General features: G+C 42.4%; 2 protein-coding genes across 2 annotated transcripts; one reads left to right on the top strand and one right to left on the bottom strand.

The window, feature by feature from the left end:
• The first annotated feature begins 33,069 nt into the window (after nt 1-33,069).
• nlrc3 (NLR family, CARD domain containing 3) lies at nt 33,070-67,764 on the top strand. The gene is made up of 18 exons (XM_080206111.1): nt 33,070-33,187; nt 34,728-34,988; nt 37,267-39,022; nt 41,887-41,973; nt 42,928-43,011; nt 43,096-43,179; nt 49,680-49,763; nt 50,516-50,599; nt 50,884-50,967; nt 51,930-52,013; nt 54,071-54,154; nt 55,226-55,309; nt 56,343-56,426; nt 57,759-57,842; nt 63,417-63,500; nt 64,247-64,330; nt 66,062-66,145; nt 66,598-67,764. The coding sequence occupies exons 1-18, from the start codon at nt 33,181-33,183 to the stop codon at nt 66,686-66,688; spliced, it is 3,294 nt and encodes a 1,097-aa protein (XP_080062237.1). The 5' UTR covers nt 33,070-33,180; the 3' UTR covers nt 66,689-67,764.
• Nucleotides 67,765-68,192: 428 nt separating this feature from the next.
• Nucleotides 68,193-122,614, bottom strand: LOC145354971 (dynein axonemal assembly factor 8). The gene is made up of 32 exons (XM_080206674.1): nt 122,562-122,614; nt 120,617-120,822; nt 120,321-120,431; nt 118,926-119,546; nt 118,160-118,265; nt 113,914-114,100; nt 113,087-113,248; nt 108,000-108,092; nt 106,727-107,113; nt 104,460-104,634; nt 102,870-103,058; nt 102,344-102,538; nt 101,531-101,725; nt 101,225-101,341; nt 100,689-100,833; nt 100,115-100,433; nt 99,725-99,801; nt 99,044-99,198; nt 96,857-96,998; nt 96,572-96,703; nt 93,612-93,806; nt 92,377-92,709; nt 92,056-92,121; nt 91,428-91,481; nt 90,984-91,153; nt 86,118-86,313; nt 80,390-80,484; nt 77,871-77,991; nt 76,525-76,736; nt 73,475-73,560; nt 72,243-72,312; nt 68,193-70,599 (listed from the first exon to the last, which is right to left on the bottom strand). The coding sequence occupies exons 2-32, from the start codon at nt 120,782-120,784 to the stop codon at nt 70,522-70,524; spliced, it is 5,352 nt and encodes a 1,783-aa protein (XP_080062800.1). The 5' UTR covers nt 120,785-120,822; nt 122,562-122,614; the 3' UTR covers nt 68,193-70,521.
• Between the last annotated feature and the right edge of the window lie 291 nt (nt 122,615-122,905).

The following is a 122,905-nucleotide window of genomic DNA, read 5'->3' as shown; positions in this document are numbered from 1 at the left end:
GGAGTACTGTGTGCAGTTTTGGTCGCCGTACTTACACAAGGATATTTTGGTCTTGGAGGGAGTGCAGAGGAGGTTTACTAGGCTGATGCCGGAGTTGAGGGGGTTGAGCTATGAGGAGAGGCTGAATAAACTAGGCTTGTACTCGTTAGAGTTTAGAAGAATGAGGGGAGATCTCATTGAGATGTATAAGATGATGAATGGGATGGATAGGATAGAGGTGGAGAGACTCTTCCCACTCAGAAAGGACAGTAGGACTAGGGGGCACAGCCTCAAGATAAAAGGGGGGCAGTTTAGAACGGAGTTGAGGAAGAATTTCTTCACTCAAAGGGTGGTGAATCTCTGGAATTCTCTGCCCGTTGAAGTGGTGGAGGCTACCTCGCTAAATAATTTTAAGAAGCGGGTTGATGGGTTTTTGATAAGAGAGGGGATTAAGGGTTATGGGGAGAGGGCGGGAATGTGGAACTGAGCCACGACAGATCAGCCATGATCTTATTGAATGGCGGGGCAGGCTCGAAGGGCTGGATGGCCTACTCCTGCTCCTATTTCTTATGTTCTTATGTTCATTTCCAGCTTTGGGTGATTGTTTATGTGGCGTTTGCACATTCTCCCCTTGTTTGCCTGGATTTCCTCCGGGTGTTCTGGTTTTCTCCCATAGTCCAAAGATGTGCAGGTTAGGTTGATTGGCCATGGTATATTTGCCCCTTAGCGTCAGGGTGATTAGTGGGGTAAATATGTGAGGTTACAGGGATAAGGCCTGAATAGGCTTGTTTTTGGTGCAGGCTTGATGGGCAAATAGCCTCCTTCTGCACTGTAGGGATTATATGAGTCTGAGAGCCTTTGAACACTTCTAGAGAGAGAGAGAAAGACAGTGACGCCTGTCTTCTGACACTTAAGCAGCAACCTCCTGAAAGAGAGAGAGAGACAAAGACACCTCTTACTTTATTCAGGACTAAGCAGAAACTAACTGTTTTTCCCTGTAAATTTAACTCATCCCATTAGCACATGACTCTGTCTCATGTCAAGCAATGTATTAAAGTGTACCCTGAAACTCCAGGGGAAAACCAAAATTAAACAAGAATGCATTAACTCAGATTAAAACACACACTCCATTAGCTCTGATCAATTATTCTCCTGTATTCACAGCATGGAGCAGCCTGGTGCAGACAAATCAGCACTGTGTACAGAGCTGAATTCTAAACACCCCTAACAAGAAACATGACATAAAACATTTCTTAAAGGCACAGTATCATTACATGACATTCTATCCAATTTACAAACTGAGCTCCCACACATGTTTACTCAGTACTCAGTGATTGCTCTTATCTACTGTTTGCAACCACTTAACAGCCTCAGTGCATTATTTAAGTTGAGGATGAACAGCCAGTGATGTATATTAGTTCCAGTGACATAGATAAAAAGAAGGGTGAAGTCCTGCAGCAGATTCTAGGGAGTAAGGAAAGAAATTTAAAATATGATCTGAATGGTAGCAATTTCTGGATTACTCCCAGTGCAATGCATTAATGAGTACAGAAATAGAAGATAGAGCAGATGATCGTGTGGTTGGTCAAATGGTGCAGGAAGAAAAGGGGATAGATATTGGGGCATTGGGACTAGTTTTGGTGTTGGTGGGACCAGTTGTATCTCAACACGGAAGGACAAACATCCTGGCTGGGGGCATTTTGCTGTTAGCCTATTGTGAAGGGTTTAACTAGCTTGGCAGATGAATGGAAACCTAAGAGAAAATTTAGAAAGGAAGGAAGCAAAGCTGGAAGTGGAAGGCAGGAAAAAGTGGAAGTAACAAAAGACTAGAACATTGGTAACAAAGGAGTTTTTTAATGATTAAACTTGAAGAAGGAGTCTAATGAATAAAGCAGATGAGCTGAGGGGACAGATACACTTCGAAGTGTGATATAGGACTGGATTTAATGGGCACTGTGGTCCCTGACCCTCAGCTGAAACGTTGGTGGGGAGCCTGTCCATGGGAAGAACGGTTTGCCTTGCAGTCATTTTTAACTGCTGTTAATAGGCTGGAGGTGAGCTACCCCTCAGGGACACGATGTCCCATCTCGGTGAGCTTCCAGGCAATCAGATGGCCAATGACTCTGTAGTTCCAATAATGGTCACCGCTGGGATTACATACATTTCCCCAGTGAAGATTGCTGGCAGAGCTTGACGCCAAGGTAAGAGTGTGAGGCAAGGTGGGGGGCGGGGGGGGGGGGGGGGGGGGGGTCGGGGGTGGAATGGGAGGGTTTTGCCAGGGCCAGCCTGTCAGGCCCATCTAAGGGAGTTGGAGGCTGGGTTTAAGAGGCAGAGGTAAAGGAAGGCGTGTGATTGTGGTGCAAGATGTCTCTGATTTGCACAAGGGGCTTGCAAAAGAGGCACCCCCCAACCCACCCTACACCATGCCTGACACTAACCTGCACAGCTAAAGCTGCCAGTCTACCTGCCATGAATAAATTAATGATGGGGACAGAATGAGATCCTTAAGTGACCATCGTTCAGTTCACACACACACACACACATACACACACACCTGAAACCCCACCATAGCATTTCATACAAATCAGACAGGCAAGTAGGTGGTGGGAAGGCCACATGCTGAATTTTATGAGCTACTCCCATCTTCAAACCTGCTGGCAGGGAGTGTAAAATGCTGCTCAAACATGGCTTAACGAAGGGCAAGAACGATAGCACTATATTCTTGGTTGTAGGATTTTAGATTGGATAGTGAAGGAGATAATGTCACAATATTGGTTTAAGAAAAAAATCACAGCTGTGAGGAGGGATGATATGCTGTAATGATCATCAGATGAGGCCGAGAATTGAACTAAGGAACAAAAAGAGGCAATCACACTGCAGGGTGAATGCTATAGACTCTTAAATTATCATTGGAAGGGATTCTGACTGTATGAATTGTTTTTTAGAAAGACATAGAAAAGACAGTCAGTATGGATTTGTTAAGGAAAAAGCATGTCCATCTAACTTGGTTCAATTTTTTGGGGTAACAAGGAAGGATGATCTTCGTTGTGTGTTTAATGTAGTCCACATGGATTTTAGCAAGGCTTTTGACGCAGTGCCACATGGTAGCATGGTCATAAGATCCGAAGGTATATGGCAAGTTGGATCCGAGATTGACCCAGTGGCAGGAAGCAAAGGTTAATGATGGATGGACATTTTTGTTATTGGAAGGCTGTTCACACTGGTGTCCTGCAAAGCTCAGTATTGGGTCCCTGGTTGTTTGTGCCATATTTAGTTATTTAGTCTTAAACGTAAGGGACATGATTAGGAGGTTTGCAGATTATATAAAAATTGGTAGCGAGGAATAAAGTCTGGTAGACTGCAAGAAAATTTCATTGGATTGGTCAGGTGGGCTGAAGAGTGACAAATGGAACTCAATCCAGAGAAGTGTTAGGCAATGCATTTGGCAAAGAAACTCATTGTAAATGATCGAATACTGAGATAGGTAGAGGAACAGAGGGATCTTGGACTGCATGTCCATGGATCTCTGAAGGTAGCAGGACATAGATTAGATGGTTAAGAAGGAAAATGAATTATTTTCCTTTCTTGGTTGCAGCATAGATTATAAGAACAGGGATGTTTTGCAAGGATTGCATAAATCAGTAATTAGTCAAAAGCTAGACTATTTCATACAGCTCTGGTCACAGCATTTCAGGAAGTTTTTATTTATCTTCACACCCACATTTTTTCTTTTACCCTTTGGGGAATAGTGGGGGAAGTGGTTGAAGGATTCAGGAACTGGTTATCAGCCCACTGAACTTTGTTGTGCCTTCTTCTGTGGCCAACAAACCCTGGCATTAGACTCAAACCTGAAGCTTCTGGCCCACAGCATCTCACATTAGATAAAGTACAGAGGAGATTTACGAGAATATTGCCAGGAATGGAGAATTCGACCTTTGATGAATGATTGAACAGGCTCAAATGTTTTCTTTAGAACATTAGAGGCAGAAGGGAGATTTGAATGAGGTGTATAAAATTATAAGGAACCTAGATAGAGTAGATAGGCAGGATATATTTTCTTTAGTAGAGAGGTCAAGAACTGTGGGCATAAATTTAAAGTAATTGGCAGAAGGATTAGAGGGGAATTGAGGAGAATCTTTTCACTCAGTCTAGAACTCACTGTTGGAAAGGCTGGAAGAGGCAGAAGCCTTCATCGCATTTAAAAATATACTTGAATATGCACTTGAATACCTGTAACCTACAGGGCTGTGCTCTTGAATACCTGTAACCTACAGGGCTGTGCCCTTGAATACCTGTAACTTACAGGGCTGTGCTCTTGAATACCTGTAACTTACAGGGCTGTGCTCTTGAACACCTGTAACCTTCAGACTGTGTTCCTGAAGATCTGTTACTACACAACTGTGCTTCTGAAGGTCTGTACCTGACAGGAGCAAGAGCTGGAAAGCAGAAGAGGCTAGATAGCTTTTTTTTGCTAGGACTGACATGATGGACTAAATTATTTCCTTCTGTGCTTTAAATTTCTATATCTTGAATGTATCTGTGCCCATTCTGCCTACCCTTCTCACAGTCCGTGACTGTGCCATTCCTTTCTGTTTTACGCTTGCAGCTTTGGGTTACAGCAGGTTTTAGCTGCTTTGCTATGTTTCTTTGATCCTTCCTCTGCAGCCACATTGGCTAATTCTAAAGGAAAAGGAAGAACTACATTAATATGGCCTTTCATATGCTCAGGAAATCCTGTAGCATTTGACAGCCGCTGCTGTACTGTAAGTAAACACAGCAGCTAATGTGTACACATTGTAATGTCCTATAAAGAGCAATGAAATAAACTGTAAGATCACCTGTTTCTAATGGTGGTGTTTGTGGTAGAAATGTCATGTGGTCAAAGTTTCTGAATGAAGCTTGAACCCACAGCCTTCTAATTAAGAGGCGAAAGTGCCACCAGTAAATCACTTGTTCATTTGTCTTTCTGAACCTATGTACATATTTTTAACTTTTGCTATTGGCTCCACTTCATTTAAATTTCAAACAATTGAGTATCCTGATGGTATATAAGTGACACTTTGAGCTCATTTGTTGCTGCCATCATTGGCATGCTTTGGGTTTCTCCTCCCTATATTTATCTATCATGAATGAGTTGGCCATTTGGCCCCTTGAGCCTACTCCACCATGTAATAACATCATGACTGATCTGATTGTAACCTCAAATCTGCTTCTTAATTTGGTGCCAAGCTCCTTATACTGACTATGCAAAAGCACCTCCTTTGTCCTGCCTATATCGTTGGTACCTACATGGACCAGGTGACATGGTTCTTCCCCTCCTACTGTAAGTTCCTCTCCAGCCCCAAGCGGATGTGCCAAAACCTGACACCGGGCAGGCAGTACAACAGTCTGGAATCACACTTTTTGCCGCAGGGAACTATGTCAATCCCTTTGACTGTACTGTCCCCTACTATCACTACATTCCCAGTTACTTCCCCAACTTGAAAGGCATCTTGTACCATGGTGCTTTGGCCAGTTAGCTTATTCACCCTGTAGCCCCCACTCCCATCCAAACAAGCTGAAAAAATCCTTAAACCCTGTAGGGCAATTGCAAAGGTTGAGGCTTCTGGCCTCTGGCTCCCCTTACTTACCTCACTCGCTGTCACATCCTCCTGTCCTTGACCACTGACCAAATCCTAAAGGGTGTGACTGCCTCCTGGAATAAAGTGTCCAGGTAACTTTTCCCCTCCCTGATGTGCCATAATGTCTGCAGTTCAGCCTCCAGCTCAAGTTCCTGCAGCTGCCAGCACTTAGTGCAGCTGTGTTTGCCTGGATCACACTGGTATCCAGCAGCCCCCACATCTGCAATAACAGCACATCACCTGCCCTGCCATTTCTGATATGTGCTAATTAACTAATAAGTGCTAATCAATTTATAATTAATAAAACCTACACCTCCTAATAGGTTTTGGCACTGCTAGTAAACTTTACAATACTGATTAAACTTACAGTTTCTAACAATACCAGTTACTGATTTACCTGCTTCTTCTGCTGCACCAAAGTGGAAATCAAATACCGACTGGAGGCTGTAAAAGAGTATTAGGAAAAATACCTCCTCCCAGGCCTTCACCAAACTCCCCACTCAGCACCTCTTTTCCCTTATGTACCAAATTCCCATTTTGAACCAAATTCCCAAATATACTCACTGGTCTCTCTCTCTGTCTCTCACTCTTGGGTTTAACATCTCAGAAGGCTCCCATAGGCAAGCCCCAGTCCTTATAACTCAGACTGTGCTATTTGTAGGAACTATATGAGATGAACAAACAAACAATACTTGTCTAACAGATTTCTGCTTGCTGGTTGTACCACATACTAAGTGATTTTTAACTTTGGAAGGTGCTGTATAAATAAAAGGAACAGGACATATCACAGACAGAAGTACTGACCAACTTTCCTTGCCATGCCCAGAACTTATGTATACTATATATATATACACACACAGCCATATAAATACTGTGGCTGCAGGAGCAGGTCAGAGGCTGAGAATGCTGTAACCAGAAACTCACCTCCGATCCCCCAAAACCCTGTCCACGATCTTTAAGGCGTAAGTCAGTGGTGTGGTGGAATCGTCTCAATTTGCTAGGTTGAGTGCAGCTCCAATGACAGTCAAGAAGCTCAACACCATCCAGGACAAAGCAGCCATTTGATTGACACCCAATCCATTATCTTCAATACTCACTCCATCCACCACCAATGCACAATGGCAGCAAAGTGTACCATCTACAAGACGCACTGCAGCAACTCACAAAGGCTTCTTGAACAGTACCTTCCAACCCAGAATCGTGGCCATCTAAGGGCAGCAGATGCTTGAGAATGCCGCCACCTGCAAGTTCCCTTCCAAACCACACACCATCCTGACTTTGAACTGTATTGGTGTTCTTGCCACTAGGTCAGAATTCTGGAAATCCTCTCTTAACAGCACTGTAGGTGTACCTACATTACATGGCTAGCAGCAGTTCAAGAAGGCACTGACCCAGGTAAGAATCACTACCATGTTCTCAGAGATAATTAAGGATGTGCAATAAATGCTGGCCTAGGCAGTTGTGCCCACCACTATTAAAGTTCATACAATCTGATTGGGGTGGTGAAAAATAGGGACATGTTAAATGTTTTGTGGCTACTTCATGATCCTATCAGTTTTTTTTCATGTTTAGAAATGGTGTACATTGTGTTCGACCAGATCTCCCTGTGTTCCAATTGTTTAAGTTGCAGGTAAGAGTTATTTGATGTTGCTGTGATCATCTGCAGTCATGAGCTATGAGCCAGTGTCCCCTGCATGTTGCTTGGAGACTGCTATTGTCAGCAGCTTAAGCCCGTCAATTAGCCAAAGAATCTAATGCAGATAGAGTCAGTGCCTCTACCACAGACCCAGATGTGCACCAATCAGCTCTTCTTCTTAGAAGTTGTATGTGTTTCCGGTAATTTACTGTGGAAAAAATGACTTTGCTTAAAACTGCACGCACAGGAGTTCTAGTAGAACTGTAAATTTTAGAACGATATGCTGTCACCAGTCAATATTACATGATCTCTTTCAGGTGAAGCCCTGATCTAACACATACTTTGAGATTTCACTTTCTAAGGCTGTCTTGTTATCCAGTCGGTAACTGTCCACCTGAAAAATTTATTTTCTTGTTTTTCTGTAATGGTGACTTCCCAGATGTCTTTGCCCAACAGTGAGTACTGACAGGCTAATAAACTATTCTTAAAAATTCATTTATGGAATGTGGGTGTCGCTGGCTAGGCCAGCATTTATTGCTCACATAGGCATCACAGAGAGCTGCCTATGTTTCCTCTATTAATGTGACATTACCTGTGTCAACCACTGCTCTATTACAGTTCAGTAACTGGATAAAAGGCCAGGAACAAATCAGGGACTCTCTATAGTTTAATGCCAGGCCACAGTATGAATTGCCATTGATGTTGAAATTTGGACCAAACTCTTGTTGGATCACTTTATTGTAACCAATCTCCGGTCCAGTGAAGATCCTGCTTCTGTAACATAAGCTGTACAGGAGCCCAGACTTTCATCTGAGGTGCTCTTAGGCATAGTGTCATTGACCACTCCTGTAAGTGGTCTTATAAATCAGAGTGGACCTTTACTTACATGGTATGTAAATACAACAAGATCCAAGGATTAACCGGAGAACTCTTCCCAATACCTTATTAGCATGTATCACATGCTGGTTCGAAAGCTTCCATTAGATAGGTGGATGAAGATATTTTCAATTTGACTCAGCCATTGGATAGACATATGAAGGGGACAATAGGCTAGTGGCTATGAGACTGCTCCAGTAGCCCAAAGGTTATCGGTTCAAAATTTGTGGGCTGTCAATGTGTCAGATTGTTGTAAAAACTCAACTAGTTCTCTGATGTTCTACTCTGGTCTATATGTGACTCCAGTCCCTTGCTACTGTTACACTTAATGCCACAGGGGTAACTAGGGATGGGCAATAATGAACGATAAATGTTTGTCCAGAAGTAAGAATCCTCCAGTAGCAAGCAATAATAAATAACAAACGAACTTCACAAAGTAAATCCAAAGTAAAAGTTTAATAAAGATCCTTCTTTACACTGCAACTTGGGCCATGCCCTGGGCCACAAGTGTTTCCCCCCCAATCCCCATCTGCTTCCTATTTCTACTGGCTGAGCTTGTTAGCTGACCACCACAGAGTGTTGCCATTGGTTACTTTACAACAATAAATACTGACATGCCAGAGTCACATGTGATGTAGTTGCTATGAGAGACACTCTTTTTTGAAAGTTAGAAGCAGCTAGGATGTGGAGATGCCGGCGTTGGATTGGGGTGGGCACAGTAAGAAGTAAGAAGTTAACCTCGTGTTGTGAGACTTCTTAATGAATGAGCAGATAAATCCCACATTATACAAGATGGAAGAAGCATTCTCTTACGATTGGGATGAGACGGATTCAAGCATACATGGATTCCCATATAATAAAAGGGGAAGGGATGTCTCAGTAGTATTGTCGCTGGATTAGTAATTCAGAGACCCAGAGTAATGCTTCAGGGCTCCAGGTTCAAATCCTGCCACTGCAGATGGTGAAATTTGAATTCAATAAAAATCTGGAATTAAAAAGTCTAATAATGACCACGAGACCATTGTTGATTGTTATAAAAATGCCATATGCTTCGCTCATGTCCTTTATGGTAGAGAGCTGTCATCCTTACCTGGTTTGGCCTACATGTGACTCCAGATCCAGAGCAATGTGGCTGAAATAAAAACAGAAAATGCTAGAAAAACTCAGGTCTGGCAACATCTATGGAGAGAGAAACAGAGTTAACATTTCAAGTCCAATATGGCTCTTCTTTGGAATTGAAGAGAGGTACAAATGTGGTGGAATGTATGTTGTTAAAAGAGGAAGAGGCAGATAGAGAAACAGGAAATCAAGGATAGGTTAGAGGCCAGGGGAAATTCAACGACAAAGATGACATGGAACACAAGACAAAGGTAATGGTAATGGTAGTATTAAAATAAAACCTTTGGTCCAGAGTAGTTGTTAATAGTTGAATAAAGGTTAACAGTGTCTGAAAGCAAAATAGCAGAGTGTGTAAAATAGTAGAGAAAGGGATGGTGCTGTCTGAAAGCAAAAACATGAGAACAATACACAGACTAACACTTGGGGCAGATGGGGGGAGGAAAATAAAAAGCACTCAAAATGGAGGACAGAGTTCAAGATCTGAAGTTGTTGAACTCAATGTTGAGTCCAGAAGGCTGTAGAGTGTCTAATTGGAAAATAAGGTGACATTCCTCCAGCTTATGTTGGGCTTCACTGCAACATTGTACTGTGCCAAGTACATAAATGTGATCATGAGAACAAAATGGTGAATTCAAATGGCAAGTGACTGGACGGATGGATTCTTATCTTCCTGAGGTGTGAAGATAGTGTAGCAGGAATCCGAATAAAATATAAAAGATTAGGTTTTGTTTTTATTGTTGTACAAAGATAAAAGAAATAAACTTCATATTATATTATAAGTTTGTAAGATTCATCTTGTAAAACTGAAATTGAATGCTTTTTAAAAATGTGAACGGGGTGAATAATTGTGGTCAGTGCTGCAATAACAAGTATGTTGCATTGTGTTGAAGAGTATTGTGTTGAGGTGGATGGTATCACTTGCATTTAACTCATCTTAATGTAGTCCTATTTTTGTCTGCAGTATGATTAGCTACCATGTGCTGATTATTCTCAACATCCTGTCGTCTGTCATATACAAACAGGAAGATAAAAAAAATTCAACCAACAGGAAGAGATGTCATAAATGGAAGACAAACTGGTTGCTTTCATCAAGAAATTGCAGGAACTGTAAAGATTTGGCAGGTGCGGTAAAGTGCCTATTGGGACTGTATTCCCCAGTGGCTCCTGAGTTCTTCTAAAAAAGTTGTGTAGATTTTAAGTATAAAGAAGAGTGATAGACAGGTCTGATCAGAAGTGTGCCTCGTGTGGGTCTGTTTGTGGTTTCCTTCTACCTACTGAGCCTGTCTGCAGTTTACTCTGAACAGTCAATAACATTTGAAAGGAAATAATCTTAACGGCTACAGGGTAGGCTGTTCTCAGTAACAGGCCTGTTGGACAAATACCAGGATTTTACCTAATCTTTACGAGTAATTTGGTTTTATTTCTGAAGCATCACTCAGGATACACGAGGTAAGTTATCCTTTAGCTCTTTGTCAAGATAAAGTGTTTCCATGAAACTACACAGTATTGATGCTTTCTGACCTCATTGGTTACAGGGAAGAAATTATACTGCATGTTGAAATATGCAAATCTTTCCGTGTTTGGAGAGATGCGATGATTTAAGGAGCAAATTCAGTGGGGTAGCTGCTAAAATGGGTCAACTGTAGCTGGTGGAGTCAGTTAGCATGTGATGCTTCCACTTTTGAGTTTGGGCTAGATTTAAAATCAACACTTTCCTGTTAGCTGTGGTGGTTCTATGTGAAATGAGCGTGTGTACTGAAACCAGTCCCAAAGAATCTGGGCTCAGAAGCACAACATGTCCTAATTTGGTCCTAATGGTGCTTGCTTTAGAGGTCTTCGATTTGGTGGTGATTAAAGGGTGATCTCATTGAGGTGTTTAAGATTATTAAAGGAGTAGATAAGAACTACTTTCCTTGACGAGAATTCAGAACAATTTTAAATTAGAACTAGGCTATTCAAGGGTGATGTCAGAGAGTACTGCTACACCCAAAGGATTGGTGAAATCTGGAACTGCCTGCTAAAACAGTGTCCTTCTAAAATGTTCTCTAACAACTCAGCATTGGACTATATGGGAAGCGATCTCAATCAAACAAACTTTTAGTGACCAAATGTCAAGTAGGACATGATACTGTTTGAATATAGAAATAGATACCAAAACAAAGACTGAAATCTTTCAATGGAAACCAAACGTTTAAAACAGAGCAAGTAGGGATATTATGTCATAGCAATTAAAATTAAGGAATTTGTACACAGTAGAAATTGAGGGGGTTACAAATCCCACATAGTACTGTGCAGACAGAGCCCTATAAAGAGTGTAAGAGAGATAAATTCTAGAAGGCTGCTTGCTGTTAGACAAACATGATTCACACTGGGAGTATAGTATTGAGATACAGTTCCCGAAAAACAATTTATTGGAGGACCGTTCTTGGGCAGTAACTTGCATAAAGTTGAAGCAGGAGGAGGCCATTAGCCTTCGAGCCTCTTCCATCATTCAGTGCAGCCACAGCTAATCTGCAACCTAACTCCACATACCCACTCCTTTTCCCCTTATCTATTAATACTGTTGGTTGACAAAAATCTATTAATGCCAGTTTTAATTTTTTTCAACTGACAAGCATCAATTACAATTTGTGAAGAGACTTTTGAGTTTCTGCCAATCCTTATGTGCAGAGGTGTTTCCTAAGTTCACTCCTGGAATGTTTGGCTCTAATTTTCAGACTATGCCCCCAAGTCCTAGTCACCCTGCCTAGTGGAAATAGTTTCTCTCTATCTATCCAATATGTTCCTCTCAATATTATGGAATCATAAAATCCTTACAGTGCTGAGGGAGGCTACTTGCCCTACTGAGTCTGCACTGACTCTCTAACAGAATACCTTACCCAGGCCTTCTCCCACGCCCTATCCCTGTAACTCCACACGCTTACCATGGCTAATGCATGTAACCTAAACATCTTTGGACACTAAAGGGCAATTTATCATGGCCAAGCCACCTAACCTGCACATCATTGGACTTGAAATGTTGAAAACTTTGACAAAATTGTCCTTAACCTTCTAAATTCCAGAGAATGCAACCCCAATTTGTGAAATCTCTCCTCAGAATTTAATTCTTGGTGTTCAGCTTATCACTCTGGTAAACAGCATCCAGAATAGGGTAAGGCTACAACAGATAGGCTTAAAACAGATATCAAGGCCGCAATACTATATAGTACCTAAAAGAATATAAAGAAGTGTGGGGGCGTTTAGGAAAGCAAAGGGAGGGCATGAAAAATATTGGCAAGTAAAATCAAGGAAAACTCAAAGATATTTTGTAAATATGTAAACAGCAAAAGGATAACTAAAGAAAGAGTAGGGCCAGTTGAAGACATAATTTGTGCGTGGGGACAGAAGCATTGTTCTTAATGCAGTGCCTCCCAAACTTTTTCCCAGTGACTCCATTTTAATGTTCAGGTTCTGTGTGACCATAAGTGGGGGGGGCAGGGGGGCAGGCGGGCGGGCGGGGTGTGTGCGTGCGCGCACAAGAGGAGGGTTTGGATCATCAGCAGAAAGGGGTGTTAGCAAGTAACCACTTCCTCCATCTGCTGAGGAACTAAAATATCCCCCTTATCATTGAGGAGCTCCTTCCAACCCCACCAAGTCACCCAAATGAAGCATTAAAATGGGTCCACACCAGGAAAATGTCAAAGCTAAACTTTAGCTCCTGAGCCACGTTAACTTCAGGTGCTGAATTGGATGGGGACAGTTTACCTCGTGAGCAGGGAGGGGGGTGGAGTTTCATTTCTGAGGGGGTTAGCTTCAAATACTGAGCAGGATGGGGTTTTAGCTCCTGAGTGGGGGAGGGAAATTATTAGACCCTGAGCAGAGAAGTTTAGCATGGTGATAATTGTTCAAACTGCAGGATTAAAAATAACAAACAGCCAACTTTTTTGCAACAGCAGCCAGGCCTCAAAGATACGCCCCCTTAAAAATGGCACCCCAATCTCTGTGAAGCCGGGCTTAGCGGTGTGTTTAGACATCGCCCCTCTTTGAACCAGTGCAAAGCTCACCACCCCCCCCCAAAAATTAACTCAATGTGAGAAGATCGCGGTCAGCAGCATTTCCAGCACAAATCATGCCTGTTTTCTCACCCAAAATAACACTTAGCCAGATTTCTCTGGTTTTGCACACCCCACTACCACGTCCAGTGAGAACAGAAAATTTGGTGCTCAGCCAATCATTCACTGCAACAGCACCACAGAACCCCAGCCACAGACAAGGTCGGAGAATTTGGGCCTTAGTCATTTTTTGGGAAAATTCCGTCAAATACAAAATAAGGGATAGAATTCTAAAGGGTATGCAGGAACAGAGAGATCTGGAAGTATATGGACACAAATCGTTAAAGGTGGCAGTGCAAATTGAGAAAATTCTTTTTTCTTTCATAGAATATGGGTATCACTGGCACGTCCACAATTTACTGTCAATCCTTAATGGTACTTGAACTGAATGACTTGCAAGGCCATTTTAGAGGACAGTTAAGTAGGACCACATAGCTGTGGGTCTGAAAACACACGTAGGCCAGACCAGGAAAGGACAGCAGATGCTCCCTAAAGAACACTAGTAAACCAGATGGGATTTTACAACAATCAATGGTAGTTATCATGGTCATCATTTATATTCCAGATTTATTAGTTTAAATTTCAGCAGTTGCTATGGTGGAATTTGAACTCATCCCCTTTAAGCATTAGCCAGCCCCCTGGATCCAGCAACAATACCATACACTAATACCTCCCCAGAAGCATACAGCATCCTTGGTTTTATAAATAGAGGTATAAAATACGGAAACAAGGCTTATGATGAACGTTCATTTAACAGTTGTTCAGCCTTAGCTGGATTATTGTGTCCAACTTTGGGCACCATACATTGGGAAGGGTGTAAAGGCTTTGCAGAGAGTGCAGAAAGATTTATAATAGTCTCTGGGATGAGGGTAGTTCTGGATGGATTAGAGAAGCCGGAGCCGTTCTCACAATAGAAAAGGTTGAGAGAAGATTTGATGGAAGTATTCAAAATTATGAGGTTTCTAGACAGAGTAGACAGGGAGAAACTGTTTTCATTGGTAGAATGGTTGTGAACCAGAGAACACTGACTTAAGGTGATTGGCAAAAGAACCAGAGGTGACATGAGGAAAACCTTTTTTACACAGTGAGTGGTTAGGACCTGGAATGCACAGCCTGAGAGTGTGATGGAGAGAGATTTGATTGAGGATAACTATCTGAAGAGAAAAAATGTGCAGGGCTACAGGGAAATGGTGGGTATTTGGACTAGCTATGATGTTCTTGCAGCGAGGTAGCATGGACATGAAGCATTCCATGGACCCCTTTTGTAATCATTCATTGATTCTATAAGAGCTATAAGATTATATAGAACTGTATAAAATACCAGTTAGGTCACAGCTGGAGTATTGCATGCAATACTGGTCACCGTATTACAGGAAGGATGTAGGATACAATCTTACCTGCCGTTCATGCCACATTCCCGCTGCAGCGAGGTCAAAGAATTTGGCGGCCAAATAAGATTCCAGCCCTGATCATACTGGAGAGGTTACAGAGCACATAAATGAGAATGTTGCCAAGAATGGAGAATCTTAGCTATGAGGAGAGATTAGATAGATAGTTGTTTTCTTTGAACAAAAGAGGCACATTTAATTAAGATGTATAAAATTATGAGGGGCTCAACTGTAGAATAATAGAATGGTTGCACCACCAAAGCAGGGTATTCAGTTGGAATCTTATTTGGCTGCCAAATTCTATGACCTCGCTGCAGCAGGAGTGTGGCATGAACGGCAGGTAAGATTGTGTTCTACAACCTTCCTGTAATACGGTGACCAGAACTGTATGCAGTACTCCAGCTGTGACCTAATTGATGTTTTATACAGTTCTATACAACCTTACAGCTCTTATAGCAACTCACCTAGTCCCACTCCCCTGCCCTTTCCCTGAAGCTCTGCAAACCTTTTCCCTTTAGATAATGATGCAACTTTCTTTTGAAGGCCTTGATTGAACCTACCATCACCACATTGCCATGCTGTGCATTCCAGGTTCAAACCACTTGCTGTGTAAAAAAGGTTTATCCTCATTTTTCCTTTGCTTCTTTTGGCAATCACCTTAAATCAGCACTATTTGGTTCTCGATCATTCTGCCAATGGGAACAGTTCCTCTACGCGTTCCAGCCCTCTTGTGAATTTGATCTGTTGTATCAAATCTCATTTTAATCTGCTCTTCTCCAAAGACAACAACCCCAGCTACTCCAATCTATCCATATAACTAAAATTGCTTATCCCTGGAACCATTCTCATTAATCTTTTCTAACCTCTCTAATGCCTTCACATCATTCTTAAAATATGGTGCCTGGAAGTTGTCACAATATCCAGTTGAGACCAAACCAGTATGTTATGAATGTTCATCGTTCAGCTGATGAAGGAGCAGCACTCCAAAAGCTTGTGATTCCAAATAAACTTGTTGGACTTTAACCTGATGTTGTGGACTTCTTGCTTTATTAAACATTTTCTCAACCTGCCCTGCTACCTTCAATGATTCATACAAATATGCCCTGAGGTCCCTCTGCTCTTGCAAAATTGTATCGTTTGTTTTATATTGTCCCTCCACGTTCCTTCTGCCAAAATGAATCACTTTACACTTCTCTGAATTAAATTTCAATGGCCATCTGTCTATCCATCCCACCAACCTGTTTATGTCCTTTTGAAGCTATTCTCTTTAAAGTTCACAATATTTCCAACTTGCGTCATTCTCAAATTTTGAAATTGTGCCCTGTACACCAGAGTCTGAGTCATTAAAATATATCAGGAAGAGTAGGTGTCCTACCACCAACCATGCTAAACTTTCCTCCAATCTGAAAAACAGCCCTCAACCTCATCAAAGCTAAAAGGCATAAAAATGGGAGATATTTATACTGCAGTGTGAGGGAATGCAAAAGTCATTAAAACAAGGGGAAAGGTGCATAGCCACAAAAACAAGGGGAAAGGCTGCTAATGGCAGCCCATAGAATAAAAGGTGTGAATGGCCAAACAGCAGAGAAGCTGAAATCAGAAGGTAAACTAAAACAGATGAAGATGTGGAGGGGAGGAGGAGGTGGGGGAGTGGGTGGGAGAGAGCTAAAGTGGAGAAAAGTGGGAAGCAAAGTGGGAGAAAAGGTAAGGAAAGGGGGATAAATAAGAGTGGGGGGAAGAAAAACAAAGACTATAAAGAAGTAAAAGGTAGAGAACAGTTTGAAATGAAATGAAAACTAAAGGGTCAAGGTTGGGTAGAGCTAATTACCTGAAATTGATGTTGAGATCAGAAGGTTGTAAAGTGCCTAGCTGGAAGATGAGATGCTGTTCCTCCAGTTTGTGTTGAGCTTCACTGGAACATTGCAGCAGGCCAAGGACAGACATTTAGGCATGGGGGCAGGATTATGTGTGTATAAATTGTACACACAGGACCTGCAGTATAAATATCTTCCACTTCCTATGCCTTTTAGCTTTGACAAAGGGTCATCTGGACTCAAACCATCAGCTCTTTTCTCTCTTTACAGATGCTGTCAAACCTGTTGAGATTTTCCAGCATTTTCTCTTTTGGTTTCAGATTCCAGCATCTGCAGTAATTTGCTTTGATCTTGAAGTTGCTGGATTTATCATTACGTGCTTTTTTGAATAAGGATATAACATTTGCAATTTTCCAGTCATCTGGCACCACCTATGTATCTAAGGTGGATTGGAAGATTATAGCCTGTCTCTCTATAATTTCTACCCTTCTCTCAATATCTTAAACTCATCTGGTCCTGGTGACTTATCAAGTACAGTCAGCTTTTATAACAACCTCGTTTTTAATCTATATTTAGCACATGTAGTGGCTTAACCATCTCCTCTTTTGCTATTTGGACAGCATCTCCTTGCTAGGTAAAGACAGATATAAAGTAATTATTTAGTACTTCAGCCATGTCCCCCAGCCTGTGTTGTCAAATTTCCTTTTCAGTCCATAATCAGTCTCAATTCTCTTTTGCCATCATTTCAGTATTTATGTACCCAAACAAAACTTTTAGATTTTCTTTTATGATAGATGCCAGTCTCTTCCCATATTCTATCTTTGTTTCTCCTATTTGTTTATTCACTTCGTCTCGGAATCTTTTATATTCAGCCTAGTTCTTAATTATATTATCCACTTGACATCTGTCACATGCACCATTTTTTTTTACTTCACCTTACTCACTGGGATGGATGTTTGTAAAACTGGGCTAATTCCGGAGACTTTTCAAAATAGCAGGTGAGACCAAGATTTAGAAGTCCCGTCCCCATTTCTGCCAGATCTTATTTTTGCTGGCAGAGGAAAGGGTGTGAATCACCCAGACTGTGTGAATTAGTATTGTGTGAATGAGTAAGTAATGTTTTGAATTGTTAGAAGTTTATGTTTTCATCTTGACATGGCTCCTGCAGTCTGCCAATGGTGGATTTTGAGTGAGTGACTATGCAGGTGGCAAGGGATTTTGAGGTGGAATGAAGCAGGTATGGGGGGCATGAATTGGAGTGGAGGGGCTGTAGGGAATCATTGTGGGATGAGGGGGCATGAAGGATGGCAGAGGCCATGGAGAGGGAGAGGGTGGTGAGGGAGCATGAAGGTGAGAACTTCTAAAACAACTGGGACAAATCCTTCAAGAACTGAGGTGGGTTTTCTAACCAGCCCATCTTGGCAGTTGTCTGTCCCAGTGGCTTCCTATGCCCTGCTTCTGGGGTCAGCAGGCCTAACTATCTTGCCCCCACCTTCCTGGAACAAAAATCAGGTGCAACGCGGCCTTTTAAACTGAGACAGTCTGCCAAATCGGAATATTTCCTAACTCAAGCTCCCCATCTTGGTTGCAAAAATCCAGCCATCCATCTCTTTCATTGTGAATTTGTTTGCCCAATCTATATCCCTCATGGGACTATAGCTTAATATAGCCAATAATGCCTGCTTTACAGGTGGCCAATTGTTCCGTTACAATTTTGTCTCGATAGGGAGCATTTATTTCTCTTGAACTGGCAGTGAATGGATTTTTATGGGTTTGAGTGTGTGCGCATGAACAGTGATGAGAAGAGTGGCTTATTCTGACAGAATGGAACAGATCGTTCATCCTCTTCCTACACTGGGTAACTGTCCTCCTCTGCAAGGAGCTGGTGCTACCTCCCATGCATGATCGGTCATCTTGCTTATAGGGCTCCTCCCTATGCGACAATAAAAAACATCACGGCATTGCTCCACAATTTCCAATAGTATGATGAGGGAGGCCTCCATAAACCGAGAGGCAGACTCCCTAGCAGCCATCCTCTGTATTGGACCTTGCACAAGTCGCTGAAGAGCACTGAGGTGTGGCCTATTTATTGAACTGCTCAGCTGATAGGGGGTGAATGAATCAGAGACTGCCCACCATTTGGGTGGGCAGCCTCTAAAGCCCCTTTTTAAAGTCCCTAAAAAAAGCGCAAAAACCTGCCACTGTTCCCAGCAGTCTAAACACCACTTTTCCCGCCTGCTCCTGCACTCTTGTGAAATATGAGAAAATGCTGCCCTGAGATTGCATGAAGGATCCAGGAAACAGAATAATTGCCCATTGGAAGTTCAAATTTCTCGGGCAATCCCAAAGACGTCAGTGTGTCCGAACTTTCATAGGGCCCTGACATATGTCTTCTGGAAACCAGAAGATCTGGCCCTCTATTGTATGGTGAGTAACTATTTACAGAAAGGCTTTGTTGCCTCATAAAGGAGTTTTTGTGTCTAGTTCAATCATTGCCATATCCGGTATCTGCAGGAAGATAAAACACATGATTTGCTGTCATGCAAAATGTTTAACAGCATGATCATTTGAACAGAAACATTTGTGGCAATGGAGGTGAATTATTGCAGCAGCATTTGTTCCAGTTATATGGTGGCATAGCATTATTTTGAGGTTATACGGAATCCTGTCATTTTGAGTAAAGTACCATATTTTCTGAGCTTTCTTTATGACTCAGTATCAAATGCCAAAATCGGTATCCCACTGTGTTGAGTTAACTAATCTGTTACTTCAATTTCGAATCATAGAATGGTTAAGACATAGAAGGATTCCATGTAAGCTTGCCTCATAAATTTGATTGAATTCTTTGAGGAGGTAACTAAGTGTGTAGATGAAGGTAGAGCAGTTGATGTCATATACATGGATTTTGGTAAGGCGTTTGATCAGGTTTCCCATGGTTGGCTCAAGAAAGTAAGGAGGTGTGGGATAGAGAGAAATTTGGCTGATTGGATAAGTAACTGGCTATCTCATAGAAGACAGAGGTTGGTGGTGGAAGGAAAATTTTCAGACTGGAGACCAGTTACCAGCAGCGTACCACAGGGATCAGTGCTGGATCCTCTGCTATTTGTGATTTTTATCAATGACTTAGAGGAGGAGGCTGAAGGGTAGGTCAGTAAATTTTCTGATGGTACCAAGATTGATGGAGTAGTGGATGAGATGGTGGGCTGTTGTCAGTGCAAAGAGACATAGATAGGATGCAGAGCTGGGCCGAGAAATGGCGGATGGAGTTTAATCCTGATAAGTGCATGGTAATTTATTTTGGTAGATCAAATTTGAATGCGGATTACAGGGTCAATGACAGGGTTCTGAGGAATGTGGAGGAACAGAGAGATCTTGGGGTTTATATCCACGGATCTCTGAAGGTTGCCACTCAAGTAGGTGGAGCCGTGAAGAAAGCTTATAGTGTATTAGCGTTTATTAACGGGGGTTAGAGTTTAAGAGCTGTGGGGTTATGCTGCAACTGTACAGGATCTTGGTGAGACTACATTTGGAATATTGTGAGCAGTTCTGGTCACCTCACTATAATAAGGATGGAGAGAATGCAGAGGAGATTTACCAGGATGCTGCCTAGTTTGGAGGGTAAGTCTTACGAGGAAAGGTTGAGGGAGCTAGGGCTTTTCTCTTTAGAGCAGAGGAAGATGAGAGGCGACTTAATAGAGGTTTATGAGATGATGAGGGGGGATAGATAGAGTGGGCATTCAGAGACTATTTCCTCGGGTGGATGTTGCTGTTACTAGGGGGCATAAGTATAAGGTTCATGGTGGGAGATATAGGAGGGATGTCTGAAGTAGGTTCTTTACTCAGAGAGTGGTTGGGGTGTGAAATGAACTGCCTGCTGTGATAGTGGAGTCGAACACTTTAGGAACTTTCAAGCAGTTATTGGATAGGCACATGGAGCACACCAGAATGATGGGATAGCTTGATCTTGGTTTTGGACAAAGCTCGGCACAACAACAAGGGCAGAAGGGCCTGTACTGTGCTGTACTGTTCTATGTTCTCTGTAGGATGCCCAGTCCTCATGGATTTAAAATAGTTGCTGGAAGAATTGTAGAAGAGTTGAAGAGAAATGTTTCACGCAGAAGTTATTGGGGCTGTGAAATTCACCACCTGAAAGGGTAGTGATGAAGTCCTCATCACTTTAAAAGTACTTGGACATGCACTTGAAGTGTCAAGTCCTACAGGAATACAGACCAAGAACTGGAGAGCGTGATTAGGCTGATCAGCGCTACAGACACAGTGGGTCGAATGGTGGCCTTTTGTGCCATTTACTTTTCATGTTTCTATGTAACTTTAATTAATAGGCTCTTATGAGGGGCTTCATCAAATGCCTTCTGGAAGTCATATAAATTGCATCAGTAGACATTCCTTTGTCCATTTATTTAGCCACCTTTTCAAAAAACTAAATCAAGGTTCATCGGGCATGACCTATCATTTACAAATCCATGCTGGTTTTCTCTGATCAGCTGAAAATCATCATGTGTTTAGCCACCCTATCACTAATTATAGAATCCAGTAATTTACTGACAGCAGATATAGTAGATGGATTCCTAACTGATTTTTAATTCTTTTGTTTCACTTTCTCACTTTTCTTAATTAACGTGAAGATATGCACAATTTTCCAACCTAAAAATCTGGTTTCCTAATCAACAGAACTGTGGACAATTTTAATCAGGGCAGCTACAATATTTTCACCTGCTTCTTTTAAAATCCTGTGTGGAAAACCACCATGAACTGGGGATTTGTTGCTCTATGACCATAATTTTCTTTATTACTGTTATTTTGCTTATGTTAATTTGGATGGGTCTTTTTTTTGATTCATGCAAGCATAATTAATGTTTTCTCTAATTCCTTGGGATATCTGGCATACTCACCTCATCCTCTACTGTAAATATTGACACAAACTAATTATTCAACATACCTTCCATTTCCTTACATTCATTGACAATATCATCTTTTACAAGAGGCTCACAATGCTCTTGACCACCTCTTTCATCTCATATAGTAGTCAAAGACTTCTGAATTGAAAGACTGCAGAAAAATGTAGCACAGAAGGATTTGGATATCCTTGTGTATAAATCATAAACATGCAGGTTCAGCAAGTAATAGGAAAGGAAAATGGAATGTTGGCCTTTATGTCCAGAGGAATGCAGTATAAAAATAGGGAAGTCTTGCTAAAACTATACAAGGCACTATTTACCCCACACCTGGAATGCTGTGAACAGTTTTGGTTCCCTTATCTAAAATGGCATTGGAGGCAGTCCAGAGAAGGTTTACTTGGTTGATCCAAGGAATGGAGAGTTTTTTTTAATGAAGAGAAGTTGAATAGGTTGGACCTGTATTCATTGTTTAGAAGGTGACCTTATTGAGACATGTAGGATTCTCAGGGGGCTTGACAGAGTAGATGCTGAGAGATCATTTCCCTTTGCCAGAGAGTCCAATACCAGGGGCATAATCTCAGAGTCAGGAATCACCTATTTAAGAAAGAGATCAGCAGGAATTTCTTCTCCCAGAAGGTAATGAATTTGTAGAATTTACTGCAGAGGATTGTAGAGGTTGGATTTTCAGTATGTTCTAGGCTGAGATAATTTTTTAATCAGCAAGGGAATCGAGGGATAAGGCAGAAAGGTAAAATTGAGGATTATCATATCAGATCAGTCATGATCTCATTAAATGGCAGGGCAGACTTGATGGGCTGAATGGCCTACTTCTACTCCTTCATTATGGAGTTATAAACTCCTTCTGTATCACATGAAATTATTTTTGAATACCTCCCACTGATCTTCTGGTTATTCTAAAGTACCCATTTAACAGGCTTGCCCGGTTTACTGTGGATAGTGTCTGTGTCATCTGATTGGAGTTCATTTTACCTAAACCTGGATATTGAGTAGCTGTTTTGCATATCTCCCTTTCCAACATTGGGTGGAATCTTCCCAGTGTCTTTACAGCAGGAAAACGGGAGCCCTCCACACTGGTCTTTTAGGTGTTCTGGGCATTGCAATTTTCCAGCACTCCATCAGCCTTTCCGACAGCTGGGAACTTTGCATCGGCTGGTTGAGGGGGGGAACCTAAGTACACCAAGAAATGTGGCTTCAGAGTGCTTAGGTGCCATTGCGCAGAATGCCTTAATCTGACAGTGAACCTCCTCCCATCCCCCTGGCTCACACGCCCGAGGTCTCAACATCACCGCACGCTGCCCTCGAAGCGGCTGCGGGGCTGACGAGACGGTCGCACACCTCCTTCTGGAATGTGCCTTTGCAAAGAAGGTCTGGAGCGAGATGCAGTGGTATTTGTCGAGGTTCGTCCCGAGCAGCTCGGTGACGCAGGACTCTGTGCTCTACGGGCTGTTTCCGGGAATGCACACCGAGACAAATATCCACTGCTGCTGGAAGGTCATCAACTTGGTGAAGGACGCACTTTGGTCCGCCCGAAACTTGCTGATCTTCCAGCTGAAAGAACTGTCCTCGACCGAGTGTTGCAGACTGGCACATTCCAAGGTCCAGGACTACGTGCTGAGGGACGGGCTGAAGCTTGGGGCAGCCGCCGCAAAGGCACAATGGGGAAAGGCCACACTGTAAGGCCTTTTAACGGAGGCAGACCGAGGGCCCAGGAACTGCAGAATACCCTTGACCTGCGTAACTGTGTGCCAATCTGAGCACTAACGGCACACAGTAATCTTTTGAGGCGTGTATATAGTTTTTAAGTATTGAAATGTAATCATTGTAATTAGTACAAATATGTAAATATTGAGACATGGACATAGTTTTTTAAGTACTGAAATGTAGTCACTGTAGTTTGGACAGATCTGCAAAAATGTTTTGATTCCGCATTGTTTTGCTACTCGAAGCCCTGTACACTGTAATAGATTACTTGAGATTTTTATGAATAAAGTATATTTTTGAAAAAAAACTGCCCCACTCCCCCCCAGTTTTGTGGCATTGCTAACCCTCACTCCAACACAGGTCGTTGACATCGGGGACTCAGGACCCCTCCGATGGGTCCCCTGATGGAGTCACCACATGCCCCATGTGCACAATCTCCTCTGTGACACACCCCAGCACTGACTTCCCCCCACAGCACAGCCCCAGCCCTACTTGCCCCCCCATCCCTGCCTGCCCCCTCCTTTGGCGAACTCCCCCCCCGTCTCCAACCACTACTTTGCAGACTTCAGCCCTCTCCGATCACTCCCCTAGCAGAACTCCCCCCTCTCTAGGAGCAGGAATAGGCCATCTGGCCACTCAAGCCTGCTCTGCCATTCAGTAAGATCATGGCTGATCAGGGATCCCCCCTGCATAAGCCCATTGTGCTCCTCCTGTCACAGCCCCTCCCCACACCCTCACTCTTTGAGGTCATATCCTCACAGGCCACACTCCCTTGACACTGCACTTTGCACATTTATGGTACCCAACCAGGTGCTGGCAGATTTGCCAGGTGAATACTGCGAGGGGGATAGAATATAAAAGTAGGGAGCTCTTGCTGCAACTGTACAGGGTACTGGTGAGGCCACAGCTGGAGTACTGTGTGCAGTTTTGGTCGCCGCACTTGCGGAAGGATATATTGGCCTTGGAGGGAGTGCAGAGGAGGTTCACTAGGCTGATACCAGAGATGAGGGGGTTGGCCTATGAAGAGAGACTAAATAGACTGGGTCTGTACTTGGAGTTTAGAAGGATGAGGGGGGATCTTATAGAGACGTATAAGATAATGAAGGGGATGGATAGGGTAGAGGTAGAGAGATTCTTCCCGCTTAGAAAGAATAGCAGGACTAGAGGACACAGCCTCAAGATGAGGGGGTGGGGGCAGTTTAGATCAGAGTTGAGGAGGAACTTCTTCACTCAAAGGGTGGTGAATCTCTGGAATTCTCTGCCCGTTGAAGTGGTGGAGGCTACCTCGCTAAATATATTTAAGTCACAGGTAGACAGGTTTCTGATAGACAGGGGAATTAAGGGTTATGGGGAGAAAGCGGGAAAGTGGAACTGATCCACTTCAGATCAGCCGTGACCTTATTAAATGGTGGGGCAGGCTCGAAGGGCTAGATGGCCTACTCCTGCTCCTATTTCTTATGCTCTTACTGGCAGGGTGCCAGGTGGATAGTGCCAGGCTGGCACTGCCCGACCATGCCCTGACCAACCTGGGGACTTCAATGGCCTCTGAACCCCCTAGCATGGCTACGACGCTTGGTCTCTGCTAATGCAGAGCAGCAGTGATTCTCGCTGATGTGACGCCTTGCTGGCAAGGGGGAAGCTTCGGAAGGGCAAAATCTCTCGCTAACAGTATTTAAGTTGAATTAATCCTGTGCTATCAGATGAGCTGATTTCAAATAGTATGGGAGAAGTTACAAAAACCCTAATCATAAGGGATAGGATATTGGAGAAACCCATGGGGCTAAAGGCAGACAAGTCACCAGGACCTGATGAACTGCATGCTAGAGTTTTAATGGAACTGGCTGTAGTGATAGTGGCCCCATTAGTTAAAATTTTTCATAACTCATTAAATTCCGGGATGGTACCTGAATATTGGGAAACAGCCAATATGGTGTCCTTGTTCAAAAAGGGAGAAAGGCAGAAGGCAGGTAACTAATGGCCAGTTACTTTAACATTTATTATTGGCAAGATGCTGGAGTCAATAATCAAAAAGGAAGTAGCTAATGATTTAGGAACCCTGAATGTAATCAAATCTAGGCCACATGGTTTTATGAAATGTAAATCATGTTTGAAAAATATGTTGAATTCTTTGAAGATGTAACAGGGAGTGTAGATAGAGGGGAAACTGTAGATAGAATCATAGAGCAATATAGCATGGAAGAACGTTTGGCCTAACTGGTCCACACTGATCATGTTGCCCTCCCAGCAGTCCCAATTTCCCACGTTTGGCCCATATTCCTCTAATCTTTTCCCATCCATGTACATATCCAAATGCTCTTTAAGTGTTGCTATTGTATTTGCCTGAATACTTTCTCTGGCAGTTCATTCCATTTACGCACCACTCTCTGTTCCTTTTTAAATCTTTCCCCTTCCACCTTAAAACTATGCCCTCTAGTTTTCAATTCCCCTATCCAGGGAAAAAGACAATGTGCGTTCATCCTATCAATGCCCTTCATTGATTTTATACACCTCAATAAGGTCACCCCTCATTCTTCTAAATTCCAAGGAATAAAGTCCTAGCCTGGTCAATCGCTTCCTATTACTCAGGCCTACTAGCCTGGCACCATCCTCGTAAATCTTCTTTGCACTCTTTTCAGTTTATCAATGTCTTTCCTCTAACAGGGTGACCAAAACTGTGCACAATATTCCAAGTACAGCTTCATCAATGACCTATACCACTGTAACATAATGTCCCAACTCCTATACTCAGAGCCCTGACTGATGAAGGCCAGTGTGCTCAATGCCTTCTTCACCACCCTGTCGACCTGTGACGATGCTTTCAATGAAGTATGTATTTGTACTCCTAAGTTTAATGTTGGCAAATGTGAGGTTGTCCACTTTGGTAGGAATAATGGTAGGAAGGACTATTACTTACATGGCGAAAAACTGCAGCATGTGACGGTGCAGAGGGACCTCGGGGTCCTTGTGCATGAGTCGCAAAAACCCAGCCTGCAGGTGCAGCAGGTGGTCAGGAAGGCGAATGGGATGCTGGCCTTCATAGCGAGGGGGATTGAATATTAAAGTAAGGAGGTCATGCTGCAGCTGTATAGGGCACTGGTGAGGCCGCAGCTGGAGTACTGTGTGCAGTTTTGGTCGCCGTACTTACGCAAGGATATTTTGGTCTTGGAGGGAGTGCAGAGGAGGTTTACTAGGCTGATTCCGGAGTTGAGGGGGTTGAACTATGAGGAGAGGCTGAATAAACTAGGCTTGTACTCGTTGGAGTTTAGAAGAATGAGGGGAGATCTCATTGAGACGTATAAGATGTTGAATGGGATGGATAGGATAGAGGTGGAGAGGCTCTTCCTGCTCAGAAAGGACAGTAGGACTAGAGGGCACAGCCTCAAGATAAAGGGGGGGCGGTTTAGAACAGAGTTGAGGAGGAACTTCTTCACTCGAAGGGTGGTGAATCTCTGGAATTCTCTGCCCGTTGAAGTGGTGGAGGCTGCCTCGCTAAATATTTTTAAGACGCGGGTTGATAGGTTTTTGATAGGCGAGGGGATTAAGGGTTATGGGGAGAGGGCGGGAAAGTGGAACTGAGCCACGACAGATCAGCCATGATCTTATTGAATGGCGGGGCAGGCTCGAGGGGCTATATGGCCTACTCCTGCTCCTATTTCTTATGTTCTCATGTTCTTAAGTTCCTCCGTTCCTCAACACTCTCCAGTGCCCTACCATTCACTGTATAAGTTGTATCCTGCTTTGACTTTCCAAATCTGTATTGAAATTTCTTTGCTAATCCTCGGCCCTCTTCCTTAATTGATCAAGATGCCTCTGTAATTCCTGATAACCTTCTTCACTATCAACGATACCTCCTAATTTACTAATCTGTATTGAAATTTCTCTGCTAATCCTCGGCCCTCTTCCTTAATTGATCAAGATGCCTCTGTAATTCCTGATAACCTTCTTCACTATCAACGATACCTCCTAATTTACTATCATCCACAAACTTACTAACTATGCCTATTGTACATTCACACCCAAATCATTTATATAAATGACGAATAACAAGGATCCCAACACTGACCCCTGAGGCACACCACTAGTCACAGGCTTCCAGTCCAAAAAACAACCATCGACCATCACCCTCTGCTTCTTACCATTGAGCTAATTTTGAATCTAGTTCTCCCTGGATCCCCTGCGCTCCAGCCTTCCAGACTAGCCTGCCATGTGGGATCTTGTCAAAGGCCTTGCTAAAGTCCATATAGACAACATCTACTGCCCTACTCTTATCCATTCTTTTGGTTATCTCTTTGAAAAACTCTAAAAGATTCATCAAACATGACATGCCATGCACAAATCTGTGCTGACTATCCCTAATCATACCTTGACTATCCAAATGTTGGTAGACCCTGTCCCTCAGAATCTCCTCCAGTAATTTACCCACCATTGATGTCAGGCTCACTGGCCTGTAATTCCCTGGCTTCTCTTTTCTACCCTTGTTAAACAACGGAACAACATTAGCCACCCTCTAATCTTCCAAAACCTCAGCAGTGGAAAGAGATGAAGCAAATACCTCTGCAAAGGCCTGTGCAATTTCTTCCCTAGCCTCCGACAAGATCCACGGATACACTTGATCAGGCCCAGAGGATTTATCCACTTTTATGCACTATAACACTGCAAATACTACCTCCCTAACAATATGCATGGGGCCCAAGACATCACCACTTATTTCCCTTATTCCTTTTGCACCCATGATTTTCAACTCAGTAAACACCAAGGATAAATATTCATTAAAAATCTCACCCATGTGGTGTATTTAGATTTCCAAAAAGCATTCAACAAGGTTCGCACAAGAGGCTGGTGCATAAAGTAAAAGACTATGGAATGGAGAAAGTGTGTTAGCATAGATTGAAAACTGGCTGTCACATAGAAAACAGAGTGTTGGAATATATGGGCCCTTTTCAGAGTGGAAAGATGTAACTAGTGGACTACTATAGGAATCAGTTTTTGACGCACAATTGTTCACTATTTACAGTAATGACTGTAAATGGAAGAAGGAACATAATATAACAAAGTTTCCAAATTTGCCAATGATATAAAGATAGGTGGAAGGGCATGGCGTGATGAGGATATGTGATTCTGCAGTGGGATTATAGGTAGACTGGGTGACTGGATGAAAATCTGGCAAATGGAATTTAATGTGGGGATGTGTGAGGTCATGCACTTTGGTAGGAGGAATCAAAAGGCAGATTATTATCTAAATGGAAAGAAACTGCAGATCAGTAAAGTACAGAGGGATCCAGATGTTCTTGTGCATGAACCACAAAAAGCTAGCAGGCATTTCCAACCAATAGTTAAAAAGGCAAAAAGGGAACTCTTAAAATGACATTTTGGCCTTTATTGCGGAAGGGTTGGAGTTTAAAAATGGGGAGGGTTGGTGAGGCATCTTCTGGAAAACTGCATACAATTTGGTCCCCCTACCTAAAAAAAATAGCAACATTGGAAGCAGTCCAAAGGAGATTCACCAGACTAATTCCTGGGAATGAGAGGTTTGTCCTATCAAGAGAGACTAAATGGTCTGGGTCTGTATTCCTTGGAGTTTAGAAGAGTGAGGGGTGACCTTATTCAAACATGTAAGATCCTGAGGGGGTTTGACAGGGTGGGGGATCTGGGAGGGAAAGTGGCTATGTGGGAGATTTGAGGGGAAAGGGGATCTGAATTCAGATAAATCTCAGGCCTGCATGGTGTGGAGAGGGGAGGATGCCTCTCATTGCTGAGGGGTTGGTGGTGGGAAAATTCCATCTGATAGATGCTCCTATCGCCAGCGGGAAACCCTTCGGGGGTCCTAGTTTGGGAGAATTGCAGCCTTACCTTATTCTCTTTACTTTCATTTGTTTACAAACTATTTCCTGAGCTCTCCTAGTTTCACTTCCACCCAATTAATGAGTTTAAAGTCTTTATAATCATCCTGTTATCCTTTCTGCAAGGACCCTGATTCCACCAGTTCAGGTCGAACCCATCCAACTAATGCTGCACCTTCCTGTCCTAGTACTGCTCTTAGTGTTCCCTGAAATGGATGAATGCACCTCCAACAACATTGAAGAAGCTTATCACCATCCAGGACAAAGCAGCCGGCTTGATTGTTATCCCTTCCACAAACATTCAATCTGTCCACTACTAACAGAGGCAGGCGTGTGTACCGTATAGAAAATGCACTGCTGGAACTCACCAAGGTTCCTTAAGCAGCTCCTTCCATACTCACGACCACTACCATGTAGAAGGACAAAAGCAGTTGATACCTGGGAACACCACCACCTGGAAGTCCCCCTCCAAGTCACTTACCATTCTAACTTGGAAATATATCACCATTCTGTCATTATCTTGGGGTCAAAATCTTGGAACACCTTTCCTAACAGCATTCTGAGTGTACCTACACCTCAAGCACTGCAGCAGTTCAAGAAAGCAGCTCACCATTGCCTTCTGAAGTGTAACTAGGGATGGGCAATAAATGCTGGTCTGCCCTGTGACACCCACATCCCAAAAAATAAATTTTAAAAAATGGAACCCCTCATTCTTGCACCACTCTTCAGCCACATGCTTGCCTGTCAAATCCACTTAACACATTAATGTTAACTTGCACATGGGGCAAGTAATAATCCAGAGTTTCTAACCATTGAAGTTCTTTTGTTTAATTTACCTCCTCATTCCTGGTATTCTATAAACAGGACCTCTTTCCTACACTGCCATTGATCCTGTTTGCCTGGATCTTGTTCATAAATGGTAATGTGCTATTGGCTCAGGATTTTGTGCTGTACATAGAACTGGGTTCACAAAAAAAAGACAATATAGTTCCTTTTAAGAATTATTGTTTCTCCAAGATTTCTAAAAACACATTGTCGGTTTCTTAAGCGCCAGCGTGTGAACAACAGCATTACTAAGAACAGACAGGCAGCGAACAGGGAATTCTTAAGTTTGTTCTCTTGCTCTGAATCAACTTTGTGCAAAGGAATCTGCAAATCCAATAGACAAATAGAATGTTTGGGATGTGAAGTAGACAGATGGGCATTGGCCATTTATTTCCTTGCGATTCTCTGAATCACATATTTTAATATCTGCATGTTAGATTCCTCCACAGTGTTTCCTGTATTGCAATGATGGCTACACTTAGACGGTAAACACCCCAAAGTTGTAAAAAGTGCTATAGAAGTGAATATTTTCTTGTTATGGCAGGGCAGTGTAGAAAGTTTTATTCTTTCTGCACATAACCTGTGTTTTACCTGCTGTGGGAGTGTTTATGGGGTAGTGGAGAGGGAGCTTTATTCTGTATCTAAACCATATTGTAACTGCACTGGCTGTATTTGATGCGACAGTGTAGAGAATTGAAGATGGATTTTATAAATGAGAGGAAATGAAGAACATTTCTTTTATTTTCTGCTCTAACAGTTTATAAAACCATTCCAGTAATGAACTGAGTTGGTGGCTGATCTGAGTGTAGATATTCAGCTCAGACTGTAGCTGCAGGGCGCTGTGTAAGTTTGCATGTTTCTGTGCTCAGTGTGGTTTGATGGTTTCTAAGCCCACAGCTTTCAATGTGTTTTTCACTTGTAAATTGTGACTTAGGTCATTTGGGCGCTCGCTTGATAATTAGAATCTGCAACATGACCCCCAAGCTTCCTCGGTATTGAATTCAAACCTCTTTTTTTTTGTTTTTATTCCAATTCAATCCAATCAAATCCAATTTAGAGTCTCAACAAGTTGAGACATTCCCGATCCAAGCTGACAAGACAGGGCTCTCATCTCCTGTCTTGGGCTTGATCTACATGATCCAAGCTGATTGGAGTAGGTATTGCACCTCCTTCAAAGCTTGGCCTGATTTGCATCTTAGCCAAAAGGCTGTAATGCTGCTTTTAAAAATTGCTTCAAATGAAGCTGAAATGTAACCTAATGGCTTCAACCTAGCACAGCATGTCGATACTACCCTTGATCTTAGCCAAAAGGCCGAAAAGCAATCTCTTGGACATGTTGAAATTTTCTTTAGGGACATGACTGCCCTATCAGATGCACCCAGGGCAGTCAGAAGAAAGGGTTAGAGAGAGAGTAAAGCTCTCACATGTTGGGTGGCACGATAGCACAGTGGTTAGCACTGCCGTTTCACAGCTCCAGGGACCTGGGTTCGATTCCCAGCTTGGGTCACTGTCTGTGTGGAGTTTGCACATTCTCCTTGTGTCTGCGTGGATTTCCTCCGGGTGCTCCGGTTTCTTCCCACAGTCCAAAGATGTGTGGGTTAGGTTGATTGGCCATGCTAAAATTGCCCCTTAGTGTACTAGGATGCTTAGGTTAGAGGGATTAGTGGGTAAAATATGTAAGGATATGGGGCTAGGGCCCGGGTGGGATTGTGGTCAGAGCAGACTCGATGGGCCGAAGGGCCTCTTTCTGCACTGTAGGGTTCTATGATTCTATGATACTGTCACATTAAACATATGAATTTCTCTTCAATGTTTCTTTGGCTTTGGCACAGATTTGTTACTTCAGAATGCTGTAATGTTGACTTAACCTAAGTGCCTTGAAGCTCAGGGAGAATGAGGAGTGGAAGTTCTCTGTAACTCTGAAGGGGTGACCAACAGAATCCCGAGACAAGCAGCACAAATGGCCACTTATGGTACGAGACTGAGACTGACTTAAAGATCAAGGGCTCACACACCATTCTCTGGACAACCTTGAAGTCCTGCTCAGTTTTGAGCTAAGCTCCTGACTCTTAATGCAATTCATTATCTTGACTGCCTGCCGCTCCCACAGCAATACCATCGAGTCTCACCTCTACCTCAGTATTTTTTCTCAGTTATGTAGGAATAAAAGGCATTTAGCCCTTGCATGCTTTGAGTATGTAGGTCAATAAATACCAGAGAAAGTGCTTCACTTGTTACACAGAACACAAAAAACACAAAATCTCACTTATAGAAAGTACATTTAATGTCCTAAAGTGCTTCATAGAAATATTATCAGATAAATATTTGATTCTGAGTCACATATTTGGATTGGCAATCAAGAGCTTAGTCAAAGAAGTAGATTTTAAAGTGACATAAAGGAGAAGAAGGAGGGCTAGAGAGGTTCAGGGAGGGAATTCCACAACTCAGAGCATTTGTTGCTATAATGGCCTTTGAGGAAGTGTTGGTGAACCACCTTCTTGAATCACTGCAGCCTGCACTGTGAAGGTGCTCCCACAGTGCTTAGAGAGGAACTAGGATGTAGGGGCGGCATGGTGGCACAGTGGTTAGCTCTGCTGCCTCACAGCACCAGGGACCCGGGTTTGATTTCCTGGCTTGGCTCACTGTCTGTGCAGAATCTGCATGTTTTCTCCATGTCTGCATGGGTTTCCGCTAGGTACTCCGGTTTCCTCCCTCAGTCCGAAAGACATGCTAGTTAGATGCATTGGCCATGTTAAATTCTCCCTCAGTGTACTTGAAAGGTGCCAGAGTGTGGTGATAGGGGATTTTCACAGTAACTTAATTGCAGTGTTAATGTAGGCCTACTCATGACACTAATAAAAATAAACTTTAAAGATTTTGCCCAAATGATGCTAAAGGTGATATATGTGCTGGGCAGCTCCGCATTGAACTGGCTTCCTGTACCTGCATTGGAGTGAAGTTACTTTGCTCATGTATTCCAGAGCTCAACTCATTGCTTTGCTGATCTTATGAGCTGTCCAACTGTAACTTTGATTGAGGGAGAGGTAAATCAAGCAAAATTACACAAAATGCTTGTGTGCCATACTTCTGAACATTGAATGAAATGCTAATTTGTATTGCAGCAGAATGGAGAAAGGGTGACCTGAGGAGCAGCTGTGGATGGTGCTGTGGAAATTGCAGCTTTAAACCACCCTGGATGGTATGTGTTGGAGCTGATGTTGGAGAACGAGCAGAAGTAAAAAGTCAACATTGTCTTTGACTAGAACTGGTAATACAAAGGTTGACAGATGATGTCACAAGGTATTGGAAGAAGCCAGTTGCACCTCTCAATACAGTAGCTGCTGAGCAAGATAATGGAAGGTACGTCTGGTGTATGAGATCTGAGATGTGTCATTTTTAGAGTTAATGAGCAATAACGGTCCATCCCTTCATTGAAACATTTCAGGATATTCCTCCTTGGGACGTCTAGATCAGTGGCTCTCAACGAAATATGCCACCAAGAATGATTTTAAATGATACAAAATTCATGTAATTAAACTAAAACCAACCTTTTCTTCAGTTTTGTGGTTGGTATCTCCAAGTTCCCAGTAAGGGAAAAGACAGAGAAAATAGGAGGAGTGCCTCAAATTTCTTTGACAGTATAGAGGTGTGCTGTACAAAAGGTTGGGAACTACTGGTCTATACACTTTAGGATTGAAAGATTGTCTTGTGATTTGGCAAACAGGACCTCAGTTTAATGTCTCATCTGGAAGACAATACCTCTGGGCAATGGAGCACCCACTCAGAACTGCATTGAATTGTCAGCCTAGATTATGTGCACAAGTACTGGAATCAAGCAGGACTTCAATCCACGGAAAATAGTTTTATGAGGTGGTATGCATATTGCTCAGCCCACCCCCTTACAAAAGTCAGTTCCAAAATGATGAGTGGGTTGCCAATTCTCTCTTGTAGGAGGTGGTCATTGCCTGGCACTTGTGAGACGCAAATGTTACTTACCAGTTATCAACCCAGCCTGAATGTTGTCCTGTTCTTGCTGCATGTAGGCACAGTCTGTTTCAGTATTTGAGGTGTTGAGAATGGGATTAAACACTGTGCAATCATCAGCGAACATCTTCATTTCCAAGCTTATTTCGGAAAGAAGGTAATTGATGAAGAAGCTGAAATTGGTTGAGCTTCAGACAACCAGAATCATCCCCTATTGTGCTAGGCTTGACTCCTGCCGGTGGAGAGTTTTCCCCTAATTCCCACTGATTGCATTTTTGCTAGGGTCTCCTGATGCCACACTCAGTCAAATATTGCCTTGATTTCAATGGCAATCACTCTCACCTCTGCAATTCAGGTCTTTTTGGATCACACCTATAATGAGGTTTGAAATCAAGTGACCAATGCAGAACCCAAACTAAGCATTGGTTAATTGGTTATTGCTATGTGAGTGCTGCTTGACAGCACCGTCAATGACACCTTCCATTACTTTACTGAAATTGAGACTAGACTGATGGGTGAGCAATTGGTTGGATTTACTTTCCTGTGTTTTGTGGTCAGACATACTTGGGCAACAGTGTTCGGTAAAGGCAGATGTTGTAACTGTACTGGAACAGCTTGGCTGGGGATAAAGGGGGGCTAGTTCTGAAGCACAAGTTTTCAGTACTACAGCCAGGCTGTGAACTGGTCCCATTGGCTTTATACAATGCCTTCAGCTATTTCTTGATATCATTTGGATTGAATCAAGTTGTCTGAAGACTGGCATCATCTATAAAAGTTGGGGTCACCCTGCTTGGCACTTCTGGCTGAAGATGGTTGGAAATGTTCCAGCCTTGTGCACTGACTTTTAACCTTATTTATGAAATGACCGCTGAGAGTCTGAATTTTCCTTTTCCATCATGTCTTGTGTACATTGTAGGTATTTGGATCAACAGATATCGGAAGCAACTGGTAAAATCCATCAGTGGGCCCTTTTTGGAGACTATAATCCGTTACATGAAAAGGCAGGATCTGATCAGTGCTGAAGAAGTGAATCAGATTCAGGAACTGAGTGCCCTGTCAGACAAAGTGAAGGCAGTCATTGATGTTCTGGCTGGTAAAGGGAGCACAGCCTCTGAGTCATTGCAGACCTTTATAGAAACCACTAATTCGCAGCTGTACCTTTCAATAACCATATATGGTAAGGTGTTTTTTTAAATATGAACCATTCCTATTTCCTCAGTACTGTGGTCATCTGGTCTCCTTGAGTTTAGAGGCTAAAAAAACTGATCTTGGGCTGACATCAATAGAGCCTGAGTGGCAGTGGTGTTGTCACTGGACTGTTAATCCAGAGAGCAAGAGTAATGGTCTGGGGACCTGAGTTAAAGTTCCACCAGGGCAAATGGTGAAATTTGATTTCAATAAAAATCTAGAATTAAAAATGATGATTATGAAATCTTTATCAATTGTTAAAAAAACCAACTGGTTCAGAAATGTCCTTTAGGAAAGGAAATCTGCCATCCTTACTTGGTCTGGCCAACATGCGACTCCAGATCCACAGCAATGTGGTTGCCTCTTAAATGCCCCTGAAAAGGCAGAAAATGCCACTCAGCTCAAGAACAATTAGGAATGGGCAAAAAAATGCTGGCCCATCCAGTGACGCTAAATCTCATGAATGAATAAAAAAAAAACAGTATCTCTTCCCAGCAAAATACAAAGGCAACAAAAGAGGGCATCAAAATTCATTGACATGGAGGAGGCAGAGGAAGTTGGAGAGAGGGCTGGAGAGGGGAGTGAACTTGGGGAAGAGTGCTCCTATACAAGCAACTCAGCATTTCCTGAATAGTGAATTTATAAATGGAGGCACCAGTCATACAATTTGGGTTTATAAATTAAAGGAGTTTCAATATTATTAATAATGTGGATCTTATGCAGCTGAAGATTAATTTACTTGTGTTATGGTTCAGGTTAGAAACTCCAAAATATTTCATAAAACCTGCCTGAACCATAAGTTTTGCATCTTGAATTTGGCTAGGATAAGCATGATATGTTTCACTTCAGGTATGATTCAAATGACCCAGCAGGGAGCTTTTATCAAGGAAAGTTTATTTAAGAATATAGTTAACATGTATGGTAAGAAAATTAGCAATGGGTTTGATCAATTACAAACAAGAAACAAAACAACCGCTATAATGTATAACTCAATGAATATCTCTCATGTGTTCCAATTAAAACCAAAACCCATAGACAACTAAAAACCCTTTTCACAGGTTTAACATAGCTCAGTAATGCTCACTTAATACTGGAATCTAGTTCCCTGGTTGAATGCTGATTTCAAATAATCTTGAAAACTCAGAGCAGCTTGTAGTCTTCAAAACACCATAACATAGATTTTTTACTGCAGGATGGCAACCAATATGTGCTTTTATCTAACTGGTAAAAGTTTCAAAATAAAAACAGAGACAGAGAGAGAGAGGGACTTGATGCTGTTAAACTCCATCTTACAAACTGAAACTGAGAATGAAATCCCTGTCATCTGAGCTCCCCACAATTTTTTTCTCCCCTCACAATGACATGATCTAAGGCTCTGAGCTACAGAGATAATGACTTCACAAAGAAACACCCCTTAAAGAAACACTAATGTCACACTGGAGAAGTTGTCATTGTACCCAGGGACATGCAGACTACAAGCAGACTGGGTATTTTGACTGAATGTTAAGTTGCCAGATAGACTAATGAAGCAAACAGCACCTGCACAGATACTGCAACCAGGATATTGCTTCTTGTAGTGACAGGAGGAGCCTCTACAGGAATCAGTGTTGTAATTCCTGACCTGATGTTGAGGCTTGACCTAGCTGACTTGCGATGAAGTCCTTTAAATGTACAATGGGAAGTTTCATTCAATGCATAGTCAGCAACTGGGTACTTTGTCAACCGAGGGACTGAAATTCATTTATCTTCTAGCATCTCATATTGTTCCCAGTGCAGAACAACAGAATGGATCTGTTTTTCAGGCTAAATGGGATATAAAGTACAACAGAAAATTAATAATTTTAGAGATGATATATCAACAATTTGAAGTATTTTGAATGGCATGTTCTCCTCCTCCTTACTTCCTCATTCTCTTTCCCATCTCTTCCCTCTCCTTCCTAGCCTACTTGTGACAGTAATAAATAAACTTTAAACTCATTTTGCTGCTTCTTTCCCCCTTCCTCCTTTCCATCTATTTATCTGCCTGCTGTTTGCCTCCACCTGTTTCTCCTCACCCCTTTTCCAATTTGTCCACTTACTGTCACTCTGAGTGTTGGGTCAATGTGTTCACTCTATAACAGATTACAGTGGCAGGTCCGAGTGCTTTAAGTTGTTTGGTAAAACCACTGATGGTAAAAGCTGATGTCAGTGCATCTTGAGCGGTTTGGTTACTTGTGCATGTTGATCAACAGGTCTTCATTTCAATCTTGTTTGTTTTTTGTTTAAAGAGCCAATGGTGCAGAAACACATCGAAGTCCTGCAGAGCAGGTTTGGGAGTGGGAATGAAATCAGTGCAGTGTGTGAAACGTCCTCCCTGGAAAGACTCACCAATCTCCTGCTAATTGATGGGCTGACAGACATCCAACAGAAAGAGCATGATGTCATGCAAACTGAGGCCACCAGAGGAATGAAGAGCAGCCCAAAACATGTCTCATTGGACAAGCTGTTCCTGCCCCTTTCAAGGGTTAATATTCCACCACGCATTTCATTAACAGTTGGGGTGGCTGGAATTGGTAAAAGTACTTTGGTCAAAATATTGGTGTACAAATGGCTGAAGGGGGACCTGTACAAAGATGTCACTTTCATATTCCCCTTCATGTTTCGAGAGCTGAACTCCTTTGAAAGGATATCTGCAGAAAAGCTGCTCAAGTTAACCTTTCCCCACATCACTGAAACTAAACACATCCTGAATGGGACGGCAAAGGTGGTGTTGATCTTTGATGGACTGGATGAGTTCAAGTATCCACTGGAGTTTTCAAACCCCCAGACATGCACTGATCCAAAAAAAGACATACAGATCGACAACTTAATCGCCAACATAATACGGGGCACCATCTTCTCCCAGGCAACTGTTTGGATCACTTCACGCCCAACAGGAGCAAGTCAAATCCCTGCTGGAATTGTAGACAGAATGACAGAACTCAGGGGTTTTGGGGAATTGGAGATGAAGGACTTCTTGGGAACAATTTTTGAAGAAAGACCAATGGCTATGCGGGTCTTTTCACATATAAAGGCCCACAAATCTCTCTACATAATGTGTTCTATCCCGTCCTTTTGTCTGATGATTGGGCTGTCACTTGCATACTACCTCAGAATCAGTAATGATGGTCTTAAGGCAGGAAATTTCCCCAGGACAATGACGGAAATCTATACATATTTCTTCAAAATGATTCTCAATGGGGACTGGCAGGAAAAGGAACAGGAGGCACTGAAAATTGATCAAACTTTCAGCAATAACAAGAAACTGATTGTTAACCTGAGCAGGCTGGCATTTTATGGGTTAATCAAACGCAAGTTTGTTTTCTATGAGCAGGACATTAAGGCATATGGCATTGACCTCTCCTCACTGCAGGGAAGTTTGTGCACTAGGATCTTCACAAAGGATGACTCCAATATTTGTACAGTTTACTACTTTACACACATAACCATTCAGGAGTACCTAGCTGCCATTTATTATTACACAGCTGCCAAAAGAGCCATATTTGACCTCTTCACTGACAATGCCATGTCTTGGCCCAAGATAGGTTTCCACAATCATTTTAAGAATGCAGTCAGTAAGTCCCTCCAGTCAGAAGATGGTCACTTGGACATATTTGTGCGTTTTCTCTCTGGCCTGCTGTCACCAGAAGTGAACCGATTGCTGCAGGGCCTGCTCCTGACAAAGGATGAGCACAACAGCTACCGAGCAGCAGTGATGCACCACCTGCAATGTTGCCTCAATACTGACTACGTCATCTCTTCAAGAACAGTCAACGTCATGCATTGTCTCCATGAACTCCAGCACACCGAGATCGCTAAGGGGGTAGCAGACGCCCTCAGAACAGGGAATCTGGCTGGGAAACTGACCCCCATCAACTGCTCTGCTCTGGCTTACCTTCTGCAGGTATCCGAGGAATGTATGGAAGAGACCAATCTCTCCAATTGCCTGAGCTACAATATCTTCAAGAGCTTGCTCCCCCGCCTATTGTACTGCCACAACCTCAGGTACCTGCCCTTTACTGTAAACTAATCTCTATGAGTTTAAGCAATGGATCCCAACTCAAATCATTGTGTAATTGGAGCCAGCACCTGAGGTCTTCTCTGCTAGAAAGGGCTTGAGCTTGGGACCTCAGCTCGTCAGTTGTATGGCCCCCCATTGCTTTATGGGTTGTACTCAGAGACTGAGTAATCAGGCATGGCTCTCTGCCCCCTGAGATACACAGAACATAAACAATAGATTCTGACTGTAAAAATCTCTGAGTGTCCTGGGTACTGTGACTCATGGAGATGCAATGAAAGAGGAAACCAGGCTGGGATTATTCCCCTTAGAAAAGCTGAAGGGGAAGTTTGATAAAGATGTCCAAGTTTGTGAAAAATTTTGTTAGAGAGAAACCAGTTCCACTGGCAATAAGGTCAACAACCAGAGAAGACAAATTTAAGATCATTGACAAAAGAAGTAGCGACGTGATGAGATTTTTTCACGCAGTGAGTTATGATCTGGATTGTGATGCCTGAAAGGGACTAAAAGAAGATTCAATAGTGAATTAAATACTTGAATGGAAAAAAATATGTAGAGGGAAATAGACAGGAATGGGATTAACTGGATAGCCCTTTCGAATAACGAATACAGGCATCATATGACAAATGGCTTCTTTATTATGCTGTATGATCCTATAAATAATATATAGGTACTTGTCCAATATATTGCCATGCAGAATGATATCTTGAGCCCCAGTTTGACTATTTTCTGTTTATGTAATAACCTCCAAGATGTAGTTTATGTTGCTCTTTACTAACTCTCAGCTCCAAAATCAATCTGCTGTCGATGTTGCTAACCCAGTGCTGAAAGTCTACTTTTGTTTCTATACTTTTGTGGAATTATTTGCCACCAGGTAATCTATATGGGTGTAGAGAAGTGGATATAGGGCTGGGGGAGCTTGCTGACATTGGGGTTAGGGTGAGGCTATGGAGTTTTTAAAGAATAAGAGTTTAATGTGTTGGGTGACAGAGGATCAATTTAGGCCAATGAAGGGGTGGGTGATTGCACAGGATATGATACAGGCATATTGGGGTTCCTCGGAAGCCTATTTCTGAAGGCTTCCAGAGCTGTGGAACTGAAGCTGTAGGCAAGTGGGTTTGGTGAAGGGTAGTGAACATCCACAATGGGTTGCACAGAACTTGAAATTTTCGTCTAGTTTGTTTCATTTAGAGTGAGAGGCTTGAGATGGGATTGGCATCAGTGGCAAGGGAACAGAGTCAATGGCAGGGGGCTTAAAGAAATGGTCCTAGTTTACCTGTTACTGAGCTGGAAACTTCATCCATCATAACATTGACCAGAGAATCTGACAGCCTAATGGTGGTTATCAGATTGACAGAGATATTGGTGAGATGGATCTTGGTGTCATCAGCAAATGTTCACTAAATGTCCCTATGTCACATGATGAGGAACAGTAGGGGTTTTGCATGTCCCTGCGCCACAAGAAGTTGTCATCGGCGGGAAGGACCATAAAATTTCAGCCCAATTGAATGTTGTATTGTTGGTATTGGACTGACAGGGTGCTGTATATTTAATTAATGTCTTGAGCTCAGTTGACTCCCCTCCAGAACTCAGACTCTTCTTTAGATCATACAGATTTGAAATGTTCACTCTCTTTCTTTCTCCACAGATGCTGCCCGACCTCCTGAGTAATGCCAGCATTTTCTGTTTTTATTTCAGATTTCCTATATTCACAGCGTTTTGCTTTTGTATCATTGCTGCATATTTCGTGCTTGGCTGCAGGAATGCTGCATTGTTAGAAGCGCTGCTTTGATTGTGTTGGATTTAGGGAGTGCTACATCAATAGAGGTGCTGTACAGAGCGAATACTGCATTGTTAGATGTGTTGTACTGAGGGAGTGCTGCATTGCTGAAAGTGTTGTACTGAGGGAGTGCTGCATTGCTGAAAATGTTGTACTGAGGAAGTGTTGGTGTTAGAGAGTTCTGCACTCTTTGAAGTATTGCTCTGAGGGAGTGTTGCATTTTTGATGTTGGACTGAGGGAGTGCTGCACAATTTGATTTGCCACGTTGGTGGGGGAAGCGTGACTGTTGATATTGTTGATATCAATATTGTTGGTATTGATCTGAAGAGGTGATGCATTTTTGGTGATGGTCATGGAGGTGCTGCATTGCTGTTGTGCAGAGGGGGCATTGCATTGCAAAAATGTTAGGTATGCCTTTCCCTTAATTGCTTCCAAATATACCAGCAGGTTAACACCTATGGACATTTTCTATACTTAAAACACTATATAAATTCAAGTTTATGCAATCTAATTGCTACCCAAAGCAGAGTTCAGCACAGGGAGATGCAGTATTGATGGAGTGCTGCGTTACTGGAATGGTTGGGCTAGAGGGAGGATTGCCTTATCAATATTGCACTGGGGAGGGCTGCATCACTGGGTGTTGGACTAAGGGAGTGCTACAGGGCTGAAAATGTTAGACTGAGGGAATGCTCCATTGCTAGTTGCTTTTGAGTGAGATGTTGTCCCTGATGTTCTTCAGATGATGAACTTGATGGTTGTGCTGACCCAGTGGAGTTTGTGTAGTCAGTGTGAGAGTGCCTCAAGCCTGCAGCAGGAGACTGCAAACACCAATGGCCATGTGGTTGGTAGCTGCCTGCGCCACATCATGGAAACCTGGCTGTATACTTACCCTTGAAGTGGCATAGGGAGTCGAGTGTTTCCCTAAACTCCAATACAGATGATTGACTTGTAACATTCATGTCTTGTAAACTTCACACCAAATGACAAGTAACAAGTTGCTGAATAGCCAGATATCAAGTAACAGTGCTGTTTTCAGCATATAATTGGTGTACTTTATTTACGTTTTGAAGGCTGGAAAACAACCAGTTCAAAGACAATGTGATGGATCTACTGGGGAGCTTGTTGAGTGCGAAGGACTGTCAGATCCAAAAGATTAGGTATGCCTTTCTCTTAATTGCTTCCAAATATACTACCAGATTAATACCTATGGCCATTTTTTATACTCAAAATATTATATAAATTCAAACTACTACTACCACTCCAACTAAACATTCTAATTGCTCCACAGTCAGAGTACAGCACACTACAGCAACTTATTGCAGACATCACACTTCGTATAAACCTAAAATCACAGCAAAAATAACTTAAACAAATACAGAAACGGAAAGAAAGCCACTCATTTCTTCCTGGGTTTTCTAATATATTAAGATAGTACATATAGGAATTAACAAAATAGGAGGCCATCAAGAAAAAGACGATGCCAATAAATTAATTATGGAATTTAGAAGAAATATCTTTACCCAGAGAAGGGGAAGAATGTGGATCTATCACAGGGAGTAGTTGGGGTAAACCACATAAATAATTTAATGGGGGACTGAAAGAGAAAGGAATAGAAAGATATGCTGAGAGTGTGAACTGAGGAAGGATGGGAGTGGGAAGGGGCTTGGGTGGAATGTAAATGCTAACATGGACTGGGGGTGCCAAGTGTCCTGTTCTGTGTTGTATATTCAGCAATGTAATTCTATATAATAGTAACATTTTTCAAACATTTTAATAGATAATTAGTCTATCAAACTCCCTATCAGACCAGCCTAATGCATTTTTATATTTAATAAGTTTGATAACGCATCTTTTATTAGACCATGAGTGTAAAGGAATAGGGACTGGGTTGGGATGACAGTGGGAGTCGGGACTGGGCAGGAAGGGCAGGGGCATCAGGACTGGGCTGGGAGGGCAGCGGGAGTCAGGGCTGGGCTAGGAGGACAGGGGCATCGGAACTGGGGCTGGGAGGGCAGTGAAAATTGGGAGGTTGTGGCCAATTGCTCTGATTTGTACAGGTGACAGTGATTGTTGTATTAATCCTGGTTATGGATGTTGTTTGTTTTGAGCAGCTTAGCTGAAAATCTAATTGGCAACAAAGGGGCGAAGGCAATTGCCCGGTCATTGCTGGTGAACAGGACTCTAACTGCTTTAGAGTGAGTATATTCACCGGTTGCTGTTCAGAATATTTTCCTTCATGCACTTTTATCATTCTTCAACTGCTCGTTATTCCCTGACAGCCTCAGGAGCAATTCGATTGGCCCCAAAGGAGCAAAAGCACTTGCTGATGCATTGAAGATAAACCAGGGTCTGGTCTTACTGAAGTAAGTGATTGCATAGAATCTATGGCACAGTAACCGGCTATTCTTGCTGGTTTATACTCCACTCCAACTTTCTCCTATCCTTCTCATCTTGCCCTACCAACTTACCCTTTCATTCCTTTCTCCTCAATATTTAGTTTTCCCTTAAATGCATCTATATTCTCTATGCCAATGTGTTCCACATCTCACCATTCTTAGGACAAAGAAGCTTCTTCTGAGTTCGCCTTTGGACTTTTTGATGACTATCTTATATTGGTGGCCCCTACTTTTGCTTTTCCTCACAGTAGTAAAAACTCTATGAAAACATTTCAAAAACATTATTTAAAAGAAGAAATATTTTGACAGATTAGACACAGGGAATGTTTCCACTTCCAGAATAGCATTTGTGCATAAAAAGACTGAATCTCAAGGACCAATGTTCTGTGTCCCATATATGTGTCAAGAATGCCCAGTGTGAGTTTGAGTCAGGCCATTTGTCAGGACCCAGGCTTGGTGAGGGAGAGGGAGAGAGAGTCCAAGCTAAGGAAGGAAGAGGAAGAAGAGGACCCAGGCTGGGAGATGCATTTTGATTTGTTAGTTGGGACACTCAGGAAGGGACATAATAATTTCTAGTAATTTAAATGCTGTTAAGTGAAAATTTCAAAATAAATTCAGCTGTGGGCTATTCACAGACAGGAAGTTATGTGAAACCATATGCTTGTCACTTGTGCATGGGCCAGCAGGCAGGCTATCTGCTTCTGAATGCTGCAATCCCTATCTAAAAATCTAAATATGCAAGTGTCAAAGATAAAAGTAGCATTTCTAGGCTTGAGCTGATGTGAGGAGCCCAGACTGTAGGGGATTGGTTCTGTGCAAGAATGCCTTGGGACCCAGATAGAGGCTGCCAGCATAGAAGTGTAGCAGGGAGTGCAGTGCTTGATGTCAGGCCAGTGCCTCTGCCCTGAGGGAGATGGGCAGACAGTACCTCTGTCTCCTGGAGCTGGATGGTGATATGAGTGACTGCTGGCTTAACTGTTGCTTATTGAGGTGTCTGTTGTTCGTATTGCATTGCGTGTGGTTTATGCAGTCTGGATTAAACAACACCATGACTACCTGAGTCCAGACATCTGGCATTGATTCACTGAAAGGCCAGCTTTCACTGCAAAACTGAATCATATGCTTCCCAACAAGGTACGTTGATATGGGAAGGCATTAACAATGAAAAAGAAGCTGGATATCAGAATCCATCGTCAATCACTCTTACACCCTCAATTGCAAAGCAGATGTGTAGTATAATGGTCTGGAGTAGAAAGGGTTACACAGGACTGGATACTGTACTGCCCACACTCTGATGTAAAGGAACACATGACCTGAGTGTAGAGGGCAGTCTTGTACTGAACAGAGACATGTGTAGAGGCAAGCATGGAGATGGCTCCAAGGTTATACTATACATATATGTATGGTTACAAGTAGTTTTTGATTTGATTTGATTTGATTTGATTTATTATTGTCACATGGAACATACAGTGAAAAGTATTGTTTCTTGCATGCTATACAAAAAAGCATACCATTCACAGAGAAGGAAAAGACAGTGTGCAGAATGTAGTGTTACAGTCATAGCTAGGGTATAGAGAAAGATCAACTTAATGTAAGGTAAGTCCATTCAAAAGTTTGACAGCGGAAGGGAAGAAGCTGTTCTTGAGTCGGTTGGTATGTGACCTCAGACTTTTGTATCTTTTTCCTAACGGAAGAAGGTGGAAGAGAGAATGTTTGGGGTGCGTGGCATCACTAATTATGTTGGCTGCTTTGCCGAGGCAGCAGGAAGTGTAGACAGAGTCAATGGATGGGAGGCTGGATTGTACGATGGATTGGGCTACAATCACAGTCTTTTGTAGTTCCTTGCGGTTTTGGGCAGAGCGGGATCCAGGTTGTATCCAAGCTGTGATACAACCTGAAAGAAGTAGTTAATAAATACTTATGTGGTGACAGTGAAGGATGGGCCTTGTATTCCCAATAGCACGAGAAAGTAAAGAAATAGCACTCTGACCTTCAGAAGTGAAGAAACAGAAAAAGATCGTCAGATAAATGTTCCAAATTAAGATTGGAAGCTGAAGGCAGAAATAAAACTCTACACTTCAGCAGAAGTCGCCACTGATTCCCATGAAAATCCAGCTTCAGTGCCAAAGAGTGTAGAGTTAGAAGACCTAGCAGGATTCTGTTCAAAAAACTTAAGTTCTTGACCAGAACAAGTTTTAAAAAGCTTCAAATCAGCAACAGTCAGAATTGTTGTTTTAAAACGCACCGTGAACAGACCAAGTGCTAAGTCAGCGTCTGACCACATGGCAGCTGAATTTGCTCTGATTGAAAAAAATATATAATTAAACAAATAATCAACAGTTAAAAAAACACAGTGAAAGCCAGGGATGAGCAGCTTTATAACCTGCAAATACTTAAGCTACTGCAGGGAGTGTTCAAAGATTGATCTAAACTTGGAGTGGCATGGTGGCAGAGTGGTTAGCACTGCTGCCTCACAACGCCGGGGACCTGGGTTCAATTCCCAGCTTGGGACACTGTCTCTGTGGAGTTTGCACATTCTCCCTGTATCTGTATGAGGTTCCTCCAGGTGGTCCAGTTTCCTCCCACATCCAAAGGTGTGCAGGTTAGGTGGATTGGCCATGCTAAATTGCCCCTTAGTGTCAGGGGACTAGTTAGGGTAAATGCTTGGAGTTATGGGAATAGGGCCTGGGTGGGATTCTGGTTTGTGCAGAACCTATGGGCTGAAAGGCCTCCTTCTGCACTGTAGGGATTCTATGATTCTAAAGAGTCGCTGCTGAGGATTTTAAAACACGGAAATCGCGAACACCATTACTACAGAAACCTGCCAAGTGCAAGAAACCTCATTGAGAAGAAGTGTATGACAGAGCCACCTTGGATTTTCTAACAGCATTTAAAGCTATGCACATTTTTAATTTTAAATAACTACGGATCAAAAATCTGCCTTACCAGACCAATTTGGACTTATCCAAAGCCTAAACCTGTCACAAAATTGGGGAAGTTGGAAAAAGCAGATCCTTAGATACATGATTTCTTCTAGTCTATACAAAAAGATGGAAGCTGAAGAGGTTAACACACTGCTATATTTGGTCAGTCCAATAGCTGATGATATAATAGCTAGACAAGGAATCAATTAGTCGTCGGCAAAATTGTTAAAAGTTTTAAAATCATTTGACACATATTTTGTTCTGAACCATAACAAGATACTTGAAAGAGCAAAGTTTAACAAACAGTCCAACAGCCAAGACAAGCTATTGGCTCCTTCATTAATGAACTCTACAGAATGACTGAAAGCTGTGATTACAGTAACCAGAAATCAGAGACAGAATTGGTGTTGGAGTTGTGAATGATTTGCTCTCAGTCATGCTTCAAGCTAAGGAAGATTTGATGCTTGGAAGGGCCATTCAAATTGAGGCAGTCTGAAAGCTGTTTACAACATAGATTCATCTTAAAGGGTGAAGGCAAGTCATGGTCCAGAACATTAGGCACTTTAGTTCTGGATTGTGGACATCTTATAAGAACATAAGAAATAGGAGCAGGAGTAGGCCATCCAGCCCTTCGAGCCTGCCCCGCCATTCAATAAGATCATGGCTGATCTGTCGCTGCTCAGTTCCACTTTCCCGCCCTCTCCCCATAACCCTTAATCCCCCCTCCTATCAAAAACCCATCAACCCGCGTCTTAAAAATATTTAGCGAGGCAGCCTCCACCACTTCAACGGGCAGAGAATTCCAGAGATTCACCACCCTTTGAGTGAAGAAGTTCCTCCTCAACTCCGTTCTAAACCGCCCCCCTTTTATCTTGAGGCTGTGCCCCCTAGTCCTATTGTCTTTTTTGAGCGGGAAGAGTCTTTCCACCTCTATCCTATCCATCCCATTCATCATCTTATACGTCTCAATGAGATCTCCTCTCATTCTTCTAAACTCTAACGAGTACAAGCCCAGTTTATTCAGCCTCTCCTCATAGCTCAACCCCCTCAACTCCGGTATCAGCCTAGTAAACCTCCTCTGCACTCCCTCCAAGGCCAAAATATCTTTGCGCAGGTGTGGCGCCCAAAAATGCACACAGTACTCCAGTTGCGGCCTCACCAATGCCCTATACAGCTGCAGCAAGACCTCCCTACTTTTATATTCAATCCCCTTCGCTATGAAGGCCAGCATCCCATTCGCCTTCCTGACCACCTGCTGCACCTGCAAGCTGGGTTTTTGCGACTCATGCACAAGGACCCCGAGGTTCCTCTGCACCGTCGCCTGCTGCAGTTTTTCTCCCCGTAAGTAATAGTCCTTCCTACCATTTTTCTTACCAAAGTGGACCACCTCACACTTGCCAACATTAAATTCCATTTGCCATTTCCTGGCCCATTCGCCCAGCCTATCTAGATCCTTCTGCAGACTCTCCACACCCTCCGCACAATTTGCCGTTCCCCCAATCTTGGTATCATCAGCAAATTTCTTGGTTAATGGCCATCTCACAAATATTAAATTGGACATGGAAGCCAGTGTCAGGGTCCTTTCAGACAAGGAAAGTGGCTGAGAGACCTCTGACTATGAATGACAGATGCACCACTTTTTGGACATGGAGGAATTGGACTTCTGATTGTAGACATGATTCTGGAACTAATATAGCATCTATAACCAATCTTTTTCTTTTCTGAGCCTGTGTTGCCCTGAACCTTTCTAAAAAGGCAGAAAACGTCAAAACAACTCTGCCATCAATTACACTGAATCACACATTCCCAAGAGCCCCAACAGAAAAGATATTGTTAATTGGGACTTCAGCTCTGAATTGTCAGCTGTTTGCAGAGCTGGCTTGTCCATTTTCTTTGTAGATGCCAGAAGCTCCTTGTTGATCAAACCAGCCAACCACTCAGATGGTTTCCACAATGTCTGGAGTGCGTGACTGCAAATAAATGAACCAGTAGCAAGAAGAGCCTCAATCTCTGGCTCTGACATCTTTGAATGAGATATCTCAAGACATCACAGCACAGACACTGCAACATTCAGACAACACAACTGTTAACCAGACAATGCTCGAACAGACACTGCAGCACACCTCACTCAGGCAAGAAAGTAAACCAATGAGAACCCTGTCACAAAAAAACCTAAATTGCAAGGTGCGCCCATTGATAAGTTGCACCCACACAGGAAGAGACAGTATGTATCATGGTGAAAACCACATAGGAAGAGAAACAGAATGAGGACCGTAGATGAGCAGTATCTTTGTTCTCCCCATGAGGAACGGGACAAGCCAATGACCCTCAATAATACCAGATGGGGAGTTGAGAAGAAACATTCAACTGCAAAGAACAAAAAAAGATAATTACGACCAAGCAACCAAATGTCAGAATAACAACGAACAACTTCCTATTCATCAACGTTTACCTAATACAGCACAGTCCACCACTCTTCCAACTGTCCTAAAGACCAGAACTGCAGGAATTATAAAGCCTCCAGATTGCCTGAATCTGTAAATGTAGAAACTTGATGGGGTAGATTGGGAGTACAAAATAAAATCAATATGTTGGGTTATCAGGAATGCATGCGACTACTTTGTATAAAGACTTGGGGGAGATGTGGTATAAGAGACATAGAAAAGATTAACATGGGACTAGGTACCAGTACCGGCTACAGTCTGATGTAAAGGAACACATGACCTGAGTCTAAAGGGCTGTCTTGTACTGACCAAAGATGTCGTAAAGGTAAGCATGGGGACAGCTCCGAGGTTAGACCTTATACTATATGTGTACATAGTTCCGAACAGTTAACAAACACCATTGAACTAGACAAGACTCAGAACCTCTTCATGAGACCTACTGAACTACACACATCTTAAAACAGATGGCACAGTCCCTCCTTGTCTCAATGGACCTGCCCTGGGCCTACTGTGTGAGGAGTACCAGGTCGAGCAATTTGGGATGGGGCTGAGTGGTTTAGTTAAGTGAGTTGAGAAGCTGCTGTAAATGAGCAGATTTTAGTAAATGAGAGGATTAGTAGAAGAGCAGTTAATTCATTAACATCACACTCAGGTCCCCGATATAGCAGGACCTGCCAAATTCAACAGTGGCTTGGAATTTTGTAATTTTACTGAATTCATTTGATCAGAAGTCAAGAAGATTCCAGGTGCAGCAATCAGGATCCCTCGTTGGAGTGAAAGGAACTGACCTTATACTAGTTTCATCGTATTCAATTAATTTTGAAAAAAATTTCCTACTTATAAATTAAGGGTAAAATCAAATGCCTGCAGATCAAAAGTTCTTCACTGGCTGAAAACCACTTTTGAGAATATCAGTGCCATGAAAAGTGTTTATCAGTGCAAGTCTTTCTCTCTTTTTTTCTTTTATTCAGCCACAGAAACATGCGGTGGGCTTTTAAGATTAAATTGAAACTTCTATATTTATCTCTCTTGTTCTGTCACCATGATGATGTCTGACTGCATTTTCACTGCTCCAACATTTCCTTTTGCTTTCCTACAGCCTTCAGAATAATTTTGTTGCTGAAGATGGAGCAAAATTCACTGCAGAGGCTCTTTCAGTGAATCGCAAGCTGACTGTATTGAAGTAAGTCTTAACCTTCACTCACTGCATTATTGTTCCCATTAACTAGTTTTGTGTTTACCCATTAGAGGTTGCGTCCCGTGATTCCACTGCTCTGGTCAGGGTAAGACTCTCTCCATAGTCTGGTGGATGCAGGTTTTTCCCTGCATTGTTGGGGAGGCGGGGGGGGGGGGAGGGGGGAGAGGTAGCAGGGGTGGGGGTGGGGGTGGGGGTGTGTGTGTGTGTGGTGGTGGTGGCGGAGGATATCTTACTCTCTTTGTTTCAGCTAGGAAGCTGTGCCTGTCTAGAATTCCCAGACCTTTGGATTCAAGGGAAATGACTGTGTGGCTAAGACACCTAGTTGGATCTATCTCCCAGAGTGAACCTGGTGTGAATGACTGGGGGGAGTTCTTACTGTAAGTAGGCTAAATTTTGAATAGATTGAACCTAAGCAATAACAGAAATTGCTCAGTGGGTAAAGTTTTTTAACCTCAGACACCTGACCTGCACCACATTAACTCACTTGACCAACTGGAGAGTGGGGGGCGGTGGAGAATTTGGCTTCAGTTTCCAGATGAAGGAAAGTGAAAGCCTGAATTCCTTCTCCACACCCTCCCATTTAACAATCACTGTCAGAGTTCCCTATTGGAAAGTTTGCAGATGGTGAAGGGTGGGTTGGGAGCATGGGGAGGAGGTGCATAGTGTAGAGTTGAATTGTGTTCAAATGTGAGGTTCACCATGTGGAATAGCAGGTGCTGAATGTCTTTTCATTTCAGCCTTCAAAAGAATTCCATTGGCCACGAAGGTGCGAAGCGGATTGCAAGTGCCTTAAAGCAAAACGGGAGCTTAAAGGAGCTCATGTAAGTCCCAGCTCCCAGTTTTCTCCTTTAACTGTGGGCAGTGATTGGTGAGTGGAAGTGTTTAAATATTTCAAAGAATTTTTATAGTGGAGCTCATTGCCAGTAGGCTATGCAACGGAAGCAGCAAATTTTCCAGTACCCATTCACCATCAGCTCATTTCCTTTAAATATTTCGTGCCCATGAGCCATACCCAGTAACCATGAGCTTATTGCATTAACTAGCAACCACCTCCCCATTAACAATACCCTTTAGCAAAGTTTGCTCTCTGTGCTCTCCTTTCCAGCCTTTCCAGTAACTGTGTGGGTGATGTTGGAGCCACTGCCATAGCTGGAGCCTTGAAAGTGAACAGAAGTCTCACAACACTCAAGTAAGTGCCCATCTCTGCGTCTTAACCATCAATGCTATCTCCACAACATCTCACTTTTTCTCAGCACAGGTGATTTATCACAGGATGTTGTTGCAAGAAGATGATGTGGAGATGCCAGTGTTGGACTGGGGTAAACACAGTAAGAAGTCTTACAACACCAGGTTAAAGTCCAACAGGTTTATTTGGTAGCAAAAGCCACTAGCTTTCAGGCCTCTGACCCTTCATCACCTGACGAAGGGTCAGAAGCCGGAAGCTAGTGGCTTTTGCTGCCGAATAAACATGTTGGACTTTAACCTGGTGTTGTGAGACTTCTTTCTGTTGCAAGAAGAGTCATGAATTAAACATATAAATCAAGGGGGAAATGTTTCTCCTGTACTCCAGATTGGTGTTGGAAAGGTGAAGTGCAAATGTGGAATTCTTCACCTGTCTGGGCCTCACAGTGCTGGATTATGAAGCTCCAGTGGGCTCAATGTTGTCAACAGCTATTGAGTATGATTCGAAATGTAACTGCTGGGTTTGCAGCCCCTGGATTTTCATGATCATCATTTCTGCTCAGCTCCCGTGCTATCAGGCCTGTCCAGATATATTGCTCCCATATCTGGGGAATCTTCGAACCTCCTCTGTCATGATCCTGAAAAGGCTTGTTGTAAGATAGGCAATGAGTCTTTTGCCTCAGGCTCCAGTTCCTCTCTCCATCACAATTCATCTTGGTGCCAGTTTTTACATGTTATCGTTGCATTGTATCTGGATACCCCGGACCTTTCACATCCCAGGTGTGCTAAAGCTCACACCTTTGCAAGGAATTGCTGCTTGGCATCACTAATTTTCTAAGTTGAAAGCGGGTTGAAGTTTTGCTTACTCCCAATAATTAATGATAAAAATGTTAACTGGTTGCTGCTAGTTACTTATTAGGTAATAAAATCTTCCTGACATGCTGACTGGTGTAATTCTTCTTTCTGCAGCCTCCAAAGCAATTCGATAAGTAACAATGGTGCCACTGCCCTGACTGCAGCTCTCAAACTGAACGAAGGCCTCATTGACCTGAAGTAAGACTCCATGTTTTGACCCTCAATCTTTTGGAGGTGACCAGGTGCTGGACACCAGGTTTTCATTGTTTCTGTGTGAATGGAGTTGGGTTTTGGGTGAAAGTGATGTAAAACTGTGAATACTGGTATTTTACATTCATAAAGTTTTTATGAATGTGACATTTTATGAATGTGAATGTGAATGTGAAAGTTTTTATGAATGGGAAGTGATGGTGGACAAGTCCCCAGGACCGGAATACATCCCAGGGTTCTGAAGGAAATGGCAGAGGTGATAATAGACGCCTTAGTGATTATTTACCAAACTTCGCTGGATTCCGGGGAAGTGCCGGAAGATTGGAAAACGGCTAATGTTATGCCACTGTGTAAAAAAGGTAGCAGGCAAAAGGCAGGGAATTATAGGCCGGTTAGTTTAACGTCTGTTGTTGGAAAAATGCTTGAATCCGTCATCAAAGAAGAAATAGCGAGGCACCTTGTGAAGAATTGTTTGATAGAGCAGACGCAGCACGGATTCGTTAAGGGGAAGTCGTGTCTGACAAATTTATTGGAATTCTATGAGGATGTGACTAGTGCGGTAGACAGAGGGGAACTGGTGGATGTGGTGTTTCTCGATTTTCAAAAGGCATTTGATAAGGTGCCGCACAAAAGGTTGCTTCAAAAGGTTAGGGGGCAAGGAGTTGGGTGTAAGGTCTTAGCATGGATAGAGGATTGGTTGTCTAATAGGAGGAAGAGAGTTGGTATCAATGGGTGCTGTTCTGATTGGTGACTGGTAACTAGTGGAGTGCTGCAGGGATCGGTGCTGGGGCCTCAGCTATTTACCATTTATATAGATGATTTGGAGGAGGGGGCTGAGTGTAGGGTGTCGAAATTTGCTGATGACACGAAGATAAGTGGAAAAGCAAATTGTGCAGAGGGTGTGGAAAGTCTGCAGAGGGATCTAGATAGGCTGAGCGAGTGGGCGAGGACCTGGCAGATGGAGTACAATGTTAGCAAGTGTGAGGTTATCCACTTTGGCAGGAGTAATAGTAGGAGGGATTACTATTTAAAGTGCGAAAAGCTGCAGCATGCTACGGTGCAGAGGGACCTGGGGGTCCTTGTGCATGAGTCACAAAAACCCAGTCTGCAGGTGCAGCAGGTGATCAAGAAGGTGAATGGGATGCTGGCCTTTATAGCAAGGGGGATAGAATGTAAAAGCAGGGAGGTCTTGCTGCAACTGTACAGGGCACTGGTGAGGCCGCAGCTGGAGTACTGTGTGCAGTTTTGGTGGCCGCACTTGTGCAAGGATATTTTGGCCTTGGAGGGAGTGCAGAGGAGGTTCACTAGGCTGATACCGGAGTTGAGGGGGTTGGACTATGAAGAGAGACTAAATAGACTGGGTCTGTACTCGTTGGAGTTTAGAAGGATGAGGGGGGATCTTATAGAGACGTATAAGATAATGAAGGGGATGGATAGGATAGAGGTAGAGAGATTCTTCCCGTTCAGAAAGGACAACAGGACTAGAGGGCACAGCCTCAAGATTGGGGGGGGGGGGGGGTGCGCAATTTAGAACAGAGTTGAGGAGGAACTTCTTCACTCAAAGGGTGGTGAATCTCTGGAATTCTCTGCCCATTGAAGTGTTGGAAGCTACCTCGCTAAATATATTTAAGACACTGGTAGATAGGTTTTTGGTAGGTAAGGGAATTAAGGGTTATGGGGAGAAAGCGGGAAAGTGGAACTGAGCCACTTCAGATCAGCCATGATCTTATTGAACGGCGGGGCAGGCTCGAAGGGCTAGATGGCCTACTACTGCTCCTATTTCTTATGTTCTTACGTTCTTATGACAGGGTGAATATGAAGTTTTTTTTAACAAACAGGCTTTTTGCTGCTATTAAATTGGTAAAAGTGAGTACACAACAGACAATTTTGGAGATGGGGTTTATTTCAATAAAAATATTGTAGATACTCTCCCATTGCCTTCAGAGTATCTGTTTCGTTGTTCTTCCAATATGTCAATGGGTAGCTGTGTTCTTATCTGCTGTCAGAAGAGTTACAATTTTGTTAAATTATATTTCTATTTCTAGCCTTCGAGAAAATTCTATTGGCCTCAATGGTGCAAGGGAAATTGCGAATGCATTGCGTGTGAACAAGGTGCTCAGGGCATTGGAGTAAGTCTGCTCAAATAAAAAAAACTTATTGTTTTCAAAGGGCAGTGTTAAGTTGTTCTCATGGATTGTACTGAGTTATTAATAGAATGTGGGCCCTTTAAACCTATCATTTGGAAGTACTTTCCTCCTTCGAAAGAACTTTGTATCTTAGAGGGGTTATGATTCATGCTGAATTGGCCCGGCTCCTAAATACAACAACTTATGTCACTCTCAAGAATAACACATGTTGGAAATAATTTACCTCTGCGTATATTGCTGATGTTATCAGAAATACTCTGACTGAAAGCAATTCTGGGTGCTGCCCTTGAATATTTGTTTAAATATCAAGTGTTGTTTAAGATACACACAGAGGGGATTAGCTCTGTGTCAAGGTTTCTGCCCAGCTTTAACTATTATCTGAGTAAGTGGTAAAAACAGGTGAAAGTGAGGGTGTGAAGCACCAGCAATGGCCCAAGTACAAGTTTAATATTGTGCACCCGTCTCCTGATGACAGCAGTGTGATACAGTAGCTGGTGGATAGGTTCTGCAATCCAGAGTTTATAAATCCAAATCCCACTAGAGCTAGTTATGAAATTGCATTAGCAGTCTGGCAATTAATGGTATACAAACTATCAAATTGTTGTAAAAACTCAACTAGTTCACAGACATCCTTCAGCGAAGGAAATGTGCTCCGACTAGTCTACATGTGACTGCAGTCTCACACTGAAGTCACCAAGTAACAAACAATTATACACAATAACCACTGGCAATTGGGAAATAAGTGTAGCTTTGCCAGCATTGTCCAGCAGAAGCCTTCAGGAGCACAGCCATCACCTGATACAGCATGTACAGAAACATGTTTTACAAAGCAAAATATTGTGAATGGAAATTTGAAATAAAAACAGAAACTGCTGCAAATATATAGCAAAGGGGGAGAAACACAGAGTTGATATTTTAGATCAATGCCCTTTAGTGAAAAAGATTTTTAACTTCATTGCAATGTAAGATTTCACAGTCCCATCCTGAGAACACCTTCAGGCCGACACTGTTTTTAATATAAGAGTTGCTGGATGTTCTGTTTCTCATTCTCAGTTTAACAGCAAACTTGTTACATGACGAAGGAACAGCAGCCATTGCTTCAGCTATCCGAGAGAATCAAACCCTCACATCTCTGCAGTAAGTACATTGATTGTGCTCCACTTTTTTCTATCTCTACCTCATTGGATCCTATCCATGCTGCAGCACAATCTTAGCCCAAATCCCAAATCACATGGCTTTTCTGTTCTTGACTCAGATACTGACATGCCGCACCCCCCGCAACCACCTCGCCCCACCCCCTCACATTGTTGTCAGTGCAGTCTCAATACATCAATTGATTAGATTTATTATTGTCATATGTATTATTATACAGTGAAAAGTATCGTTTCTTGCACACTACACAGACAAAGCATACTGTTTATAGAAAAGGAAAGGAGAGAATGGAGAATGACGTGTTGGTTTGGCTCCTGCTCTGACCAGTGTTGAACAATGAAGAAATGGGAAGAACATACATGGGAATTGCAAACAATACCATAACTATATTGAAATTTAACATGAGATTGAAGTTCCCATTAACTGGCAGTGCGAGTGTGGTGTATTAATAGTAAGCAGGGTATGTGTAGAGTTAATGGGAATGAGAGTTTGGAGAGATTGTGTTAATGACAGAGTGAGTGCGTTAATAGCAGAATGAATGTGTTACTGGCAGAGTGAGTGTGTTAATGACAGAGTGAGTGTGTTGCTGGCAGAGTGAGTGTGTTACTGGCAGAGTGAGTGTTCTCATGGCAGTGAGTGTGGAGTGAGTATGATAACGGCAGAGTGTGAAATGAGTGTGTTAATGGCAGAGTGAGTGGAGTGGGTGTCTAAGAACAATGCGATCGAATTAATCTTCACCGATTAAGATATTTCTGCTGCTTATTGTGTTGTTAAATTTCAGCAGATAATACAAAATAATGGATACAAATTTGCATTCATTTTGAATGAGTGGTCATATTTACCTCTGAAAAAATAGTAAAGTTGGAGACCAAACCCAGTGCCCCACAGCCAGTGATGGCTGTAAAGGTTTGAATAAGATCAATTTAAATTATTGAACCATACTCTTGAAATAGCTGCAGTATATGGATGTGAGAGGTGATGGGCATTAACCATTTAATGTCTATGTTCTCTTTTACAGTCTTCAGTGGAACTTTATTAGTTCAGAAGCTGCAAAAGCTTTAGCTCAAGCACTACAGTCCAATCACAGCATCACCAGTCTTGAGTAAGTCTCTGTCTCCTTAGCTGCCAACTGCATTTTATTTACTGCTGCACCTCCACGGCAACACAATGGCACAGTGGTTAGCACTGCTGCCTCACGACGCCAGGGACCCAGGTTTGATCCTGGACTTAGGTGACACTCTGTGTGGAGTTTGCACATTCTCCCCATGTTTGCATAGGTTTCCTCCAAGTTCTCTGGTTTCCTCCCACAGTTCAAAAATGTGTGGGTAATGTTAATTGACCATGCTAAGTTGCCCCTTAATGTCAAGGAGTCAGCAGGATAAATACGTGGTGTAATAGGCATAGGGCCTGGGGTTGGAATTGTTGTCAGTGCAGTCTCAATACATCAATTGATTAGATTTATTATTGTCATGTGTATTATTAAACAGTGAAAAGTATCATTTCTTGCACACTACACAGACAAAGCATACCGTTTATAGAGAAGGAAAGGAGAGAATGGAGAATGATGTGTTACAGTTATGGCTAGGGTGTAGAGAAAGATCAACTTAATGCAAAGTTGGTCCATTCAAAAGTCTGATGGCAGCAGGGAAGAAGCTGTTTTTGAGTCAGTTGGTATGTGATCTCAGACTTTTGTATCTTTTTCCCAACAGAAGAAGGTGGAAGAGAGTATGTCTGGGGTGCATCGAGTCCTTGATTATGCTGGCTGCTTTTCTAAGGCAGCGGGAAGTGTAGAAGGTGTCAATGGATGGGAGGCTGGTTTGAGTAATGGACTGAACTTCATTCATGACCCTTTGTAGTTTCTTGTGGTCTTGGACAGAGCAGGAGCCATACCAAGCTGCGATACAATCAGAAAGAATGCTTTCTATGTTGCATCTGTAGAAGTTGGTGAGAGTTGTAATGGACTTGCCAAATTTCCTTAGTTCTCTGAAAAAGTAGAGGAGTTGGTGGGCTTTCGTTTTGCACTGGAGGGATTCAATGAATCTGTGAATTCTATGAATCACTCTGACATCAAGAACAGTAAGTCATATGTCAAAGGTCAACCCTAAAATACACACCCCAATTTCTAGGTCTGAACCACCAACCAACTGCCAGGGCCGTGAGACACTGCTGCATCTATGTCAGTCTCTCTGCTGCTGAAAGTCTTTTCCATGCCTTAATCACTTGCTGCTGTCCTTAGCTCCTTGTGTAGGAGTGAAGCTGTGGTAGGAGTTAAACATGATTAGAATTTTAAATTTAATAGTGCAGGTTAGTGAGGACAGGGTGATGAAAGAGTGAGACACCAGAATTAGAATTACCACCTATGCCCCAATCATTACACTATTTACATTCCCACTGATGTTCTCAACACTGATTGATGATCTGATTTTATTTCCAGCCTTCAAGAAAACAGTATTGGAGATGAAGGAATCATTGCTCTTTCAGCCGCACTAAAATGTAACTCGGTGCTGACCTCCCTGTAGTAAGTTGTTACTCGTTTATTTCAGTTGTCCTGTAACAATGGGTTCAACTTAAAAAGCAAGCCCCAGCTAAGCTAGAAAATTGCAGTGAAAAGGATTCTAGTGCACAGGGTTCAGGGAGCAACCTGAGAATCAGTGCAGAGCCAGCCTAATAACAGTAAATGCTAGAAGGTAAATTCATTACACCTGGAGGGCAGCTCTTCTTCTAGGAGAGTTTGAGTTGGAGAGAGAGCTGCAACTCCAATGATGATCATACAATCTGCACTTCCTCTGGCCATAACTCTCCACTGGAAGCACTGAATATACACCAGTATCCCATTTTACCTGATATTGGCTGAATGCAGGGAATAGAGGGATACAGACTGTGTAGAGGCAAAGGGTCTTTAGTTTAGAAAGGCATCATGTGTTGGCACAGGCTTGGTGGGCTGAAGCGCCTGTTCCTGTGAAGTACTGTTCTTTGAAAGAGGATATGCTGTATTATTGTTTGAGTACATATTAATCATGCTATATCTGTTATGTATCACAGGGGTGCTGAGCATCATCACTTTCTAACATACAACCCTGGGGGGATTTGATTTTTGTCAGCTACTGATTGATGCATGTGGGTCTTTTGCAGGAAGTGGACTGTGTTTTGGAACACTTCCTAGTCATGGAATACATTAACATTTATATTGATTTCTTGTCCTCCATCCATGATGTAAAACAGGAAGCAATGCAAATCAGGTCTCCTGTGGGTTAACAGGCTAAACAGTCATTGCCCTCTGGGGAAATTCACCCATCCACCTAATATGAAGTTGAAATCTGCAGTTAGACTAACATACTGCGCAGGAAGTTATGCTGATCGTGACTGTGCTGAGCCCTTGAAAGAACTATCCAATTAGTCCCACTCCTCTTCTTGCTCTGCATAGGCCTGCAAACCTGTCCTTTTCCAGTATTTATCCAAATCCCTTTTTGAATGTTACTGTTAAATCTGCTTCCACTGTCCTTTCAGGCAGCATATTCCAGATCACAAGAATCTATGGTATAAAATAAATTCTTATCTCTCCCTGGCTGTCTTGCCAATTATCTTAAAGGTGTGTACTGTAACTGGTTACTGACTCTTCTGCCTCTGGGCATAGTCTTTCCTTACTTGCACTATCTAAAACCCTCTCAATTTTCTCTTTGCAGAAATATACTTGATACATAAAATTTATAAAAGTGCATTACATGACCATTCAAAGTTGATATTACATAAGATGTATATGAATTTGGTTTCTTCCAATACTGTATGTTACTCACAACATATACAATTACAGTTAATATTTACCATGCTTATTAGGTGTTGACCATACAGCCCAAGGTATTTTTCACCGTTTCCAGCCCCTTGGTGTACTAAGGCTGTAAGGCCTTAGACAATGGCCTTTCTTCAGTGAACCTTTGCAGTGACTAATCCATCAACTCAAAGTCTCGGATCTTGGAATGTGCCAGCCTTCAAGGACAGACTCATTGTACAAGAAGACCAGCAAGTTTCAAACAGACCAAAGAGCATCTCCTCCAGCAGCAGTTGGTGTTTGCAGAATCATAGAATCTCTAAGTGCGGAAGGAGGCCATTCGGCCCATTGAGTCTGCAGCAACTCTCTGACAGCTTACCCAGGCCCTCTCCCTGTCCCTGTAACCCTTTTTTAAAACATTTACCGTGGCTAATCCATCTAACCTACACATCTTGGGACACTAAGGGGCAATTTACAATGACCAATCCACCGGCTAAGACTCCGGACATGTAGGAAGGACGTGAGAGAGAGGGCCTTTCTCACCACCAGTCATGCTACATCTAGGTGCTTGTTTGAAAGTTCTGGCAGTGAGGCATTTTTCCAAATGACAGAATTGGACAGAATCTGCCATCACGATAGATTTGCGGTCGAAGATGATTTTCTGCATAAACATTTCCATGAGGGACTGGTGATACTGAACGGTCCACCTATTTGGAGTGTTTCACAGCTACATGGCCATGCCCATTTTTCATAACATCTAGGACACATAGAGCCTCAGCATGTAGTAACACTTGGTGCTTGTGTACTGAAGGTCGAAGCACAACTTGATGCATCTGCACACACAGGTGGCCACCAGGATGAGGGCAGGGTTGGATATATTTTCCCCCTCTTTTTCCAGAGTTTTGAACATTGTGTCCCTGTGAACACGGTCCATTTTTGACCTCCAGATAAAGCGGAAGATGGCTCAAGTGAGCGACAGGGTACAGGAGTGAGATTGGACCAGACCTGCACTGTCTACAGCAACACTGAGTGTGCCTTATTCCTGATAACCAGGCTCTTATCCACAAGGAAGAGGAAGTGTGACTCCCAAATTCCCAGTTGTTGTTTAACTATAGCACTCACTCCTTAAATTTGGCCCCTCTGCGTCAAAAGCCCAGCACTTTCAGGCAGTCTAATTTGATGATGAAGGAGCTAAAGAATCAGTCAGCCCAGTTTCTGAAGAATATGGCCTTGCTCTTGCCACGATTTATCTTGGCTTCTGAGGTCTGTTCAGATGTTTGCAAATGCTCATCAGTCTTCACACTGACAGTGGATCTGAGCAAAAGATGCTAACACCCGCACGTATAGGGAGACTTTGATCGACACATATCCACAACCTTAGGATCATCACCCTTTCACTCAAATCCATCCTGATGGACACCGCAGAAGGTTCAATACAATACATGAACCAGACTGGGCAAAGAGGACTGACTCCAGACTTGACAGGGAAGCATTCCAATTCCAAATGCTTGCATAGAACAGTTAGATTCAATTGCAGATTCCCTCCCCAAACCCCATTTTGGAGAACACACCCACCTTGAAGGAGTGCAATAATTTGTCAAAGGTCTTCTCCTGGTACAGACTGATGAGGTAGGTGTCCAAACCTTGTCCCGCACATAGGCAATTGTGAGTACCATGAGGCTATCCAAGATCTTTCTGCCAGGCACAGAAATGTCTGGTTAGGCTGGATTACCAACTCCAGAACAGATTTGATCTGATTGGCAAAGACCTTGGACAAAATTCGGTAGTCCACATTCAGCGGTGAAATTTCTAATTTCCTCCCTTTCCCCCTTCTGCTATGTAGATGAGGGTGATGATGCCTTTCCTCATCAATTCAGACATGTTGCTGGTCAGTAGCATACTCTCAAACACTTGCAACAAGCCTGATCTAGTCCCATAAAGTCAAATACACCTGTCACTTCCAGCTTTATTCCTTTTGAAGGAGTTGTGGGCCTTAGTCAGCTCATCCAGAGTTAGCAGTTTGATCAGACTCTCCCACTTACTATTAATAGAATCATACAATCTCCACAGTGCAGGAGGCCATTTCACCCATTGAGCTCACACAGACAACGATCCCACCCAGGCCCTATTCCGGTAACCCGACATATTTCCCCTGCTAGTTCCCCTGACACTAAGCAATTTAACATGGCCAATCAACCTAACCCACACATCTTTGGACTGTGGGAGGAAACTGGAGAACCTGGCAGAAACCCATGCAGACGCGGGGAGAACGCGCAAACTCCACACAGACAGTGTGGAATTGAACCCGGGTCCCTGGCACTGATGCAGCAGTGCTAACCATTGTGCCACCGTGTTGTCTGAAACCTCCATTAGAGAGAACAAAGGACTGGGAGACCATGAGGCTGTAGGCTTCACATCATACAATCCCCTGGCATAGAAGGATTTGCTGAACTGCAATATGTCAGGCTGCGATGATGTTGCTGAACCATCTTCTTCCTGTGGGCAGCACGGTACATAATGGTTAGCATTGTCTCTCAGCGCCAGCAACCAGGGTTCGATTCCTGGCTTGGGTCACAGTCTGTGCAGAGTCTGCATGTTCTTCCTGTGTCTGCATGGGTTTTCTCCGGGTGCACCGGTTTCCTCCCACAGTCCAAATATGTGCAGGTTAGGTAAATTGGCCACCCAAATTCCCCCTTAGTGTACCCGAACAGGTGCCAGTGTAGCGACTGCAGGATTTTCACAGTAATTTCATTGCAGTGTTAATATAAGACTACTTGTGATTAATAAATTAACTTTAACTTCCCTTAAGGTTGTTGATTTCAAAGCTCTCTCTGGGTACTGTTCAAAAGGATAAATGTGAGCATGTCTCATCCTGCTCCAGGGAGCAGACTCTGGGCCAGAAGATGATCTTGGGGTCTCCAAGGCAAACAGCAAGGCCTGCTAGCTCTTCATCTCTTAGATATCCTCTTGACATTGACCCCTACTGACTGCAGCCAGAGCAGATGCTGCATGCCTTTCTGAATTAGGACATTTTTCTCTGTTATTCTTTAGCACTCTGCCTTCTGAGCACTTTGAGGATGAAAAACTCTTGATATTTGCCTTGATTATTTTCTACCAGAACATCTTGATGGGTTTTACGGTCCTTCAGCCTTTGTAATTCCTTTTGCATTCCTTAATGTTTTCTGGGATCAACAAACTTACATTCAGCTTCCATGTCCCTACCAATCTTCTGATCTTCCTCTAAATGACAACCAGACAGTGAGAGGCTGTGGTCAGAGAAGAACACTGGCTTGACATCGGTGGATTGGATTATGAATGCACAGGACACAAATAGGAAGTGTATCCTGGAATGGATGAACCCATCAATCCGTAACCAGGTGTATCTGAACTGCTTTCTAGCTACAGGGTTGCTGAAGACATTATGCAGTGTTGCATCTTTTACCATATCCGTCAGGAATCTGGATGTGGTGGCCAGCCTGCTGTTGACCCAGCAGATTGTTCAGCCACATTGATGATGCAGTTGAAGTCACTGCTCAGAATGACCATCCTAGACATCACCAGCAGCGACAGCTGTTAAAGGTCAGCCAGCCACTCATTGAGTTGAGCTGGGGGTGACATCAGGTGTGAGGTTTGGATAATTCCGTGTTAGAGAAGTCCTTCCCATTCTTTCTCCCTCAAGGCTGTTGCTGCCCACAGAGTCCTGGAGCTGGAGTGTGGGGTGGATTGAGTCCTTCACAGCTCCTGGCCTCCTGGAGGGTGGAAGATTGCTCCCTTAACATCCACCTTTAGGGTCTCCTTGACCTGTTGTTTGCTGGTTCATATCCAGATGATATCCTTGCCATTGTTAATATCCCTGGCAAGGAATGTAAACACACCCACAACAGGAACATATGAGTTGTAGAGATGCACAACCATCTGGCCCTGTTTTGACAGTAGAATAAGCAGCAGCCTCTTGATTTTTAACACGTCTATTAAATCTCCCCTCTGCTGCAAAGAGAACAATTGCAGCTTCTCCAATCTATTCTCATAATTGGATCTTTGGGGAAGCTGTGGTGAAGTGGAGATCAGCTGTTTGTAATAGGCTTAAAATGGTGCAAGTTACATTGGATTTCAATTTGGTCTGGGAGGGAATGTTATGTCCATGATTATACCACAGCTCCAATGACATTGCTGTGAAATGATGACACCCAATCCCCAAGTAATCAGACCTACTGCTGAATGTGGAGAGTATATTCCACCACATCTGTGATGAGTCCTGAAATTGCACTGTGTATTCAGAGAAAGTATGAGCCCAGACTGTCATTAATTGGTCTCTTTTCATTCCAGTCTCCAGGGAACATCAGTGGGTGTGAGAGGTGCCAGTGCCTTGGCTGATGCCTTGACGGTGAATAACAGCCTTACGACTCTGGAGTGAGTACAGTTAATGCTACTGCTGTATGTTGCCACTCACCTACATAGAGAAAACTTTTTTCCGTATGCTGTACAAGGGCTGATTGAAACCTGGCTTGGACATTGAGCCCTGTTCCAGGCACTGGGTTACAAGCCAGAGGTAATTGCCTCCAGAGAGATTGGGGATCAGGAATTCAATTCATCATAGAAGGTTCAGGAAGTTGCTTCGGTTTCTTGGAAACCTTGGGATGGACTACTGGAAATTTGGAGAATATGTTGGGACTGATCAAGAGACATTGTCCAGTGATGAAGGGTTGAAACCCCTGAGGATGCTAAAGTTATGAAGGGAAGTTGTTGGGGTCAAGGATGTCATGCAAACAGTTATGAAATAAATTCCAATTGAATGTAATATGATATTTGGGGTCCTGAGATATAAATGTATTCCTGAAAAATAAAAGGATTGAGTGATACAGAGAAAAGAGATAGGTGGGATTCGGGGGATATGAAAGATTGGTGGATAGGCGGAACAGAGGGATATGGAAGGATGTAGATCAACCTCCCCCCCCCCTCCCAACCATCCAAGTTTATCCTAGAGTTTTGTTAGTGATTCATCATGTTGTCAGAACTTTAAGGAAGTGTGTCAGTGTGTGTGTGTGTGTGTGTCTGGGTGAGTATGTGCAAGTGATCATCTGTGAGAATGTGAATGTTTCTGTGTGCCCTGAAAGTGCCCAATACTTATGAATTTAGTCTGTTTTTGTCTATTTCAGTCTTCGAGGAAACTTGGTGGGTGTGGCAGGGGCGAAGGCAATCGCCACTGGTCTAAAAGTCAATAACAGCCTCCAGACTCTCAAGTATGTTTCATTTTAACCTGCATCCTTGGAAATGTGTTTATAGTATTTGAATTAAATGCAATCATCTTAATACTATCTAGAGTAAGAGGAATATGGTAGTGCTGGACAATCGATCCAGGGGAGTGGAGAATGACTATGAGCAATACTGGGCATAACTTAGAGTCAGACACTAATCTACTCCACAGTGAGTTGCTTGGAACGGACAGAGATTGTTGTTATGGCAGTAGACTGAGCAAGATTCCACAAACATAAGATGAATAATTGGAAAGAGGGCCAGGATATCTGGGCCCTCTGCCCTTTGCATTGTGCGTAGAAGTCCTGAGAGTTAGGTTGAGTCTCAATTTAATAAATCACAGCACCGGTGACAGTGCAGCACCACCTCTGTACTTCACTGAAGGGTTGGCCAGGATTCTGTGTTCACCTCCTGGAGTGACTTTCTAATTCAATGGTAAAAGTGCCACCAATCAACTCAAGCTGATACTTGTACAAACTTGTGGACGCTTATTGTCCATGCTTAGTCATTCTGAGGGCAGTTAAGGGTCAATCAAATAGCGTTGGAATGGAGTCATGTGCAGGGGGGGAACAGCATGTTCCCTTCTTTGAAGGCATTAGAGAACCTGTTGGACTGACAATCCAAAAGCTTTATGATCACTTTCAGTGAAACCGACCCACAAATGATCTGATTTCTTCAAATTAGTTTCACAGCTGGTGATGTTGGAACTTGTGGCTACAGACCTGTGTGTACAAGACTGTACCTGTTCAGCTTTTGAAATGCAATTATAACTAAATATCCTACCTGACTTGCCATAACCATGTGACTTCTTGTGAGGAACTCTTTAAGAAGTCTCACAACACCAGGTTAAAGTCCAACAGGTTTATTTGGTAGCAAACGCCATTAGCTTTCGGGGCTCTGCCCCTTCATCTGGTGAGTGGGAAGTTCTGATCACAAACAGGGCATATAAAGGCACATACTCAGTTTATAGAATACTGATTAGAATGCAAGTCCTTACAGCTAATTAGCTGTAAGCTGTAAGGACACGCATTCTGATCAGTATTCTGTAAACTGAGTGTGTGCCTTTATATGCTCTGTTTGTGATCAGAACTCCCCACTCCCCTGACGAAGGGGCAGAGCCCTGAAAATTAGTGGTGTTTGCTACCAAATAAGCTTGTTGGACTTTAACCTGGTATTGTGAGACTTCTTACTGTGTTTACCCTAGTCCAATGCCAGCATCTCCACATCATGAGGAACTCTTTGCAGGCAACCATCTTACATTTGGTTCAATAAAGAGATTACACTAGAAAGACTGTAGTCTTTGAGCTCATAGTAGTACCAGTATATTGATTACTCAATATAGAAAAACACAAAATGCTGAAAATACACCAAAACTGGGTCAGTGTCTGGACAGACAAAAGGAAAGCTGATGTTTTGGAATCAGAAAGCAGTTTCTGATGAGCTCTTAGAATATTCCTCAAATTCTTTTTTTGACATTGAGTTGGAGACTAAAGAATTGTGGGTATTTCAGTGATGGGCAATGGAATAATCTGTGAGAGTAGAGTTTAGCCTTGTTTTAGGATCTTGAGTTCACATGGAGCAAATTAAAGGTAGAGTCTTGGTTTAAAATCCAGTTTCAGTTTGGCTCTGAGACAAATGATATTTCTTGGCCAGTTGGAATGCCCCTTTTCTCCGTTACTCGAATAAAGAATTCAGTTTCTGTATTTGTTGTTTTGCAGCCTTCAAGAAAATTCCTTGGGTCTGGATGGGGCAATGTGCATTGCAATTGCTCTGAAATACAACCACAGCCTCAGCCATATCAAGTATGTGTCACTTCTACTCTTGTTCTGGCCTGTCTCACAGTCTGCTTTGTCCCTTTACCACACTTCAAGGTTCTCACACCAGCCAAATAGTAAAGTTACCCCCAATTTAACAGCGGTGATTCACTGGCAACCCAGCGCATCTGCGAAGTGGTTGATATTTAGCATTGTTCAATGACTCCACATGGGAGTATCACTAACATCAGGGCCAATAGGATAGTTGAACAATTACACAACAATCATAAACAACTTTTCAGTCCATGATCCTGTTTTCCTTGATGTTATCTGAAGTAATTTTGAGCATGGACATACTTGTGACAGTGATAATATGGTAGTAACTCAATCCTCTTTCTACCTGTCACCTTGTCTCATGTCTCATTGTGATAAATTAGGTTTTTCTCCCCTTTTCAGATGCGCTATGGCATTTTAACCCATTGACTCCCTTTTTCTTACAGTCTCCAGGGCAACAGGATTGGAGAATCAGGGGCAAAGGTCATTGCTGCTGAGATCAGAAGCAAATCTCCACACTGTGTTGTTGAAATATGAACCACATAGAATCTGGACTGGCATCCACAGCAGTATTGACCAACTCAAAGCAGCGCCTTCTTGTTCTTTACTGCAGTTACTGATGAGCTACAGTGTAGGAGGGTTCCCTCACAGGATCGGATAACGTCTTGCAGTGGCTGTATTTGCAGTGACTGAATGCACATTAATCTACTTCAAATCCAATCTCTGTGTTCTCTAATTTCAATTACGCGAATGGATTGCAGAAGCAGGTGCTGTTCTCTTTAGTGAAGAGAAAATTAAGAGATTTGACAGATGTATTCAAAATCAGTGAGGGATCTAGACAGAGTAGAGAACAGTGGTAGAGAGAAACTGTTCCTATTGGATGGTCAAAAACTTGAGGACACTTATCTAAGGTCATTGGCAGAAGAAGGAACAACAATATAAGGATTTTTTTAAAGCAGTTAGGACAGCTTAACTGAGTGTGGTGGAAGCAGATTCACTTGTGGCTTTCAAAAGAGAATTGATTATCTGAAGAGAAATAATTTGCAGGGCTATGGGGAAATAGTGGGGGAATGGCAATTGTCTAATGTCCTTTAGAGAAGGAAGTATGCCAATGCCATCCTTATCTGGTCTGGCCTATGTGTGATGCCAGATCCAAAGCAAAGTGGTTGACACTTAAATGTCCTCTGAAATGGGCTAGCAAGCTACTCAGTTCAAGGACAATCAAGGGCAAATGCTAGCTCAGCCACTGATACCCACATCCCACAAATGAACAAAAAAATTTGCTCTTCAGAAAGCCAGATGGCCACATGAGCATCGAATGGCCTTTTTCTGTGCTGTAACCATTCTATGACTCCATTGTAAACGGAACTGATCACTAACTCCTGATGGACAAGACTCACAAATTTGAGAGTTGCAGAAGGTTGCCTATAATCCCCTGGTTGATCTAACATAGGCCATTTTACCATCTCCTTCAATTAATCATGCAGTTTTCTGTGAAACTCAGCACCTGCAGTGTCCTGAGCAATTATTGTGTGATCAAGCTGTGCGGAGTAGCAGAATAGTTAGGAGGCTATGGATTGCCATTCTGTTTGTAAATATGTTATTTACAGTACAAATTTCTATTTATCTTTTCTCAGGAAATACATCAATAAAAAAAAACGATTTGACCACTGAAGTATTTGGGTTTGGGGTTGGTGGCAATGGTTTTCAGTTTCTGTCTCATGGTGCCTACTTCCTTCAGCTAACAGATATTCTGCCTATCTGGTCAAACTACATTAGGGAGAATAATTCAGAGTGCTCAAACTCCAAAACTACAGCTGTGTTTCTGCCCCATGTTTCTTATGTCACATATTTCTAATGTACACTTTTCTGCTTGTAATTAAGGAGTCATTTAGCTTAAATGGCTAGTGTGTGGTTAAGAATAACACCGTGTTCCATGTATCTCCAAGAACTGTCAATGAGTGTAGAAGGGAATGGCGAATTACCACTAGAAAAAAACTGCAAAGGAAATGTCTCAGGATGAATCAGCAGCAGACAATGAACCAGAATGCCTATGAGAAGAGCACACATGAATTAATGACTTGTAACTAATGATATTTTAGTCAGTACAAAATTGGATAACAATATGATTGAGACCTAGGGTTAAATGTACACAATTGTTGAAGGTGTTGGGGCATTGCAAGGTTGAAAAGGGTAATGAGGTATTTGTGATCCTATACTTTATAAATAGAGGCTTTGCATCTTTTAAAATGGTATTTTTGATGTGTTACACTTCCTTTGTGCGCCCTTCCCAAAAATACAGATGTAAAACCAGGAATGTTTGATAATTTCAAAGGCCATGATCATGTGAAAGAGAACAATCCTGTGGTTCAAATAAGCCCATTTGTCCCTGTACATATGGGAGGATCTGCTTCCTCAATGAGAGATTACTGGAATAAATTATGGGCTTGGATATATTGCAATGTACTGGAATTCAGGCCTGTGTGGTTAATATGATGAGGCTGTAAGAGGGATAGCGTGTCCTGTCCTCAGTGGATGGAAGAATCATGTAGATCCCAGATCTCCCACAACCACCATGCATCCTCCCCACCACTCCGAATGATGCAAGCCATCCCTAAAAAAAGCGCTAACTTTGAAGATCAGCACTGCAGTCCAGATAAAATTCATAACTTCTCCAATTGCAACTCAGTAACTGCGCAGTAGCTGAAAGCTCAGGATGAACCAAGGCCACTGCTGCAGTACACAAGTTAGACCAAATCTTTCCTGCTATGCTGTCACAATCATAGAATCCTTACAGTGCAGAAGGAGGCCATTTGGCCCATTAAGTCTGCATCAACTCTCTGACACAGCATCTCCCCCCAGGCTCTTTCTCCCTTTCTATCCGTGTTAACCCACACATTTACCATGAATAATTCATCTAACCTACACATCTTGGGACTGTGGGAGAGAACCAGAGCACCTGGGGGAAACCCAAGCAGACACAGAGAGAACATGCAAACTTCACATAGTCACTCAAAGCCAAAATTAAACCTGGGTCTCTAGCACTATGAGGCAGCAGTGCTAACCATTGTGCCATCGTGCTGCCCCAACGTGCAGGACTAATGGATTGAAATGAAACTAGCACACTGTACAAAGCTACATGCTGAGATTTATTTTGCTCCTGAGGTGTCAATAGAAGATAAAGAAAAATTTACAGTAAAAATATTTAATATATATTTACCAGGGCAGTAGCATTTGTTTCATTTGGGTCTGTAGTTGTAAATTATGAAATCAGAAGCATAAAATAAACTCAAAATAAATACAATTAAAACCAATTTGCAAGAAACACATTTGTCTGTAAAATGAAATTTGTTTTTATATTTGAGGCTGCTATTTCAGGTGGAATATGCTGGTGAATTCTTATTGTTTACCCTTCGCAGGGCAGTGTTAAGTTTATACTGAACAGAAATTCGAACCCAAACTGCTTGCTTTGTCCCAAAGTGACTCCCAAGCCAGACAATTTCCAATATGACTTGCGTTATATGTAGAGACACTGAGCATCTGTCATCAATGTTGAGGCTGGGGTTATGGGCTTAATGTAGTTGCTTAGATTAAGCTGAAGGAAAACCTTTCTATCCTAAAGAAACAATGCCTGGCACAGCCCTGAATCTCATATGTATACGTGCCTGAAGGAATCAGAGAACTTACAGCTCACAGGTTCTGCTTTTAATTGGATTCATGACTTCACCTTTGCTGCAGAACAGGAAGAAGTTGAATGTAATGACATCTATCCCGATACACAATTTGTAGGCTGATACAGTTGGCCAGCTATGGCTTTGGAATCAATAGCCAGCATGTTAAATTGACATTCATTCACCAGTTCTTATCCAGGCTTCCAGAGGAAGCAGATTGAATTGATTGTGTTACACTAGGGGACAAGACTACCTAGTGAACATGGTTCTGTCGTCTAGTCCGAATCCATATTGTCAGCAGCTGGGGAGAAGGCAGGGTTTTTATCCTTTAGCACATTCACAAGGAGACTATGGGGAGAAACCAACAGAATTGGAGATGAAATAAGATTCTGTAGAAAACTTCAAAGCAATGGTTTAATCAGGTTCCATCCTGAGAAGTAAGCAGCACTAGCCAACTATAGTTCAAGCTGTTTTGTCAGGACTATTTCAGTATTCAGCAAATGAGTGACTACAGAATAATAAATATGGAAAGAAAAAATTTCAAACATGGAAACAAAAAATAAATAATTGAGAAAAAATTCTAAATTGCATGTTGCTGTTTTGATTCCTGCTCCATCTCTCTTTGAAATAGCAGCAATTTATGGTGTTAGGAGTTCAGAGCTATGGAGGTGATGATGTAAATACTATTAGAGCAGCAGGTTAAGAATCTTGGAGCACGATCTGATGAATACTTTGAGGAGCAAGGGTGTCGAACAGACAGCTGATTAAGTGTTCCACCTGTTCAAGAAATAAACGTTAAGAAGAGTAATCATTCACTTCATAAATCACAGAGTAAGGTACAAGGAGTAATCATTCACTCCATAAATCTGTTCTCACTGTCCCTCTCCACAACTCCTCCAGATTGTCTGTTCACTTGTGAACGAGTCTTGCCATCAATTAAGTATTATGGATGACTATATCCAAATTGTGGTCTTAATGGAAATTTGACTGAGAAGTTGATGACTATGCCTTCCATTACTTGCTTTGACTGAAGTCTGTGCAGCGGCACGGTGGCACTTAACACCAAATAACACCTAATCTACTGGCACTTTATCCTCCTTTGAGCATTTCCAACTCTCTCGCCCCTCTATTTCCCAGGTAAAATATGAAATATTTGCACCAAGGTAACTTCACTGCTTTCCTCCTGCAGCCTCAGCACTACAAACTTCTTGGTGGTTTCAACCTTCATCTCAATTTATTGTGCGCTGTCTCCTCTGAGTTTACTGCCATCTTATCCTTTCTAAATCTCTCCCTCCCCAGCTCTGCAATCCCCTTGCTATTTTACATGGCCCCACTACTCCCATTTTTTATTCATTCATGGGACATGGGCATCGCTGGCTTTGACAGCATTTATTGCCATCCCTAGTTGCCCTTGGAAGGCAGTTGAGAGTCAACCACATTGCTGTGGCTTTGGAGTCACATGTAGAAAGATCAGGTAAGGACTGCAGATTTCCTTCCCTAAAGGACATTAGTGAACCAGACGGTTTTTCCAACAATTGACAATGGTTTCATGGTAGACTAATTCCAGATTTTTTTTCTTGAATTCAAATTTCATCATCTGCCATGGCAGGATTCGAACCTGGGGTCCCCAGAACATTAGCTGAGTTTCTGGATGAATAGTCTAATGATAATACCACTAGGTCAGCGCCTAAGGGCTGAAGAGCATAGCCATCGCCATGCACTTCAATTCCTAAAGCTAAGGCCTTAGTGGAATTCCTCAGTGGAAAAGTGGAATTCCTTCCCTAATCCTCTCTTCCTCTCTATTTTTCTCTCTCTTCCTTTACGACACTCCTTAAGACCCATTTATTTTTCCAAGTTTTTTTGTCACCTGCCCCCTAACTCCTTATGTACATCAATGTCACATTTTGCTTTATAAGGCTTCTGTGAACAACCATGGAACATTTAATTACATTAATGATGAACTCTAAGTACAAATTGTGTTGTGTTCAGGAAGCAATTTCCATGCTCGCTGAGGTTGTAGTGGTTACATAGACAGTTCAGTAAATCTTTGCTTTAGCTTTTACTGCCTATTACTGTGAAACCGAAACTGAGCTTCCTTTGTGATCATTTCAAAATTAGAATAAACAAAACTAAGTTAAATTGTTTCAACTGTTTGGTTCAAATTAGGATTTATTAAGTTATTGAAAATCTCTGTACATTCAGGCAGAAAATGACTAGCAGAGCTCTGTCCCACTCCATAAACAATCGTTAAAGTAAAGAAGTCTTTTGTTATTTTACATAAAATATAATATTCATAATGAATAAATTTTACATCATTATCAAAAAGAACAGAACAGGCAAATTGTGTGAAAGTTCTACAATGTGGGTGAATGTAACATGTGAGGGGCAGCTTGCAGGAAGCTGCTGGACTGAGTACTTGCCTGTGACTCATTCTTTGGGTAGATGAAATAGTGCAGGCAATCCTTAAGCTCCAGTTTATCCCAAGGAAGGCTGAAATAGACGGGCAGTTGATTTTGGAACTCTATCATATGCATTTAAATTATTTATAAAAAGAATTAAACATTTCTCTAAACTTTTCCACCTCTGGGTTTTTTGGCTTCCTATATCCAAGACTCTTTGACAACACGTTACAATTTTTATTCATTAAATACAAGGAGTCCACTGGGAAAACCAGATGCTCTGACAACACTTCCTGCAGCATATATACCCATTTCTCTCATGTTGATGTTTTAGTGATCTTGCTGATGTAAAGGTATTGGGATAGATTTGAACAATTGAATGGTCAGCTGCTAGTAATGCTGATTGTTGGCTTGCTTCATGTTCAGGACCAGGTCGGATATACCAAATGGTGGAATGGTGCCAAAATGACTTCAGTGTTTGGAGGCCTATATCCTGACGACCTGGGTGGGGCAGGCAGTGATTGCAATGTGCTGGCAAACCACATCATTTGTGTGGCATCCCTCATCCTCCTTGCCCTTCAATGGTGATAAAAAACTTTCTGGCTGCCCTTGAGCTGTCAGGTATGCTTGGTGGACTGAATTCGGTGCAGGGTCTGCCCAGTTGAGTCCCAAAATGACAATTAGGATCCCATGATGTCACCCTGATTTTTTGGGTGGATTGGGAGAGGATTATATCTAGCTTTGGACAGTGTGAGGAGATTAGAAAGACAGAGAAGACAGTGATTCTGTCGTAAGATAAACTGACGATGCTAAAATGAGCCCAGTCCTGGACACTGAAACAAGACATTCTATCACAAATAACAAATGGAAATGAGTTGCTGCAACTCAGAAGGTTCAGAAGGTGGAGAGATGAACCTCTGTGAATCAGTGAGAGCAACTGCCTATGCTAGAAACCGTTAGACTACAATAACGGTATTTCTGGGCTAAATTGGGTAACATCCATCTGAAACGATAGTCTTAAATGAAGGAACATGCACACTAAACCAAACTTCACAGGAAATACTGAGGGAATAACACTGCTAATTTTTCTTTTGACTTTTGACAAATGGAAGAGTACTCATTTTGCAGAATCCCGCCTCTTGTCTTTCCATCCACCTCTCTATTGAAATAACCCAAGGTATATTTGTAAGGATACACCGGTACATAAGGTACACTTATAAAGATGCAACTAAAGATGTGACAGATTTACGCACCTAGTCAGCAGTGTAGTAAAGCAGCAGACTCCGTTATCTCTCTCCAAAGCCAGCATCAAGCAAGGACTGCAGGTGAGCAGTGAGCACTGGGGAAAAAAATTACAGATATCGATCTCTGACAAACAGATAGCTTGAAATAAAAATAACTGTCCAGTGCTACACTCCTCCCCACACACTCTGAGGACAGTGTGTATGAATAGGTAGATAACAATAGATAAAGGGAAAAAACCTAGTATGTGCAATACTGTATATGGTGAACTACCCAACTGCATGAACTGCCTGCCTCAGTGTCTGTTCCTGTTAACAGCAGACTACCTTGGCTGGGTTCTAATATCTTCTTTCTATTCAATGTCTTGTTGCCAACATAACTGTGAACAGGGTGCATACAACAGCTAGCCAAGAACATGACAATTAACTAAAGATACCCAATTGTGTAAACTCTTATCAAGCAACAAATTGACTATACATAATAGTTGGAAGGATAGAATTAAAAATAAAAATGCTAAATTTGTTTCAAGTCTGAGTTAGACCACTTGGAGTAGTGTGTACAGTTCTGATCACCATATTGTACAAAGAAAATAAAGGCACTAGAGTGAGTGAAAAATGATTTAAAAGGATGATACCAGAAATATGAGATTATAACAAACAAGAAATGATTAACAGGCTGGATCTCGCTTCTCTTCCAAAGAGAAGGATGAGGTGGCCTAACGGAACTTTTCAAAATTATGAAAGGTCTGATAGATTTGATATGGAATGTTTCCATTAGTGGGCATGGGATAACTAGAGGTCATTAATATAAAATAAAACACCAAGAAATTAAATATAGAATTCAGTAGAAAGTTCTTTACCCATAGAGGATGATAATATGGAACCCATTACAAAAGCTTGAGGCAAATAGCATTGATCCATATAAGGGATGTGCAGGATAAGCACCTGAAGAAGAAAGAAAGGAATAGAACAATGGTTCCCAAATGATGAGTCATGACTCCAGGCAGTGAATAGGGTCACAAGAACCAATCATAAGTAGAACTCTGGACAATGGGCATTTTGATTGACTATGGCAGCTCTCATTAGGCAAGCTCTGATGTAACTATGCATTTAATTAAATATATCAGACTCTGGAGAAACATCTCAGAGCAGAAGTGATGGAGGTTGATGCAGATTTCGCAACTACTGGCAAACGAGTCACTGAGGGCACAGGATTTTTATCACAAATTTTCATATTTATATATTGATCTATATATATATATGTGTGTGTATAGTGTGAACTTTAATAATTATATACAGAATGTTGTTTTATTGCTGTTTTGTTTGTCTGGGGTTGTGCTAATTTACATGTTAAAGTGGAGTCATATTGGAAAATAGCTTTAGAAGTGCTGGAATGGAAGGATATACCAATGATATGTTTAGACAAGGAAAGATTGTAGGAGGCTCGAGTGGAGCATAAACATCAGCAATGGACCAAAAGGCCTGTTTCTATGTTGTAGAAGCTGTTATAGATTCTATGTAATTCAAAAAAATCTTGCCTGATAGGTGCAATCACACAGTACAGTACACAGAGACATAGTACAGGAAAGAGATAGAGAATCTGGTGAACTGGTATGACGACAATAATCTTTCCCTCAATGTCAGCAAAACAAAGAAGATAGTCATCGATTTCAGGTAGTGGAGGTCATGCCCCTGTCTACATCAATGGGGACAAAGTAGAAATCATTGAGAGCACCAAGGTTTTAGGTGTCCAGATCATAACAACCTGTCCTGGTCCCTCCATGTAGGCACTGTTGTTAAGAAATCCCACCAAAGCTTCTACTTTCTCAGGAAACTAAAGAAATTTTGCATGTCCACTACAACCCTCACCAACTTCTAGATTCTTTCTTGTAGTATCACAACTTTATATGGCCCCTGCTCTGTCCAAGATTGCAATAAACTACAGAGTTGTGAACGAAGCCCAGGCTATCATTCAAACCAGCCTTCCATCCATTGACACTGTTTACACTTTCTGCTGTCTCAGAAAAGCAGCCAGCATAATCAAGGATTCCACACACCCCAGACATACTCTCTTCCACTTTTTTCCATTGGGAAAAAGATACATGTACCAAACGAATCAAAAACAGTTTGTTCCCAGCTGCCATCAGACTTTTGAATAGAACTACTTCCCATTAAGTTGATCTTTCTCTACACCCTAGCTATGGCTGTAACGCTTCATTCTGCACTCTCTCCTTTCCTTCCCGATGTAAGGTATGCTTTGTATAGCGCGCAAGAAACAATACTTTTCACTGTATAGAATCATAGAAACTCTACAGTGCAGAAAGAGGCCATCTGGCCCATCGAGTCTGCACCGACCACAATCCCACCCAGGCTCTACCCCCATATCCCTACACATTTACCCGCTAATCCCTTTACCTATGCATCTCAGGACACTGAGGGGCAATTCAAGAACAGCTTCTTCCCTGCTGCCATCAGACTATTGAATGGACCTACCTTGCATTAAGTTGATCTTTCTACATCCTAGCTATGACTATAATACTACATTCTGCACTCTCTCATTTCCTTCCCTATGAATGGTATGCTCTGTCTGCATAGCACACAAGAAACAATACTTTTCACTGCATGCTATTATATGTGATAATAATAAATCAAATCAAACAATTGATCTTATGTTTTTTTCTTTTAAGAGTTATGCAGATAATGTGATTTAAGGGTTGGCTTAACTAATACATGTGACAATAACAAATCAGATCAAATCAAATCAATGGAAACGAGGCAATAATGAAAAACGCAGTGTAAATAATAGTCTTTCTGAAAGCTCCCCTATGATTACTGTATGACTGTTTTCACTTATTTCCTCACTTCCTTTCTTACACACTGTTCAGTTGCATAAAGGCCTGATATTCTACACAGGCAGTTCTAGTGGGGTAAATACAAGCAAATCGCAAATATATTTCCCAGCAATTTTCCAATTATTAATTCAAATGAAGCACAGATTCACAGTAAAAATGTGCTCAGTATTCATGTGAATGCCCCTGAGAGGATCAGCAAGAGTGGCATACTATAGCTGAGGTGTTGTCCACAGTGATAAGTTCTGCCACGTGCTGAGCCTGTGATTGGTCCAGGACACTCATCCTTGCCCCCATCAACTGATAACCACAGCTTTCTAGCTGGTCCAACACTTCAATGTAGGGTGCGTTGTGGCATCTCCTGATGAGTGGAGAGGGCAGCAGCAGGCACATGGTCTGGCAAAGTGGTCTGGGCGTCAGCAGGTCTGTGGGACAAAGAAAAAGAGAAGGCAGTAGATTAAATCTAATTTAATGTTAGAAAACTGAGATTTCAAAAGTGAAGTTCCAATTTCAGACTATGCGAAACCTGGGAATATGATGGGAGATGCACAGGAAGCTAGAATTAGAGGAACGCAGATATTGGAGGATTATGGGGTTGGAAGAAAGGCCACCAAGGGATTTGAAAACAAGGATGAGAATTATAAAATCAAGACGTTGCTTGATTGGGAGTTGATGTAGATTAGTGAGCAGTGAAGGAATAGAGCACTGTGACTTCAAGTTAAGACCTGGGTCATGGAGTTTTAAAATGACCTCAAAGGCAATATCCCCATCAATCAGATATATACAATTCCCAGGTGAGGGCACCTCACTATAGTTTCCACCCTCACTCAGTGGCAACATTATTTGCAATACTGGATGGTTTTGTTTTTGAGGGAAAGTGCTGTGGTACTGGTTAGTATTATTATCGATGGAGGGGTTGTGGTACAGACTGGTATTGTCACTAAGGGAAGGGCTGTGGTTCATAGAAACCCTAAAGTACAGAAAGAGGCCATTTGGCCCATCGAGTCCACACCGGCCACAATCCCACCCAGACCCCACCCCCATATCTCTACATATTTACCCATTAATCCTTCTAACCTACGCATCTCAGGACACTAAGTGCAGTTTTAACATGGCCAATCAACCTAACTCGCACATCTTTGGACAGGGGGAGGAAACCGGAGCACCTGAAGGAAACCCATGCAGACACGAGGAGAATGTGCAAACTCCATACAGACAGTGACCCAAGCCGGGAATCAAACCCAGGTCCCTGGAGCTGTGAAGCATCAGTGCTAACCACTCTGCCACCGTGCTGCCCAGGTTCAGGCTAGTATTACTACTGTGAAGGAAGGGTTTTGCAATAGTTGGTATGCTTACTGAATGACGGGGCTTTGCTCATAATTTCTGAACTGTTCCCAAGCTAGTTGGCAGCATCAATAATTCTTTTGTGGATATCAGTGTTGATGGTAAATAATTTGAAGGTAGATGTAATATTTACTGTGAAGGGTTCTAATATTATGACCGGGACTGAGAGTTTGGAGCTCTGATTTATTCAGGTTAGGGCATATTTTATAGATTACCTTGCTGCTGCTGCCATGTGGGAGTTTCTGAGTCCAAGTGGTTGAGAGTTAAAGACCTGACCAGTTTGCGTTTTTTTGGGAAATCAGGGCTGATGAGCCAATCCTTTCTGTTATTGTCAATCTGCAAACAAAAATGGAAGATTTGAAGAAAGTATTAAAATGACAGCTAGGGAAAGTTAAAGGATCAGTATTGTTACCCAGGGGACCTGGGAAGTCCCTATCTTTTTCTGGTGAGGTTAATTGAGGGTTCCAGGAGGTCCTAATGTTTTCTCAGTGCTCCAATCTGAGGGTCCCATGATGTCCTGGTGCTTTTCCAGTTCTTCTGTGCCTATTAGATGAAGAGGCATGTTTCTGACTTCCCACCTCATGTGACCACTGTGCATCTTCAAGCTCACTAACAGGTTCTGGAGGTTTCCAGGCTCCAATGGGTAAATCAGGAGAGCTACTGCATCCCAATTTTATCTCAATGGTCAGATTCAAAGCCAAGGCAGGGGCTTGGTCTATACCTAATGTGCCTGGGCTCTAAGCAATTGTCGTGCAGAGAGAGAGGTGACATTAGCACTAAACTGTGACAAGCCAAACACATCCTATACATTGTTATCGTTAAACTAAATTAAGATGTTGATTTAGAAAAACTTTGTGTTTATGAAAGTGAAACTCAAAAATGTCTGCTTATAAGACAAGTAATATGATACCAGGTGTCCCCTATGATTTTACTGCACGTAGAGGCAGAGCACTTTGTCAACAGATCTAGTAAGAATATCGAGATGAATCCGGCAAATCCTCTAGAATTTATGGCGGGAATGTCTACATCACTGAAGATGCTGGAAACACAGGTGGGAGTTTGCCAAACAAGACGGAAGACAGCCATGGGAACCAGCGGTATTTTCCCTCCTCCGGAGAGCATGAGGCCACTAATAGTGTTGGCAGCTGCTGCTATTTACAGAAGTATTTCTTCCTCAACTTTGTTTTGGGCTACTGATCCCAGCTTGAACCTGCAGGTGGGCTCATGTACACCTGATGAGATGAGGTGCATCTTTCATGATGCCACTATGTGTTCTACATGGGGCCAGAGCATGGGAACCCCCAATTTAGGGGCTTCCCATGCTTACTCCAATGGTTTTGGAAAAACTAAGCAAGTACAACCTGACTACGTTTAGATCATTTCCCTTTTTTTTAACAAGAGGAGTCCACACTGAATTACTTAGGACATAGCACAGATGTGTAATGCCATGTAAACATACAGCTTTACAAAATAATGGGGCATCTATGAGGATGTGTTGATTTTCAGAAGGCGTTTGACAAGGTACCTCACAAGAGGTTATTGCAGAAGGTCAGGGGACATGGAGTTGGGGGTAGGGTGTTAGCGTGGATAGAGGATTGGTTGTCAAATAGGAGGCAGAGAGTGGGGGTCAATGGGTGCTATTCGGATTGGCGGATGGTGACTAGTGGAGTGCCCCAGGGGTCGGTGCTGGGGCCTCAGCTATTTACCATTTATATAGATGATCTGGAGGAGGGAACCGAGTGTAGGGTGTCGAAATTTGCTGATGACACCAAGATTGGTGGAAAGGCAAATTGTGCGAAGGGTGTGGAGAGTCTACAGAAGGATCTAGATAGGCTGGGCGAATGGGCCAGGAAATGGCAAATGGAATTTAATGTTGGCAAGTGCGAGGTGGTCCACTTTGGTAGGAATAATGGTAGGAAGGACTATTACTTGCGTGGAGAAAAACTGCAGCAGGCGATGGTGCAGAGGGACCTCGGGGTCCTTGTGCATGAGTCGCAAAAACCCAGCTTGCAGGTGCAGCAGGTGGTCAGGAAGGTGAATGGGATGCTGGCCTTCATTGCGAGGGGGATTGAATATAAAAGTAGGGAGGTCTTGCTGCAGCTGTATAGGGCATTGGTGAGGCCGCAGCTGGAGTACTGTGTGCAGTTTTGGGCGCCGTACTTACGCAAGGATATTTTGGCCTTGGAGGGAGTGCAGAGGAGGTTTACTAGGCTGATACCGGAGTTGAGGGGGTTGAGCTATGAGGAGAGGCTGAATAAACTAGGCTTGTACTCGTTAGAGTTTAGAAGAATGAGGGGAGATCTCATTGAGACATATAAGATGATGAATGGGATGGATAGGATAGAGGTGGAGAGACTCTTCCCGCTCAAAAAAGACAGTAGGACTAGGGGGCACAGCCTCAAGATAAAGGGGGGTGCGGTTTAGAACGGAGTTGAGGAGGAACTTCTTCACTCAAAGGGTGGTGAATCTCTGGAATTCCCTGCCCGTTGAAGTGGTGGAGGCTACCTCGCTAAATATTTTTAAGATGCGGGTTGATGGGTTTTTGATAAGAGAGGGGATTAAGGGTTATGGGGAGAGGGCGGGAATGTGGAACTCAGCCACGACAGATCAGCCATGATCTTATTGAATGGCGGGGCAGGCTCGAAGGGCTGGATGGCCTACTCCTGCTCCTATTTCTTATGTTCTTATGTTCTTATCTGGAACATATTTCTTCAGAACAAATGTCAGGTTTTACCTGCTCTTCCTGCATCATTTGTGACCCTTCACAGCAAAGTCCTTCTGGGAAAAATGTCTTCACATCCCGGATTGCTGTGACAAAGCATGAGGAACCTGTAAAGGAAATAATTAAACACAGAGAAAGTGCAAAAATCATCCAATAAATTTCCATTATCTATAATACATTATATGGAGATACTGGTGTTGGACTGGGGTGGACAAGATGGGAGGGTACATGACACCAGGTTATAGTCCTACAGGTTTATTTGAAATCATAAGCTTTCTGAGCACTGCTCCTTCTTCAGGTGAAGTGGAGTGAGGTACGCAGGCACAGAATATATAGGCAGAGTGATGATAGTCCAACACTAACAGCTGTATGACAAGTGGAAGGATGACTTAAGAACCAATAATTTAAGGCAAAGAGATAATTACAAACAATCATAGAGTAAGACAGTGCTAAACAGTATACAAACTAATTCAGTCAGAGAGATCATCATCCGGAATCAAGGTGTGCATGCTGTCAAAACAGGACAGTCAATGAAACGTTTCTCCCCAGACGTTTCCCCACATGTATGGTGGGGTTACATGTAGCGTGACATGAACCGAGATCATGGTTAAGGCCATCTTCATGAGTGCGGAAGTTGGCTATCAGTTTCTGCTCGGCAATTCTGCATTGTTGTGATCTCGGGTTCATGTTGCACTACATGTAACCCCACTATACTGTTCTGTGGGGGGAAAATCTCCCTGACTGTCCTGTTTTGACACCATGCACACATTGACTCCGGATGATGATCTCTCTGACTGAATTAGTTTGCATAGTGTTTAGCGCCATCTTACTCTTTGTTTGTAATTACCTCTCTGCCTTAAGTTATCGGCGGTTAGATCATCTCTTTACTTGTCAAACAGCCTGTTGACACCTTACACATACTGATTATACTTAACTGCTTGCGTTTATCTATTACCACTCGTGATTACTTGTAAAGATTTGTTATTTAGCCAGCCTACACTGCACCACACTGTCTGTACTTATCCTTTGACAATCCTGATTAGCGTCAAGTTTTTGTCACTCTGCCCATTGAGAAAGGAGCAGCGCTCTGAAAATTTGTGATTTCAAATAAACATGTTGGACTACAACCTGGTATTGTGTGAGCCCTCATCTAATACATTGAATTCAGTCCTCTTTTGCGTCTCATGTCCTGCGTCTAGGTAGCACCTCGCTAGGATTTTCCAACTTCAAATGAGCAACTCCAAAGGATGGGAAATCCTAATCAAACTGTAAGGATATCTTCTATGAGTATTCCAGCTCATTACTCTAGAATCCCTGACTATATCACAAAATATAACAATGGTACTGAACATATGCACAAAAAGTATACAAATCCTAACGATGTTCTCTCAAAGCTTTGTCACATGTTCTCACATATTAACTTTTCAGTTCAGGTTATAAATACTAAACACCACTGAATTCAGATATACCTTACAGAATTCTGCAAAACTGACATACTTACAACTGCCAATTTGCATCATGACCTTGACTATGCTCTCCAGCACTGACCTCGTGGAGTTTGTAGGATGTGTTGGGTGGGTTTTCCATTCACATTGGAAGAAGGATAATATCGTAACATTTATTGGTCATCTGTATACAAACTAATTATAATGTTAGTCCAGTATTGAGCTGTTCTTCTTAGAGAAGAGGTGATTAAGAGGAGATTTGATACAGATGATCAAAATGATGAGGAGTCCTACAGTGTAGATACGGAGAAACCCTTCTTGTTGGTGGAAGGATAAAGGACCAGGGGCAACCATTTAAGGTGTTTAGCAAATGAAGCATCAGCAACATAAGGAAAAACTTCTTTTATGCACCAAGTGATTAGGATTTAGAATGTATTGACTGAGATTGTGGTGGAGACAGATTCAATTGAAGTCTTGAAAAAAGAAGTGGGTAATTATTTCAAAGAAAACTTTGTAGGGTGAAGGACAGAAGTGGCAGGGCTCGGACTAGATGAGTTGCTCTCATTGACAGGGAACACGTAGACTAAAGGCCAAATGGCCTTCATCTGTGACTCCTGTAAGCATATTATGATTTGTGTGGTATGTGTAAAAGCATAGCCCTTTAAGTGGGGCATTTTCTGAGGGCCACGTGACTGACAAGGATCCTATGGATTGCCCCATATGGAAGTGAGCCAACTGGCAGGAGGGTGCAGACCACTGGTCAAGGAAGGACACAAGGTTGGAGCTCAGAAGTGAAGAAGAGTAGTCGCATTATAATTTAGTCTCACCTTGTTGTACATATATATATTTATCCTGTTGGCAATAAAGCCTTTATTGTTAAAACCACATTGAGTCACCCTCGATCTATTACATGGCGATGATGCAAAACATTAAAGTCACTGCAAATTCAGTCCAGCATTAATTAAAACATTAAAATACAGAATGGTCTGTGGTATAACTAGCTTAATAATACAAAAAAGACTCCTGGCAGAGACAAAAGTCATCTTCAAAAAATCTATGGAGCTGGCCCAGTGACTGAATGTGTGTAGCAGAACAGAGTTGCAAGGTTTGCAAGGCATGCCAAATGAGGTAAATCATTTGTGGTGGGAAATGGCTGTGGTGCAGAACAGTCCAACAGTGTCCCGATAGAAGAATTGCAACAATGTAGAGCTGAAGTACACTTTCGATCTGGGTAGAACATTTCCAAAAAGTTTGTTGGTGCAAGAACTATGTGTGCTTCAAGCGTAACACGAAAGGTCAATTAAAAGGTGTGGTGCAGAGCAAAGCAATCTGTATCATCAGTGCAAAACAAAAAGACAGTGGCCACTAGCTTATCTCCCTTAAACAATTTGGATAAGGAGCCTGGCATGGGAATCGAGTTGTTCACCCTAAACCAGATTCAGCTAAGCAAAGTGCCCCAATAGAGATAGTTTTACAGGTAAATGGCAAAGAACTAAAAATGGAAGTGGATACAGGGGTGGCGCCCACAGTCATAAGGAAACAGGCATTTTGTCATCTTCAAAAAGGACTCCAACCATTAAGACTAAGTGAGTCAGGTGCTGTTTTGTCCACAAACACTGCAGACTTCAGGTGCCATGATGTGGACGTGCCGGCGTTGGACTGGAGTAAAGACAGTATAAAGTCTGACAACACCAGTCCAACCGATTTATTTGATAGTACACTCACTAGCTTTCGGGTTAGTCCCTTCGTCAGGTGAATGGAGAGTTCTGGCCTCAGACAGAGCATATAAAGCACAGACAGTGTACAGATTACTGATTAGAATGCGAATCTTTACACCTAACCTGCTGTTCAAGTCTTAAAGTGGCTGACAATGTGAGTGGAAGGAGCACTGATCACAGGTTAAAGAGATGTGTATTGTCTCCAGACAGTACAGTAAGTGAGGTTTTGCAAACCCAGGCCTGGGTTTGCAAAACCTCACTTGACTTCAGGTGCAGCAACAGTAACAGTGACATATCTGAACCAGATGGTGAAGCTGGTAATCAAGAGTCACAATGTTGTTTAGTGAGGTGTGATTGGTTAAAATAGATACGGCTGAGGTGGCTGGAAATTTTAAACCTGAGGGGTGGAGGTTTTCAGGAGCTACTGAATAAATACTCCATGGACTTCAGAGATGAATTATAATGTATACTGGAAGCTAAAATTAAAATCTATCTGGATCAAAAAGCGACACCTAATTTTTTCACGTCCACTCATGCACCCTTCATCAGAAGGCGGAAATTGAGCTTATGTGGCTGGAAGATTTGGGCATTATAAAGCCCATACAATTCTCCAAATGGGCTGTACCCATAGCTCCCATTTTAAAACCAGATTGGACAGTAAACATTTGCAGAGATTACATGTTAACTGTTAACAGAGGAGCACTGATAGACAGGTACTCCATACCCAGAATTGAAGACCTCTAGGCTAAACTAGCAGGAGGTTTAAAATATACAAAATTGGACCTCAGCCATACAGATCTGCAGCTGGAGCCAGATGTAGACTTGCAAAAGCTGGTGACAATCAACACACACAAGTTGTATATGTATTCCAGGTTGCCTTTTGACCTTTCGTCGCCTGTGCCATTTTCCAGTGTGCAATAGAAAGCCTTTTGCAAAGCTACCCCAATATAGTGGTTTATCTGGACGATGTATTAGTCACTGGTACTCCACTTGAACAACACAGATCTAATTTAGAACAAGTTAAGACAGTTTAGAGATAGGCTGAAGCGGGAGAAATGTACATTTCAATCAGAAAAAGTTATCTACTTAGGATTCAGGGTCGATTCAAAGGACCTACAGCCTATGGAAGAAAATGTAAAAGCCATCAAGGAGGTCCCTCAGCCAAAAGATGTATCTGAGCTGAAATCATTTCTGGAGATAGTCAACTACTATGGCAGATTTTTGAAAAATGTTTCTACTATTTTGGCCCCACTTCTTCATCTGTGAAAAAAAAACACCAAAGGTGGAAATGGGGAGAAGAACAGAAGGAATTTTTCGCAAAATTAAATAGTCTCTGCAATTATCTGCTTTATTAGTGAATTTTGACCCAAACAATGCCTTAATAGCGTCATACAATGCTTCACTGTACGGAGTGGGAGGTGTTTTGTCTTGGATGCCCAATGGCGCAGAAAAGCCCATTGCCTTCACTTCAAGAACACTGTCCAATGTGGAGAGGAAATACTCGCAAATAGACCAGGAAACCCTGGCTGTCAAATTGTCTTAGGGATGAAAGAGTATAAAGGGTTTTTTTGCATTTGTAATAAGACCTTATGGTGAATTTTAAGTTACACGTGAACATAGTAAATTTGAAATTTATATTTGGGGTTAAGCATTGAAATTGATGAGTAGCTATTACATTTCAAAAGATTCAAAGATGACAAGGGACATCTGCACATTACAGGAGTTTGTGTGTAAACAGAGGCAAATATTTTAAATTTTATTGATCCAAAATAGAGGCAACATAGGAATATGAATGGTTTTAATATTTAGGGAACCAAAGTTTAAAGATTTGAGAAGACAATGGAGAGCATAGATGGAAGAAAAACATATTTATCAGAAACAGGTTTTCAGTTGAATTGAGTTGCTATGGGGGATATCTCAATGATGGCCAGCTTGTTTGTTTAACTGAAGATAGCAACTCAGTCTTAGGCCAGAAGGATATTTGTCCTGTGAAGCAGTTTGTTTGAATCTGCCTTTGGAAAATCATATCAATGTGTTTTGGTTTTGGGAAATTGTAGTTTGCACTTTGGTTTGCAGTGAAAGGCAATTTTTTGATTGGGATTTTTCAGTTTAGAATCTATAAAGGCTGTTGCCAAAAATATAGTTACATTGTGTCCTTTGGTAAAACACTTCTGGGGGTTATTTTGTAATTTCTTTTCTAACTGTGTATCTTTTATCTTGTGTGTTTAATTTTCATCTTTCCTTTTAATAAACATTTTAATTCTTAAAATATTAGAAGTTATCACTGGAATTCTGTGCTTTTGAGTTCAGTAGCTATCCCACCTCATTTCTGTAATACAAAAAAAAGGGATTACGATCAACTGAGACATTTTCAATCTGCGATCTGGCTTGCTAACTCAGCTTTGGTCGTAACAGATTCCATAAGAGCTTAATACTAGAGCAGTCCAATGTCACAAATTCATAAATTACAGCAGCAAAATAAGATCCACAGCTTATTCATTATACATATTTGGTAAAATGGATAGATTGCATTAAATTGACCAAAGTGCCTAGTGCTAAACACACTAAATGACATACCATATAAGCCACTATGGACTATGTCTGCTCCACAATGACCTCTCCATAGGAACTGGTTTAGGCCTCTGGCCTCCTCTGGATCTTCAGGACCGAGCAAGTCAAGAAGCTTTTTCACTGCATTTTCTCGTTGAACACACAAAATGATAGAAGCACCTGACATCAGGGAATCAATACTGCATTTCACCAGTTGTGGATCCTGCAAAAATGTTCAGCAATTGCAGATCAAAAATGTATCAACCTGTATCAATATTGAGAACCGAACACCAATGGAAAAGTGTATCATAAAACAAATGTCCACAAAAAGCTGGTTAAATTCCGCTCGGCCAATTACTGCCCCATCAGTCTACTCACAATCATCAGCAAGGTGATTGAAGGGGTAGGCGGCAGTGCTATTTTGCACCTCGATAATCTCCTCACTGACACTCCATTTGGGTTCTGTCAGGGGCACTCCACCCTTGCACTCGTTACAGACTTGGTCCAAATATGGTCAAAGAGTGGAACTCAGGATGTGAGGTAAGAGTGGCAGTCCTTGATATCAAGGCAGCATTTGACTGAGTATAGCATCAATGAGAGTGAAGGGTAGGTTCTCCACTGGTTGGAGTCATAACTAACACAAAGGAAGATCAGTGTGGTTGTTAGAGGCAAATCATATCAATCCCAGGAAGTCCTAGGCCCAAATATTTTCAGTTACTTTTATTAATTACCTTCTCTCCGTCATAAGGGGTTTTTTGCTGAAAATTGCACAAGGTTCAGCACCATTTGCGACTCCTCAGATACTGAAAAGTTGTATTCATATGTAACAAGACCTGGACAGCAATCAGACTTAGACTGATAAGTGACAACTAACATTGGTGCCACGTAAGTATCAGGCACCAACCAGCTCCAAAAAGGGAGAATCTAACAATTCTTGACATTCAATGCTTTGCCATGACTGTATTTGCCACCATCAACATTCTAGGGCTGACCATTGACCATAAATTGAACTGAGTCAGCCACTTAAATACTGTGGCTATAACAGCAGGTCAGAGGCTTGGAGTTCTGCGCCAAGTGATTTATTTCCCGACTCCCCGAAACCAATCCATCATCTACAAGGCACAAGTCAAGGCAATGCAAGGTGGTGCAATACTCTCCACTTGTCAGGATGAATGCAACTTCAACAACATCCATGAAGCTCAACACCATCTAGAAAAATGCAGCCTGCTTGATTGGGACCCCATCCACCCATCTTGAACATTCATTCCCTTCACCCTCAATGCACAGTGGCAGCAGTGTTTACCACCTACAAAATGAACTGCAGCAACTCATCTCCTTCGACAGCACCTTCCAAACCCATAACCTCTTATCACCCAGAAGGACAAAGGCAGCAGATGCATGAGAATATCACAACTTGCAAGTTTCCCTCCAAATGACACGTTATCATGACTTGGAACTATATTGCTTTTCTTCAATGTTGCTGGGTTAAAATCCTGAAACTCCCTTCCTAACATCTCTGTTGGTATATCTACACTACACGAACTGCAGTAGTTCAAGAAGGCGGCTCACCGTCATCTCATGAGTAGTTAGGGATGAGCAATAAATGCTGGCCTTGCCAGTGGTATCAATATCCCATGAAAGAATAGATTTTTTATAATTCTGCTTGGCTCTTAGATAGTGCTGGCAGGAAATGGTTAATCCCATGCAAAATGTGTAATATGTTAGATAACTTCTTGGTCACATTATTTACCCTGTAGTCTTCTGAAAACTGTCAACTTGGCTCAGTCAGTAGTACTGTTACTTCTGAACTATAAGGTTCTGGGTCAATTTCCACATTTGAGAGCTGCCAAGGTTTTGAGGGACAACCTCACTGAAGTCCCATGTGCCCAGATGGATGTAAAAGATCCCATTGCACTGTTTGAAGTGCAGTGTTTCGGCCAATATTCATGTTTCAACAGAAAAGAACAGGAACTGCAGGAGAAATTATTTTTGTATTAAAGATTTTTGTAAAAAGATTTACTGGGATGCTACCGAGACTTGATGGATTGAGTCGTAAGGAGAGGCTGGATGGACTAGGATTTTCTTCTCTGGGGCGTAGGAGGCTGACGGGTGACCTTATAGGGCTCTATAAAATAATGAGGGGCATAGATAAGGAAGATAGTCAATATCTTTTCCCAAAGGTCGGGGAATCTAAAACTGAAGGGCATAGGTTTAAGGTGACAGGGAAGAGATACACAAGTGTCCAGAGGAGCAATTTTTTCACAAAGGGTGGTGAGTGTCTGGAACAAACTGCCAGAGGTAATAGGAGAGGCTGGTACAATTTTGTCTTTTAAAAAGCAGTTTCATGGATAAGATGGGTATAGAGGGACATGGGCCAAACACGGGCAATTGGGATTAGCTTAGCAGTTTTAAAAAAAAGGACAAGTTGGCCGAAGGGTCTGTTTCCATGCTGTAAACCTCAATGACTCTAAAAAGGTAATAAATGTGAGAAACAATTTAATGGCACTTCCTTTTTTTTATTTGTAAATAGTTAGCAGGAGGAAATATTGTGAGCAAGCTTAATGGAGTAGGCGGCTAAGTGACTGAGCGTTTGGGACAGGCTGTTACCAAAAATGGCAAGATCTTTAATAAAGTTAAGGAACAGGAGAGCCAGTGGAGTCAATACAGGAATCCTTAAAAGAGGGAGCATATAAATAAGAAAAATGGAATTCTCCATTTTGTCTGTGAAGCACTGAATACAGAGATAAGGAGGTTCTTCAAGTCACACACTGCTGTTTTTTTTATTGAGGTTTTCATTCACAGGGAGAGCACTGGCTGGGCCAGCATTTATTGCCTATTCCTAAACACCCTTGAACTGAGAGGTTATTTCAGAAGGCATTTGCTTTGGATCTGGTGTCACATTTAGGCCAGACTAGGTAATGACAGATTCCTTCCCTAAAGGACCTTAGTGAACCAGATGGGTTTTACAACAATTGATAATGGTTTCATGGTCATCACTAATTCTCTATTTATTTTCCTTCTGGAGTTCAAATTTCAAGATCTGCCATGGTGGGATTTGAACCTGATGCATTACCTACGTCTTTGGATTACTAGTCCAGTGACAATACCACTGCACCATCACCTCCCCAACAAATTTATCAAACGTACACATGGCAACATCTTAGGGCCGATTCTCCCAGCCTGCTGCATTGCTGTAGTCATGGTGTGGATATGCCGGCGTTGGACTGGGGTAAACACAGTAAAAACAGGACTTAAACCTGGTGTCGTCAGACTTTTTACTGTGCATTGCTGTAGTGCAGGAGACATCAGCAGAGGCCATTTAATGGGCTCCCTGCTGGGCGCATCTCCCAGATGAAGATTTTTGGCTGGAAATTGGTGTTGAGCTGATTTAAATACTGAAATCCTCATTTGAATATCATTAGCAGGCCCAGGACTGAAGTCTTCAGATCGGCTAGCATCTCTCCCCCTGCCAGGAGTGGTTCACTCCAGCGAGGTTTACAACAGCTCCCAATGAACAGGGAACTGCCGCCGACCCCACTGGTGGGAACAAAGGCCCAGAGAGTTGGCAGTAAGGGGGGGGGGGGGGGGGGGCAGGAATGTTCCTTTGGGCATTGCCAGTGTGGCATTGCCCAAGGGAGTGAAAGTGGCTATGCCTAAGGGGGCAATGTCAGAGGGGGCAATCGGTGAACTAGAGGAACCCCCACTGTCACTCTGGCTAGGCGCTTAGGGATCGGTGGCAGAGGGAGGGAAGGGAGTGATCACCTGGGGGGTAGGGGGGAGGTTCGGATCAGGATTGCTGGGGGGTGGGGAGGTCGGGGGGGGGATCAGGCTGGCCAGCAGTTGGGAGACCGGCATTTTAGGGCTACTCCGCATATGTCAATCTCCACGCTGACAGATTGGCATATGCATAGTCGCCTGCTCAGTGCTAAGCTGCCGGCCCCTCCAGCAGGAATAAGCCATGCCTCCTGATTTTCAATATGAATCTAACAAGGGCTCTCTGAAGTGCTCAGAGCGTGGGGGATTCATTTTGAAAATCCCGCTAAAAAAGAAAATTGGTGGGACTTACTCTAGTTTTCACACAAATTTGGCACTTTGAGAATTTTATTGGGAGAATTGCCCCCCTTATCTTTGGAAAATGGGGGACTTTTTAAAAAATGTTTATTCTTTCATGGGATATGAGGCCAGCATTTATTTCCAATCCCTTATTGCTCTTGACAAGGTAGCAGTGAGCTGCCTTCTTAAATTGCTGCTGTCCATGTGGTGTACATATACCCATAATGCTGTTTGGAAGGGAATTCTCAGATTGTGGACGAAAGTGACAGTGAAGGAATGGTGATACATTGCCTAGTCAGGATAGTGTGTTACTTTTGAAGGAAACTTGTAGATGGTGTTGTTCCCATGCATCTGCTGCCTTTTTTCTGCTATGTGATAGAGATCATGGGTTAGAAAGGTGTTGACAATGGGAGGATTCAGTAATGACAATTCCATTGAGCGTCAAGGGCAGAAGATTAGATTCTCTTTTGTTGGAGGTCATCATTACTTAGCAGTTACATGGCACTTATTAGATCAAGCCTCAAGCTGTCCAGGTTTGCTTCAGTATCTGAGTCACTGAACCTGGACAAGGCTCAGGTGCTAAACCAACCTGGCTGTCTGACTAGCTGTGCTATTTGAACACAGAATGTAATGACTGAATGCATTACTATTGTGCACATACCAACTGGAAGAGCTGAAATCATTGCTGCTAGAGAAATATTTTCAACAAGTTAAGCAATCTAACTGCAGACTTTCACTTGCTATTAGCCAAAATAAAGAGATCTCCACTGGGGAGTCCTTGTGGTTTATGTCATTTAGGTCATTTTAATATTAAGTAAAAAATCTTTCAATTGTACTGACCTGCTGAATGCTATGCGGAGTTAGAAGTGAGGCCTCTTCTGCATTTAGTCTGACAAGCTTCATTCCAACAACACAGAAGTGTTCCCGGTCTAACTTGCGGAGTATCTTGAGGTGATGCTGTGGCCAAGCAGAAGGTTTGATAACCAGTACCGTCAACAAAGGTTGGGCATCTGCAACCAACAGCAAGACAATCATAGACATTCCACTAACTCTAACAATGATATGCTATTAAATGCAGATGGCTTAGGGATGTATAACCTGCAGGCAGGATGTGTGTAGGGCATCTCTGGAAGATCAACCAAGGCTCAAGAGCAACACTTATCTGTTGCTTGTAATGTAATCTTCATTCTTTTTTGGTGAGGTAAAGGATATGTATACATGGATTGTTTGGAGAGCATAACATGACCTTCCTAGAGGTCATAGATATGGACAATCAGGACTTACCAAGCAGCATGTAGCTGAAGATGGATTCTGTTTTGACAGTTTGTGTTTCTTTATCTGAAAAAAGATGAAGAATGATAAGAAACAGACAGACTGTTTTCAGGGTTTGAATCTTATACCATGGGCAGCATGGTGGTTAGCACTGCTGCCTCACAGAATTTGATTCCCGGCTTGGGTCACTGTCTTTATGGAGTCTGCACATTCTCACCATGTCTGCGTGGATTTCCTCTGAGTGCTCTGGTTTCCTCACATAGTCCAAAGATGTGCAGGTTAGATGAATTGGCTATGCTAAATTCTCACTCAGTATACCCAAATAGGAATCGGAGTGTGGCTCCTAGGGGATTTTCACAGTAACTTCATTGCAGTGTTAATATAAGCCTACTTGTGACACGAATAAAAAACTTAGATACAAATAACATAAACAATGGGATTCAGCAGTCTGTTATCAGGTACAGAAACACAGGTACACCATTTGTACAGCTGAGTTACCTCAGTTAACAGTCTTCGTAACACAGTAATATGGGATGATCAGAACCACAGTCAGAGATCAGCATTTGTTGTATTTTCTAAAGATTATTCTTTTAATATTACCAAAACTCCTGCTTCATGCCCTGGTGATTATTATACCTACCCAGCTTGGTGTTCCCAGACCTGAGACAGGGAGATAAGTACTTCAGTAAAGGCCGGGCCTCTGGATCTGTGGATGATACAATGTGCTTATAATTATAGGAGCAATTCAACAATACACAAACAGCCAAGCTGTTGGAAGTGGATGGAGTAAAACTGTAGAAGTTAAATGGTCAGTCCACAAAATCTGGAGAATACAAATGAGAAATGGATATAAAGATTAATTTCAATCTGGCTCTTACATATAGAGATCCCCTCCTCAAGAAGAGTGAGGAACATGTTCCTATCCTTTTAAGAATGATTTGAGATGAAACCTGCATCATACCTGACATTAGCTCCATATCAGTGAAGAACAAAGCCGCCTGTCTGAAGGCCAGCTCTGGGGTTGGTGACATCATTTTCTCCAGGTTGCTATGGTTTTCCTTGAACAAAGTGGCCCTGGGTTTGGATGCACTGAGTCTTGCAGCCAGTATTTTGAAAGCATTCACACGTCGCAGCACACACACCAGGGCAGGGCTGGATACCAGGCAGTCAATGCTTGCCTGCCAATGTCTGTCACCCACTTCAAATGGGGTCAATTCTTTGGCCTGGCTTCGGCTTAAATGTGGCAGCCATTTCAACCCCAGAAGTTCAAAACCTCCATCTATCAGATCTTCACCTGAGGAGAGAGGTTGAGGTTAGAAACATCCCCCATGTTTGTCTGCATATCACACATTTATAACTCACACAAATCAAACTGCACTACCATTAAAACCTGATCAACTGATTCAAGAGAGATGACACAGCCCCAAAATGCCCACAATTTCAGAATAACCATGACATGAGAAAACCTGAATCACATGCTAATTCCAAGCAATTGTTTAACTTCAAGCTTAATCTGATCATAAATTCTTCCATCTTAAATTCAGGAGGACAAGCTGCAGCCACCACCACCTGTACCAATATTTTCAGCTACTGTCCAGTTTGATGCTGAGCTGAGCTTCACACAATTTCTATTACAAAGGCCATATACTTCAGTGATACAACATGTCATATCTCTTTGACCCCAAAGCCTTGCACATCCTTTGTCATCTCCAAACTGTCAACTCTAACATTGTCCTTAATGGCAACTTACCCTCCATAACCTCTGACTTATCCTCATCCTACCCCACTCACATGTTACATTGTCCTCTCTGACTTGCACTATGTGCAATAAATTAAAATTTCTCACTTTATCTTTAAACCCCTCAACAAGACCGGCCAAACAACACATTTACAATTCTCTCTCGCCATGTATTACCTGAATTCTCTGATCCTCTGGCTGACCTTTACTAATCGGTCATACTGTATTCAGACCCAAGCCCCATTCTCTGGGACTCTCTGCTTAGACCTCTCCATCACGTTACATTCCTTTAAAAACTTCAAAGTCCATCTCTTTGTGCAAGTCTTCAGTCACCTCTCCTGCTCATTCCATTCTTGGCTCAAAGTATGCTTTCCGTATGCCTTTCTGTGAAGCACACTGCATTATTCTTTACATTAAGGATGCTAAAATAAATGCAAAATCATGGTAAGAGGCCTCACCTAATACATTACGTGATTTGTTTGATAGGGGTCGTAGAAGGTCCCGCAGATAGCTCCCAGCACTTTTCATGGCTGTTGGTCCAGTTAGTGTGAGAACAACAACTTGCTCCAATTCAGGATTGGACACAAAACTATGTTTATATAGCACATCCAGGTTCAAGTTAGCAGAATGGGGCACGGCACTGAGAGATCCTCCTACACACAGGCAGAAAGCAATTCCATCACCGCAAACCAAAGCACACAAAATTACTTGCTAATGCTTTTCATTTCCAAGTACATTGGTTACATTTCTGGATGATGCAGGCCTCATGAGAAACAATGCATTAACCAACTTCATAGACGATAGTGGTAGTGCCAAAAAACAGAAAATGTTGGAAATACTCAGCAAGCCTGGCAGTATCTGTGGAGCAAAAAAACAGAGTTAACATTTCAGGTCAATAGCCATTCATCAGAAGTGGTAAGGTTATTGAACTAGTAATCCAGAAAGCTAAACTAAAGTCACAGATATCAAAACTCAAATCCCATCTGGGGAATTTACATTAAATTAATGAAATAGTTTTGGAGTTTTATAAAACTTGTCTCAGTAATAGAATGATTAGATTGGCATATAAACTAATGTTCTTCAGGAAGGGAAATCTGCCATCCTTACTCAATTTGACCTCATATAACTGCAGGCCCCCAACAATATGGTTGACTTCTAACTGCCCTCTGAAATGGTCACTGAGTTGTAGCTGCTGCAAGAATCTGACATACCCTGCAGCTGTTTGTACAAAGATTGTAAGCAGGCTTTAACTGATGAAATTACGTTTTCGACAATAAGGATTCTCTCCTCTGCTTTGTCAAGTCTTTTACCAGTATTCTGCAGTTCTATAGGTACAAGCACTGATATTCTGTGCTAATTAGGCGCATTTCTCAACAATGACCTTAATAATATTAACAATCATCAGCTGTGTTGCCTTTGAGGGTGCTGCTTCAAGAGTCTGTTCACTGATTAAGTTTCAGCCTCACCTCAGTTGCTTCTGACGGCTCCCTTTTGTCGACAATTTTCTTAATATTTCTCAGTATTCTGTCACCCATGTTGAGCTCAAAATCTTTCAGGGACATAAAATGGAATTCTCCCTCCTGGATTTGTTAAGTATGGACTGCATGAGTGCAGTAAATGAAAGGGTTAAAGGATGAGCAGCACTAAAGCTCAGGGAACACAGCTATTCCCATGTTCACATCATAAGAACATAAGAAATAGGAGCAGGAGTAGGCCATCCAGCCCTTCGAGCCTGCCCCACCATTCAATAAGATCATGGCTGATCTGTCGTGGCTCAGTTCCACTTTCCCGCCCTCTCCCCATAACCCTTAATCCCCTCTCTTATCAAAAACCCATCAACCCGCGTCTTAAAAATATTTAGCGAGGCAGCCTCCACCACTTCAACGGGCAGAGAATTCCAGAGATTCACCACCCTTTGAGTGAAGAAGTTCCTCCTCAACTCCGTTCTAAACCGCACCCCCCTTTATCTTGAGGCTGTGCCCCCTAGTCCTACTGTCTTTTTTGAGCGGGAAGAGTCTCTCCACCTCTATCCTATCCATCCCATTCATCATCTTATATGTCTCAATGAGATCTCCCCTCATTCTTCTAAACTCTAACGAGTACAAGCCTAGTTTATTCAGCCTCTCCTCATAGCTCAACCCCCTCAACTCCGGTATCAGCCTAGTAAACCTCCTCTGCACTCCCTCCAAGGCCAAAATATCTTTGCGCAGGTGCGGCGCCCAAAACTGCACACAGTACTCCAGCTGCGGCTTCACCAATGCCCTATACAGCTGCAGCAAGACCTCCCTACTTTTATATTCAATCCCCCTCGCTATGAAGGCCAGCATCCCATTCGCCTTCCTGACCACATGCTGCACCTGCAAGCTGGGTTTTTGCGACTCATGCACAAGGACCCCGAGGTCCCTCTGCACCGTCGCCTGCTGCAGTTTTTCGCCACGTAAGTAATAGTCCTTCCTACCATTCTTCCTACCAAAGTGGACCACCTCACACTTGCCAACATTAAATTCCATTTGCCATTTCCTGGCCCATTCGCCCAGCCTATCTAGATCCTTCTGCAGACTCTCCACACCCTCCGCGCAATTTGCTGTTCCCCCAATCTTGGTGTCATCAGCAAATTTCGACACCCTACACTCGGTTCCCTCCTCCAGATCATCTATATAAATGGTAAAAAGCTGAGGCCCTAGCACCGACCCCTGGGGCACTCCACTAGTCACCATCCACCAATCCGAATAGCACCCGTTGACCCCCACTCTCTGCCTCCTATTTGACAACCAATCCTCTATCCACGCTAACATGTAACTAGCAAAGGAGCTTGATGGATTGGCATCTCATCCAGAACATTAAACATTCATTCCTTCCATTACGGCTTCACAGTGGCAGTAGCAGCCATGTTGAACCATATACTAGATGCATGGCAGCAACTTGCCAAGTGTCCTAACAATATCTACCAAACTTGTGACCTCTACCACCTATAAGATCAAGGGCAGCAGATGCTTGGGAACACCACAGAAGTATACTCTAAGATGACTGGCCTAGAAATACCCATGCAGGCTACACACAAAGGAGTTATCATGCACGTGCAGCCACACAAAAATTTTAAAGGCTTGTACACTTAAATGAATAGAGGAAATGTTAAATATCAGCACCTTCAAATTCCACTCCAAGTTGTACGCCATCCTGACTTGGAATTACACTACTGTTGATTCACTAAGGTTGGGTTAAAACCCTATAAATCCACTTCCCCTCACAGCACCATAGATGTACCTGCACTACGTGTGCAGCAGTGATTTGTCTCATGAACAAAGGTAAAGAACCGATCTGAAAAAAGCTCAAACCACTCGACTCTAGGGTTCCTGCCACTGCCTGGTACTCCACCTCTCAGCGACTTCCCAGTTTGCAATCTATTGAGAAACCTTACCCAAGTCCTGCAGTGTTGGTTCGGTGTAGGGAGCCACATGAAAACACGATTCAATCTCAAATTTGGTGTCGGGAGGAAGCCTGTTCCAAACGCTTCCAAGTAATCCCTGTTCTGCCAGCTCATTTGCTAAACCTACAGCAGGATAGAAGCACAACATAAGTACAACATACTGTGCAAAGAGCTGAAATACTGGTGGCAGACCAGTGACTGTGCAGAAATTGGTAACTCAGGACAGAATGCTACGGCAAAAATTCAACCATACTGGAATAATTTGGATTATTGTACCTTTCAGTAAACTGAAAATGTGGTGTCTTGCATTTTCTTTCCTTATGAGTAGCAAGAAGCAGGAACTGGACAACTCAGCTGTGGGATGGCCACCAGCAGAATCATGAGGAATTTGGGCTCCAGTTCCACAAAACATTGAGATCTGCAACAGCAAAGGAGTTTTCCTGTTGAGAGCTCTAAATGAACAATGAGTTGCAAGTTATTCAACTGTCCATTATCAAGTATTCCATGGTTTGCTAATATTCTCACTTAATGCATTAAAGTACATATTCCCCAACATGACTCATATTTTCATCATTCACTCACCTCTGACTGTCAAGATCACATCCCAATGTCCCTTTTACAAAGGAGAAGTCCCACCTCATGATCTCTTTTATGTGAAATTGGAACTATTCAAATATGTAATATCTTCCCTTAAAAGATGTAATGGTCTTTGCTTCAACCACTCAAGCAATCCACACCTTCATAACACACTGTCCATTCTGTCAACATATGTCTCTGTGCAGGCTGTTACCTTCCCCCTCACCATCCACCAAACCTACTTTTGAATATGATGCTCTGGATTCTCAAATACAAATCATCTGTATACCAAGAAAAGGAACAAATCCAGCACTGACCCTGCCAACACTTCCAACCTGAGAAACATCCATTTACTCTAACTCTTCATTTCCTGTTCTTCAAACAACTTTTATTTGTGCTACATTACCTCAAACCATATTGCTGCAATTTTTGTAAATGGGCTTCTGTAAGCTTAAAAATATCTTCTTAAAGAAAATTTCTACTTGACTCACAGGCCAGAATTCTCTGGTCTTGCACACCCTGCTGCTGCTGCCAGCAAGAATGGAGAATTTAGCATTCAGCCAAATCTTCATTCACTGCAGTGGGACTGGAAAATCCTAGCTTTAGGGCAAGGTTGGAGGATTCCAGCCACAGTATTGTCCTTACCTACCTAAACTTTGTTAAATTTGTCAATTATGACTTGCTTTAACAAATAAATTCTGGCACTCCTTGATCAAATATGTAATATCATAATCAGGAACAAAAAGAGACCATTCAGTCTCTCAAGCCTGTTAACGTTAGACTGTAGATGGTTTGTACCTCAATGCTACCATCACGCTCTCTTGCTCTTGAATAATTTGTACCATATCTTCTTACTATAACCCCTGACCTTCTCCCAGTGTGCTGTATCCTCTTGACTTTCTCCAACTGTGCCAGAACACTTTTACCATGACCTCTGACATTTTCCCACAGTCATGATATGGAGATGCCGGCGCTGGACTGGGGTAAACACAGTAAGAAGTCTCACAACACCAGGTTAAAGTCCAACCGGCTTATTTGGTAGTAAACGCCACTAGCTTTCGGATTGCTGTTCCTTCATCAGGTGAATGGGGAGTTCTGATCATAAACAGGGCATATAAAGGCACACACAGTTTACAGAATACTGATTAGAATGCGAGTCTTTACAGCTAATCAGGTCTTAAAGGTGCAGACAATGTGAGTGGAGATAGCATTAAGCATAGGTGAAAGAGATGTGTATTGTCTCCAGACAGGTCAGTAAGTGAGATGTTACAAGTTCAGGCAAGTCATGGGGGTTATAGATAGTGTGTTATGAATCTAAGACCCCAGTTGAGGCCGTCTTCATGTGTGCAGAATTTGGCTATCAGTCTCTGCTCAGCGACTCTGTGCTGTCGTCTGGCGTGAAGGCCGCCTTCGAGAATGTTTACCCGAAGATCAGAGATCAAATGCAGAAACTGATAGCCAAGTTCCGCACACATGAGGACGGCCTCAACTGGGACCTTGGGTTCATGTCACACTATCTATAACCCCCATGACTTGCCTGAACTTGCAACGATTCACTTACTGTCCCGTCTGGAGACAATACATATCTCTTTAACCTATGCTTAGTGCTACCTCCACTTACATTATCTGTACCTTTAAGACTTGATTAGCTGTAAAGACTCACATTCTAATCAGTATTCTGTAAACTGCGTGTGCCTTTATATGCCCTGTTTGTGATCAGAACTCCCCATTCGTGTGACAAAGGAACAGTATTCCGAAAGCTAGTGGTATTTACTACCAAATAATCCTGTTGGACTTTAACCTGGTGTAGTGAGACTTCTTACTGTGTTCTCCCACAGTGCCATAATTCTTTTACAATGACCCTGACTTTCTCCTGCTGTGCTGTACCTGCATACTTGTAATCCCAAGGCTCCCCGCTCTCTTTGGAGACAACTGAAGGCGTCGCATACCCTGTAGACTGAATCCTCGCTTGGTACAGATGGATATTATATCTCCATAGCAACGAGGTGGCACAGCAGGAGATACCAGCAGAAATACGTCAGCTGGGATATAAGCATAAGTGAGAAATTCAATTTTTTTTCAAATTATAGAGTGGTATTTGTTTATAGTGGAGCCTGCAAGCTACATGTTAATGACTACTGAGGGCAGAAAGCAGCAGCCACACTCAGCTTGAAAATATCTATTTCCCAACACCACATCTGTTCTCAGTAGCAGCTCCTTCCTCACCAGTAGAGCAGTGCAATTAAGCAGGAGGGCACTGAGTCACTGAAGATATTCACATGCTGCTGCCAGGGTTTGCCTCCATATTTCAGGAATCTCAGTCACTGAAATGACTGCTCCCTGGGTCAGGAACAACTAGCAGAAACTGTTTAACAGAAGTTGAAGGGTTCTTATAGGAATGGAATAGTGTGTCAATCCCTTACAGCAATAGTACAGTATAAATTACTCTTCATGAGCCAGACTAAATCTGTGGCCTTCCAACAAGAATCAGTCTAAACCCACAGCCTCCTAACTGGGAACATAGCCATTAGTTATTTGTAAATATTGTATCTGTGTAGTGGGATTTACCTCTAATGGTTGCAACAAGTGTAGCTGGAGGCCTGCAAGTTTCTCTAGGGTCAATGTGGGTTCCTGAAGACTGAAATCTGTAGATGAAGGATTTGTACAGTAGAAATAGAATCAGACCATGTATCAAAATCCCAGACAAATGCATGTTTTAAAGAAAAACATATTTTTTACTTATTTCTCTTGATTCTTCTGTCAACTTGACTGAATTAAGTCAAATCCTTACCTCTGAGTCAGAAGTCATGAGTTCAAACTGCACTCCAGGAATTGAGCATCTAATACAATAGGATTGCTTATGTAGTAATGGCAGAATTGAGGGAAGGCTGCACTGTGGTAGAATCACTGTGGAGTTTCTGATTCCTCATTGTAACTTCCATTTCAGTATTTACATACCTGGATTTCAAACTGCTTTTCCTTCCAGGATTCTGAATGCCGACTCGTACAATCCCATTTTCGGGAATCCTTCCACCAAACCATACGCAGAGTTCCCAGTGGATACGGCTTTCCTGGTGTGGTGAGTAGAGGATTGGCTCATCACGATGCTTGCAGTAAAGAGCATTGATGGAATGCTGGTCTGTTACACTGGCCAGCTGAGGATCAGAGGGCCCAACGATGTCAATCCACAGTGCACGAGCATTCACACCTCTCAGTGCTAATGCCAATGCAGGTCTAAGCTGAGCATCATCTAGAGTGTAAGAAGAAGGCAGCTTACCTATGGAAGAGAAGAAACACTGTAACTATATCTACCAGCAGTCATGTGAAAAATTAAGTTTCAAATAATTAATGTAACTATGGGTTTGAGTTTATTTTTTGTTTGAGATATTTGTGAGAGTGCTGACTTGAGCAAGAGAATCCAGGCCAGGGTTTGTCGGCTAATTCTCCAGGAGGTCTAATTAGTGATTCCACTGCTCAGACTACATTACAATACACAGCCCACTGGTCATGTTTGGTTTTGCCCTCTGCTTACCTGCGCTCTCAGCCAGGAGTCTGTGTGAAGCGTAAAGTAGACGAAGGCCACAGATATCCATACTATAGCCAAGGATGAGCTGCAGTGTATGATGAAGGGCCATAGGATTAATCAACAAGTTCTCAAACACTAATGCCATGGTAACCTGAATCAGAGTAATGTTCAAATGAATAAATCAAATAGCACTTTAATTTTAAGTAAGCATCTACTCTAAAACAGTGTTATCCTTCACACATAAAAGGTTAAGCTTACTGACAAGAGTTTGCCTACAACTTCCTGCTGTGTGTGGTGGCAAGCATGATCCACTATTGGTTTCCTCCAATAGTCATTTGCTAGAGTACTGATATTGTGCACAAGTGCTGAACACCTAAACAGATATTTCTCACATGATGCTGTCAGTTTTTAGCATTAACAACACTCAGAATCTGTGTCTCTTTATTCTTGTGGCTCATCATTAATTATGATCTGGATGCTCAATCTATTCTATTCTAACACGGTCATTGGTATGTAACAGCAGTGTACGATCCTGCCCTTACCTCTGGTTTCTCCTCACAGCTCTCACCGACCTCAGTCATAGAGGGACAGTAGCTCTCATCTGTTTCCACTGTCTGCCAATAAAACCCCATCTCAATTTCAAATATTTTCTTAATAGCCTGTGTAAAAACCAAAGGACAGCAGAGCTAAATTCAAATCCTGATTAAAGTTACATACTCAAGGATCCTGTGCTTGTAATATTCTTTCACATCCTCCTAGTGCAACTAAACAACAAATTTATTCAGTGTGACCCATGCTCATGTAGACTGTGAGTGCTCAATGTGAACAAAACAGTTATTCAAACCCACCTTAAGATCTGGATTGACAGAGATCATGGAATTGAGACGAACTGAGGGGAGATAGATATGTGGAGGGAACATTTGTTCCCGAAGAGAATTGTTCAGCTGCTTATTCCACCATATCACTGCTTTTAGGCATGTTTGGGATAAGAATTTCACAACCAGCTGATAAAATATCGATGTTCCTCGCAGTTCCTCTTTTGTCTGTGAACAATCAAAGAAAAGAGATAGGGTAACCAGTTCTCCAACTAATAGGGTCTACCGCATTAGTCACCCAACCCCCAGGAATAACTGCTACTGCTGTACATTCTGGTCTTCCATTGAGAAAAGGCAGGGTTGGGTATCACAGCTGGTCAAGGTACTAAAACACTGTTTAAAATCTTGCAGTATCTTCATTCTTCAAAATGATGAGCATCTTTCATGCACAGTACAATTCATACAACCCCAGGGAGAGCAAGAGGTGAAGATGTCCAGCCTGGAATGTCCCATCACAGTTTTTGTGCAGCTGGTTAATATGTTTGACAACTTTCTATATGTCCTGCTCACATTATTTTCACCGTAAATGGGTCCTCCTATTCACATAATATGCATGCATTACAGTTATTTTTCATCCCCAAGCAATTTAAAATAAAAATCCTAAGTGGCATGCTGTGCCCCAGTGAGTTGTGAGGGCTGAGGTAGGAGTGAGGGAGTTTAGCTTATGGATGGCACACATGAAGGACATTATGAAGTACTGTTCTTTCTTTATTCAGTATACTCAAGATAAACCAGCATTGATATTAAGAAGAGTCAGCATGGATAGTATGAGCAGACACTACTGACCTTGTTTTTCCGGTTCTTACTGTAGGTAGATTTGCTGGGGCTCGGACCCGGACTCATTGGCACCACACAAACATAAAGAGCGAGGCCATCTTCTTGCCAGACCTGTTGAAGACCTACCACCTGAAATGGTGCCCTCACCTCAACCTCAGCATTGTCTCCATGTAATCCTTTCACTGGAACCAACTGAGTGGGCACCTAGTCAATAAGGAAAAGTTTATTTGAGTTGGAAATATTAGTTCATTCAAAGTATTTGATGGCTTTTTTTTCTCCGTTAGTCATCATGTTATAGTCAGCTGTCTTCCACACATCGAAGTGTTGGTGAATAACATAATGAAATTCAGGAAAAGTGTCTTTAAGGAGTAGACCACCATATTAGGAGCAAGTGGTTATGAAATACCAACACATTCCTGTCCAGGTGATGTGAAAGAAACTAAAATTAAGGGTGTCTAGGTGGAGACCACCGCCTGATCAGTCTAGGAATACTGGAGTTCAGTATCTCATCATCCTCTTTTAGCCAGAAACTCACCAGGGAAAGGAACCACGACACCAGTGCATTATACAAGTTGGATGTAGTCATTATACTGTCCAGCAAATGTCCAGCCTGTTGTCCACTTATTACCAGTTGGCCACAGCTGGAGAGTTGGACAGTTAGTAGAAGCATTTCACTTCTTCCTTTCTGGGGTAAAGTGCTGATGTTGGGCAAATAGGAGGCCTCCTGAAAAGAAAAGAGAATGAGCCATTGGCTGCAGAGCTTTCTCCAGTTTCGAACGGAATTTGGCTGCCCAGTTATCTAGAAGATCCAAGGAGTCTATGAGACTGCAAACCATTTATCTCACACAGTATCTAGTCCCCTCACTATCACCTACTAATTCACATCTTTCAGTTTGATAATAGGAGCAGGTTAATATTATTGATAGTGGTCTTAGTAAGGGAATTGCTGGCAGCTCCTGTGTGAGTTGTTCCCAATTCAAACATGGCTACTGATGTTTTCTGTCTCGCTTCCATTTTCCTCTGAAGCATTACCTCCAAGTCATCACAGCACTCAGTGATGTTACTGTGAAGGCTGCTGGTGGCCCTTTGAATCCTGCTTGCTCAATTGCAATCCCAACTTATCATTCCACATGCCAACATGAAGTGAACAAATTTGACTTCTAGAAGGTTCACTACTTGGGGATTTTCACAGTAACATCAGTGCAGTGTTAATATAAGTCTGCTTGTGGCACTAATAAATAAACTCATAAACTAAACTAACCAGGCTCCTGACCTGGCAAAACCATTCTGAGGAATTTTTGTTCATGCAAGTACCAAGGTTGCAAGTTCTGCCCAATATCTCAGTGTTACACTGTCACCCTCCAGTTGGCATCTCATGAATATCTCTGTTCCAGTCCCAACTTCAGATATGTTCACTGACAATCACAAAGGATGAACACTATGAATAGGAGGAGAGAAAATCCTATTCTTGTTTCATTTTCCTCTCTACATCCTACACTTTAGGTGAAAAAGTGCAAAAAAAAGGAATCCTCAGCTAATGCAAGTGCAGTTCTGGGTACATAGGTGCCTGCTCAACGGCAAATTGGTCATTAATAATAAGGGGTCAGTCATATAACAATGAGGCAAAGAGAATTTTTTTCATTCAAAGCAGAGGGTTATGAATCTTTGAAAGTCACTACCTGTGAGCTGTGAATGACCAATCATTTAGCATATTCAAGGCTAAGATTGATAGATTCTTAGGCAATAAGAGAATCAAGGGATAGACAGAAAGAACAAAAAGTGCAATTGAAGGTCAGTTATAATCTTACTGGATGACGGAGCAGGCTCCTGCTCATTCTTTTATGTTCTTACAAATTTCATTAAAACGAGGCTAAGCAGTCATTAAGAATATGGATGGATGCTTTCTCCATGCTGCAGTATGCACACTAACCATGTGGAAGAGGAGTGGCATTCCCTCTGTACTGTGCTGCTCACACTAACTATATGGAAGGGGATTGGAGTTCTCTTTGTACCATATTGTTCATACTAACTATTGGAAGAGGAGTAGAATTTCTCCTATGCCACATTGCCCTTACTATGTGGAAAAGGAGTGGAATTCCCTCTATTACACATTGCTCACACTAACCGTGTGGAAGAGAAGGGGTGTTTCCTCTGCGATACGCTGCTTTCCTGTCATAGACCTCAGGGGCTTCAGGCTGTCCAGCTGCCTGTGCAGCCGCTGTCGGCTCTGCTGCTCCTTCCTCCAGTGCTCTCTCTGCCTTTGGTCATTTGGCTCCAGACTGCGACTACAACATGGATTCCTGTTCAAAATTAAATAGAATGGAAAAGCAGAATTTTTTAAAGAAGCGTGAAGCTTGTAAATGTTGGTGTTCAGAAGATCTGGGTGTGTTCTTAGAATGAAACAAAGAAAGCTAACATGCATATACAGCAAGCAATTAGGATGGGAAATAGCATGGTAGCCTTTACTAAAAGGCAACTGGAGAACAAGAGGAAGGGATATTTGCTATAGTTGCATAGGACTTTGGTAAGACTACATGTAGAGTAATGTGTGTAGCTCTGGTCTCCATATCTAAAGAACGGATCCACTTGCATTGAAAGCATTACTGCAAAGATTCGTTAAATTGCTTCCTAGGATGAGAGGCTGAGTAAATTGAGCCTATGCTCCCTAGTGTCTAGAAAAATGAGAAGTGATCTCATTGTAACGTACAAGATTGTGAAAGGACTTGTTGGATACGAAGAGATTGTTTCCCTTGGCTGGGGAAATAGGACATGGAGCACAGTCTCAGGATTAGGGCTGAGATCAGAAGAAATTTCTTTACCTAAAAAGTTGCCAATCTTTGGAATTCTCTACCCCAGAGGGTTGTAGAAATTACAAAACTGAATATATTTAAGGCTGAGATAGACAGATTTTTGGTGTCTCAGTGAATCAAAGGATATGGGGAGTGGGCGGGAAAGTAGAATTGAGGCTAAAGATTAGGCATGATTGTGATGAATGGTGGAGCAGACTCATGAGACCAAATGGTCTACTTCTCCTCCTATTTCCAAAAGGGAACAAAATAATTACATCCAATGTACTCACTAACAATAGTTAAACTCTGTGACAAGGGGTAAGGAGTTCCTATCACAAATTCATCTTTCTGAAGGTTGACATCCACTGACTGAAATGTTAGATTACTTGTCATAAACATAGGTTCTTTTATTCTTTGAAAAAGTTCTTCCTCCATAAATTATCATGGATACATATTGCTCATTTAAAAAGGTCACATACTGAGTGGTGATGAGGTCTCTCTCCGTACTTGTGTCATGACTTAATCTCTTGGGAAGAAGATATACTGAGGTAAAAAGAGCATCAAAATTGAAGCATTCTTCACCTGTGACTCCCTTGGGCTCTGTTGTGATGGTCAGCCGACCATCAGTTACTGTTTAGACTAGTGCATTGACTGAACACTAGAGGGCTCCTATAATCCACTGACCTGAACACCAACAAGTCACTGAGGAGGTAACAAATTTGATACATTAAATACAATCATAATGGCTTGTAATTATACAGCTTTTGTTGCACAAAATAGATTAAAATGCACTTCACAGACAACAAAGAGAGTTAGGAAGGGTGACAAGACATTTGGCCAAAATGGTGGTTTTCTGGGAAGCTCTCAAAGAAGGAGAATAAGTTAAGATGCAGAGAAGTTTAGGAAGAGAATTCCAGAATGGGGACTCTAAATGGGTGAAAGAATTAAGGAGGATAGAATCTGAGAAATTGAGAGCTTCATAGATTAGAATCATAGGATCTTACAGAACTGAAAAGTTATTTCATCCATTTCTCCTGTGCTGACTTCTAAAAGGCTATCCCATTAATCCCATTGTCTGGCATTTCCCCCATTGTCTAATATGATATCACTGATGAATGTCCCAGAGATTGGCACAGCCGAGGCTATGAAAGGATTTAAAATTAAGGATAAGAATTTTAAATTCAATATGTTGAGGGACCACCAGCCAACTTGGGTCATAGATAGAATCATTGATCCCAGCCAAGGCAAATAGCTTCTCTGTAACTGGAGTGATAGATCACAGAGAGAGAGAGTGAGGAGAGAGAGAGAGTGAGGAGAGAGAGAGAGAGAGACATAGAGAGATAGAAAGAAAAATCAAAAGAGAAAGGAAATCAGTAGATTTTAAAACAGAAAAACAGACTGAATTCTAATCAAGTCATCTTCCTAGAAGTTTACCTTTGTTTCTCTCTATAGATGCTACCAGATCTGCTGAGTATTTCCAGCATTTTCGGTTGAGTTTGGATTTTCTGCATCTGCAATATTTTGCTTTCGTTTTGAAGAGCAGATTGATATTTTGTTAGAACAGCTATGTACTTGCCCATCTCACACATATTCCCTTCCTTACCGGTTTATATTTGCAGTATATTGCTCTCTCCCAGGCAGTGTTGGCTCATTCTGACTGACAGCTGGTACTGTGACTTTTGAGGTACAGTTTTTCAGTGTGGGAGCAGATGTGAGGACAAGTTGGCTACTTGGTGAATTGAGCTCTTCTATGACTCTTCTCTCAGTATTGGAATCTGAAGCCACAGACATCCCAAGTTGCTCACCAATAGGTTTCTTACTTTCACTTCTTGCTTTCCTTCTCTTCATCTGGGTTTGCTTGGCCGCATCACCAGCAGCTCCTGCCTGTCCAGCTATATGCTTAGAATCACTAACTGGCATTTTTGAGCACTTGACAGAGGCTTTTCGCAGTTTCCTCAATAACATGCTTTTACCAGTACAGTTGCTGTATCTGCCAGAGGAAAAAAAATTAAGTACATGATTGATGCTAAAATCATTGCAGTATGCTCATAATTCTACAAGGGAATGGTAATGTTAGTGAAATCATAATCCAGAGGTTTGGATGAATGGTCCGATATTGAGTTCAAATCTCATCGCAGCAGTTGGGGGAATTTAAATTAAACTAATTAAATATATTTGGAATAAAAATCTAGTCTAGTTAATAATGATCATGAATCTACTGGATTGCTGAAATCATATGGTTTATTAATATTGTTCAGGGGGTGGAATCTACTATTATGACCCATTCTGGTCTATATTTGACTCCAGATCTATAGTGACGTGGTTAATTATTAACTTCCCTCTCAACTCGCCTAGCAGGTTATTCAGATGTAGATCGCTTACCATTACCTGTTCAAGGACATTTAGGGATGGACAATAAATGCTGGCCTTGATATCAATGCTCACATCCCATGAATGAATAAAAAATGTGTGCCCAATTCCCCGTGCCGCATGTGCGCCCGCTTCCCCCAGTATGTGAGCTGGCAGTTGATTGTCCCCAGTATTATACTAGTATTGCATATTCATCCATAAAGCCCCTCTGGTAACCAGTGTACGTTGGTCTCTGTGGAAATAAAACACGTCCTTAAATTTCAGGACAAAATGGTATATATACTTCAGATTCAGGATGAAAATGTAAAAGGCAGCACCACTGAGCTTATAGTGATGGATATCATTACCAATCTGTACCACATGATGTCACCTCAGTCCCACAAATAGGGCACAATTCATTCACACCACGCCTATGAACATACTTCAAATTATAAAAGCTCAAATCCCAATTATCCATTCAAATTGCATGATTCTCATTCTCTCACAAAGTGACTAATCTTTCCTACCCCGAGTCACTCTGTGGCTTTTTCTGTTCTTGGTCACTGTCATGGGCTGACATGCTTTTCTGGTTGTCTTCCTCAAAGGATGATTCTGTAGAACTGTGTAAAATAACAGGTATAGAAACAAAAATTTAAGATAAGGATTTACCTCCCCCCACCCACCCACTGCGAGCTGGTGGGGATTCCTGGCAGCAAAAGGTCCTTAGGAAAGTATGAAACATGTTGACATGGTAATGGAACTTAGAGACATCGAAAACAGAAGTAGGAATAGGCCATTCAGCCCTTTGAGCTTGCTGCACCATTCATTTTGATCATGGCTGAAAATCAGAATCAATATCCTGAAGGCTCATGAACCCAAAACACAGACAGACTCACAGCTTGGAGTTACACACTGAGGAAATTAAAGTGGGGTGGTGGGAATGTCTTGAAAAGTGTCCACATTATAGAACAGGAGGTGTCTTAAAATGCATAAAGGTAGATAAATCCCTGGGACCTGATCAAATGTATCCCAGAACATTGTGGGAAGCTAGGGAAGAAATTGTGGAGTCCCTAGTGGAGATATTTGTATTGTCAACAACCATGGGCGAGGTGCCGGAAAACTGGAGGGTGGCAAATGTACTGTTATTTAAGAAAGGTGGGCAGGGTAAAGCCAGGGAACTACAGACTAGTGAGCCAAATGTCAGTGATGGGTAAATTATTGAGGTTTTCTGAGAGACAGGATCTAGATTCATTTGGAAAGGCAAGGACTGATTAGGGATAGTCAGCATGGCTTTGTATATGGGAAATCGGGTCTTACAAATTTGATAGTGTTTTGAAAGGGTGACCAAGAAAATAGATAAGGGCAATGTGGTAGAGCTTGTCTATATGTATTTAGCAAGGCCTTCAGCAAGGTACCACATGGTAGACTAGTCAGTAAGGTTAGATCACATGGGATTCAGGGAGAACTAGCTAATTGGATAAAAAATTGACTTGCTGGTAGGAGAAAGAGAGTTGTTTTTCAGACTGAAGGCCTGTAGCCAGTGGTGTGCCACAGGGATTGGTACTGGTCCACTGTTGTTTGTCATTTATATAAACAATTTGGATGAGAATATAGGAGGCATGGTTAGTAAGTTTGTGGATGACACCAAAATTGGTGGTGTTGTGGACAGTGAAGGTTATCTAAAACTACAGTGAGATCTTGATCAAGTGGACCAGTGGACTTAAGTATGGCAGATGAAGTTTAATTTATATAGATGTGAGGGGTTGCATTTTGGTAAGACAAACCAGGGCAGGACTTACACAGTTAATGGTAGAGCCCTGGGGAGAATTATCGACCAGAGACACCTCAGGGTGAGGGTATATAGTTCCTTGAAAGTGACGTCAAAGGTATACAGGCCGGTGAAGGTGTTTGCCACACTTGCCTTCATCGGTCAGAGCATTGACTACAGGAGTTGGGATGTTGTGTTACAACTGTACAAGACACCATAAAGCTAAATTTGGAGTTATGGGTACAATTCTGACCACCCTCCTATAAGAAGGATGTTATTAAACTGGAAAGGGTGCAAAAATGATTTACAAGGATGTTACCAGGACCAGAAGGTTTGAATTATAAGGAGGGTTGTATAGGCTGGAACTTAATTCCTTGGAGTGTAGGAGGATGAGGGGTGACCTTATAGAGGTTTAAGGATCATGACAGGCATAGATTTTTTTGATTTGATTTATTATTGTCACGTGTATTGGTATACAGTGAAGAGTATTGCTTCTTGTGCACTATACAGGCAAAGCATACCTTTCATAGAGTACATAGGGGAGAAGGAAAGAAGAGGGTGCAGAACGTAGCGTTACAGACATAGCTAGAGTGTAGAGAAAGATCAACTTAATATAAGTCCATTCAAAAGTCTGATGGCAGCAGGGAAGAAGCTATTCATAGGTTGGTTAGTACATGATCTCAGACTTTTGTATCTCTTGCCTGATGGAAGAAGGTGGAGGAGAATATGTCCAGAGTACATGGACAAGCCAAGGTACTTTCCCCAGAGTAGAGGAGTCCAAAACTAAAGGGTATAGGTTTAAGGTGAGAGGGGAAAAGATTTAAAAGGGACCTGAGGGGCAACTTTTTCACACAGGGGGTGGTGCGGATAAGGAATGAGCTGCCAAAGGTGATAGTAGAAGTGGGTACAATTACAACATTTAAAGGCATTTGGGCAGGTACATGGATGGGAAAGTTTTAGAGGGATATGGGCCAAACACAGGGAAATGGGACTTGTTCCACTTAGGAAACCTGGTCGGCATGGACAAGTTGGGCTGAACAGCCTGTTTCCATGCTGTATATCTTGGTGACTTTTATGATTCCAAATGACGACTTAAGTTCAGTGAAGTTTCCTTTTGATAGGGTGGATTTTGCAATCCAGAGCTCCCAGGTGACAGAGTATTCACATGGAGATTAGTTCAAGATATCACATGCCTACAAGTTCTACTTCCCTTTGTGAGTGATGAATGACCTGTCATTATTTCAGTAATAACATGGACACTTTGGAAAGAAGTGGATAATTTTCTCAATGTTGCTGAGCCATGATGGGAAGCCAAAATGCTTGTTAACCAGTTTAATGGGCTGTAAGCAGACCTGAACAGTATTTTAGTTTAACTTGATCATTATAGGTAAGCTTTTGCATTATATTCACTGTAGTAAGCTTATGTCAAGATACTATTTTGTCCTAATACTGGGCCAATTAAGTCATTTTGTATTCTGTATTTATTAATGACTGTGTTTCAAAGCTGATTATAACCTCAACTCCATGTTCCCGCCTACCCCCAATAACCACTCACCTCCTTGATTATCCAATACAAATGAAGGAACGAAGACTTGTCTAAACTCAGATAAAACAAAGATTATGAAATGTCCCGTTGTTCTTCCCCATGGAACAATGTATGTAAATGGCTAAATGCAGTACAATTAAACCAGTAACAACATGACAAATTGAATAATTACAACAGAACTGATTTGAGATGAGGTAAAGCTAATACAAAAAAAAATGGGTTTCGAGAACCATTTTGTTGTTTGCAAGTTGGACTCGCTGCTTGAAAAACTCCCCCTGCATATCTCCCTTAAACATTTTCCCTCTCACCTTGAAACTGTGCCCTCTTGTAATTGATGCTTCCACCCTGGGAAAAAGCTTCTGACTACCCACCCTGTCTATGCCTCTCATAATTTTGTAGACCCTTATCAGGTCTCCCCCCAGCTTCTGTCTTTCCAGTGAAAACAATCCTAGTTTATTCAACCTCTCCTCATAGTCAACAGCTTCAAGACCAGGCGACCAGGTCCCGTTGAACCTTCTTTGCACTCTCTCCAAAGCTTCCTTCTGATAATGCGGCTGCCAGCACTGCATGCAATATTCCAAATGTGGCCTAACCAAGGTTTTGTATAGCTGCAATGTGATATCCCAACTCTTGTACCCAATGCTCCGGCTGACAAAGATAAGCAAGGCATTTACCTTCTTAATCACCTTGGCCATCTGCGTTACCACTTTTACAGAACTATGGACCTGCAAGCCCAGATTCCTCTGTATGTTAATGTTTCCTAAATGTTCTGCCATTTATAGTATAATTCACACTTAAATTTGATCCTCCAAAGTGCATTATTTGTCTGGATTAAATTCCATTTGTCATTTCTGTGCCCAAGGCTCCAATCTATCTATATCCTCTGACAATCCTCAGCACTATTAGCAACTCCATCAATCTTTGTGTCATCCGCAAACTTACTAATGAGACCATCCACATTTTCCTCCAGATCATTCACATATACTATAAACAAAAGACGTCCCAGGACTGATCCCTGTGGAACACCACTAAAAAAAAACCCTTCCACCACTACTCTGTCTCCTATGACCAAGCCAGTTCTGTATCTGTCTAGCCAGCCCACCCTGAATCCAATGTGATTTTAGCTTTTGTAATGGTCTACCATGTGAGACATTGTTAAATGCCTTACTAAAGTCCATACAAACTACACCTACAGCCCTTACTTGGTCTATATCCTTCTATTCCCTCTTTGTCACCTCTTCAAAAAACTCAGTCAAATTGGTGAGACATGACCTTCCCTTTACAAAACCAAGCCACCTGTCACTAACCATTTTTTTCCAAATGTTCAAATATCCTGTCCATCAGTATCTTCTCCAAAATCTTCCCCACCACTGACATCACCAGTCTATAATTTCCTGGATTACCCCTGCTTCCTTTCTTAAACAACAGAACAATTTTGGCTATTCTCCAGTCCTCTGGAAACTCATCTGTGGTCAAAGAGGGTGTGAAGATATCTGTTAAGGCCCTAGCTATTTCTTCCTTGCCTCCTGCAGTAACCTGGGATAGATCCTCTCCGGCCCCGGGGACATGTCTCCTTAATGCAACTTAGGATATCCAACACTTTCTCCTTTGATATATTGACATTCTCCAGAGCATTCACACATCTATCCCTAACATCAACATCCATCATATCCTTCTCCTTGGAGAATACCGATACAAAGAACTCATTAAGGATCTCACCCAATTGCCTGTGGCTCCATGCATAACTTCCCTCTACTGTCCTTGAGTGGGCCTACTCTTTCTCTTGCTATGCCCTTGCTTCTAATAGATGCATAAAAAGCCTTGGCATTCCCCTTGACCCTGCTTGCTAAAGACATTTCATGACCTCATTTAACCCTCCTAATTCTGTGTTTAAGTTCCTTCCTACTTTCACTGTAGTCCCCAAGGGTTTTGTCAGTTTTTAGATGTCGCGATCTATCGTATGCTTCTTCTTTCCTTCAAATTAAGTTTTCAATTTCCCTTGTCATCCATGGTTCCCGATTCCTGCCATTACTATCCTTTATCTTTTTGACTTACTAGCCCTTTCAAACAGACAGAGATTAGATCTCAAAATTCTGCTATGAAATAAGCTCTCCAGTCACACACTATTTGTATAGATGTGGAGAAGTCAAGTCTAACCTTTCAGTATTCAGAATTCACAGAATGTATCTACATAAGAACTGTTTTGCACTGGGAACCAATTCAGCATATCTGTTAGCATAGACTTAATACTTTCTTCTAAACACATTTATAGCATATTGCCCTGGATTACTGCCCATTACCTTTCATTCTGCAGACACGTGAGACTCTCTGTACTGTCTCTGCAGCCTGTCTGTGACGTGCTTCTATTCTGCTTCCGTAAGTCAATGAACACAGTTTTTGGTTCGGGAGCCTTTTTTGTCAGCTTTTCTTGCATCCACTTGGTACGTATGTGTGTTTCAGGACTGAGAAAATGAAATAAGAAAACAGAAAAGGTTAATAAGGCTAATGTTTAACAAAAAGTTATATTGTGAGGTAACAAATACACCTCCTATGCAGATCTGAGATCATAGAGGGGAATTTTGTTGGTGTTATTCCTATTTCACCATCGCAACTTTGACAGATTGTGGTTCTGGCTTGTCAGAGAAATTGTTTAGCACTTTGGATATGCAATCGGTCCCTCAGAATACAAGTGAGTATAAAAGATCTCACGCCAGTATTCAAAGAGGAAGAGAGTTCTTTTGGTGTCTTGGCCGATTTTCTGCAGTCAACCAATAGCATCCACAATAACTGATTAATGTGGCGTTTTCTCATTTGCTATTTGAGAGAGTTTATTGAGTGCAAATTGATCTTTGCCATCAATTATTCTGAATATCAAAATTAGTTAACTGACATGAGACACTTTCTGACATGTTTTTTACATATCTTAACCACTGAATGAGATATACATTTTGTTAGCCATGAACTTAATTCATTAATTTTTAATATTTACATTAACCAAAGCTCCTAAAACTTTCAAGTAGTTTTGTTTCTGATTTCCATTCTAATTTTAAACTTAAAAACACATTTGCTGAAACCATATTTTTAATAAATTAAACAAACATATTATTAATCACTAGCTTTTTTATACCTCAGAACATATTTGAGTTTATTGGTTCTGCCTCCATCAAGCCTGGTGCTTCTTGTCCTGTCAGATTGGTGTTCTCCATCACATAATGCTGTTTCGTTATTCAATGTGACAGCTCTTCCTGACTGCTTGACAGACAGTGAAGTGAGCTGTTCCATAAGGCTCTGCTCTCTATTAACACGAGAAAGTACTGTGGGACAAAATGAGAACACACAGTGAAATCTGCTTACACAAGGTGGAGATTTGCATTACTTTTGACACAATGAAGTAACTGTACAAAAGCTAGTTAAGGTGCAACTCTGAGACAGTGGAGCTCCATTAGCGTATGGTTCTTTATGACTTTGAGCTAAGGGGTGCTCTGTATTCTTGGCAGTAACAAAGTAATTACAATTACCTAGAAATGTTTTTATCTGTTGTAACTTTTACAATGGGCAAATTAAAGTCATAATGCATGTCAATTAACTAAAAAGAAAATCAACCATACATCTTTAAAATACAGCAAGTCAACTGTATCCTAATAAAAATATATAGAATGAAAGCATATGCCAGGAGGTGGAAAGATAAAGCATTTTTCCCTGCCTGATTTAGCCAATCCCCAGCTTGGCACTACTTGCTGAAAGTAGGTGTCTCACTCCTCACTTTGATCAGCATGGTGGCACAGTGATTAGCACTGTTGCCCCACAGTGTCAGGACCTGGGTTCTCTTCCAGCCTTGGACGATTGTCTGCATGAAGTTTGCACATTCTTCCTGTGTTTATGTGGGTTTCCTCTGGGTGCTCCAGTTTCCTCCCACTGTCCAAAGGCATGCAGATTAGGTGGATTGGCAATGCTAAAATGCCCCTTAGTATCCAAAGATGTGTAAGTTAAGTGGATTACTGGGGTAAGTATGTGGAGTTATGGGGATAGAGCCTGAGTAAGATGCTCTGTCAGAGAGTTGGTGCAGCTTCAATGGGCTGAATGGCCTCTTTCTGATTGGTAGGGATTCTATGACTGCCATATGGTGCTTCTATAGATGTAATCCTGTCTTCACACTGAGGATTTCATCAAACATCTGAATCACAGAATTGATGTGGGCCAGAAGGAAGCTCACGATGCCTGCACAGGTTTTCCAAATGAGCATTTTGACTTAGTGCTGTCTCCTGTATTTTTCCCATAACCTTGTACATTGTTTCTATTCAAATAATCATCTAAAGTCCTCTTGAATGCTTTCACCACACTTCCAGGCAGTGCATTCCAAACCCAAACCTCTTGCGCGTGAAAATATTTTTTTCTTGTATCACATCTGCTTCTTTTCAGAGCAGATCTAGCAGCTCAAAACTGGGCAGCCATGATGCACTGGGCCATCAGAAGCAGCAAGATTTTATTCAACCACAATCTGTAATGTCATGGCCTTCACTTTACCACTGCCATCAAGCCAGAGTATAAACTTTGGCTCAGTAATGAGTGCACAAGGGCAATCCAGGAGCAGCACCTAAAATGAAGTGGCAACCTGATAAAGTTACATCATCAGGACTAATGAAGTTACAACACAGGCATGCCAAACAGCAGAAGCAGCATGTGATACAGAGAAACAATCCCAAAGCCAAGGGGTCAGATCAAAACTTGGCAATCCTGCCAAATCCAGACATAATGATGGCAAAACAATTAAAGACCTAAACAGAGAAAGTGATTCTATAAATGTGTCCATTTTCAAGCATGTCAATGCAAGAGGCTAGGCTGAAGGTCTAGCAAATGGGTTCGGCCAGAAGATTACAGTGGATGATCCATCTTGGCATCTCCTGAAGTCCCCAACATCACTGATGCCAGGTTTTAGCAAATTTAATTCACTCCATGCAATATCAAGAAAGGGCTGAAGGCACTGGATACAGCCAAGACCATGATCCCTGACCGCTATCCTGACAATAGTACTGAACACATGCTCTGTGCTCCAGAACTAGCCATGCTCCTAGCCAAACTGTTCCAGTATAGTTACAATATTGACACGTTCACCACAATGTGAAAAATTGCCAGATACCTCCTGTCGATAATAATCAGTACAAACGCAATCCAGCCAATTACAACCCCATCATTACACTTTCAATCATCTGTAAAATGATGGAAGGTGTCAATAACAGTGCTATCAAGTTGCATTTACAAAAATAACCTGTTCACAAATGTTCAGTTTGGATTCCACCAGGGCCACTTGGTTCCGAACAAAAGAGCTGAATTCAAGTCTTGATGCAAGTAAGATAGCATGAGGCAGCATTTACTCAAGTGTGGTATCCTGGAGCTCCAGCAAAATTGAAGCCTCTGGGAAATCAGAACAGGGAAATTCTCCATTGTTCGGAGTCATACTGAACACAAAAGATGGTTATGGTTGTTGGAGGTGAATCATCTCAGTCTAAGGACATTTGGACAGTATCCTAGGCCCAAATTTCTTCAGCTGCTTCATCAATGACCTTCCCTCCATCACAAGGTCAGAGGTGTAGAGGTTTGCTAATGATTGCAGTGTTCAGTGCTATACACGATTCCTCAGGTACTGAAACAGTTTGTTTACAGATGAAGCAAGACCTGGGCAACATTCAGGTTTCAGCTGATTAGTGACAAGTAACATTTATGCCACACGAAGACCATGTCCTTCAAGAGAAAATCTAACCATTTTGCCTTGACAACCAACGTATTATCATTTCTAAGTTTCCACCATCAATATTTTGGGGTTATCATTGATCAGAAACTTCACTGGATCAACTATATAAATACTGTAGCTAAAAATGTAGGTCAGAGGCTGGGGATTCTGTGTCAAGTAATTCAATTCCTTGCTTCTCCAAAGCCTTTCCACCACCAAGAAGGAGTTAGATGTAGTTCTTGGAGCTAAAGGGATCAAAGCATATGGGGGAAAGCAGGATCAGGTTACTGAGTTGGATGATCAGACATGATCATAATGAATGGCAGAGCAAGCTCAAAGGGCTTAATTATCTACTGCTGCTCCTAATTTCTATGCTTCTAGCTACAAGGCACAGATCACAAGTATAATGGAATATTCTCACTCATTTATATAAATGCAGCTCCAACAACACTCAAGAAGCTCAACATCATGTAGGAAAGAACAGACTACTTCATTGTCACTCCATTCATCACCTTAAGATCATAAAATCGTAAGTAGCAGGAGAAGTCCATTTGGTCGCATTGAGCCTGCTCTGTCACTCAAAAAGATCATGGCTGATCTGACGGTGGCCTTGATGCCACTTTCCAGCCTGTCCCCAAAACCTGTGACTCCCTTGTAGATTAAAAATGTGTGTAACTCACCTTGAATATGTACAATGACCCAGCTCTAGGGAAGGTAGTTAGATTCTCTCTTGTTGGAGATGGCCATAGCCTGGCACATTTATGGTACATGTTACTTGCCACTTATCAAGCACACCTGAATTTTGTCTGGGTCTTGCTGCAAGTGGACATGGACTGTTTCAGTATCTAAGGAGTCACAAATATTGCTGAACATTGTGCAATCATCAGGACACATTCACACTTCTGACATTATGATAGGAGGGTCATTGATGGAAGGGCAGCACAGTGGTTAGCACCACTGCCTCACAGTGCCAGGGATCCGGGTTCGATTCCCAGCTTGGGTCACTGTCTGTGTGGAGTTTGCACATTCTTCTCATGTTTCTGCGTGGATTTCCTCTGGGTGCTCCGGTTTCCTCCGACAATCCAAAGATATATGGGTTAGATGGATTGGCCTTGTAAATTGCCCCTTTGAGTTGCGGGGAGATTAGTTAGGGTAAAGTGCATGGGGTTATAGGGAAATGGCCTGGATGGGACTGTGGTCTGTGCAGACTCGATGGGCCGAATGGCCTTCTACTGCACTGCAGGGTTCTATGATTCTATGAAGTAGCTAAAATTGTTGAGCCTTGGACACTGCCTAGAGGCACTCCTGTAGTGCAGTCTCAGGCTGAATCTTCTCACAGCCCAGAAACACAATGGTGAATATACAGACAATTCAGAGCACTTAGCTGGAGGAGGTTAAATTGTAATGAGTATCCAAACAGCCTAGTTTCCTTCATTAGGAAGAACTGTGCAATCCACTTGAAATGCCTTCATGCAAGTGAGGAAGGTGTGTAGAGAGAATGATTCCAAACCCTAGAGTATCCCATCTTGGTGAGTACGGCTCAAGCTATCTTGCCCCATGGTTAATGATGAACAGGTTGCCATAGGCTATGGAGAAAGAGCAAATATTAATAATTTATAAATATATGAATGTGACCCCTACTTACATGTAGCAGATGAAGAACTATTCGTGATGCTGTCAAAATCACTGCTGCGGTTTTCTAGTTGTTGCAGACGCTGCAAGATTCCATCCAGGTCTACTTGTTCTATGCACTACAAACAAATTCAACAGCAGCTGGAGGTTAGCTTGTTAGCTCACACTAAATACTATGAGATTTAAAATTAAGAGAGAGCATCTGTTTAAAGAAAATAATTCAAGAGCAGCTTTCAGAAGCCAAGACAAACATTAGGGAGACTTAATCATTGAGACTGGTATTGGTACCAGGACTAGAACAGAGAACATCACTTTGGACATTACCAAATGCTATTGTTGGAGGTGAGCAGGAGGTCAGCTGACAGACAGTCAGAGAACCGGATGCTCCAATAATGTATTTGGTATTGGTGTCGGATAGGAACAGCAGATAAACTTAAAGGTCCAACTCACTGCTGATGAATACTGGAGGAAGCTATGTGGGACCTGAAGCACCTGGACTCCTCCTCTCTGACACAATGCTTAGCAAGTGTATCCATAAGGGGAAGCACCTAAGAAAATTCCTTCTGCCTCTTAACATACATGACCAGCATTTTTAAAATAATCACAATGATTCCTTCCATATTGAGTTGGTATCCTACCCAGGGGTGAAAGGCAGTAACTACCTTCTACCAAATTAGTTATGGTCAGTACTTTAACTCAACACCATCCTGCCCTCTTCAAGAACATCTTAAGGAAGCACTTGAGTTCGCAGTAGAAGAGGATAATATTTATCAGCTCACCTCTAAAGAGAGTATAGGCGGTCTGTGGGGATGCCATTCAGTACATGGTGACTTCCCTTCCTTCGGCACTTGTATAGTTTCCAGGTTTCTATTGGAATTCATTAAATGGCCTTCAGTCAATGTTGCCTTGTTCAGGTCAGTTTCTGGTGTGTTTTCTGGGATATTTTGGATGAAGTCCTTTTCAGTTGTTAATTCTGAAAGCCCAGCTGTGGCTTTCGTTGGTATATAGCAGTGATCTAAGTTTCTATCTCCACTGCCTTGACACCTTAGAATTTTCTGTTTCTTATTGTAAATAGCTTTGGGTATTATGGATGATTGTGGATCACCTCCGCCATTATTTCCTGGGTCCACAGGGTACTCTTTTTCAAAAGGCTTGGATTCCATTTCAAAGTCCAGTGAGTTCTTGTTCTCACCAGTGTTAAAAGCTGTTGATAACCCCTGTGATTCAACATTGTTATCAATTAAAGGACCAGCTTCAGCTGCCTTAAATTTATTAGCAGTGGTTGACTTTTCCAAGCGTCTTGAATTTTCACTCCTAAACTTCTGGTGACCATCAGATGGACTTTCTTTACAGTCTTGTGCCCAAGCCTCATGCGAGTATCTTGCAGATTCCAGCATTTCCTGTGGACATTCAGAAATCATTATCACCAAATTGGATAATTCATGTCTGAGAGTTAAGACTTCAAAAGGAAAGAGGTGAGGAAAACATTTAAAAAAATCAGAGGGATGGGGAGCCTCGCTAGGTATGAACATGGGCCAAAGAAAGAAGTCACAATTCTTTGCTCTGTATTGGTGTTTAGTGGCTCAGTACCACCACACAAACCTTGTACTTAGCGTCCTATACAAAATATAGTGAGAATCAGATGTCCCTTTACTCAGAAGATTTGGCAGTTTTGCACCCATAGTTTGTACCTGGCAGAACAACACATGCCCAATTTGATTCAAGTCTGAAAAATTTATCTAACCTACTTTTTTGTGGGAGAAGGAGGCACATTGCTGAACTGTTGCCATGCTGCCAGAAATAGCAATTCATGGACACTGATGTATGACAGACTCAGCTTTGGATCTGCCTGTACCGGCAATTTGTGGACAGTGATGTATGACAGACTCAGCTTTGCATTAATTCTGATGAATAAAATAACTGTAATAGGCTAAAGTTGCTGTTTCACTGATTCAGTAGAATGATTTACAATGCACTTCAAATCAGTGCAATGTCAGGTAAGCGGATGCTCGATCACAGGTATGTGAACACTGAGTCAAGATGGAATCAGCTGAAATTAAGTCAGAGCTGAGGCATGTCTGCAATGAAAAATTCAAGAGTCAGATTATTGTGTAAAATAAAATGGAGCAGGGCAAAGGCGGCATGATATCTTGTGGTGAACAGTTTTACTTTACCTCAAGAACTGGATCGTCGAGTGATATCTCCCTCAGATCCTCAGGCAGGTGGGAAATTAGCCCAATGGTACCACGCTGGAAAATAGGAATTTCACCATCTTCTGAACCAGACTGTGCAACAAAAAATGCAGAACATAAGGGTTTGGATTGGATTGGATTGTAGTAAAGGGGAAGAATAAAAGGAGTTGGGCTGATGTTCAGTGACAGGTGAGATAGTACAGTATAGGCTCAGGAAATTCACTCCCATATTCAGTAAGAAGCACATTTAACTGTGGGATTCCAAAGTTGAGACTTACTGATGAAAAGTCTGAATCAATGGAAGGAAGTTCATCCTTAACACGAGCGAATATCCTATCCCAATATGATTCGAGACTACCACAACCAATCTTTGAGCTGTCATATGTTCTCTGAAGTTCACAGTTGCCTTCATCAACATGAGTTGGTTTCTGATTATCTGAAGTCATTTTTATTCACAACCCTGTTTCTTCCATATATTAGGAATCTGGAAACAGAAACAATTAAATGGTTTTGATCACATATATTTCTTAGTGATTAATCTATCCAGGCTAGCAGAACATGCTCAAAGATTCTCCAGCCAGTCAGGCTATGAAAGATGCATGCACCCACAACTGAAAGGAAAAATCTTTCACACGATCTGTTCCAGTCAGAGCGTTGCTATAATCAAAATAAAGTAATAACCAGTGGAATGTGAAAATACAGCAGGAAAGAGAATTAAAATAGCAGCAAGGGAACAGGAGGAGAAAATTCAGCTCCTCAGCTCATTCAACCATTCAATTTGATTACAGCTGATTTGTATCTCAACGTGATTTCCCTGCCTTTGGATAATTTTACCAAACAACGCCTGATGGATCTCGATCTTAAAAATTTTAATTGACCCAGAATCAACAATTTTCTGGAGGATAGAGTTCTAGAATTCCACCACCTTTTGTGCAAATATACAAACTGTCACCCAGTTCTCATCTGTGTTCCCTTAGGCATGCATTCCCACACTCACTCATCCCACAGCTGGGCTTCTCATTCCCTCCCCGGGCCAGTGTTTTCACCATGCCTGCGCTTCACCTTGTTCCAGGTCTGTGTATAGAGTCTATGCATCCCACCTCATGGGGTCCTGTATTCCTCCATTCAGGGAGGAATGTTTCCCTGCACCTGGATCTGCTTCAGGCCCTGATTCTCTGCACTTAGACCTGTTGTTTCTTCCTCCCCAGGAATTGTTTTTACAATTCCCCATCCTCAAGGAAACATGTATTTGAATCCTCTGTCCCCAGGGGAGGTCTGTATTGCCCCCATCCCCTTCTCCTCCAGGAGTATGTATTTGAATCCCCACCCCCGTGTTTCTCTCCAATAATACGGTCCAATAACACCGTGTTATTGGAGGGTAACACAATCTCTCCAATGTGGGAGCGATTGTGTTACCCCTCCCACAATCATTTTGCCCCCATCCCTCTGGGAAGCCTATATTTGCTTCTCTCTAATGACCTGTGTTTGCCACCCCTGTCCCAGGAGTCCTATGTCTGCACCCCAGTCTGTATGCTATGCCCCCATCCATATCCTGTGCCCTCCTCATTTGTGTCCTGTGCCCCCATCCCTGTCCTGTGCCCTCCCCATCCATGTCTTGTTCCCCCATCTGTGTCCTGTGCCCTCCCCATCCGTGTCCTGCGCCCCCTATCCACGTCATATGCCCCATCTGTGTCCCGTGCACTCCCCATCCATGACCTGTGTTGTTCCCCCATCCGTGTGCTCCCATCTAAGTCCTGTGCCATCCCCATTCATGTCCTATGCCCCCATCCATATCCTATGCCTCCATCCGTGTCCTGTGCCCTCCCCCATCCGTGTCCTATGCCTCCATCCGCGTCCTGTGCCCTCCCCCATCCGTGTCCTGTGCCCTCCCCATCCGTGTCCTGTGCTCTCCCCATCCATGTCCTGTGCCCTCCCCATCCATGTCCTGTGCCCTCCCCATCCGTGTCCTGTGCCCTCCCCATCCGTGTCCTGTGCTCTCCCCGATCCATGTGCCCCCATCTATTTCCTGTGCCCTCTCCATCCATGTCATGTGCCCCCTTCCGTGTCATGTGCACCCTCTTTGTTTACCCTCACTCCCTGCGTGTTTCCCCTAGCAGTGGCCTATTTGCCTCCATTACAAGCCGTTTGTCCCCTTCCCCGGGCTCAGGACGCAGTGTTTGCCCATCCCCTGGGCCGCTATTTTGTCTCCCAACTGCTTCTCACCTCTTAACGGTCTGCTCTGTTTAAAAACACCCGGCACAAAATGGCTGCTGCCGGTATCCTTGGTTACAAGACGCCGATCAGACGGGAGGTTGGCATGAGTTGCAACAAGAAGGAGCTAGTGATGCGCAAGATGGTTAGCTCCACCCAAAATTACAAAGTGCGCTCCTGACAGCGCCGGCATCTGGGAGGACTTTCAGTCGATGCTGCAGGGACACTTGGCTGAAGAGGTTCCCAACTTCCATGGGATCAAAAATACCTTTATTGTGGCTTGCTATCGAATTGGTTAATGGCACAGTAGTTAGCACTGTTGCCTCACAGCAGAAGGGACCTGGCCTGGGTTCGAT

The sequence above is a fragment of the Carcharhinus amblyrhynchos genome, chromosome 18, assembly GCF_965287045.1.
Source record: "Carcharhinus amblyrhynchos chromosome 18, sCarAmb.v2.hapA, whole genome shotgun sequence".
Classification (NCBI taxonomy): Eukaryota; Metazoa; Chordata; class Chondrichthyes; order Carcharhiniformes; family Carcharhinidae; genus Carcharhinus; species Carcharhinus amblyrhynchos.
The sequence above is the reverse complement of the archived record's forward strand: the minus strand, read 5'-3'. Positions and strand labels throughout refer to the sequence as shown.

Bases quoted from the DNA above. Each gene is read 5' to 3' on its own strand.
- LOC145354971 (XM_080206674.1), bottom strand. From the start codon at position 120,784: ATGACTTCAGATAATCAGAAACCAACTCATGTTGATGAAGGCAACTGT. The intron at 99,199-99,724 runs GTAAATCCCACT...CTTATATCCCAG, and splicing joins ACTTGTTGCAACCATTAGAG to CTGACGTATTTCTGCTGGTA. The intron at 80,485-86,117 runs GTATGTCATTTA...TTTCCTTTACAG, and splicing joins AGTCCATAGTGGCTTATATG to GTTCCTCATGCTTTGTCACA.
- nlrc3 (XM_080206111.1), top strand. The intron at 50,968-51,929 runs GTAAGTGCCCAT...TTCTTTCTGCAG, and splicing joins AGAAGTCTCACAACACTCAA to CCTCCAAAGCAATTCGATAA. The intron at 57,843-63,416 runs GTAAGTTGTTAC...TTTTCATTCCAG, and splicing joins TCGGTGCTGACCTCCCTGTA to TCTCCAGGGAACATCAGTGG.